This window comes from Ascaphus truei, chromosome 9 (genome assembly GCF_040206685.1).
Source record: "Ascaphus truei isolate aAscTru1 chromosome 9, aAscTru1.hap1, whole genome shotgun sequence".
Classification (NCBI taxonomy): domain Eukaryota; kingdom Metazoa; phylum Chordata; class Amphibia; order Anura; family Ascaphidae; genus Ascaphus; species Ascaphus truei.
The window spans coordinates 65,524,956-65,669,134 of record NC_134491.1 but is presented as its reverse complement, the minus strand read 5'-3'; the positions used below and the strand labels follow the sequence as shown (position 1 = coordinate 65,669,134).

Genomic DNA, 144,179 nt, shown 5'->3' with positions numbered 1-144,179 from the left:
CGCATCCTTTAGGGCCCTGATTTTTTAGATGGGCATTTGGGGGGATGTAGAGCAGGCCTTGCCCACTTTAGCCCTACCCTAGCTACTCCTATGGGGAGCCGTTAGGGGGGAGTTATAGGAGTAGTTAGAGGAGGAGCTACAGGGAACAGTTACAGGAGCAGTTGGGGGGGTTATAGGAGCCGCTAGGGGAAGAGTTCTAGGGAGCGATTATAGGAGCAATAGTATAGTGAGATATATTAAGCTTTGAAGCTGCACTACCTCAATTTTCCTGTCTCTTTGCGTCAGATGGAAGAAAACCATGTGACAAGTTTTATATATTTGTCACCAGTGCAAATTGATGTAAAAAAACTGTACGGAAAGTCGAAAAAGCTCATTGGTTGTGTGATGTTAGCACAAGGTACGTACAACCACTCTTTTTAATTCACAACACAAGTACCACTGCTTTTTAATTCACAACACAAGTACCACTGCTTTTTAATTCACAACACAAGTACCACTGCTTTTTAATTCACAACACAAGTACCACTGCTTTTTAATTCACAACACAAGTACCACTGCTTTTTAATTCACAACACAAGTACCACTGCTTTTTAATTCACAACACAAGTACCACTGCTTTTTTTTTTTACTTACACACAGTTCTTTCAAAAGGGATTTAATTGTGAAAGAATCTGCCTGTGTCTCTTTTAGAGCATAACTATTGTATAACTCATTCTTAAAGCTGCAATCCCACCTGCCCCGTTTTAAGCTCTGGGGATCCCCCGAGATACTTACAATTTTAGTTGCAAGGGGTTTCTTTCACTTTAGGGAAATCGAAATGACCGTCATATTTAATGGCTCCAGCGGACCAATAAGAAGCCTCAATGTCACCGGGGGAGCTTTTAATTGGACGACCGTTTAAATGTCCACAAAGTAACACCGGCAACTAAACTAATAAGCATCTTGGGTACCCAGGAGTCAACATTAACTGGGTTTAGCTCTGGAGGACCTCGGGTTCAAATCAATATAAAAATGCAGTGGGCTCGCTGCTTTAAATTAGGCACAGTTTTGCACTGTCTATTTAATAAATTATACACATTACCACTACCTACTTGGGGCTCTTGATCACTAAAAGCTTGTTTTTGTTTAAATAACTCTGCTACGCCTACAATAAGATGACTAGAGTTTTTAATCTCTCTGTCCCTGCTATACACCCGGTGTATATACACCCGGTGTATATACACCCGGTGTATATACACCCGGTGTATATACACCCGGTGTATATACACGGCATTCTCACTGGCCCCTCTCTTACCTTGTAAGAGCTCAAATTGTCATCAGAAATATGTTTGCAGCGCAGGAGACATTGAAAATAAATCAAAAACGACATAGGTATTTAAAGGGGGGGGGCGGAGCTGAAAAATGTGATCTTGATTAAAGATTGCAACATTTCCAAGATTTTAAATTAAAAACAAAAATGCTTCATAACTGAGGTATGTAATTCCGAGTGGATTACGGTTTAATTCTCTAATATTCTTACTTTGTGTTGACACAATTTATTTATTTTGTACGCCGTAGACAGCCAAGATAAAACTAAGATTTGGTTCCCCTTCACAAAGAGTAACCCCTTCAGTGCCAGCACATTGCTGGTCCATCTGGCAATGATGGGGTTAAAGTCATATAGCAGCATCAGTAGGAGATACAGTAATGGGCAAGCATGAACATATTTTCTACTATAATAATATTTTTACAGTCTACCCAGTGCTGTACATAGAATATTGCACAGACAATATGTTCCTGCCCCGTGGAGCTTACAATTTGATTTTGGTGCCTGAGGCACAGGGAGATAAAGTGACTTGCCCAAGGTCACAAGGAGCCGACATTGTGATGGGAATTAAAGTCAGTGTCATTAGTTTTAATAAAGACAGTCTTTGCCTGTTACCCTCTTGTAATGGTGGGAACGTTTGGATCACTAGACAATAAGAAATATGATGTTTTAGTGTCATAAGTAGTTTATCTTGACATGGTGAGCAGGCTCAAATCAGTTCAAACAATGCAACCAAATGACTCTCTTGTTAATATAGAATTGAGAATCAAAAATTTATATTTTCACGTTTAAATTGCAAGCCAATTTGGAAAGTAGCACAGGGTTTTTATATTTATTTTCCATTAATCAGTTCTAATGCTGGTTTGAGCAAATGTCTTTCACAGCTTTGCAAATATTGGGGTTTATTTACTATATTTTCCCGGCTTCAAAACTGGGGCACAGGAAAAACTCCCATTAATTTCAATTGGATGGTTTTCTTTTTGCACTGGTTTTGCCCTACTATTTTAGCCAGGGGACTTTAGTAATTAGATCCCATAGGCTTTACGGATAACTAACTTCCCCTACAATTGCTACCTATAACTTCTCCTAGCTGCTCCAATAATCACTTCCTGTAACTCCTCTCCTAGCTGCTCCTATAACTCCTCCCCTAGCTGCTCCTATAACCACTTGCTATAACTCCTCCCCTAGCTGCTCCTATAACCACTTGCTATAACTCCTCCCCTAGCTGCTCCTATAACCACTTGCTATAACTCCTCCCCTAGCTGCTCCTATAACCACTTCCTATAACTCCTCCCCTAACTGCTCCTATAACCACTTCCTATAACTCCTCCCCTAACTGCTCCTATAACCACTTCCTATAACTCCTCCCCTAACTGCTCTTATAACCACTTCCTATAACTCCTCCCCTAACTGCTCTTATAACCACTTCCTATAACTCCTCCCCTAACTGCTCCTATAACCACTTCCTATAACTCCTCCCCTAGCTGCTCTTATAACTCCTCCCCTAACTGCTCCTATAACCACTCCCAATCCCGCTCACTGACAAGTAAATCAAGGTTTACACAAAATACGTTCACAAAGTGACGCAGCATGATATCAACATTCTTAGTATCAATTTAACCTAATGTCAATCTTTGAAGTGCGCTGAAAATCCCAGTGTCCGCTACGTGTGCCCCCGGGCAGGTCTGTTTGGCCCAGATTAACAATAGGGTGCTGAGGAGGAGAGGCATGATGAAATGTAGCACCCCACTGTGGATCTGAGCTTTTATCTCCCTGCGCCTCTGGCATAACAAATTGGATTGTACAGCACGGCATGAAAGATTCAATCCAAGCTAGGGATTATTATTATGTTATTTTAACATAGGATTGAAGCAGGGGATCTCTGGAGCTGAACCCCATTCATTTCAGATCCGGGGCCCCCCTGCTTGTTGAGATATAGACCTCCCGTATGGGGCGCCGGTAGCTCCGCTCGCAGGGATCACGTAGGGGCGGAGTTTCAAAGCTCCCGCGCCTTGCGTGGACCAAACAGAAGCCATGACTTTAAACTTTGCAGAGGTCTGTATCTCAGGAAGCAAGGGGTCCCCGGAGCGGAAATTTATGGGGTTCAGCTCCAGAAACCCCCTGCTTCAACCCTATCTTAAAAAAATAATAATTAAAAAAAAAAAACTTTTAAATTGCTCCTTTAACACAGGCATTATATAAGAAGTATGTTGTAATAGAAATATTATGATGCACATTTTCCACCCTTGATACCTGTTCCCCAATGCACCTTAATACTTGATAAAGTTAGCACATGTTCTAGTATAAGTAACATTCAAGGCAGTGCATATTGATACACATCTCCTTTTCAACTATAACTTTTATTTCATATAGTGCTTTTCTCCCCATGGGCCTTACAACGCTTCACAATTAGTCCCCGCTGGCGCTGAGCATGATCATGCTTGGAGAACGCTCCAAATATGAGCGCCGGGTGTCCTGCATGTACGCGCGCAGGGGAGGTGGGGGGGCATTGCGGGTAGTTGAGCGCACGGGTAAGTACAGTGTTTTTGTTTACTTAAGCGCTGAGCACGCGTGGGGACTTACATATAGCTATATATGTAAGTAACCGAAGCAAAGGCCGCCCGCTCAGCGCTAGCGGGACGCAGCCTCACAGTGCACAGTACGCAGTACGCAGCACATAGGATTTTTACAGACACAGTCCCTGCCCTGTAGGGCTTTCAATCTATTTTTGGTGCCTGAGGCACAGGGAGATAAAGTGACTTGCGCACGATCAGAAAGAGCTGACACCGGGAATTGAACCACGATTCCCTGATTGCAACTGAGTGTCATTGTGTACAGAGCCAGTGTCTTTACTCACTGAGCCGCTCCTTCTCCTTCAAGATCGTATTGTCATGAAGAAACTCATTGTGTCCATAACGTCTCTTTAAAGCCATTAACATAATATTTCCCACTGCGATAAGATCAAAGCATTCCAGAGGGTGGAATTGTTGCCTTGTTTTAAAGGCCATTAGTGAAGTTATTGTAGCAATTGATTCTGCTCCCAGCTGTTAGCATTTATGGGTCTTTCACCCTTTCATCATAAGAGCTGAACCCAGTAATGCCTGAGAAAGTTGTCACAGCGCGTCCCGCATTGAAGGGGTTAAACATGAACATCGCTTGGGAAGACACGGTTACACTTCTAATAATACAGGCAGAAATGTTTGGCAATGAATTCTCCAAATGATCTCCCTGCAGACGGTACTATAATACACTACTAGGAAACATTTTACTTAAATTGCTTCAGCGCAGATACTAATTTTATGCTAAATGGCCAGTGTCCTGTGTTAATGAAGATAAGGCATTTGCCACAATCAATGTGTTTAACCCGCTGCGTAAATGCCAAGAGTTTGATACACAGCGATCCACAAAGTGACATTGAAAAGCACCCTTCTTTTTACATTTCTATATCGATCCTTTTATGATAATGTTATATTAATGTGAATTTAACCACTGATCTGGAGAAATGTTGATGTTAAGTGTTCAGTGTTGAAACTCAAGTCTCAAAAAAACTTTTTTTATAACTCATTTGTATAGTAAAAAAAGATGCAGTTTTGGTCAGATCAGGTTTTAAGGATATCCCTGCTTCAGCAAAGCTGGCTCAATCAATGGCTCAGTAAATGATGGAGCTACCTGTGCTGAAGCATGGATATCCTTAAAACCTGACCTGTTGGCGGCCCTTGAGGACTGGAGTTGGTCACATCGGCACTATATATACTGCATGGATATAAAGAAACAGAGAAAAATGTCAATTTATATTTGTTATTACCATCCTTACAAAATTCATCACCTTATAGGTGCAGTCCCACCCCATAACAAGCAAGGGGTCTCCAGCTGAACCACATTCATGTCATCTCCAGGGACCCTCTGATTCTCGAGATACATACTGGGAACGATAACGCCAGTACGTCTGCATATTTAAATCCCCCTTGGTACGTGGGCCAATAGGAAGGCAAAACGGATTACTTTGCAGATTTCCATTGGCCTGTGTAACGTGGGAGGTTTAAACCGCCATTTTGTTTCCGCTGGAGTGGATGGTACTGGCTCTACCTTTTACAGGTAATGTAACATGGGAACCAGGTGATCTCTGGATCTAAAAATAACATGGTTCAGTTCTCGGGTGGCCCCTGCTTCCAATCCATGTTAAAAAATAGGGGGGGGGGGGTAAAAAAAATCCAGGGGGCTGCTTCTTTAAAGTGAAGATAGTCCTTGTGTCCTGTGAAACATAAAAAGTTAAATGATCTAAAACCGATCTTAAACTGACTTCAGTACACAATACCCAGAATGTTGTAGTTTGGGGAATAATAATACAGTATATATGTTCGTATAATGCTGATAGTGTACGCATCACTGTACATACAATTTTTCAGGCACAAAGTGTCCCTGTGCTGAAGATCTTATGGGCTAATCCTGGTGTCTAAGGTGCAGGGAGATACAGTGACTTGCCCAAGGTCACAAGGAAATTTAACACGGGGATTGCAAACCAAGTTCACCCACATTATAGGCCGTTTTCTTACCACTAAGAAACTCCGTCAACCCATGTTCAGAGTTTTCACAACAGCTGTTGCTTTAACTCCTTAACTGCCAGAGGGGCCTTCAAAACATTGCATTGTAAGGCGTTGCAGGCCCCTCTAACAGCGGAGCAGGTTAAGTAAACAGTGTCATCTCTTGGCTCTCACAGGACTTCATATAAACAGCTCTTGGTCAGCTCACGCTATGAGCTGAGAAGCTGCATGCTTTCAGGTCTCAGCTAATCAACTTGCCTCATAGTCCAAACTTGGCATGAACTGATCCCCCACTTACCAGGGCCGCCCTCTTCCCTACTGCAAGGCATATCCCACCACAAAGAGAAAACAAACTTCCCCCAAGCTGACCCGTCAAACTGAGCTGACCTCCATACTGTGCTGTTTGGAACTGGTTCTGAGCATCACTTTCACTTCGCAAGGAGCGTTACAATAACAACAGGTCTTCTTCTGTCTTACCAGTCAGAACGCTCATGTTCACAGCTCGTAAAGAGCCAGTGTTTACGAGGAGATGCTACATTGCTGTGCCTTGCTAAATACTGTGTAACCTGGCATATTTGTGATAATAGATGCGCGTTCCCAAAGCAAACACATCCTGTATACAGCTGTTTTTATTTTATTTATTTATAAAATGTTTTGCCAGGAAGTAATACATTGGGAGTCACCTCTCGTTTTCAAGTATGTCCTGGGAATAGAGTTAGGGACCCAAGTGAGTGAGTTCTGGGATGGAATAAGTTTGTGGCAAAACCTTTTAATGGTCCGACATGAGAATTTTTTTTAAAGATGCAGTTGAAGTGTAGATGAGTTTGAGATGACAATAATGTGGCCATTATGAGTTTTACCAGGGAGTTTTCAGTGACAAGCTGAGAATGAGAGACTGCCTTCCATTTAGTGAGAATGAGTGAATAAAAACACATCTACAGAGCAGAGATGTGTCTGCCTATCACAGAACACTTTGGAAAAGTTCTCACAAATGATTTAAGAAATGTACAAAGCAAAAAGCTGGAGTGATGGCTGTGCGTCAATTTGAAGATTTAAAAATGAGCACTTCTCAATTTATGAGAATTGTTGTGTCATCTGAATTTGCTAGTATATTGGCCACCCATTTAGCAACATTTTTGTGAACGTGGGTATTAAGGTGCTCTGTAAGATATCCGCAGCTGGCGATTTACTGCAGGGTTTCATATTTTTGCCAGCCGCAAAATGACCAAAATTAGTGAATTTGCCAAAGGTTTTATCCATCCTTAATAGAGAAGATGCAGCAATGTTCCATTACTGAAACCCCAACATCTGTCATTTTTAAATGAGACATACAGGGGCTTATGCAGAGAGGTACGGTAAGGTGAAATTCGGCAGGTTTGCGGCAAAAATGTCCGCATTCAAAGAGTTAGTGGCGAGAACTTGGAGCGACTAGTCAAATTCGCCAGACGGGTGGCGAGAAGCGTGAGTTCGCCACTGTTAAAAGACGCACGATTCCAGTAGCTCCGATGCGCATGAACGCGCCAATCGGAGCTACTAAATGGCGCGTTCAGTGGAAATTTTGCCCGCCTGTAATGTCGGCAAATACCGGGCGGCTCTGAATAGCGAGTTTCACGCCAAGTGAAACTCGCCTACTTAGCTATTTCATGAACACCGCGCTACCGGATTACCCTGCATAGCACTACAATAAATTCCAATCCTGCGGCGAATTTAAGCAGTACCTCTCTGCATAAGCCCCACAGTACTTATTTCATCATACAAGCCACAAACGAATACTTTATTGTTAAATTGCAGATCCCTACAACACCAAATAGATTGTATTAACACTTTGGTAGTCACAGCAGACCCCTCTGGAAACCAAGGAGTTAAAATACTGTTCACTTTTTTTCCTGTAAAATTGACACCTATAGGTGCAGTTTAATCATATACAGTACCTCAAGGTTATTTTTTTATAAGCAGAAACCTGCTTATAGTCCCAAGGTTCAATAAAGAATGGCTCTTCCTTCTCGAACCGATCCCGCACGGCTGGAATAATTTACTCAAGTCCCTCAAATCCACTTCCTGTCTTAGTTCCTTCAAGACTTTGTCTGTTTCCTACTTTAAACGTGTTTGTAACTGTAACTTGTAATGTTGTCAACTTTACTCTGTGCCCAGGACATACTTGAAAACGAGAGGTAACTCTCAATGGGGCCTATTCATTAAGCTACGTTAAGTAGCGCTGAAATGGGTTACATCGCTCGGCCGCAAAAGTGTGAAGCCATAAGCGCAATTCACTAAGGCTGTTTGGCGCGTTTTCGGCCTGCCTTGCCCAAAAGGGCTATATCGCGCGATCACCTTCTTCCCCCCCTGATATCGTGCTTAAAGTTATTTAGCACGATAACTATTATAAACAAAGCAGCCTGTAAGAACTGCATGGAGACGCTGCGTCTCAATGCACGGCTCTTACAGGCGATCGTGCTGTACAAATATGATTTTTAATACTAGTGTACATGAGCAGGGGGTCCCCTGAGCTGAACTGCATTGGTTTCAGCCTCGGGGACCCCCTACTTCAGGAGATACAGGCCCCTTTATGGGGTGCCAGTATCCCCTGCAGAATGTAAATGTCCCGGTCACGTGACGCGGGAGCTTTAAAGTGCAGGAGATACCGGCACCCCATAACGGGGCCTGCAACTCCTGAAGTAGGGGGTCCTCTGACCTTAAACCAATGCGGTTCAGCTCAGGAGACCCCCTGCTCATGTACACTAGTATTAAAACACACATAACAATAACTAATAATTCATTACCGTAGCGGATAGCCGCTATGGTATTGAAGCTGCATTAAAGTACATTTTAATAATAGTGCGGGAGCAGGGGGTCCCCTGAGCTGAATCGCATTGATTAATGGCTCACGGACCCCTGCTTCCCGAGTTAAAGGTCCCGGTATGGGGCAGCGGTGCCAGTGTCGGCCACCCTCATCTTCCTCACCGTCCATACACTGGGGTGCTGAAAAATATACACAATAAGAAAAAGTGCCAAACTAATGTCCCCTAACCCCTTAATGACCTTAGCAGTTATCAACCGCTACAGTCATTAAGGGGTTAAGTCACCCTGACCCTATACCCACCCTTCACCCATTTATTTGTACAGTGGCTTCATCATGTATATATATATATATATATATATATATATATATATATATATATATATATATATATATATATATATATATACTGTATATGCATGATTAGCCAATATACAAATAAATACTGTAAATGGCCAAATACAAATCTCTCCCAATATCAAACAGCACCAAGCAAAATCAATATCTAAGAAATCCAAATACAAACACTCAATTTGACAATGTGTACATGATGCAATTAATCTGTGCATCATGTATACTATGCCAATCAATGCTCCAAAAAACACTAATCCAAACAAGATACAAATACAATCATTAAAGAAAAACAAAGCATCTCAACACAATTAAATTACCATCAATTAATCCAATCACCAAACAATTACAATCCAAATCAATTACACACTTCAAATCCTACAAACAAACCATTGTGAAAAATAATCTATGTCAAAGTAACCATCACACTAAATCGATCTTCCAAAAATAAGACAATGAAATAATCTATAGCAAACAGCCTTTAAATAAACATTTGAAAAAATGAAATTATTTATTTATTTATTTATTTATAAAATATTTTACCAGAAAGTAATACATTGAGAGTTACCTCTCGTTTTCAAGTATGTCCTGGGCACAGAGTAAAACAAATAATAAATGGTTACAAGTACAGTTACATAAATGAACAAGGTATACATTATATACAAGACATTGCGTGCACAGTTAAAGAAAATATATATTATGAGCGTATGAAACAGTTACAGACCAGGTTAAAGTGTGAGACAGCCTTAGATTTGAAAGAACTTAAGCTGGTGGTGGATATGAGAGTCTCTGGTAGGTTGTTCCAGTTTTGGGGTGCACGGAAGGAGAAGGAGGAACGTCCGGATACTTTGTTGAGCCTTGGGACCATGAATAGTCTTTTGGAGTCTGATCTCATGTGATAGGTGCTGCATGTGGTAGGGGTGAGGAGCTTGTTCAGGTAGCTGAGTAGCTTGCCCAGAAAGTATTTGAAGGTGAGACAGGAAAGGTGAACTTTGCGCCTAGACTCTAGTGATGACCAATCTAGTTCTTTGAGCATTTCGCAGTGATGTGTGTTGTAGTTGCATTGGAGAACAAAACGACAAATTGAATTGTAGAGGGTGTCAAGTTTGCTAAGGTGGGTTTGAGGAGCCGAGCCATATACTATGTCTCCATAGTCAATAATTGGCATTAGCATCTGCTGTGCAATACGCTTTCTGACCAGGAGACTTAGGGAGGATTTGTTCCTGTAAAGTACCCCTAGTTTGGCATAGGTCTTGGTTGTCGGGGTATCAATGTGCATCCCGAATGTTAAGTGGGAGTCAAACCATAAGCCCAGGTATTTAAAACTAGTGACAGGTGTTAGGGTGGTGTTAGCGTTGGTTCTAATCAGCTCAGTCACTGGAAGCTTTACAAATTTAGTCTTGGTCCCAAACACCATTGTTACAGTCTTGTCAGTGTTTAAAAACAGCTTGTTTTGGGAAATCCAGTTTTCGAGTCTCAAAAAGTCAGACTGAAGTATGTGTTGAAGGTCAGAGAGACTATGGCTGTGTGCATATAGGATTGTGTCATCTGCATACATGTGTATTGAGGCTTCCTTACAAGCTGTGGGAAGATCATTAATGAACACTGAGAAGAGTAGGGGCCCCAGAACTGAGTCTTGCGGGACACCACAGTTGATATCCAGGGGGTTGGAGTTAGAGCCTGAGATGGACACATGTTGGGATCTTCCTGATAGGTAGGACTGAAACCAGTTTAAAGCATGTTTCCCTATTCCAGAGCTCTGGAGTTTGTTAAGCAGGATAACATGATCAACTGTGTCAAAAGCCTTTGCAAAATCTAGGAATACTGCACCAGTGAGTTGTCCCCGTTCCATTCCACACTGGATTTCATTGCAAACTTTTAGCAGGGTAGTTACGGTGGAGTGTTTGGGACGAAACCCAGACTGGAATTGGCTAGGGTAATTTGTCTTGGTGTAGAAATCGCTTAATTAGGAGTGGACACATTTTTCCATGACTTTGGATAGAATTGGGAGAAGTGAGATTGCCCTGTAGTTTGAGACAGTGTTTTTGTCCCCACTTTTGAAGATTGGGACAACTCTGGCAGTTTTCCAGGTTTTAGGGATATGGCCTGCAGACAGGATAGAGTTGACTATGGACGCAATTGGTTTGGCAATGGCTGGGGCACCAAGTCGTAGGAACCTAGATTGTAGTAAGTCGGGTCCACATTGGCTGCTTAGTTTTAGTTTGAGGAGCGCTTGTGTAATCTCCTCTTCAGATACTGGGCTAAATTGAAAATTGTGGGCAGTGTTGGGAGGGGGTGGGACTGTAGGGATACTCCCAGGATGAGATTCATGTTTGGGGTTTGTGCTGCGTTTCGCTAATAAGTTAGTGGCACACCCCACAAAGTAATCATTGAATGCATTTGCATTGTCAGTGGGGTTTGTCAGAGTAATACCCCCCTTAGTGATATTACTTGGTCGTTGATGGTTAGGAGGCTGGAATATATTGTTGATAACCTTCCAGACGTTAGCTGGGTTTGATGTATTCTGGAGGAAATTATCAGAGTAATATTGTGCTTTTGCATGCCTTGTGCACATGTTCCGCATGCATCTGTAGTGATTGAGATCCTTGGTAGTGCCAGTTACTTTGTAGCTTTTCCACAAGGCATCCCTGAACTTGTAGAGTGCTATAAGGTCAGGTGTAACCCATGGAAGGTGGGCCCCCCGTACCCTTATTTTGCGTAGTGGAGCATGGGTATCGCAGAGTTTTAAGAACTCGGATTGGAAATAGTCGAGCGCAGAATCGGGGTCGGGAATTAAATCGATTCTGTGCCATGGGCAGTTGGTAAGGTCATCCAGAAACTGTTGTGGGTTAAAGTTTTTAAATGTTCTAGTGAGGAGAACTTTAGGGCTTGAATGGGGCGGTTTAATTTTCCTTACACAGTACACTATTGCATGGTCACTGAAAATATCAGGAAGGATGCCAGAGGATTGGATTCTGCTGGGGTTTGAGGAGAGAATCCAGTCTAGCAAGGAATGGTTATGCGACTTCAGGTTTATCCGTGTGGGTTGGGAAATGAGTTGTGATAGGTTAAGTGACTTGAGTTGTATCTGGATTTTGTGGTTTTTAGGGTCAAGCCAATTGAAGTTGAAATCCCCTAGAACTAGCAGCTCACTCTTCTCATTCAGAGAGGAAATGGAGCCAAGAAATTGGGTGATATAAGTCAAGGATTGTAGAGGGGCTTTAGGGGGGCAGTTGATGCCAGCAAGCAAGATGGGCTTAGAAAAGGGGAGGCAGATTTTGCCAACTAGAGTTTCAAAGGAGGGTGGACTTGGTGGGCAATTTAACAGTGTAAATTGTAATGTGTCTGCAATATAAAATAACACCCCTCCTCCTCTCTTTGACCTATCTCTCCTAAAAATGGAGTATCCCTGAATGGCGATATTTGCATCAGGGGTTTTAGGGGATAGCCATGTTTCTGTAAGAACAATGGCTTTGGGTTTATGCATAAGGCACCATGCCCTTAGTTCATCCAGTTTGGGCAGCAGGCTCCGGATGTTTATATGGGCGACAGATACCCTTTTTTGGAATTTAAAGGTGGAATTCTCAGGGGCGGTGGACAGAGTTGAAATGGGAGGACCTGGGTTAGGTTCAATATCACCTGCTAAAGAGAGTAATAGTATGAGTAGAAATTTGGGTAGTTGTTTGCAAGTTGTAAATTTGTGGTGTTTTCCATTAGAGTGAGCAGTGGTTGGTGTGCTGGTTTTTAGAGTTCTCCACCAACATTCAGTAGATAGTGCAAGGCTTTTGAGTAGTCCAGGGTGTATGGTGATGTTGGGTGTGGGCCAGGATGGAGGAGTTTGTAGTGGATAGAGGGAGTAACATCTCCATGAGGCCAGGAGAAAGAAAAAAGTTAAAATACATAGCAGGTTCATGATGCCAGAGGTAGGCAGTGCTGCAAGGAGCTGTTGTGAGCAGAGTGAGTGTGAGCAGACTAACAGCAGGTGTGTGCCTGTTCCTTGTCAAATGTTTAGCTGTATTGCAATGCTAGAGTCAGTTCAGGGTTTCAGTGTATTGTGCAGTCAGTTTTGGGAGAGACTGCAGTTAATAAGTTGTAAAGGGGTGGGGGGTTGAAATAGGCAGGTTAGCAAGCATGGGATCATAGTGTGATCTGAATAGCTTACCGTTTGTTGTCTTGAGTAAAAGAGTGTGCAGTAGATCCAGTCCCCAGTCACCTCTAGTCAAACTGTAGTCTAACTGTATTTATCACTTAAAAACCTCACTTTAAATGCCTCACTGTCTAAATGTACATTAGAAACACATTTTCCACAAAGCATCAAAACAAGGCAAGCCAACACGCTTTTATTATACCTGTATGTATGTCCATCTATAGTTTACAGACATCAATACAGGTGCAATAAAAGATCATCAAAAACAATTAAATCACATAAAAAATCAACATACAATACAACCACTGACTTGTCCTGTACGTATATATATCCAGTGACATACATAAATTCAGGGCAAATAAATGGACATTAAAAAAAAATGGAGGTCATGAAAAAAATTCCAAAAAGCCTGTAAAATAAAAATAAAATGCATTTATTTTGTTTACTTGCCATTAGATGAACCACTCACCGAAATCAAGGGGAACCGGAAGCTCTCAAACAGGTAATCCAACAACAGGAACCAGGTAACCATAAAATAATAAACCCTTACAATCCACAAGTGTCTGTATCTTCTTTCTTCTATTTGTAATCCATAATGGTGGTCTTCTCCGTCTTCTGTCTTCTTCCGGGTCTTCTTATCTTCATCCGCCACGCCCTGGTCTTCTTTCTTCCATAGGAGGTCTTTCCTCCTCGCCGTCTAGCTTCAAAATGAGACGACATAGGCTCATTAAGGGGTTAGGGGACATTAGTTTGGCTCTTTTTCTTATTGTGTATATTTTTCAGCACCCCAGTGTATGGACGGGGAGGAAGATGCGGATGGCCTTCATCGTGGGTGCCGGACAAGGGTGAGTACAAAATGTATTTATTGTATTATTGTATTTATTGTGATTAATGTATATTTAATGGGCAAATGCATTATTATCCATATGTGGATAATAGTAATTTTGCCCATTACTGTAGTGTATGTGTTAGGGGACGGGGGTATTTTTTTAGAGTATTGTTTATTTTTTGGGGGCACACCATTGGTACCGCGTGGACCCCCGGACGTCCCCGGACACCACCGGACACCCCCGAGGGGACCCCCGTGGGGACCCGAGGACCCCCGGGGACCCCCGTAGTCCCTCGGGGAACACACGGCGCGTTTTTGAAGGCCGATTCACTTAGCGCTGCTTAGTGAATCTCTAGTACTGGCAAAAAGCAGCGCAATAGCCTGATCGTGCGCATTTTGCGCCGAGGGCTGAAAAAAGCCCTTTTAAGACCGAGAAAGCGCAGTTATCACTTCTTAGTGAATCTCACTGCAGCCTTATCGGACTTAAAGGGTACTTTGCGCTCTTAAAGCCATTTAACGGACCTTAGTGAATCGGCCCCAATGTGTTTTTTTTTCCTGGTAAAATATTGAATTAATAAAAAATTAATATTAACCGCAATAATGCATGTCTGGCAGTGTCATACAAAACTTTCCGTGTGGCAGTGTCCAGCCGGATTTAAAAAGTAGCAAAACTATTTCCCCTCCCCCATCCCCTTTTATTTTTATATGTAAAGCATGCAAAGATGTATAATTCTCCATTCTTACCTAAACTGGCAATCATTTGGTGCTCCTGTTATACTGTAAATCTGGAAAAATCCTGATTGTGTGCCTAACATAATGGCTGTTTTTCAGTTTCAATCAATCCTTCAGTCAGTGTAATTCAGCAGCTACAATGTATTCTTATATTACTAAGGTAACTATCTATTGGTGTCGCAAAGATCTTGCACTACTTGGGAGGTGGGCTAAAACATGCTATAGAAATCAAAGGATGCTTTAAAATGGCATTGAGTTGAATTTAAAAAACAAAACAAAAAAAATATTCACTTATCTAATACTACAGAACTGATTGATTTATTTAAAAAAACAAACACCTCCCCCCCCCCCCCATATAAGATTTATCATGGTTTGCTGGTTTAAGTCGTTACTCCCATGCAGACAAAACCCCAATTTCAGAGTTTACATGGGAGGAATGCCAGGGTGAGGTATGACTCAAGTAACGAATTGTTATTTCCTGGCATTATTTGCCTCGTGTTTTCTCTCCAGCAAAAGCCCCTTTCCTGCGTCTGGATGGGAGTAACGGCAAGATTGAAATAACGTAACAGTATTTAAAAAAAAATAATGCAGTGTTATCCCCAAATAACGAGACTTTACCTCCACGCTAATGACCTCAATGACCCATTATTTTTGTAGATGATTATATTAGTAAATATGACGTTATACTCATGGAAAATAACATCCGCTCCTGTTTTGGGTAACGTCACATTATTTGACCATGATTTAACAAGGCTTAGTAAATCTGGGCCTTCGTGTCAAATGTACCAAAACTTATTTTTAAGCTTATGTAGGTTCGCTTGGGATTTGGGGATAGGATGAGCTAAAATGCTGCACATATTTGAATGGGATGCATCAAATGCAGCGCCTGTTATCACGTCAGAAAGCAGATCGGCGTTGGCATTAACGTCCCTCAATATCCGCGTCAAACATATGACTTTTAATTCACAAGTATCTCATGTTAGATGCAGCCAGGAGCAAATGTACTGTATTATACTTTTTCAGGCTCTTGATACATATGATCTGACAGACAAAATATTACATATCCCCAGCAGCCATGTGAAAAAAGTCCACATTAGATAGATAATAAAAGTAAAAACATTCCAAATGATTTAAAATAGTGGTTAGCAATACAGACATTGATAATGAGCAATAGCTGGGCTCTTGAGAACCTTTGTGCATTGGCACGTAAGGCCTAATGTTATCACAGAACTATTTAGAAGTTAGACTTATCCAAAGTGTAGATAGAAATCCAGGTTAAGTGCAGAAAATGTGCGTAGAGGGAAAAGTGGCAAAGGGCAAAAAAGCTCTCACTATAATAACACACTACAACAGATTCATAAGGCAAAGAATTCAAATGCCCTCTACTATTTAACATTTTAGAAAATGACCTTTATTATCTGACTTATGTCAGTTTTTCGCATGTGCTGGGGATATGTAATATTTTCTGTGTTATTGAGGCCGGTGGGTGTCCTTTTTTGCCCCGAGTACCCAGGTGTATTAGAGGGTGCTGTCTGACCTATTCGTTGTATATATTATCTGACAGATTTGTAAAAGCGGAGTACTTTCCATACACTTTCTCTGCAGATATCAATCTGGAAGCAGCATCTGCATGTTAAACTAAAACTCCACCAAACTGACACTGCGTGTGTTTTAATTGGCACCCCAACCACTGTGGGAATTCAAGGGGACCCGAGCTGTGCAAATGTTGTCAAGCAGACCAAAAACACCTGACTTAGGGGGTAAAAAGTTCAGAGTGTTACAGAGTGGTGAAGTAAAACAGGATTTCTCTCCCGGCCTGGAGAAAAGTCCATGCTTTGGTTGGGTTAATGTTTTCCTACTCTATCGTGCACTCTTCCAAATATCTAAACCTCTATATCAGGGGTGGCCAACTCCAGACCTCAAGGGCCATGAACAGGTCAAGTTTAAGGATATTCCTGCTTCTGCCCGGGTGGCTCAGTCTTCGACTGAGCCACTGATTCAGCCACTTGTGCTGAAGCAGGTATATCCTTCAAACCTGACCAGCTGGTGACAATTGAGGGCTGGAGTTGGCCACGCCTGATAACTTTTATTTAGGCACCACAGATACACCAAAAAGATTATTGAAATAACGATTGCTGCCTCCCTCACCACTCGTGCCCATTAACTCAATCTGAACAGAAATGTTTTTGCCGCAGGGGAGGATTTTGCTGTCGCTTAATACTTTTGGGTTAGGGGCTGGGGGAGCAGGTGTTGTATAAAATGAATAGAAGAAGCATCATGACATTCTGCAGATATACCCTACTTCATATTCTGTGTTATTAGATATTGGGAAGCATCCAAAATCATCCTCTCTCTAGTCCTGTCGTCGCGGGATCCAACTTCCGAACGGAGGGGGGGGGGAGGGGCATGCTCTCTCCAGCTCCCCCTCCAGTCGGGTGAAAGTTGGATCCCGGCGCTGACAGGAGAGAGGAGGGAGTGGAGGGAGCATGGGGCCCCCGAAGGTGCAGGGCTCAAGGCGGCCGCTTTGCCCTAAGGCAGGGGCCGGCAACCTGCGGCTCCCGAGCTGCATGCGGCTTTCTCAGCTACTACTTGCGGCTTTCCGTAGGTTGCTGATCCCCAGCTTGCTGCCTGCGAGGAGAGCAGAGGAGTGGCCTGGCAGCAGCAGCAGCGGGAAGGATGGGGGGTCAGCAGCAGAGGAGACGATTGGCCTGGCAGCGGAGAGTAGGGGCAGGGGTTAGCAGCAGAGGAGCCTTTTGGTAAGAGAGAAGCTTGAGTGGTATACACGCTCAGCGCTGGATCCATAAAGTATATAGATACAAAATGAATGCATGATCCAAGGCACAGGATATGAGGCAGCTAGTAATATATCAAAATCAAAACTAACTCAGGTGATATAAAGTCCTTAAAAGAGACAATGTTTCCCTGAAGGAAAAGAGTGAGTGGGTGTCAGCCATCTCCTCAAGACCTCATTGGGATAGTCCCAGGACCACTATTAAACAACATGAGTTGTTGAGGTATAAATGTACTCGCATATTTCAAAGTGCCTTCTTCCTGTGCCTTCTTCCTGTGCCTTCTTCCTGTGCCTTTGGTAAAGCGTGCTGCCAGTAGAACAGTAGATATCAGCAGAGTTGAAAATATGGCGCACAGCCAAGAGAGTGGGTCAAAAAATGAATATAAAAAATAATTCTTTATTGGTCCATTAAAAACGGAGGTGTAACAGAACCTCCTACGCGTTTCGTGTGTTATAGGCAAGGCCCCAGATAGGGGCGCTTCCTCTTACTGATACAGTAGTTCTGCACCGGTGGCCGGACAGCCACACGGTGCTCTGCGGCCTAGGACCAGGCCACAGGAGCCTGAGACAGTCAAGTGAGACCCCCCTGCTCACAGGTAACAGCAGAAAGCGTAATTGCACGCAGTTTCCCATAGGCATAGGGGGTTACACGTGTATTTGGGGGGGAGGGTAGTGTATGTGTGTATTTGGGGGGGTCGTGTAGGTGTTTTTGGGGGTATAGTGTGTGTTTTGTGTATTTGGGGGGTGGACAGTGTATGTGTGTATTTGGGGGGGTCGTGTAGGTGTTTTTGGGGGTATAGTGTGTGTTTTGTGTATTTGGGGGGTAGAGTGTGTGTGTATTTGGGGGGTAGAGTGTGTGTGTATTAGGGGGGTAGAGTGTGTGTGTATTTGGGGTGGTCGTGTAGGTGTTTTTGGGGGTATAGTGTGTGTTTGTGTATTTGGGGGGTGGGTAGTGTATGTGTGTATTTGGGGAGTAGAGTGTGTGTGTATTTGGGGGGGTCGTGTAGGTGTTTTTGGGGGGTATAGTGTGTGTTTGTGTATTTGGGGGGTGGGTAGTGAGTGTATGTATGTATGTATGTATGTATGTATGTATTGTGTATTTGTAAATGATACTGTTTTGAACAGAAAAACAATGAAAAAAACTAAATGAAGGGACTTATTGTGACATGCATTTTATTTCCCCCAAGTACTTTGACGTATGTTAATGCTTATACAGTATATACCTATTAGTGTGTACAGTATATGTATGTGTTTGTAGGGGTGTAATATTCATGCATGTGTTGAGGCTCCCAGAATATTTTGGAGAAAGACATTTTTTATAAAATGGCTCTTCTTCCTTGAGAGGTTGTAGACCCCGGCCCTAAGGCTAGTCCAATGGATTAAATTCACTACTAAACGTGTTACTGGGTTTGGAGCATGTTTTGGGTCATATCATCAACCATCAGAAAATGATGGTATGAGGCTAGATAACCTGGTTGTAGTCCTTTGTGCAGCAGAGTATACAGTTCACTAGTAGTGCGGTATAGTAATACATTTATCTTCATCTTTGGCTCTTGTTCTGCATGTGTTAGACTAGGCCTGTCCTTGTGCCATAAAATGGAGGCCATTAATTAATTTCCAACAGAACATCAATTAAATAAGATGTTAATGACTCAGTCTGGAAAGAATGGAAATTGATTTGGAACATTGGCCAAGACAAAAAAAACAACCTGTTTAATGTAATAGCCATTGGAGATTTCCCAACAAGTATTAGTCACACTGCTTCAACCCAACGCCCTCGTCACTCAGTATGAATGAACTGACAGGTAAGTGGAGAACATCAGCTGTATACACTGGCATGCAAATATAACCTAGATTGTAAGCTCTTCGGGGAAGGGACTCCTTTTCCTAATGTTACTTTTGTCTGAGGTGCTTATTCCCAATGTCATGTGTATTACTGCTGTGAAGCGCTATGTATGTGGAGGGTGTTATATAAATAGAGACATACATAACCAAGTAGGGTCCATAATACTTTATTTATATTGACATAAGACACGTTACAAATCATTAACTTTAATGGACCATAAGATGTTTTCTGGCGCTGGAAGGTGTCATATGGAATAGCACCACTTAATAAATATGGTCCTAAATGCCTTGAAAATGTTACTCGGATATGCTTTGGTCTGGATCTCCCTGATTCCTCGAGAGTGCATCCTGTGTTCTACACTTCTCTGTGTAGGGTAGAAAAGTTATTGGACTCCATTTCTAGAGGAAAATTCCAGTAACTGGTACAGTGGATGGGCTACGGTCTTGATGAGAGATCCTGGGAGAATGAAGAGAGCTGGTCAGAATTTTTAATCAAAATTATTCCACCAACCCAAGAAAAAGATCACCAAACTTTCCCCGCTGCACCCCCCGGCCTGCTCTCTCCCCTGCTCGCGCCCCCCCCCCTCCTTACCTTGTCTTCGGCATCAAATGACACCATGGGGTCACGTAACGTCATGTGACCAAATGACATCATTTGATGCCGAAGACGAGGTAAGGAGGGGGGCACCAGAGACAAGGTAAGGGAAGTTGCAGAGGCCTCACATGATCCCCCCGTATTTAATTTGAATGCCTTGGTGAAGAGTGCGGGGCCTCTGCAACCACCGTGCCCCCCTGGAAAGTCTTGTGCCCCCCAATTTGCATACTCCTGATCTAGAGTACTCTCCTTGGAAGGGTGGAGCAATATCAGTGATGTTCCTGGTGGGTCTTGAACCCAGGTATCTGCATTACCAGTCTGAAGTTCTGTCTGCCAGAACTTTAAATGCCGTGGGAAATAGCACAGGGCTTCTGAATCCGCTGCGCCCCCTTAGAAATGTTCGCACCCCCCCCAGTTTGCGCACCCCTGATCTATCTTACATCCTGTTTGCTTTCTCTCCATTTACCAGATGCTGTTTGGACCTTACTGTGTTTGCCTGCTGCCTGCCTCTGACTATTGCCTGTCCATTGACCACCGCTACCAGCCTGGTACCCCGCTGGACTCCAGCTTTGCAGTCGATCCCCGTGATAATAATTGACATAAATAGATAAAATATGGCAGGAGATATTTGGATATCAGGCTCTTGTATACAATTGCTAAAATCAGTAACCCAACTTGTAGACTTGTGGGATAGAAAAGATTAGTCAATAGACAGAGTTAGGATGCTCCTAGCCCGACACTGCCCTTTCATTCACAATTAATTACTGGACCCTTTGTACCTGCCAACGTCTGTAATCTACGCATGAGGCCTATATCATAAATGTATTTATACCCATATATCACTATATTGGACATGTCACTTTGCTCTATAGACTTCTGTAGCACCTTTAAACACGCATCAGGAACTGCATTAGGCATTAGACAGTGAGGCTTTTAAGTGATAAATACAGTTAGACTACAGTTAATATATATATATATATATATCTACAAAAACACAGAAAAAACAGGCGCACTCATAGCGTAAAATTGTATAACAATAAATTTATGGAATAAGGGATTAAAAATACACATTCACAAACAAAGCTGAATAAAAAGCATTTTTGAGTACAACTCAGCCCGTTCAGACGCAGGAACCCAATGAGAAGGACTTCGGTGTGATGTCCGCGGTGTGTCCTGCTGCAATAGCCCCTCTGTGTCCTGGCAGGGATCGAAAACCACGAGGGACGCTGCCTTCCCCTTGCTCCGGCGTTACACAAAGAATGCACTGAACCAAATCTTGCGTGAACTCGATTACGTCAGTGAGGTTTCAGCCGGAGAAAGTTCACAGTGTAAACAGGGACTTAAAAGTCTGGATGGCTGGTAAAAATGCTAGCAGCGCAGCAAAAATATGATGTAGCATATGAGTGTCAGTATAAAATATACAGACTGGACAGTAGGCGTAGAGACTACAGGCCAATCTCACTTCTCTCAATTCTATCCAAAGTCATGGAAAAATGTGTCCACTCCCAATTAAGCGATTTCTACACCAAGACAAATTTCCCTAGCCAATTCCAGTCTGGGTTTCGTCCCAAACACTCCACCGTAACTACCCTGCTAAAAGTTTGCAATGAAATCCAGTGTGGAATGGAACGGGGACAACTCACTGGTGCAGTATTCCTAGATTTTGCAAAGGCTTTTGACACAGTTGATCATGTTATCCTGCTTAACAAACTCCAGAGCTCTGGAATAGGGAAACATGCTTTAAACTGGTTTCAGTCCTACCTATCAGGAATATCCCAACATGTGTCCATCTCAGGCTCTAACTCCAACCCCCTGGATATCACCTGTGGTGTCCCGCAAGGCTCTGTTCTGGGGCCCCTACTCTTCTCAGTGTTCATTAATGATCTTCCCACAGCTTGTAAGGAAGCCTCAATACACATGTATGCAGATGACACAATCCTATATGCACACAGCCATAGCCTCTCTGACCTTCAACAGATACTTCAGTCTGACTTTTTGAGACTCGAAAACTGCATTTCCCAAAACAAACTGTTTTTAAACACTGACAAGACTGTAACAATGGTATTTGGGACCAAGACTAAATTTGTAAAGCTTCCAGTGACTGAGCTCCTGATTAGAACCAACGCTAACACCACCCTAACACCTGTCACTAGTTTTAAATACCTGGGCTTATGGTTGGACTCCCACTTAACATTCAGGATGCACATTGATACCCTGACAACCAAGACCTATGCCAAAACTAGGGGTACTTTACAGGAACAAATCCTCCCTAAGTCATCTGGTCAGAAAGCGTATTGCACAGCAGATGCTAATGCCAATTATTGACTATGGAGACATAGTATATGGCTCGGCTCCTCAAACCCACCTTGGCAAACTTGACACCCTCTACAATTCAATTTGTCGTTTTGTTCTCCAATGCAACTACAACACACATCACTGCGAAATGCTCAAAGAACTAGATTGGTCATCACTAGAGTCTAGGCGCAAAGTTCACCTTTCCTGTCTCACCCTCAAATACTTTCTGGGCAAGCTACCCAGCTACCTGAACAAGCTCCTCACCCCTACCACATGCAGCACCTATCACATGAGATCAGACTCCAAAAGACTATTCATGGTCCCAAGGCTCAACAAAGTATCTGGACGTTCCTCCTTCTCCTTCCGTGCACCCCAAAACTGGAACAACCTACCAGAGACTCTCATATCCACCACCAGCTTAAGTTCTTTCAAATCTAAGGCTGTCTCACACTTTAATCTGGTCTGTAACTGTTTCATACGCTCATAATATATATTTTCTTTAACTGTGCATGCAATGTCTTGTATATAATGTATACCTTGTTCATTTATGTAACTGTACTTGTAACCATGTATTATTTTTTTTACTCTGTGCCCAGGACATACTTGAAAACGAGAGGTAACTGTCAATGTATTACTTCCTGGTAAAATATTTTATAAATAAATAAATAAATCAGTTGCCCACAGTTCATTCAGATCAATAGTCTTGTCAACTTAATTGGGATCACCTCTTTCAAACACCAGCTACACCATAGATGTGTTCTGGATCACCCTCTTTATTTTCACACACTAAATGCCCCATAGACTTAATTGGTAGTACCCTACTACACATATCAGTTGCCCTTATAGACTTCTTTGGGAACACCCTCTAACATGCATCAGTTGCACCATAAACTTAACTGAAATCACCGTTTTACACACATCAGTTACCCCATAAACTTAACAGGAATCACCCTTTTTACACACATCAGTTTCACCATAGACTTCCATAACATCACCTTCATACACAGCTGATAGATTGGTGGGAGTTAGCAAGATGGGTGTCATAATTGAACATTTCATCAGTTTTGAAGAAGTTCTAAGCGCTTAGAAGATCTTTTGCACGTGGAAAGGACCTACAGGGTTTGAGTGGGTGGGCCATTCATTCACCCGTCTCAATGTTTTTGCCAAACAGTTAAGATTGATTGGGTTCACTCAGTGGGGGCCTTACCTACCACCGTTCAAAAATCCAAAACAGCTGCCGACTTCCCAATGCAAGCCAAGTGCACAACAGGCCTGTAGACATCTAGACTTCATGTTATCTGAGAGTCTCCAACCTATTCTTTACTAGAAGGACCTTGTCACTTCACAGAATCTTTGTCAGAGATCCAAACTGTAAAGCATGTGAATTGTTTAACGCTTTAAGTGCCAGATGTGCCTGGATTTCAGGGAGACCCCTTAAAAATTCAGCAGGGTTGTCTATGCTTTTTCTTGTTTTTAAAGGGAGTGACAGTAACAATTAAAAGGAGCACAAAAGTGACAGAAGGAGGGACAGAGCGAGTAAAGGGACAAACGCTGCTAGACATAGCCTATAGGGCAGTGACATACTGTTGATCCTGTGTGTCATCTCCTTATCGATCTTCTGTCATTTGATCTTTGTCTCTATGTTACTGTCCCCATACTCTGCAATTGTGACTGTCCCCTTTTTTGTTTCACTGTCTTGGATCCCTCTGCCCTGCCTCTACTAAACAGAGACAGAGAAAAAAGACCATTGCTGTGACAAGAAGCACAGCATAGGGGACAGTGACAGAGAATAGGGTACACAAAAGGAGACCGTTACAGTTAGAAGAAGCCTATGGAATGGGACATGAGGGGGGCGGCAGTGAAAATGGGCAGTCATTGCGAAAAGGGCCAGAGAATACTACTGCAGAAAAAAACCAGACCGTCACTGCAAGAAGAAGCAAAGGGGACAATGCAGCGAGTGCACACCGTGCTGTAATGTAGGGGGTTTAGTTAACCCTTTCGTTGCCAAAAGGCCCCAATGCATTGCTAGTACGGAACCAAGTTGATCTACTTTAATGTGCAATGCATGTGGTACCCAAAGCTTGATGCGGATCGTCACCATGTTTATTACACCCCAAAAACTCCTCTCCCCGCACTCCTAACACTGCTTTAGGCTGAGTCCCCGCTGGCGCTGAGCGCGCTCATGCTTGGAAAGCGCTCCAAGCATGAGCGCCGGGTGTCCGGATTGTACGCGCGTGGGGGATGGGGGGGGGCATTGCGGGGAGTTCAGCGCACGGGTAAGTATAGAATTTTTGTTTTGCTAAGCGCCGATCACGGCTTAGCGTGTGTCCCCACGCACGATCGCCGCGTGAGCGGGGACTTACAATTATCTATATATGTAAGTCTCCTTCGCAAGCGCCGCCCGCTCAGCGCTAGCGGGGACGCAGCCTTACTCTGCAGCAAGAGACGTTTTCCTGCAGCGAAGCTTTAAAAGTTGGCAACTGCCCCAAAGCATCTACAGTATATCTAATTTCTCATATATATTACCGGCAGCACAAGGCACATTGTAATTAACCTTCAACTGATCTCTTGAATGAAATAGCACAGGAAATAAATCGCCCTCGTGTTTTTTTTTTAATAAGAGAATTCAAGTACTGAAATAGGAGGATGGACAACCCAGATACAACTTTGCCTCATATTGTGGCTTCAAGGTGACACATTGTGGAAGTTTTAGCAAAGATGTCATCTTGAAGAGAGGTGTTCACTCCCAGTATAACACACTGACATAGTCTTTCACAAATGTAGCAGCACGGGGACAGAGACGGTGACACAGAGAACTTGCAGCGAGAGGACAAAGAAAAGGGACAGTTAAGGTTTGAATAAGTCTAATAAGGCCTCGGCCAGGCTCCCCGCTGGCGTGCTGAGGCGCGCTGAGGCTCAGGGAAAGCGGGTGCTTTCCCTGGCCTTGCGGTTGCTTGCCCTGCGTGCTGTCAGGGGGCGGGCCAGTGACGTCACGGAGCTGGTTCGCCCTCATTGGGGGAACCGCTCACGTGACCAGCACTGTGCTCCGGCAAGCGCGTGAATTTAAAAATCTGCTAAGACCTACGCTTCCGCGCGCTTGCGGAAGCGTAGGCGAGCCCCTACTAAAGCCGCTCTAATTGCGACTGTAGGGGCTCAGTGCCAAGCATGAGCGAGCATCAGCACGCTTCAGCGAGCAAGCGCTTACCATGGACGAGGAAGGGTGATAAAAGGACACAGGAGTTAACAGCTAAAGTGGAGTTACAATAGAATATAAGATATGTGCATGTATTGTCTTCCACACCTCTAATTAATAACAGACTGTGGTATTTCTCATCTCTGTCAGTATATACAGTATATCCCTGTGCATTACAGAACATGGAAATATCTGCTCTGGATTTCCTATTGGATGCTAAAGGAAAATGTGTTTGTGGAGGGAGAGGCTGTTAAAATAGCAATAAATAACACTCAGGAATACATCAATCCAATGCAGTGCCTGTGAGCAGGATATGCACGGCAGATACACCTATTTCCCACCTTTGGGCAATGCAGGGGAAATGCTAACCACCAAAACTTATATTGTGTCTGGTTATAATAAACAAACGTGTTTTCTGATACACTGGTGGTGTACACAGCGCAGTACATAGAATTTTGCAGGAACGATGAGTCCTTGCCCCAAAGAGCTTACACAATTTAATGTTGGTGCCTGAGGCACAGGGAATATAAAGTGACTGGGTCACAAGGAGAGGTGACACTAGGAATTAAACCAGGTTCCCGCCACTTCCATGACCATGTTATGACCAAGCTACGTCTTCCATGCATCCGGCGCCCTTCACTAAAAGATAAATGGAAGAGCTTCCCATCAAAGACAGTAGTACTCAGTCATTTACCAGGGTGGAAATCAGGTTGGTTTTACAGTATGTATTGAAAAGATGCAGACCAAATGGTCCCTGTCTGCCGTCAGTGTCTCTGCACTGTCCCCCTGTGAGGGTTATCAGTGCTGACACAAGACGAGCCGTCAGTGGAAAGAAGAGACAGGGGATATGAGCATGTTTGCTCACGCTAAGCCCGTCGCATGAAGACTTTTCACAACAACACTCTGGGTTTATGTACATCACAGGCCAGAAGTGTTTACTGTGAGGGGAAGACATTAAATCCAGCGTGTCATCGTCACTCTGTTTAAATAAACATCAGCCCTTGGCACTCACAGGGGCTGTGTGGGAAAATGCTGGTACTTTTCGTGAAACAAATTACCTTCGTTAAAAAAAATAAAATAATAAATAATTTTTATTTATTTTTTTTACTCGTGCATCTTAACCGTTTTGGTGCTGGGAAAAGCTAAAGGTCTCACCCCCTTGGAATGTACGTGTGTATCTGTGTGCGTGTGTATACAGTATATACACATTATACAGGTTTGCAACATCTCATTACCCATCATGTCAAATATAGTTTGTGGGAGAACTGACAGCTGTGATTTGCCTTCAGACATCCTATTCTTCTCTCATTTTGATGGGTGAAAAAATAAAGACGTTTTGCCGGGAAAACAGCCCTTTTCTCTGGAAACGCAGCTTGGTTTGGGACGGCTGAAATTCGAGTCAGACTGTGTTTATATTAGACCATTTATGTAGCACAACATAAGACGGTTTACGGCTATTGGCTGGCGTCAGGAAATATATATTTCTTTCCCTTGCAAAGCTTGGGCACATCTTGCACTGGGCTTATTTTTGTATGTCTTCCGCTGGATCCACATACAAATATGTATATCTAACAGTGTAGCATCAAACAAAAGGTAGAACTAGACAGATATACAGTGTGTCTTCTTCTCACCGCGGCTACAATAATACCATATACATAAAATCTTCAACGCACAAGTACCCGGCCCGTAGAGCTTACAATCTAATTTTATTGTCCAAGACACGTGGAGATAAAGGCCCATATTTTCTAGCAGTGCTATTCCATAGTAGATTTGCCGGCAGTGGAAGACACCTTATGGTCCATTCAAGTGAAAGGACTAAAGTGTCTTCTGACACAGGAACATATCTTGTGGCATAGCACTGCTTAGCAAATATGGGCCCAAGTGGCATGTAAGATCACAAGGAGCTCACACTGGCACTCAAACCACTTCATAAGCAGTAACATTAGCACTATGTCCCTCATTGGGTGTTTTGTTCACAATGTTAAATGGCTGAGAGCTTTCCCTTGATTTCAATTTCCTTCCAGAGCTCCCACTTAGCAAGGCTGCAGATATACACCACCCAAAGTCATGTGCTCCTTATCTTCCTTCCCCAGCTAAGCCGCCTTCTACTGTACACTAAGGATAGGTCCACTTATCTGTACCCATTCCCACGTAACACTCGATTACTCATTCACCTCACACTGAGAAGTGACTTGTGTAAGCTCTTCAGACATCCCAACTCCCCCCCCCAACCCCCTTCAGTGATCCTCCCTCCCCAGAAATGTTCCTCTCTTCAAGAAATCATTACTTCCCATTGCTGCCCTGTTAATCTTCAGACTAAACAAGATGAAGACCCTGGTTTACACACAGACTGCAGGCTGCCCCTTAACGGAGAGATGGAGGATGCTGGGGTGGCATTGACAGATTTGCTGTTGGAGAGGACAGCATACCTCTAGGACAGGGGTGCCAGGGTTACTTTTAACCCCTTCGCTGTCAGAGTGGCCTGTGATGGACTTCACGTAGGACCAGATCACTACAGCTTTGTAATCATTGCAGTATGTTTACACCACGTAGGTACAATTCCCTACCTAGTCCTACAGAACAGTGTGTCTTCATCTGGTGTCCACCTGCGCTCATGTCAACATCGCTCCAGGGACGTGCAAGTGTCTAGTTCAAGGATTTGTAAAGTATTAGTAACATTGTAAAGAAGAAGACTTCTAAAATGACTGCGCTCATCTCCTTTGCTGCAGGAAGGGCCTGTAACTAGAGTTTTGTATCAGCACAATGGGTTAAAGGTGCAATCTCCAGCTAGAAGCAGCACTGTGAAGGTATTTCCTATAGTAAGAACAGCAGTCTGATCCCAAATACCAACTGAGAGGAGATGTGAACATAGTAAAGTATCTGTTTGGTTGTCCTCTGAGCTAGCAGATAATTACAGCCATGATACCACTATTTCTCATCCAGTGTTCAAGTAAATTCACTCTTACTTTAGGTCAAAACGGATATAAAGGCAAATACTGGTGTACTCACAACATCCCTTTATAAGACAGAATACACTTCAAAACCCACAAATCCATCTGATTTGTTAGTTCTGGACCAAAAGATGGCATTTTGGTGGAATAGTGATCACTTTTATTGGTAGGACGCTACTAAAGTCTATGAAAAGGCTAAAAACCAGTGAGTGGACATGTATGTGGCTGTTTTTCCCACTATTGTAGGTATGTTAGTCAATCCACAGGGATAATGTATACAAGCTGTAATATAAATCGGGTGTGTCACGCACTGGATAAGGGCGATGGAAGGAGCATTCTTCTGATTTCCAGGAATTATACTGCTTTGACGTTTCCGAACGCAGAATCTCGGATTAGCTGAATAAAAGTACTTTGGGACACGCACTTTGCAAATTCCTCATAGTATTGCAGAGCTATACTCACACAGAATGTCTGCGGTGTAAAGGGCCACGGCGTGGCTGCGACAGGCTGTGTAATGCAGCAGGCAAAAGCTCTAGGGCCGGGGTTGCCAAGTCCAGTCCTCAAGCGCCAGCAACAGGTCAGGTGTTCAGGATATCCCTGCTTCAGCACAGGTGGTTCAATCAGTGGCCAAGTTTAAAACAGCCACCTGCGCTGAAGCTGGGACCGATTGAGGCACCTATACAGGGATATCCTGAAAACCTGACCTGTTGGTGGCCCTTGAGGACTGGAGTTGGCAACCCTTGTTCTAGGGCAGGGGTGCGCAAACTGGGGGTGGGACAACGCTGCGGGGTCACATGACGTTGTGACGTCACAAGACGCCAGAGAACAGGTAAGGACGAGGGCAGACTGAAAAGTTTGCGCGCCCCCTGCTCTAGGGAATTCAGGCAGTAATGTGGCCAGGAAGCTGAAAAGGACACGACCACTGGGTGCTCATTTACATGTTATTACCCAGAATCCTTGTCTGCAGTTTAACCACTGTATGACGTGGCAATGTGATGAATGAAGCAGGTGCGTGAACCTGTAAAAAAAAAAAAAACATGCAGATACTCATGGGTATTGGATCTTTTCCGAGACTCTTATAAAGAAATATGGATGAGCAATACAAATCAGGGGCACTCTCATTCCGCCTTCAAGGGCTACATCGGGCCAGGTATTTATGGCAATACATACATACAGTAAGCAAGTTATTAAAGCTAAATCTTTCGGGAAGTCCCACGGAACTCATCAATGGTACCCCGCTGTCATGGGGCTCTCCCCGGCTCAGGAGATATGTGTAGTTTCTATTGTGCCCATTTTTACACAAAATAACTACAAACATGGTTACCTGGGGCATGTCCCGATGACGTTTTGTTTTCTATTGTCTGCCAGAGCAAGCCCTGGTGGCCATATTGTTTCCCCAGTGGACTGCCGATCCACTCCATCTACACCACTGCTTAACCAGTATTTTTGCTGTATGTCTTCAATATTGAGCACCCCTGATTAATCTCACTGTGGCTGTCCTGTGGAAATATTGACCTCCAGTGGTAATCATGGGCTACTACTATATTCTACACATTAAGTAAGTTATGGTGGGTAAAAAAAAAAGGGACAAAAACCCTCCACCGTACAGCAAATAAAAATATCACTTGTGAACATGATCACATCTCGGACAGGTCTGCAGCCCTAACTTTGAACCTCTCCCACCTTCATATTGCAAAGCACAACCAACCTCACACTGATGAGACCCAAAAGGTCGGTTTGCTGGTTCTGCACGTCTTTAACCCAGGCTGTGCTAAAAAAGCTGTGTAATACGGGAGGCATAAGCTTGTAGGATCCATGTTAAAATGGATAAGAAGAAAAAAGTAACACACCGAGTGGTCATTTGCATGTCATTACCCAGACATTTATAGAAAGACTGCTCCACTAATGCCTTCACCAGTGGCAAATATAACACATTTGGTTCCGGGGACTAAGCATCACAAACTACTTTTTTGTCGCACAGAAATCTCATTATAAATTGTGCCTATGTGTGCACCTACGTACTAACCTGACATTTCTCATTCTGCGTCAAAAATAAGTGTTTTCATTTTTTTTCGTGCACATATATAGATGCGTATAGTAGTGTACAGATGTATATGATATGTACATTAAATTATCTTTCTGCTCACAAAAAAAGCACAAAGTGCGTCAGAATCGTCCATCAAGTTCAACTTGCCGACAACTCTAAAAGTCTACAAAAAGTGTTAGCACCAAATGAAGTTATATGTATTAGACCCAGCATGAATGTTTCATTATACAGGTTAACAAAATATATGATTTTCACAGTATGGCTGTTATCAATTATTAGTGTAATATTATTTATATTTACCAACACTAGCTATACATACAAATAATACACATCATTATGTTGTCATTTAAAGCAGCAGAACAGACTGCATTGTGTTATAATATATATATATATATATATATATATATATATATATATATTTAGTTAGAGGTTTGAAGCAGGGGTCTCGAGTGCTGAACTGTGTTAATTCCAGCTCTGGGCTCTGTCCCAGTCCCGCGGGCCAATAGGATGGCACACTGGATATCACAGCTTCCAATTGGCCCGCGTGAAACGGGACATACAAAGCCGTATTTCTGTTAGGTGCACAGTTCCTTGCCCGCATAGATACCAGCACCGCTACAGGGGAAAGCATCTCTGGAAGTACGAGCTCCCCGAAGCTGAAATGAACACAGTTCAGCTCCGATGACTCCCTGCTCAAAACCTGTAACTAAAACAAAATGATCATTTAAAACGCAATCCAGCTTGTTTTGCTGCTTTACATTTCATCAATCAGGTATTCAACATGAAGCAATGCATCATAATTAATTTCAAGCTATGAATTATGCGTCATTTATGAAGCCTTCACACACACGATGCACATTTTATGACGGTTTGTACTACTTTTTCGCACAAACATTTTGACTTGAACAAAAAATTCCAATATGATTCCAAAGTTTTCCTGCGGTTTTAATGCAATGTAAGACTGGTAAATAAGACCCGGGAAGGAAGGTGTGATTATGAAAAATAACACGTGCATAAGATGGAAGAAACAATCTTTATTGAGTAACGTTTGACATATTGCTGAGATCATGTTGCATTTCTCTAATAGTGTTTTATTTACATCTTGGCCGTTACAAAAGGCACTTGACATATTTCCTCTCATTAAGAATCCCCCAGAAGCCAATGCATTAGAACCAATTTCTGCTGTCATTGTGCCCCCCAACTTCGCAAGCGATTCAATCCATTCTCAAAACGGCAGCAGATAGCAGGTCATTGTAGCACAGGGACATTTACAATCGTGAATTACTTATAATTAGACTGACATAATGCCGTTGTATAAAGCTACGTTTTCACCTAACACACTCTGAACAGCGACCCTGTGTATAAACATAAGCAGTGCTTTTGGGGACTGGGTCCTAGTACAGTTACACTGTTGCACCAATAATTTACAAATTGCACCACTAGGCCAAATCCTGAGTATTGAATGAGCAGAATGTATCAAAACTACATGGATATATGGCGGATATATGGCGGGTGCATCCACTGCCAGTGTTGAAGCTTTACTTGTAAACTGTACATATATACAGTACCTCAACACATCGCTGGCACCATCACTAACTCTATTGCTTGTAGATCCAATGACTTGTAAACCTTAAGAGTACTTCAGTTGCACAAAACTCATGATTTTCTTTGATATACTGATGTGCTGCTGTTTCTTTCCTATGTTTGAATACTACATCAGGAAAATATTACTTAATGCATACAACAGTCTGGGTATCATCACTCGGCTGAAGTTTCATTGGCTGATAGTAATGTGTGTTTAGCGCGTTCCCATAGCTGATGTGGAATACTCCCACTCCCATTATTATACACTGCAGCGGTAAAGCATGGTATGAGCGTACACGTGACTAACTTGTATACATTGGATGATCGGTTTCTGGCACGCAGTGGCAGGCTTGAGTGAAGCCGGGAGTCTTTGGGGTATACATATAAAGGGGATGCTGTTTGCTCTACAATGTTTCAAAAATCCCATTATAATACTGCGCTGAGCAACTTCTCCCCTAACTGCTCCTATAAGCTCTCCCTCAAACTCCATCGCTTACTGCTCCTATAATTGTTATTAGAACCTCTCCTTCAAACTTCTGCCCTAACTGCTCCTATAACCACTCCCCAGATTGCGCACTACAAGTAAAGCCATGTAGACAAAGCGCACCTTCATACACAATGCACATGCATCAACGTAACATCATAATGCGTGTATGCGACCCTTGATGCGTATCTCCCTTTGAGCCTCTGTAAATGCATTGGATGTGGCTGTGACGTATTGTGCATCATTACATGTCATATGGAAGACCCTTTGACGCATCCTATTCCTTGCGACCCGGATTCTTACATGATCTAGGGCAGGGGTGGCCAACTCCAGTCCTCAAGGGCCACCAACAGGTTAGGTTTTAAGGATATCCCTGCTTCAGCACCGGTGTCTCAGTCACAGCCACTGATTGAGCCACCGGTGCTGAAGCAGGGATATCCTGAAAACCCGACCTGTTGGTGGCCCTTGAGGACTGTGGTTGGCCACCTGTGATAGGTTTTATTACTCGTGAATCCGCAGTGAATTGCAGGACCGTCAGGCAGCAAAGGACTTAACGATCCATACAGAGCATATAAATGAAGCCACGTTTGTGCTTATAAAGAATGCCTGGGATCTTATTCCGCATACAGTACATCAGTCTCCATGGAGTTAAATAGGTATATATACACATGGAAGTTACTCAGGACAGGTGAGATGCCAGCGAATACTGCCTCCTGACAACAGGATTATTACTACAAGATAAGACGTCACCTGTAAGAATTATGTGCAAAGATTTCAACTGGTTCCTATCAAAGTCAAAAGCCTGCACTCCCTATTCACTTCAATGCAAAAAACATATAGTAACACAATGCCTCTCGTTCAATATATCTCAATCACTCACTGAAAACAAGCTTTCTCTGCTGCATCAGAGACACACGTGGAAATTCAGTGCATCTCCTAACAAATATACATTCTTATATTCCTATATAGATATACTCATATTTACACATTTATATTTACGTAATGATTTGGTTTGTAAATGTAGTTCGCAACGGCTGTGATGTTATAACAAGCAGCAGTGCGAAATAAAAATAAAAAAAAGTCAGAAAACAATACCATCAAATACAAATAAAATACAGTACTCCCCCAGAAAATGAACATAGTGCATTGTATAATGATGCCGTGTATCTCTATATTCTTATAGCTCAGTCATAGAGAGCGAACACTTAAAGAAGCCAAAATCCTCAATGCCAATTTGCCTGAATTAAGGGTTCAATGCTTTGCGGAACCCAGCCGCCCGCTAATCCACAGTACAGCAAGGCCCCGCTTCTTGGCGCCCCGCTTTTCGGTGATTCGCCGATACGGCGGTACCGAGAAGGGGGCCGCCATGTCTGCAGAACCGGCCGCATGCGCAGAACGGGCCGGTGCAATGTCGCGCATGTGCAGGACGGACCGGTCCGTGGTCACGCATGCGCAGAAGGTGTTTTGCCGATGATGCGCATACATAGAGCGGCTCATGCGCACACAACAAAAATCGCCGGTTCCACATTCCGGCGATTTTCGCTTTGCGGCGGGTCCTCAGAACAACTTCAGAAAGGACCTCCAAATGTAAAGAAACAACATTGAACTCCAGAAAGGAGGCTGGGGGGCTTTCTGTAGGGCCAGTAACTGGATGAACAACAATGTGTCTTGGGTCAGAAAGAATAAGGTTTGTTGGCCCAGTAAGAATTGTGTAGGTGTTAATGGGCAAAGCAGTCCCTCTCATTTAAACACATTATTGCCACGACTTCATAAGCTTGCTCGCCTCCCAGTTAGAATTCATTTTGGTACCAATACTAACCAAATCTGTACAGATATCCTTAACACGTGTAAACATTTACCAAGTAGGGTAAAAGTTCCCTAAATTCATCTAGAATTGACATCTCAGGCAGGAATACTTTGTTTGGTTTTTATATTGTAGCATGTTCATTTTCTAGGTCTCCCCGTGTGCCCTGCGGCTTTAACGTTATTTCCCTTTGTGGCGTATGTATATACAGTATATATTACACACAAGCATACAGTACGGACTGTTACTCTCCTTCCTAGCATTAATAGGCTCACACATCAGTGGAATGTTACTCACCAATTATTCCATGTAAAATGTTGTTCCCAAAACACCAACACACTCATTTGAGTAAATTTGGGGTTATTAAAAAGCGATTAAAAAATCCTAGATTTTTTCCCCCCTAAATATCATGCTCTTTGTACATTCCTGTCTCCCAATATATATATACCTTTCTGTTCCCTGTAAGATCAGCTATTTTCCTGCGTATTGTGTGTTCAGAGTAATTGCAATTTGTATATAGGGGGTAATAACGTGAAACTAAAAAATGCATTGTTTTTATTACACTGATGCTAGGATGGGGTTTTGAGCAGGAGTCAGTGCACTTTGCATCCGTTTGAACTGAGTTTAGGACTGTTAATAGAAATTAAATAGAAAGTACTTACATGACACAGATACAGTATTGTGTATTAAAGCAGTGTTCCCAATTCCCATCCTGTTAAAATATATTGCTATAAGAATAAGGAAGGCTCCAATAGAATTAGTAAAACAATTATGCAATAATACAATAATACAGTGCTGGAGAGGGGCAATAAACCCCGACAGAGGAAGGGGTTAAAGGAGATATTTATAAAGTACGGCATTGAGATATTTATAAAGTACGATGGCCAGTAACAGTAATTTAGGGGCAGATAATATGTATTCCAGGTTGGACAGTCCTATACAGCTCCTCTCCCCCATAGATTGTAAGCTCTTTGGGCAAGGGTGTTTTGGTATGCATAGGATAAGTTGATACTGTTTTCTACGTGTATGCTGCAAAGTGGAGTGTACAGGATGGGAGGGCAACATACGAAAATAAATATGTTTTCGGTGTCTAAATTTTGCAGTTTATTATGGATATTGATGGATCGTATACGTGGGGCAAAGGAGCATCAATACTTTTTATTTACCTTCTGGGGATCTTTTTGATAAATATACTCTCCCCTTCTGATATTTGTAATCTAATTTTTGTATAGACTTTTCTAAAATAAAATGCCAACAACTAATAGTTTACAGGTTTTGAATATCGTGATATGATACAGGACCACTGCTTTTTTTTAAAGGCACTTTTGAGGGAGATTTGCTAACGATTCCTGGGTTTCGACTACGGATGTTTTTCGCTGTTTTTTTTTAAAGTCTTCCCAGGGAAGGAAAGAGCTGAGAATTGTATATCTTGCTTCTATGTATATACCATTACAATTGGTAATATTTTGTGTTGAAGCATACAACACAGTTGTACTTCAACTGTACTGCAGTCTGGGCTCTCATTGCCGTCTTTTACCAGCTGATCTGGTCCTGCTAACAGTCTTAGCAACTAACACCAGTGAGGTTATGCAGTCGGGCTTTGACAGAGACCCTCCTTTTTGATGCTCTGGTAAACACCAACCCCAGGTGTGTGACAGCGGTCAGATTAACATGGTTAGGGTTTCTTTATGTATCTCAATCTAGCAATCCAGTGGCTACGGATGTGGATTACGCTCTTGTTTTGCAATGCCTTGCTGGCCCCTCTGGCAGCCTAGGGGTTCAAGAAAAGTGTGTGATGCAGGCCAATGGCAGCCAACTCCAGTCCTCAAGAGCTACTAACAGGTTAGGTTTTCAGCATCTCTGCTTCAGCACAGGTAGCTCAATCAGTTCCTGCTTCAGCACAGGTGGCCCAGTCTTCGAGCCTATAAAAAGACTGCTGGCAAAGAGACTTTTCGACTAAGATACTGATTGAGCCGCCTGTGCTGAAGCAGGGATATTCTGAAAACCTGACCTGTTGGTAGCTCTTGAGGACTGGTGTTGGCTACCCCTAATGCAGACAGCGTTTGTGCAGGGAGGATCAGACCAAATAGTTTATAAAGAGGGTTTACTTAATCTTGATCCACCCTTCAACCATAAAACTGTGAGCTTGTAGTTCAAAGTATCAGTGTGCTCGAGTCATCAAGACATCTCCAACCTATCCGTCTGATCATAAATACTTTGAGCAGAAGACGTCCCTTTTAATGCTGTCTATTTGTAAAGATCTAAAGCTAAGGGCTATTAAAAAAAGGCACCTTCTGTAATGCTTTGATCTTAAATCGCTCTTTAGAAATCCTACCTTGAACTGCAAAGCCAGGTTTACATTGCTGCACATAACAAGAGCCCGGCTAGTCTGATAAGGTGGACAGTGGGTTATTATGTAGCCTGTATTGTAAGTATTTGTGCTTTACACCAGCTGCCGGCAAATATTCAGATACCATTGCATAAATGTGCTTTCCCGATTAGCCACATGTGAAACAACAGTGGCACATAGTGGCCACTGCCTGTGTTGCAGGGTAAAAGCACACCATAACATTACCCACCCTTATTAAGGACAATGCAAATGTCAACAGGTTATAACAGTGGACCACACCTTAGAACAGGGGTGGGAACTCCAGTGCTCAAGCGCCACCTACAGGTCAGGTTTTCAGGATATCCCTGGTTCAGCACAGGTGGCTCTGTCAAAGACGGCACTGAAGCAGATATCCTGAACACCTGACCTGTTGGTGGCCCTTGAGGACTGGTGTGGGCCGTTCCAGATCCACATGCATTCTGGTTCTCAGCCGTCCTATATTCTTATGGCCAATGGGGCTTTGCAGCACTGGATTTCGTTCTTATAATATGGAGTCAGACTGGCAACACTGTGCTGAGAGGAGATGCAGAAATATTCTGCAATGAATGTTGAGAAGTTGTTACATGGGTGAGCAATTTAACGTTATTAAAACTCCAACTGAAGTCGACTGAGCCACTGTTGAGTCACCTGTGCGGAAGCAGGGATATTCTGAAAACCTGACCTGTTGGTGGTCCTTTAGGACTGGAGTTGCCCACCCATGCCATAGGAAGATATGTCCCTCTTCATTAAGCAAGTTTGTTTGTTTTTACCAATCTGGGGACTTGAACCCTTGGTAGACAGAATTCCTAGCAGGCCTCTCTGGCAGCCAGAGGGGTGAACGATTGATTGTAGGGATCAAGGTCAATAGTTGTGAAATCACAAGCTAATGCCGCTTCTTATTTATCCTAACCTGAATGCTTATTAGAGGGTTTCATATTTGGATTACAACGGTTGCCACCAAATATTTCTGCCGTCAACACTAAAAATCCCACATTCTTATTATAGTTTTAGGTTCTGGCCCCAACTGAAAGACATATTCAATGTCTCCATCATTTGTCTTTTCTTTCTTTTCCCCCCTCTTACCTGCTTAACAGCGCATGGAGGGGGAAGGATGAAAAATAGGTCTTCTGCTTCTCTACACATAATTAAGACTAAATGTCATGTTCTGCTCAATTGAAACTAGAGATGTAAGCTACAGGTATTATACAATTTTCTCTACTACCAAAATAAATAACATGAGTTTGATCTTAACAGCACAGAGCATTCAGACATGGAATTGGTCAGTTTGACAGTGTGATTTAGTGTCGGGACTCTGGCCACGGGACGGTGGTGGAACACTAGCTACCGGATGGCAACATTATTTCAATCTCTTTCCCATTCGTAATGATGCCATTATTAATGCAGTAGTTATTGGATATGTCCAATGGGGCTCCCAGGGAAGAGGGCTGGTTGGGCGCTTTGGCTGGCGGTATGGGAGAGGCCGGGGACTGGGCTAGCCCTGGCTTTTTTGGAGGGATGGGAGGGGGGTTCCCTCGCTCCACCCTCGATATGGTCGGGGATTTGATCCCTGGAGATACAGGGCTGAGAGGGCTGGAGACTTTGACTGGGTTTGGAGAGTGGCTTCCATCGTTCTTCTGGCTGGGGGAGCTGGAGAGGGTTCTGTAATCTGTGCCAAAGGGGGAACTGTTGGGAGGTACAGGTTTGCTGGTGGTTTGCTGGTTGGTGAACCGGGAAAGCACCTGAGTGACGGTATTGCGGGCAAGCTGTTTAGCCGCCGAGTTATCCAAGGTTGGGGACAGGTCCCTGGAGGGAGGGCTCTGCAGGCCGGTGACATGCTGATCCTGCTCAGCTTGATACTGGAACTTGTGTCGGGCGGCGTGGAAGCGCTGGTTGATGCCAACTTGATACGACGACTGGTAACCAGGGCTGCCAGCTGTGGCTCCAATCAGACGCCTCGACAGCACCGGGGAAGAACATGGGGAGGAGGTTAAGGAGGAGGCTGCTGTACTGCTGGGTGATAAGGAAGCTCCACTTGAAGGAAGATGTGCTACCATGTGCAGGGGAGATTCCACTCTGATTGGGGAGTTTCCATTGTCAGACAGGTTGTCATTACCTGCTGGTTTCTCCGCTATGTTTAATTTTAAAATCTGCTCGCTACTCTGTGCTGCTGTGTTACAGTGTCCATTTATTTTGGAATACGGCTGTGGAATCTTAGATGGGGTTGAGAGGGATATATGCGCTTTTGCTGACCCGTCTACACAAGATTTCTCTTGCTGGACACCTTCAGTCTGGCAAGACACGGAAAACATTTCAGGCTTCTCTACTGATACACTAGTGGAAGCCAGCTCTGGGTTCACCTTGGCAGGGGTTTCTCCAGCCTGGTGGGCAGTTTTCAGCTGCTCTACGCCTTTCTTCGTGGTCTCCAGCTCTCCTTTCAGAGCCGTGGTCCGATTCTCCTCACGGTTTAGCTTGGCTCTCAGTTGCTCCCTCTCGATGTCAAACTCTGAAAGCTGTTTTTCCACCTGGGCTTCCATCTGCAGGCTACGCTTCTTCTCCAATGCCAGCTCTTCCTCCAGCTGGCTCACTCTGCTCCTGACCTTCTCCAGCTTCAAGCTGACGTCTTCCACCCTCTGCCCTTCCTCAGCCGCTCTAGTGGAGGCTTTTGTGCACTCTTTCACGAGCATGGACGACAGCTGCTTGTGGCGAGATCTCTCCTCCTCCAGCTGAGCAGACAGTCGCTTCTGTTCTTTTTCCAGCTTCTTTACTTGCGACTTCTCAAATTCTAACTGGAGATAGAGAGTGAAGAGATAGAGAAATGGTTATAAATGGGACGCTTTCCATTAGGACACATTAGTTTCAGTAAATAAACTTTCATTTACTGGTTCAACTGCAGGTTTAATACTGAGTTGTATTTTTGGGTTTTCATTTATTTATTTTCATTTATTCACCAACCCAACTAGAAGTTAAGTTGACATCAGAACAGTCATGTAGACTAGAGTATGTGCCATTGTTTTAACGTACCTTTGTGGGTTATTAACAAAGTACAGTAAATAATACTTTCAATTGTTTTTTTATTTTATTGATATAGTGTTAGTGTTGCAGCCAATACATTTTTATTAACTGTAGGAGAGAGTTCTTAGCAATAATAAATACAATACATGTTGATAGATAGATTTACCCCCAAAACGTGGAAATCACTATATATGCTGAAGCGACTGTTCATCTTATTTGTGGACAGAAATGGCCATAGACTTCCATGGGTATTTTCTCCGCCATTTAAAAAAATGTTTTTACTTTTTTTTATTATTATTATTTATTTATTTAATTAATTAAGTGGCGCCTGGCCGGAGTCATAGCGGGCCGCACAGAGAGGCCAGGCGGGCCGCACAGAGAGGCCAGGCGGGCCGCACAGAGAGGCCAGGCGGGCCGCACAGAGAGGCCAGGCGGCCCGCACAGAGAGGCCAGGCGGGCCGCACAGAGAGGCCAGGCGGGCCGCATGTTGTGCAGCCCTGTTCTAGCTGTTTGATTTAATGCTAAATACCCAGGGGTCTATGTATCAAGGGAATTTTGGAACAAAATTGAAGCATTTTCACGCTGCACCGATTGGACAACATTGGATCACAATGCTTTCATACAATCTTCTTCTTGGGGGAGTGTCCAGCAGGAGCTGAGGGGAGTTGCATGGGGCACAGATTATAATGAGATGTATCACATTCTGCGTCTCTGCCCCAGCATGCACCTTGGGGAGAGTCAGTAGGAGGAGTTGGGGGGAGTTACATGGGGCACAGATTATAATGAGATGTATCACAGTCTGCGTCTCTGTCCCAGCTTGCCCCTTGGGGAGAGTCAGTAGGAGGAGTTGGGGGGAGTTACATGGTGCACACGTTATAATGAGATGTATCACATTCTGCGTCTCTGCCCCAGCATGCACCTTGGGGAGAGTCAGTAGGAGGAGTTGGGGGGAGTTACATGGTGCACAGATTATAATGAGATGTATCACAGTCTGCGTCTCTGTCCCAGCTTGCCCCTTGGGGAGAGTCAGTAGGAGGAGTTGGGGGGAGTTACATGGTGCACACGTTATAATGAGATGTATCACATTCTGCGTCTCTGTCCCAGCATGCACCTTGGGGAGAGTCAGCAGGAGGAGTTGGGGGGAGTTACATGGGGCACAGATTATAATGAGATGTATCACAGTCTGCGTCTCTGTCCCAGCTTGCACCTTGGGGAGAGTCAGTAGGAGGAGTTGGGGGGGAGTTACATGGTGCACAGATTATAATGAGATGTATCACAGTCTGCGTCTCTGTCCCAGCTTGCACCTTGGGGAGAGTCAGTAGGAGGAGTTGGGGGGAGTTACATGGTGCACACGTTATAATGAGATGTATCACAGTCTGCGTCTCTGTCCCAGCTTGCACCTTGGGGAGAGTCAGTAGGAGGAGTTGGGGGGAGTTACATGGTGCACACGTTATAATGAGATGTATCACAGTCTGCGTCTCTGTCCCAGCTTGCACCTTGGGGAGAGTCAGTAGGAGGAGTTGGGGGGAGTTACATGGTGCACACGTTATAATGAGATGTATCACATTCTGCGTCTCTGCCCCAGCTTGCACCTTGGGGAGAGTCAGTAGGAGGAGTTGGGGGGAGTTACATGGGGCACAGATTATAATGAGATGTATCACATTCTGCGTCTCTGTCCCAGCATGCACCTTGGGGAGAGTCAGTAGGAGGAGTTGGGAGAGTTACATGGTGCACAGATTATAATGAGATGTATCACATTCTGCGTCTCTGTCCCAGCTTGCACCTTGGGGAGAGTCAGTAGGAGGAGTTGGGGGAGTTACATGGTGCACAGATTATAATGAGATGTATCACATTCTGCGTCTCTGTCCCAGCTTGCACCTTGGGGAGAGTCAGTAGGAGGAGTTGGGGGAGTTACATGGGGCACAGAGTATAATGAGATGTATCACATTCTGCGTCTCTGTCCCAGCTTGCACCTTGGGGAGAGTCAGTAGGAGGAGTTGGGGGGAGTTACATGGTGCACAGATTATAATGAGATGTATCACATTCTGCGTCTCTGCCCCAGCTTGCACCTTGGGGAGAGTAAGTAGGAGGAGTTGGGGAGGAGTTACATGGTGCACAGATTATAATGAGATGTATCACATTCTGCGTCTCTGCCCCAGCTTGCACTTTGGGGAGAGTCAGTAGGAGGAGTTGGGGGAGTTACATGGGGCACAGATTATAATGAGATGTATCACAGTCTGTGTCTCTGCCCCAGCTTGCACCTTGGGGAGAGTCAGTAGGAGGAGTTGGGGAGGAGTTACATGGTGCACAGATTATAATGAGATGTATCACATTCTGCGTCTCTGCCCCAGCATGCACCTTGGGGAGAGTCAGTAGGAGGAGTTGGGGGAGTTACATGGGGCACAGATTATAATGAGATGTATCACATTCTGCGTCTCTGTCCCAGCATGCACCTTGGGGAGAGTCAGTAGGAGGAGTTGGGGGAGTTACATGGTGCACACGTTATAATGAGATGTATCACATTCTGCGTCTCTGCCCCAGCTTGCACCTTGGGGAGAGTCAGTAGGAGGAGTTGGGGAGGAGTTACATGGTGCACAGGTTATAATGAGATGTATCACATTCTGCGTGTCTGCCCCAGCTTGCACCTTGGGGAGAGTCAGTAGGAGGAGTTGGGGAGGAGTTACATGGGGCACAGATTATAATGAGATGTATCACATTCTGCGTCTCTGCCCCAGCTTGCACCTTGGGGAGAGTCAGTAGGAGGAGTTGGGGAGGAGTTACATGGGGCACAGATTATAATGAGATGTATCACATTCTGCGTCTCTGCCCCAGCTTGCACCTTGGGGAGAGTCAGTAGGAGGAGTTGGGGAGGAGTTACATGGGGCACAGATTATAATGAGATGTATCACATTCTGCTTCTCTGCCCCAGCTTGCACCTTGGGGAGAGTCAGTAGGAGGAGTTGGGGGGAGTTACATGGTGCACAGGTTATAATGAGATGTATCACATTCTGCGTGTCTGCCCCAGCTTGCACCTTGGGGAGAGTCAGTAGGAGGAGTTGGGGGGGAGTTACATGGTGCACAGATTATAATGAGATGTATCACATTCTGCGTCTCTGCCCCAGCATGCACCTTGGGGAGAGTCAGTAGGAGGAGTTGGGGGGAGTTACATGGGGCACAGATTATAATGAGATGTATCACATTCTGCGTCTCTGCCCCACCTTGCACCTTGGGGAGAGTCAGTAGGAGGAGTTGGGGAGGAGTTACATGGTGCACAGATTATAATGAGATGTATCACATTCTGCGTCTCTGCCCCAGCTTGCACCTTGGGGAGAGTCAGTAGGAGGAGTTGGGAGGAGTTACATGGTGCACACGTTATAATGAGATGTATCACATTCTGCGTCTCTGCCCCAGCTTGCACCTTGGGGAGAGTCAGTAGGAGGAGTTGGGGGGGAGTTACATGGGGCACAGATTATAATGAGATGTATCACATTCTGCGTCTCTGTCCCAGCTTGCACCTTGGGGAGAGTCAGTAGGAGGAGTTGGGGGAGTTACATGGTGCACAGATTATAATGAGATGTATCACATTCTGCGTCTCTGCCCCAGCTTGCACCTTGGGGAGAGTCAGTAGGAGGAGTTGGGGAGTTACATGGTGCACAGATTATAATGAGATGTATCACATTCTGTGTCTCTGCCCCAGCATGCACCTTGGGGAGAGTCAGTAGGAGGAGTTGGGGGAGTTACATGGTGCACAGATTATAATGAGATGTATCACATTCTGTGTCTCTGCCCCAGCTTGCACCTTGGGGAGAGTCAGTAGGAGGAGTTGGGGGGAGTTACATGGTGCACAGATTATAATGAGATGTATCACATTCTGCGTCTCTGCCCCAGCTTGCACCTTGGGGAGAGTAAGTAGGAGGAGTTGGGGAGGAGTTACATGGTGCACAGATTATAATGAGATGTATCACATTCTGCGTCTCTGTCCCAGCATGCACCTTGGGGAGAGTCAGTAGGAGGAGTTGGGGAGGAGTTACATGGTGCACAGATTATAATGAGATGTATCACATTCTGCGTCTCTGCCCCAGCTTGCACCTTGGGGAGAGTCAGTAGGAGGTGTTGGGGGGAGTTACATGGGAAACACATTATAATGAGACGTATCACATTCTGCGTTTAGTTTTGTCTTTTATTTGCTCCCGAAAATCCTCAATATCTGGACTGGCATAAGCCCAAAAGTTGGCCTCAGGTGTAAGAAACAGGTGGTAAGAAGTCATTAAATAAAAGTGGTACTGTTTCTGCAAATACTGAATATGTTTTATAAAACTGTGCAATTTCCTACAGCACAACCCTGATAATGTAATGCCCATTTAAATGTACAGTTCCTGGTCAAATTATATATTTTTTAAAATACATAAAATAATAAATAAATGATGGCAAAGGAGCCTCATCCTTTTAACCTGTTCGGTGCTATGTGGATCTGCAATGATGGGGTTAAACAATGCATCACAGATATGTAGTTCTCATGTTAATGGGTTTGTGGTAACTTGTGCTAGAATGTGTGAAATCTGTCCTCTTCAAATGTTCAGTCTGCATAAATACCAATGCACAGAGAGAGCGAGAGAGCGAGAGAGCGAGAGAGCGAGACACGAGAGAGCGAGACACGAGAGAGCGAGACACGAGAGAGCGAGACACGAGAGAGCGAGACACGAGAGAGCGAGCGAGTCACGAGAAAGCGAGCGAGACGAGAGAGAGAGAAAGAGCGAGACGAGAGAAAGAGCGAGACAAGAGACATGAAAAAGACACGAGAGAGACACGAGACACGAGAGAGAGCGAGACACGAGAGAGAGAGAGCGAGAGAGAGAGAAATAGCGAGACACGAGAGATAGCGAGATACGAGAGATAGCGAGACACGAGAGAGAGAGATAGCGAGACACGAGAGAGAGAGAGCGAGACACGAGAGAGAGAGAGCGAGACACAAGAGAGAGAGCGAGACACGAGAGAGAGAGCGAGACACGAGAGAGAGCGAGACACGAGAGAGAGAGCGAGACACGAGAGAGAGAGCGAGACGAGAGAGAGCGAGACACGAGAGATAGCGAGACACGAGAGATAGCGAGACACGAGAGATAGCGAGACACGAGAGATAGCGAGACACGAGAGATAGCGAGATACGAGAGATAGCGAGACACGAGAGAGAGAGAGAGATAGCGAGACACGAGAGAGAGATAGCGAGACACGAGATAGCGAGACACGAGAGAGAGATAGCGAGACACGAGAGAGAGAGATAGCGAGACACGAGAGAGAGCAAGACACGAGAGAGAGATAGCGAGACACGAGAGATAGCGAGACACGAGAGAGAGATAGCGAGACGAGAGAGAGATAGCGATACACGAGAGAGAGAGATAGCGAGATACGAGAGAGACGAGAGAGCGAGACATGAGAGAGATAGCGAGACACGAGAGAGAGATAGCGAGACACGAGAGAGAGAGAGCGAGACACGAGAGAGAGCGAGACACGAGAAAGACACGAGAGAGAGATGAGAGAGCGAGACACGAGAGAGAGCGCGAGACGAGAGAGCGAGACACGAGAGAGAGCGAGACACGAGAGAGACACGAGAGAGAGCGAGACACGAGACAGAGAGAGCGAGATATGAGACAGAGAGCGAGACACGAGACAGAGAGAGCGAGACACGAGACAGAGAGAGCGAGACACGAGACAGAGAGAGCGAGACACGAGACAGAGAGAGCGAGACACGAGAGATAGCGAGACACGAGAGATAGCGAGACACGAGAGAGAGAGAGATAGCGAGACACGAGAGAGAGATAGCGAGACACGAGATAGCGGGACACGAGAGAGAGATAGCGAGACACGAGAGAGAGAGATAGCGAGACACGAGAGAGAGCAAGACACGAGAGAGAGATAGCGAGACACGAGAGATAGCGAGACACGAGAGAGAGATAGCGAGACGAGAGAGAGATAGCGATACACGAGAGAGAGAGATAGCGAGATACGAGAGAGACGAGAGAGCGAGACACGAGAGAGATAGCGAGACACGAGAGAGAGATAGCGAGACGAGAGAGATAGCGATACACGAGAGAGAGAGATAGCGAGATACGAGAGACGAGAGAGCGAGACACGAGAGAGAGCGCGAGACGAGAGAGAGAGACACGAGAGAGCGAGACACGAGAGAGAGCGAGACACGAGAGAGACACGAGAGAGAGCGAGACACGAGAGAGAGAGCGAGACATGAGACAGAGAGCGAGACACGAGACAGAGAGAGCGAGACACGAGACAGAGAGAGCGAGACACGAGACAGGGAGAGCGACACAAGACAGAGAGAGCGACACGAGACAGAGAGAGAGCGACATGAGACAGAGAGCGACACGAGAGAGATAGCGAGACACGAGAGAGAGATAGCGAGACGAGAGAGATAGCGATACACGAGAGAGAGAGATAGCGAGATACGAGAGACGAGAGAGCGAGACACGAGAGAGCGCGAGACGAGAGAGAGCGACATGAGACAGAGAGCGAGACACGAGAGAGACACGAGAGAGAGCGAGACACGAGACAGAGAGAGCGAGACATGAGACAGAGAGCGAGACACGAGACAGAGAGAGCGAGACACGAGACAGAGAGAGCGAGACACGAGACAGGGAGAGCGACACGAGACAGAGAGCGACACGAGAGAGAGAGAGAGCGACATGAGACAGAGAGCGACACGAGAGAGAGAGCGACACGAGACAGAGAGCGACACGAGAGAGAGAGATAAAATACATACATCTTTTTATCTCTAGCTCTATTTAACCTGTTGTTTGATGGCAGATATACACTATATTTAACCCTTTATATATTTTAGTTCACAAGAGAGGTTTGTAGTAACATATTTTGGCCTAAAGATAGCAAGCCTACCCGCCTCATCAATCTGCCAAAATATATAAGGAAATACCCCATTATAAAACGTCAGACGTATGAAAGGGCTCACGATACTGTTGCAGGAACCATGCAGCAAATGACACAGAATGAAGAGATTCAAAATAAAGATGGCGACTGATATTGAGAGTGATGCACATTCAGTTTTGACTCCAGCTTATAAGGTCACACTCCCATAGGACACACACAGCCTGAGATTCTATATTGGGGGAAGATACCAGATTGTGGATTATCAGTTACCTGCTGTGCAAGTCTCTCCCTCTCCTTCTCCAGCATGTACGTAACATCGTCGCCATCAGCTGCGTCCTGAGCGTGCCTCCTCCGCTCCTCTTCCAGATCCAGGATAACCTGCGGCAAACACAGAGTATCAGCAACATGTACATGGGAGCAGACACGCGGTACAGAGAAGGGTTGGATGGTAATGGCACTGCTTTCTTATCTTGGGCAAGTTCATTTATCATCCTGGGTCACAGGCTCCATGGGACAGGGACTCATTGTGCCTGCAAAAGCAATGTACAGCTACTAAATGCATTCATTCTTTCATTGAAACTAGGGACAATGGCCTAGAAAAAGTTAATAAATATTGGAGCAAACCTGCTTGAACTGCAATTTGGAAAGATTGGTGCGATATAGTTTAAGGAGGAAAAAAACTAAGCGTATAAATAATAATATTACATATTAAAGGCAAGAAAAATACATATAAATCAATAACTGGGATTTAGATAGGTAGGTACAGTATAGATCAGGGGTAGCCAACTCCAGTCCTCAAGAGCTGCCAACAGACAGTTTTCAGGATATCCCTGCTTCAGCACAGATAGCTCAATCAGCGGTTCAGACTGAGCCTGAAAACCTGAGCGGTTGGTAGCTTGAGGAATGTTGTTGCCCACCCTTGGTATAGATTATATGGGCATATGTAGCAACGTGATGGCAACTCTATATGCAATACATCTCAGTGCCACTGGAGGGAGCCTTAGTGCTGCTACAATACTTTCTGAAATAGGGTAAGTGTAGAAACTCATTTTGCAAAGCAAATGCGACACCAGCTCTTTATTAACTAGATATTTTAAGTCAGTCAATATGCATTTGATCTCTTAAAGATAAATAGGAATGTACAGACATTTCAAACCCCTTGCCTGCCAGAGACCTGCAATGCATTGCAGCAAAGCAAATGAGTTAATTATTTATTTTATTTATTTATAAAATATTTTACCAGGAAGTAATACATTGAGAGTTACCGCTCGTTTTCAAGTATGTCCTGGGCACAGAGTAAAACAAATAATACATGGTTACAAATACAGTTACACAAATGAACATTATATACAAGACATTGCGGGCACAGTTAAAGAAAATGTATATTATGGGCGTATGAAACAGTTACAGACCAGGTTAAAATGTGAGACAGCCTTAGATTTGAAAGAACTTAAGCTGGTGGTGGATGTGAGAGTCTCCGGTAGGTTGTTCCAGTTTTGGGGTGCACGGAAGGAGAAGGAGGAACGTCCGGATACTTTGTTGAGCCTTGGGACCATGAACAGTCTTTTGGAGTCTGATCTCAGGTAATAAGTGCTGCATGTGGTAGGGGTGAGGCGCTTGTTCAGGTAGCTGGGTAGCTTGCCCATGAAGAATTTAAAGGCAAGACAGGAAAGGTGAACTTTGCGCCTAGACTCTAGTGATGACCAATCTAGTTCTTTGAGCATTTCGCAGTGATGTGTGTTGTAGTTAAATTGGAGAACAAAACAACAAATTGAATTGTAGAGGATATCAAGTTTGCTAAGGTGGGTTTGAGGTGCCGAGCCATATACTATGTCTCCATAGTCAATAATTGGCATTAGCATCTGCTGTGCAATACGCTTTCTGACCATGAGACTTAGGGAGGATTTGTTCCTGTAAAGTACCCCTAGTTTGGCATAGTTAATGATCGCCTGTCTTTTAAGTGATGGGCCAAAAACGAGCAAATGATGCCCAATGATTCCATGCTTGTAAATGTGAGTTTTAGGCAGGAATTAAAAATACTAAAATAATGGCAGGATGATTAATATTTCAATATTTTCTATTTTTAGTTTCAAAAAATCCTTTTAGGAGTTGCAGATGTAACAAGGGTAACCAGGATATTACAGGTGATCCCTCTTTGTGTGAGCAGTAAGCAGCCACAGAGGTCTTTTACAAACCCAAAGCTTATGGAGCAGACACAGCTAAGTAGGTGACATGACATGGGCTTGCATGCTTCACATTCCTTCGGCGTGACGGAGCTGTGGACAGACACACACTGCGGTATCAGGAGCCCACAGGTGGAAACAGATGGTAGAATCCAAGTACATACAGCAGGGCCGTAAAAAAAGACTAAAATTATTATTATAGGGCGTACATGTATAAATACAATCATACATTTACTCTTGCACACATACTCACATGTGCACTCAGACACATCAAGTCATACAATTATGTGTATTATATATTATATTATATATATATGTTTTTGGTATCATACATATAGTGATAGATGCAGAGCAGACTGACTCAGATACACACAGACACTGACTCAGATACACACAGACACTGACTCAGATGCACACAGACACTGACTCAGACGCGCGCACACACACACACACACACACACACACACACACACACACACACACACACACACACACTTCTGTTCTTTTAATCCTATTAAGCATAATTACACTTTTATTACTAATCATACTACACTATATACTTTTCTTATGTGCCTATGGACTTGGCCAGTCTGGACCTTGAGATGCAACCAGGGATTTCCCTGGCTCCCCAGCCAAAGCAAGTTATGTTCTTACCTTTCTGTGTCTGCTTTCTGCGGCTGCCAGTTGAGCCAGCATCCTCTCCTGCATGCTCTTGCACTGCTTCATCACCTCCTTCAAGATGTACAGAGGGTTGGAGCAGACAGGGAGCCTCTCTCCGTGATTCTCCTCCTTGAGGGTCTCGTAATCCCGCTGCAGGGCCAGCATGGGGTCGCTGATGTTGTACTTTCCATAGCGCTCTTCAATAAATCTCTCTTTGTGCTGGGCCTGGGAAAACAAAGTATGGAATCTATGTATTAATGTGTGTTGGTGACTTACTCCTCCGACTGTGTCAACTGTAACCCCTTTATTTATATAATACTATACTCCTATAACGCTGGCAGTGTGCACAGCGAGAGTCATAGACCTTAGCGCCTGAGGCACAGGAAGATAAAGCAACTAGTGGTCACAAGGAGACCTTCAGACTAGGTCCACGCCAAAGACCGTGATACCACCATTAAGCTAGTCCATCAGCTGGAGATGCCAGCATTGCAGCGTGGCACAATAATAAGTTTAATGCTTGGAATTGCCACAAAGATATTCTAACAGTACAAAGAAGCTGAGACTCCAATAGGGTCTGAGGCTCTGCAGCTGTTCAAGAAGAAGCGCAGAGATTGGGTTGTGCAAGAGACCCTTATCTACCGGCATGGTCTATCCTTCCATAGACACAACCTACCTGCCCGCTTTAGCATTCATTTAACACCAACACAGCCAGTTTTGTAGCTTAATAAAAAGCCTAATATATGACATGCAAGGAATCAGGAGTGTAGCTATAGCCCGGGGGGGGCCCGCTCTCCCCCCCCCCCCCCCCCCTGTCGGCAGCACATTGCGGGCCTGAGATGCAGGAAGAAAGCACAGAGGGAAATCCCTTCCCCTGCAGGTGGGCGGGGTCTGAATCAGGGGGCGGGGCCCTGAGATGCAGTAGGGAGGACTGAGGGGAAATCCCTTCCTTTGCAGGTGGGCGGGGTCTGAATCAGGGGGCGGGGCCCTGAGATGCAGTAGGGAGGACTGAGGGGAAATCCCTTCCCCTGCAGGTGGGCGGGGTCTGAATCAGGGGGCGGGGCCCTGAGATGCAGTAGGGAGGACTGAGGGGAAATCCCTTCCTCTGCAGGTGGGCGGGGTCTGAATCAGGGGGCGGGGCCCTGAGATGCAGTAGGGAGGACTGAGGGGAAATCCCTTCCTCTGCAGGTGGGCGGGGTCTGAATCAGGGGGCGGGGCCCTGAGATGCAGTAGGGAGGACTGAGGGGAAATCCCTTCCTCTGCAGGTGGGCGGGGTCTGAATCAGGGGGCGGGGCCCTGAGATGCAGTAGGGAGGACTGAGGGGAAATCCCTTCCTCTGCAGGTGGGCGGGGTCTGAATCAGGGGGCGGGGCCCTGAGATGCAGTAGGGAGGACTGAGGGGAAATCCCTTCCTCTGCAGGTGGGCGGGGTCTGAATCAGGGGGCGGGGCCCTGAGATGCAGTAGGGAGGACTGAGGGGAAATCCCTTCCTCTGCAGGTGGGCGGGGTCTGAATCAGGGGGCGGGGCCCTGAGATGCAGTAGGGAGGACTGAGGGGAAATCCCTTCCTCTGCAGGTGGGCGGGGTCTGAATCAGGGGGCGGGGCCCTGAGATGCAGTAGGGAGGACTGAGGGGAAATCCCTTCCTCTGCAGGTGGGCGGGGTCTGAATCAGGGGGCGGGGCCCTGAGATGCAGTAGGGAGGACTGAGGGGAAATCCCTTCCTCTGCAGGTGGGCGGGGTCTGAATCAGGGGGCGGGGCCCTGAGATGCAGTAGGGAGGACTGAGGGGAAATCCCTTCCTCTGCAGAGCCTCCATAGGTGGGCGGGGCCTAGGTCAGAGGGCGTGGCCTCAAGTAGTGCAGTGTGGGGCTGGAACTGCAGCCCTAGAGACAGGCTGGGAAAGGCGAGAGGGAGAGGAAGGGTTAAATCATGGTGGTAAAAACAGACATGAAAGGGAAGAATACAGGAAGGGACACAAAGAGAACATAAAGTACAAGAGAGAAATACATAAGAGGGAAAAGACAGACATGAGAGGGGAGAAAAGAGAGAGAGAGAGAGAGACATGAGGGGGGAGAAAAGAGAGAGAGAGAGAGAGAGAGACACGAGGGGGGAGAAAAGAGAGAGAGAGAGAGAGACATGAGGGGGGAGAAAAGAGAGAGAGAGAGAGACATGAGGGGGGAGAAAAGAGAGAGAGAGAGAGAGAGAGAGAGACATGAGGGGGGAGAAAAGAGAGACAGAGAGAGAGAGAGAGGGGGAGAAAAGAGAGACAGAGAGAGAGAGAGAGAGAGAGAGACAGACAGAGAGAGACAGAGACAGAGAGAGAGAGAGACCTGAGGGCCCTGCATTTTTTTGGCTTGGGGTCCGCGCATGTCTAGCTGCGCCACTGCAAGGAATAATAAACGTGCAAACCTTGCCCCGCCATCACTGCTGCTAAGTAGAACTACCGTGTTGGTGCAGTGAAGGTGCAATCCATGGGGCATATGCATCAAGCTCCGGAACGGGATATCACAGCGGATCGGGCGTGAACGCCCATTTAAGTTGCACTTGATGCATGTGCCGCCATGTCTGAGCTTTAACTTGAATCCCATGTCGCCTTTCTTTATTACTACTAAGGCTCACTTTTTAATTGGGTTTGGGTTGTGACGGCCAAAGTCTCTCAACATGAACTGCATTACTAGGGGAAAAACAGCACCAGATTTATTACAGAAAGAAATCATTCCCCTGCTTTCTATTGGATTATTGAAAAAGTTCATAAGTGTGGGGCTGGTAATATGCTGAAGCCTGTGAGTTGTGTTAGGCGCAGTCCATGCTGGCTTAGACCGTGTGGGCGCGCACGACACTGGGAGGGGGCGCGAGTTGCGTGAGGAATCAGTTGAAATGGATTTCTCGACGCGACAGGCAGGTCACGTGACGTCACAGACCCGTCCCTAGGCATGCCCCAAGACAGCGCGTCTAGCATGTCCAAAAAACGCACCCTCTTCACGCGGGTGACGTCACGGACGTGCACGCCTCCGCCCGGACAAAGGCTGTATGGACGCAGCCTTAGAAAGCATAATCCTACTAAGAATACACTTTATATACACCCCACAAAAGAAAGAATATTATACACGATTATTATAATATACAAGACTATTATACACAATATAAATGCAATATAAAAGGGACTGCACATTTTAAACTGTATCTTCACAACCAACACTGGAATTCTGCACTACAAAATATCTCTAAAAATTACAATTTCAAGGTAGTTACTTAGCGAACAATTCTATGAAACGTCGAGAAAAAAAAATTAATTCCTGCCTATTTGGAGTTTTTCCCCATAATTCTTTCCAACACCAGTAGAGATCCGGCAAAACCAAAACAGGAATCATTTTTGGAACTGAAGCCAACACCAAAACACCAGTGACAGTGCCCGCCGTTAATTTTATCTCCATTACTGGTCATACAAGCCAAGCGTGTCTGGATATAAACGGAAACCCCATGCGCCCTACAAATAATTCACCAAAAAGGACAGAACCTAAAGATTCCCTCTGCTTCACCACGGCCTTTCCCTGAGGAACGCCATTTCACTGCACCCTTATCTGCAGCGGCACACAAGCACACATTTATTGCTGGAGGTGACAGCCCTGCTCAAACGCTGCAACCTTTGGTCCTATTGCAATATATTGGTCGGTGTGTCTGGACTACACGATTGTATTGGTGCTTCTTAGAGAGGCAATCCAAGCGGTTTTGTTTTTTTAACACAGGATTGAAACGGGGTCTTTGGAGCTGAACCCTATTAATCTCAGCTCTGGGGATCCCCTGCTTCTGGAGATAGCTCCGTAGGGCGTGGCGGTAGCTGCTCTGCTTGGCTAGCAGGGTTTTCATTATGGCGGCGTTTCAACGCTCCCGTCCCCTGCGGGTCAATACAAAGTCATGACATCATCAGCTTTGGCTTCCTAGTGACGCAGGAGGTTTAAACGTTAAGCCAGAGCGGCTACCAGCACCTGCTACTGAGTTAAATATCTCCGGAAGCAGGGGGTCTCCGGAGCTGAAATTAATGGGGGTTCAGCTCCGCGGACCCCCTACTTGAATCCTGTGTAAAAAAAACTAATTAAATTTAAAAAAAAAAACTTGGATTTCTCCTTTATGGCTACCGTTCAAGCAATAGCCTACGTGTTTTTTAATAAATCCGATCTGTATTATGAGAAAAAAGAAAATACTTTAAACATTTAAAAAAAAATTTAACGAAATGTTTAATGTATTCAAATGTAACAAGCATTTTTGTTCCTATAGCAACCATTTACAAAGTCACACCCCCTTCCAGTTCAGAAACAGCATCACCTTTTTAAGCCCTGCCCTCTCTAGCAGTGAACCAATTGAATCTAGTCATGATCGTCCTCAGAGAACTTTGGCTGTCAGTGCAGAAGAAGAGGGCCCAGGATGCATTTAGTGAACCCCGTGCCGAATCTTTCTCACATGTAATACAGTTGCTAAACTACAGGCAGGGATTCTGGGTATTGCAGTGCAGTGATTGATTACAGGAGAACGGATCAATCAGCAACTTAGATAATCACTTGTCAGTGTGTAGATTGTATTGATGCGCACACACACACACACACACACACACACACACACACACACACACACACACACCTTATAACGCTGTGCTTGGGGTCCAAAGAATCACATCGCGTTATAAGCGGGTCGCGTTAGAAATAATGTACAATTGTAAAGTATTTAAGACACCAATAATCGTGTTGTAAAGTATTCATACTGTAAATACAAAAATTGGGAGCCACGCTTGCATCGCATTATAAGTGGATTTGCGTTGTAACGGATCGCGCTATAACGGGGTTGAGCTGTATATATATATATTTTTTTTAAATGACAGCTTTAACCCCTGCACTGTCAGATGTGATGACCGCTCAGCATCACTGAAATAAACCCCCTCACACTTGGAACGGTGCCTGTGGGAGCTATTTCTACTTACTCCAAACCCTTTATAAAAAGTGCCCTACAGTACAATAATGACCATGCACTGCTGATGACCTCACGTCTGAGAGCAGTGTATAGTGGAGGGGTGGCAAACTCCAGTCCACTAACAGGCCAGGTATTAGGGATATCCTTAAAACCAGACCTGTTGGTGGCCCTTGAGGACGGGAGTTGGCCGCCCTTGTGTAGTTTGAGAGACATTTTGCAGGTCTGCCGGGTATTTCCATGGAATGTATGGTTTCCGTAACCTGGAGCTCAAAATGGCAAACCCTGTAACGTGATGAGGGGGGCACGGTTTGAGTCAGGGGTAGTGTTAGCTTTTGGGGGCTACAGTACCTATAGTCCTGGGCTGCCTGTCACACGTCTGTCCTCATAACGCTTTTTTTGTTTTCAATCTTTTTCTTTAAATAAACTGAATGCTCAGATAAGGGGGGGGGGGGGGGGGCCTTAGCCTTGTTTGTGGCTGATTGTTAAAAGTATACTCAGTTGGTTTAGATTCAACTTCATGTTTCAAATATAAATAGCTTGTGTGTGTCTGCACGACTTGCTCAGGTACCCACATTAGGCTCACCCCTTTCTCACATGTAATACAGTTGCTAAACTACAGGCAGGGATTCTGGGTAATGCAGTGCAAATAAACACACTGGGAGTTCATATGTAAAGGATAACATTGGGTGCAGTTCTGTAGCTCAAAGACTTCTCCAGATGTATCACAGGAAACTCCCACTGAAAACAGGAGGATTTTTTTCTGACACATCTTGTGCAATATTTCCCCCTAGATTTGCCTTAATATACATGCATACCGCGAGTGTGTAACATTTTAGCTTCTGGACTCTTTTAAATATGGATGTTTCCCTAGCACAGGAGTGGCCAACTCCAGTCCTCAAGGGCCACCAACAGGTCAGGTTTTAAGAATATCCCTGCTTCAGCACAGGTGATTCAATCTGTGGCTCAGTTAGAACGACTGAGCCACCTGTGCTGAAGCAGGGATATCGCCCATACCTAGCCCGTTGGTGGCCCTTGAGGACTGGAGTGGGCCACCCCTGCCCAAGAGCGTTCATTTGCTGCGTTACACAGCTGGTGCAGCAAAGCCTTGGCAAAGGAAGAAAATATAGGTCCAAACCCTTTAAAAGCACAATAAATACTGTATCACATCACATAATATCTAACGGCTCATTTTAAGGAATAAAAACCAGCGGTTCTGGAGGTCGCAATGGTTTGATCTGAATTCCTAGGCATTTCTGAGGAAAGTCACGATGGCTGCCATGTTTAAGGTGCCCCCCACAAAATAATTTCACGTCAGTGTTTCTCTGCAATTGAAAACTGGAAGGAGCATGTGATTATTCCACTGGAGTTTTCTGCACAGCCAGAGAGGCCAGCACCGAGGTCCCTCTGGCAGTGATGAGGTTAAGGTAAAGGGAAGGGCAGGTATGTTGTTTTTGATTAGTCAAGGTTTCTCGTCTGATAATTATCAACGAGACCGAGACCGGCTGCCCCACATTCTCTGGGCGCTCCGCCTTTGTTGCTGCAAGTTTCATTGAGACTTGGAAATGATTTCCCACATGCGAGATGCTACCAGCGGGCTTAGTGCCTTTAACATCCTCTGTGAACTTGGCAAAGCCTTGTATTAAATGTGGGCCTGTGTGTATCAGTATGTTTGTATGTGTATCGGAGTGTACTATGCGCGCATCAGTGTGTCTGTCTATCGGTATGTCTGTATGTGTATTAGTGGGTACAATACTGTATGTGGATCAGTATATCTCTATGTGTACCAGTGTGTTCTATATGTATCAATGTGTCTGTGTGTGTATTAGTGTGTACTATGTGTCTGTATGTGTACAGTATTAGTGTGTACTGTGTGTGGATCAGTGTGTCTGTATGTGTATTAGTGTGTTTGTGTATGTATCAGTATATCTCTATGTGTACTTAATGTATTAGTGTCTCCCTGTGTGTTTGTATTAGTGTGTACTATGTGTCTGTATGCGTATTAGTGTGTACTGTGTGTGTATCAGTGTGTCTATATGTGTATTAGTGTGTACTGTATGTGGATCAGTATGTCTCTATGTGTACCATGTCTATCAGTGTGTCTGTATGTTTATTAGTGTGTACTATATGTGTATTAGTGTGTACGATACAGTATGTGTATTAGTGTGTACTATATGTGTATTAGTGTGTACTATGCAGTATGTGTAACCCCCCGTATCCGGCTCTAGAGGCGATCACATCAGATTGACTACCTACATTGGCAGTGCTGGGAGTCTCAGGCCTTTGCAGGGTGCTGGGTAAGTGCAGGCTGGGCGCGGATAATAGAATATAACAAGGATGGGTGACGGGAACTTTGATATACAAAAAGTGCTTTATCCGACCGTGACGGTGAAGGGGTTAACCAGGCTCACTAATAAAGGTTCAACCCACTTGGTTACCCCTGATCCGTGTGTTGGGGTCCTAGAGTGTCAGCTTTGGACCCAGAAGTCCTAAATGCATTATTGTGACTGTGTGCAAATGATGCGACAATAATTGTGTGTGTTTTTGCCTTTCCTGGGATCGGGAGATTTCTAGGCTGTAAGCTTCAGAGCATGTTGTATCCTTTTCAATAGCAAGAACAATTGAGGGCATTTACAACTGGCGCTTACTTAGGTTAGGGCATGTTTCCTAACTAAAAACAACAAACGGTGACAGGACACATCTTAATACACTTGACTATACACAAACCTATTTACAGGACTCACAATGAGGACCCCTGTCAGAACTCTGAAGAACATGTTTCTAGAACATAGGGTAGAGCTATATATACCCTCTATAGTCCATATAGTGACATCACTGGTCACAAGACATACAGGGGAGGGTGATACCGGAGTGAGCCCACCCAGTTAACCCGATAAGGCTTCTAACCCATTACATACGCCTATAATATATATTATCTCTAACTATGCATGCAATGTATTGTATATAATGTATACCCTGTTCACTTATGTAACTATGTATTCTAAACATATATTATTTGTCATCTTAACTCTATGCCCAGGACATGCTTCAAAACGAGAGGTAACTCTCAATGTATTACTTCCTGGTAACACATTTTATAAATAAATAATTACAGTATTCTGAATTATTAGTCCCCAGAGAGGGGGTTACATGTACATCACTGTGTACTCTGTGTATCGGGGTGTCTGTCTGTATATTACTGTGTACTATGTATGTATAAGTGTGCAATAATGAATTTGAGCATTAGTTAAAGAGCATCAGATGCTGGCCATTAAAGGCCAGCCGGTATAAATGGCAGAGGGCACCATTTCCACAACTGTGCTTTCAGAATATTTGCCTATTTTCTCTGTCTGTATGCTCACACTGGAAAGTATGGCTGACACCAGTGTTTCTCAATCGGGGTTCCATGGGATCAAAAGGGTCCCTGATCTCCGAGAGCAGGGACACAGCAGAGCAGTTGCGAGGGGGCGGGTCAGTTTCCTCCATCCTGATTGGCTGCATTACCCAGGGGCAGGGCCAGTCAAAGCAGGAAGTAGCATGGGCAGGTGAAGAGTGTCTGTCTGTCTTTGACTGTCCCATGTGCGTGTAGCTGTTTGCACTATTGTAGAGCTGCCTCAGCAACTAAGGCCAGGTGTGCAGTGGCTGCTGCGGCGTGCGTGCCACACACCACAGCACAGCCTTCTATAGGGCAGGCCCCAGTGGCCGTGTGTGTGGGCGCGCGATAACGCGTACGCTGGCAGGGAAGACAACAATTTAGTCTTCCCATGCCGCAACGCGATCATCTGGTCGGCGGGCAGTGAATGGAAGGGCAGATATGCCACGTCATGGCCCTCCCCCCGCATCCCATCGCTCCCCTACAGACTGCAGATCGTGGCTTTTATCTGTGCAAGGCCGCCAGGTATAAATGCAGGAGAGATCGCTTACACCAACCCACGGAAGCAAAGCTGTTAAGTCACCATTCTGCTCCCCAGAGGTGCGCCCCACAATGCCTGGCGATGTGCCACACAAAGCATTATGGGATGCGATCTCAGAGAGCAGAGTGGTGACTGACTCCTGGGGCATGGGGGAAGATGGGGTGCACTTGTGCCTGTTATGTGCAGAAATTAATTTGTTCCCAGGCATCTGTTCCCCTTTTTGGGTAACATCATATTATCAGACCCTGCAACATTTTGCAAACAACAAGTACCACTGTAGTTAGACCATATTTGTTCCGGTAAAAACTGGGACAAATGTTACCGTCTGCGCATGTGTGTACGGCAAGTGCCGACTGCGCATACACGTAGAGCGCTTGACGACTTTGCATGTGTGAATGGCGTTTGCCGGCTGCTCGTGCACATGCGCGATCGGAGCTTGGCGGTCGTGCATGAGCGACTGGCAAACACTGATCGCGCACGAATGGACAGGGGGATAGAAAACCAGGACAGCACCCCAAAAAGTCAGGACAGAGGCCTAAAAAACAAGACCGTCCCGGCTATCTGGTCACCTTACATGTAGTTCCTCTACTCGTGCTGAATGGAGGTACTTCCAAGCAGTCCCCATATAGGTCCCTGTAGACGGACGTTCACAGAGGTACACAATTGGAGACTTTATAAGGTGAAATTATAATAGGCTTTATTGTGCCTTTTTCTTTTCATCAGGAAATCATCCAAACACAGGGGGGGAACAAAGCTTCTATTCACTTGGGAGTATCTCTAGTGAAAATACCATGCAATTAATTCACAACTCCCTAAGTCAAGCATGTCTCGCAGCCCCAAAACATATACACTGGCGACACACTTTATTCGAGCTCGGCTAGTCCCACGAATTCGGGTATACCCGGGTGTATTGAGGTTTGTGACTGTTTTCTGCCCGAGTGCATTGAGTTATTTTCCGGCAGGGATTGAAGCATTTTATTCCCGCTGGCTGCAATACTGCACAGTACATGTATATATACTGCATTACAATTCATGAATTTATGCCATCTGGTAGAGACGCGAAGCATTGCAGCCTATTAAATCCTAATCATTATCATTTAACAGATCAGCCGCCCGTCAGCCAGGCATGAACCCAGGCTGGGAAGGCAAACGCAACGGGGCTTGTCAGAGGTGAGGAGCGGCGCATTCCAGGTATCTGCCAGGTACATACTGGGTATTTGCTCGAATAAAGTGTGTCGGTGCAGTAGCATGAAATAAGCAGATATAAGCAGTCTCTTAAGAATAAAAGTCTTATCTGTTCCTTGGAGGGAAAATCTTCTCTGGTTCAGCTCCCTTCCCTCAGGGTGTGTCAGCATTCAGGTTCAGAAGTTTTCTCTGTGTCTTCTAAGCAGCTCTGCTGTTTCTTCTGGCAGGGCTTAAGACTGTTGAGAGTCAAAGACAATCTCTGCTCTCTCCCAAGTTCAGCTCTCAGTCAGAGCTAAGGAGTTACTTCCTGTCTCAAAGGCAGGCTTTTTCTACCACCTCTAATCAGGCAGGTGGTGTTAGTTAATTTGCTACCAGCAGTTAACCACCACACTGCTGGATTAGAGGCACATTTGTGAACAGGGATAAGTCCCCTGTTACATACCTCCCCTGTTTGTGGGAAGCTCGGGCTTACCACGGCCAAAGCCCATCCTTCCACTCTCATTTGAGATCTTTCTGTGACTTGAATGAGAGTGGATGGAGGAAAAGAACCCTCTGTCCCGCTGGGATTGGAGCCCTTTCTCCAGTTTATTTTTGTCTCCGCCCGAAGGTGCTTGAAATCAGCACTCCTCAGTCGCTCGAGGAGGACTTTTTCTACGTAAAGTCTTTTTATCGCGTGCGCGGTCATGAGATTTCTGTTGCGTCGGGCACTCCTCTTTTTGTAGACAAAGTGTATGGCAACAGTTATAGAGCAGTTAGGACTAGCCCTTAGAGTTTTCTGCTCTTGAAGCGGTCTTTCTGCAGTTTCTCCACACCACGGAGTCGCCAGTTCAGCTTCTTTGGGACTGAGTTGCACCTCCACCTCCTTTTCCAGAGAACGTCCTATTTTTTCAGCTTCCTCAGCTAAGGATTCTTCTGGCTTTGATTCTGCACTCCTACCTCTGTTTGTTGCCTATTGGGCAGCTGTAGGTTTGGCTAGTGCTTTCTTAGGTGGCTCAAACTTCGTAAATTTGTTTTGAAGTTGCGTGGAGTCCCCAACCCTCACTGTACCCTTGTCCTCACGGGCATTAGTTACTGTGGGATACTGGTGCTTGGGCAGAGCCAATACCTTTTTCCGTATTGGAGGAATCTGTAAGTTACTGGCCTGCAGAGTCTCAACCTGTTTGAGTGCGTCTTGCAAGTCTCTTCTTAGGGAATCTATCTGCGCACTTTGCTTCCCCTGAGTCTGTATCAGAGTCTCCTTCATATTCTGGAGCTCTGTAATTTTTGCCGTCAAGGTTGCCGCTGCGTCTGTTTTCTCCTTGGTGTACTGACTCAAGGGAATGGAACAGCCTCTCTGTCTCTTCAGCTCTTGCTCCAGTTTCTGAGCCTTCTCATGCTCCCTCTCATACAGAGTCACCTGGTATCGAAGCTCCGCTTCCAATGATGCTCTGAAGACATGCAGCGTGGCCTTTAGCTCCTCATACTGCTCTGTGGGGACGAACTGGGTATTCAGACGTTCCTGCAGCGCTTGTACCTCTTTAGCAGCCTGCAGTTTTTCTTCCTGTAGCGTTTGCTGCTTCTCCTCAGCATACTGGAGGTGTGTACGCAGACCTTGCAGTTGGTTCTGCAGTCGGTGCTCTGCTTCAAACTTTTCCTTGACTTCTTCTGTCAACTGAAAATTTTCTTCTTTCAGTTTTATGTTTTCTCTTTTTAATCTTGAATTTTCTCTTTTTTCAGTCTCTGTATTCTTCAGGGCTTCTTTGCAGTCCTCCTTCCATTTACGCACATCTGCTTTGAGAATGACACTCTCCTGGCGTGAGACTTCCTTCTCTAGGTTGAGGGTCTGAAGCTCCTTCTGAGAGACTTTGAGATCTGTATCAAGATTACCAATAGTTTCTTCAGCAATGTCCAGCTCCTCAGTGAGACTGTGTAGTTCCTTTCTGGAAACATCGAGGTCTATGCGGCAGCTGTTGGTCTCATGATGTGAAGCATCAAGCTCTATACGAAGAGTGTGAACCTCTTGCTGGAAGACTGTCATCTGCTTCAGTGCCTCCTCATACTTCCGCTTTAGCGTAGCCACCATTTTAACCGATTGGCTCTGCTTTTCATCCATGGAGGAAATAGTAGCCTTTGCAGTATCTAGCTCAGTCTTGAGAGCCTCCAATTCGGTCTTGGCCGCAGAGTAAATTGCGAGCACAGTCTTCTGTAGCTCAGCATTATTTTTTCTCTCCCTTTCCAATTCTTCACAGAGCAGATCACAGTCATGCCTGGCAATTTTCAGGGCATCTTCAGGGCTGGTCAAGGGATCGTCACTCACTGGTTCCGGCTCCGCTTCCCTGGGATGACTGGTTGAGGGTTCCTCACTGTTGGCACCGGACAGACACTTCTTTGGGGTACACGACTTCTGCCTTGGGCCCTCTGGATATTCGGTTAACCGCAGGACGAATTCTCCATTTTCTCTAGGCCGCAGGGTAACTCGGTCCCCCTTTTCCTCCACAGGATCTGCGGACGTGTCTGTTCCTTCCACGGTAAGTGAAGAACTGCCTTTCTTTTTCCACCTTTTTGATTTGGATGACACCGTCCGTTCAGGGATATTGGGGTCTCCATCTTCATTTGAAATTTTAGCGGCTTCATTATATATGCCAGGCTTTTCTTGCAGTTGCATTAGCTGACAGAAATATTGGGTGATCTGCTTCTCCCGCTGTGTCTCCTGCTGATCATATTCGTCAAAGGGAGCGGTCTTTTCTGTTCGTGCCGGGGTTCAGGCACCCCCACCATTCTTGGGGTGTTTTGTGGGTGTGACTCGGTTCGGGTTCCCCGTAAGAGATGTCTTCCTCTTTATTGGACTGGAAGGGCCACTCTTCCGTGGGGTAGGGTTCATTACAGGAACGCTGCATCTTGTCCTCCATTTTTAGGCTGTCAGGTGTAATTTTCTTCCTGATCTCAGGAGGCACTATTGCAGCTGTTGCCACTGTATTTGCTAGAACCCCCAATTGTGGTAGTCCTACAGATGGCCATATTTTGCTTGTAGAGGTCGTAGCTCTCACAGGCATCTCTGTAGACTTTTCTTTCTTGGGAATTTTATTTTTTATTTTTTTCAATATCAGCAGTTCTGTGCATGCATTTTCTCTTATCAGGTATACAAGATGTGCAGTTGCTAGGTAAAAAAGTCTATTTGCTCTACACCATTTACTTGCTAGGTGCAATCTCTCTGCTCCAGCAACAGAATTTGGTTTTCTGCCTGAGTTCAGTAATTTTCAGTCTCATCTTTGGGTATTATGGCATTCACACTTCACACTTTGGGTGTCTGTTTTTGCTCCCAGGATATATATAGGCAGACTTTTTTTACTTGCAGAAAAAAAACATTCTTTCATTCCCGGCAGGGTGACTCAACACTCAGCATTTGTTTGCTAAAAATTCCCCTGCTTCAGCACAGTCTTGTATCAATTTCCACACTTTTCTGCATATACTCCATTCACAGCTGGTAGCCCTATGCGGTGTGGCAACCTTTATTTGCAAAATCAGAACCACTCGTGGGTCACCATCTGTATTCACTGCTTCAGCAAAACTTTGGAAAACAACAAACACTTATCCCTTTTTAAGGGCTGACTCACTTCTTGAACCCTGACTATGGCTGGAAGGCAAAACCCCTATTTCAATGACCATATTACACTTTGTGATAGGCAAAATAAGGTTTAGCTACTTCAGCAATCTCTTCTGGGTTTTTGTAAGTTTCAGTGCAGTGTGTATCCCTTTAACTCTGATCTCTGCTGCATGAGGGTTTTTTTTTTTTTTCAGACTGTTTGTAGGCCAAAAAGCATAACAAAAAAATTCACATAAAAATTTCCGGTCCTTTTTAACGTCAAAGACACCTCTTGTCCCACCTTGGACACCAAATGTAGACGGACGTTCACAGAGGTACACAATTGGAGACTTTATAAGGTGAAATTATAATAGGCTTTATTGTGCCTTTTTCTTTTCATCATCAGGAAATCATCCAAACACAGGGGGGGTGGGGAACAAAGCTTCTATTCACTTGGGAGTATCTCTAGTGAAAATACCATGCAATTAATTCACAACTCCCTAAGTCAAGCATGTCTCGCAGCCCCAAAACATATAGCATGAAATAAGCAGATATAAGCAGTCTCTTAAGAATAAAAGTCTTATCTGTTCCTTGGAGGGAAAATCTTCTCTGGTTCAGCTCCCTTCCCTCAGGGTGTGTCAGCATTCAGGTTCAGAAGTTTTCTCTGTGTCTTCTAAGCAGCTCTGCTGTTTCTTCTGGCAGGGCTTAAGACTGTTGAGAGTCAAAGACAATCTCTGCTCTCTCTCCCAAGTTCAGCTCTCAGTCAGAGCTAAGGAGTTACTTCCCGTCTCAAAGGCAGGCTTTTTCTACCACCTCTAATCAGGCAGGTGGTGTTAGTTAATTTGCTACCAGCAGTTAACCACCACACTGCTGGATTAGAGGCACATTTGTGAACAGGGATAAGTCCCCTGTTACAGTCCCCTAACCCAGAGGTGCTTAACTCCAGTCCTCAAGCACCCCCAACATGTCAGGTTTTCAGGATATGCCTGCTTCAGCACAGGTTGCTCAATCAGTCCCTGCTTCAGCACAGGTGGCTCAATCAGAAGCTCAGTCTTTGACTGAGCCCCCTGTGCTGAAGCTGGGATATCCTGAAAACCTGACCTGTTATGGGGTACTGAGAACTGGAGTTGAGCACCCCTGCCCTAACCTATGCAGCTTATCACACACAAAAACCTTTCTGTTTAATACGTACAGCTGGTCGTACAGGAGTCGAAAACATGCATTGCACCTGTTAAATCGGCGCAGTTTGAGGGCATGGGGTGAGCCCTGGTTTAACGCAGCTTTGTGGATCGAGCCTTTAGATCTCTTGTGTAACAAGCCGAGCCGATCCCACAAATCATTTCTTCAGCTCGCGCTTTGCAGCGTTTGCTGGAAAGAGTCTTTTGTTCCATAATAAGAATGGGGAAGGAAACGCAGGCCCTGGAAGTGGGAGCAGCACAGGCTGCCTTTTCAAAGAATAACAGGAAGCTGCTGAAGAGATGAGAAGTGGCAGAGGCACTTTCCAAAGCCTCATGCAACTTATAGCCGGGTGGCAATCACGTGAAAACAGTCAGATATGCAACACCTTCACTTTAAGCCACTTCTGCGACAGCACAATTATCATAGCCGCCATATTTAATTGGCCCAAGAGAAAATGTTTTAACAGCAATATATATCCAATAAAGAATATCACATGTGAGCACATTCACATGTCTCAGACAGGTCTGCAACCCTGCCTTTCAACCATTATCACCTAGCATACAGTGCTCCCACTGCAGCAAGGGATTCTGGGAAAGGACATGCAAATGAGCACACAATGTGTCACCCTTTTGCCTGGAATATCCATTCACATGGAGCCCATTTAAGTAAATGCATCGCTGTTCACACAGCTTTTGAGCCCAGCATGGGACTAGCAAAGCAAGTCAAACCACTCACAGACATGTTTCAACCTTGATTGATATCATCAGTGTGAGGTTGGTTTATACTGGCTTTGCAATATTTCTAGGCTGGGTAGGTTTACCATATACATTTTTAGTTATGGTGAGTGAAAAAGGCAACAAAAAACCTCCACCGTTAGCATGTGTGTGCTCATTTGCATGTCATTTCCCAGAATCCCTTGCCAAGACACGGAAGTAGAGGACGGTCTACTCTTCTGTTCGCAGCATCAATTCCGACGGGGTCACACTACCATGAAGTGTTGGATGGGACTGTGGCCCTCTGGTGCCATTGATGGGGTGGTGGGGGAGGAAGAGGGGGGCACCAGCGCTCAAAAGTGATAATATGGAGGGAAACGGCCATGATTCTGATACACACTTAAACCTGGGTGGAACAAGAGCGATTAGAGAAAAACTGCAGTTTAAAAAATAAATCAATAATTTTTTTTTTCAATTCCTAAAAAATGGGCCCAGAACTGGCAGTGAAAACACTGTATGCCAAGAGATAATGGGGAAAGGCAGGGAGGCAGCTCTGCCTGAGACATGTGAATGTGATCACAAGTGGTATTGAAATTAAAAATAAAATAAACAAAGGTTGGTATTCTACTTTAAGGGTATCGCATGGAGCGCACTGTCACAATAGATCATATTGGGGGGAACTGCCCCTTTAAGAGTTATCGGCGGCAGCCGAGCACAGAGAATGCCATGCCTGATCCTACAGGATCTGGGAATGGGCTGGCAGCCAGGGCGATGTGAAAGGCGTTCTGTGCCTGCAAATGTCATTGCAGCCGGCACAAGGGAGGCCTTTATGATACAAGACATAGTAAACAGGAAGAGAGGCTGGAAGAAGGGGGCCTGGGAGAGTTCAGCGAGAGAGAGAGGGGTAGCAGAAATCCAGATATCACTCGTCAAGCGGCTGCAAATGGCTTCTGTTTAACATCTCGGTTTGCCGCACGTGGCAAAGCCTTCAACGGCCGAGACTTGAAGGATACAGGTCTCACTGCACGGTATCAACATTTTATACGAAAACCGCGACACAACGATAGGACCGCTGACATACCGTGTATCTGTGATGATATGCAAAGGTCAATTACTCCTAGGACAGGTCAGGTTTTAAGGATATCCCTGCTTCAGCACAGGTGGCTCAGTCAAAGACGCAAAGATTGAAAAAAAAAACCTCAAAAAAAAAATGATTGAATGAATACTTATGCACGTGTCAACTCGCAATGTAAATTCTAGTGCCTGAGGTAAAGCGATTTGCCAAAGCTCACCAGGAGAGCGACACCGTGGCTTAAACCAGCTTCACCCACTTCAAAGACCATGATGTTCCCACTCGATCTGTCCTCTCCCCTATGTGTGATGCAGGCCGTTTTGAAGCCATGCAGTGCAGGAATGTCTTGTGCATGTGAAGTAAGGTGCCTGGGACACAGGGCCCCAGTTTGGCGGATCTGCCGTCTAGTGTGGAGTGCAAGGGAAAGTGTGACAAAGGCGTCTCGGCTGTGCTGAACTGGGCTTTGTGGCTTTTCCTGGCGGTTTGTCACTTCTTCTGCCGGCCACAGCTCCAGATGCTGATGAAGTCACCAGCTAACATACTAAACACTTCCTATTCTGTTCCTGATTGCGTCTCTCTTTACATTTCCCAGCCCGCCTGCTTTGGCAGGGGCGACTTTTGAAGACCAGAGCTAGAAGCAGCCTTATGAACGAGACATTGGCCGCTTCAGTAGAGGAGAGGTTAAAAAGGCATCACTCATTATTTTGCATTTTTTCCCTTTGTACAAATGACCTTTGCGGCTGCTCTCTCTCCCATCACGGTGACGGTCTTAAAAACCGCACTATTACGAATGAGAACTGCTTCATAACTGTCCCAGTTTGCGTTTTACTAGGAAGGCTTTTTGGGTCACATTTGCAAAACTGCTAAACACGAGGGTTTATGGAATAAATATGATCAATGGTAAGAAGTGCGTACGTACGTATGTATGTGTGTATGTATATAACAAATATATATATATATATATATATATAAATCAAAAATATATCACTTGTGAGCACATTCAAATGTCTCAGACAGGTCTGCAACCCTGCCTTCACCCATTATCTCCTAGCATACAATGCTTCCACTGCAGCAACGAAAAGGAATTCTGGGTAATGACATGCAAATGAGTACACAGTATATATATATATTCCCTGAAGAAGGTAACGGTCTGGATACTTGGTGCTCTATGGAATAAACTCACTTTATTATTTTCCAACAACTTTTGTCAGTGCTGGTATTTAGTGTATGTTTCATGCACTTACCCCCCCCCCCCCCTTACCGCATCTACCAGTTTACCTGGAAGCTAGCCCGCAAAGGCAGTTTTTTCAGGAGAGTGCAGTAATTATTTAACGTGTGTGTGTGTGTGTGTGTGTGTGTGTGTGTGTGTGTGTGTGTGTGTGTGTGTGTGTGTGTGTGTGTGTGTGTGTGTGTGTGTGTGTGTGTGTGTGTGTGTGTGTGTGTGTTTCCCAGACTCGAGGTTGTAAATAATTAAGTTGTATCATGACACTTGTGTAGATCCAGCCAGAAATGGGGCTGCATTAAACTGAAGGTAGCTGAGGAATTTTCAGAGCTGACTATCAAACCATCTTCTTGAGCCTGTAACTAAGGAAGGGAAGTTTATCCACAAGGACAGCCGTAGAAATTGCCAAGTGAATACTGACTGAGGACCGCTGTGCCTTATCACAGCACAGGACGAAAACAAACTCAATTTTTAACAAGTGGATTTAAATATTTACTGCTCTGAGCCCTTATTAAGGCATTTAAATCGGCTCGGAGGTTTAATCTTGGCACACAAGACCTTCCACTTCTTGCTAAACAGCTCAGCGTTTGGCTTTGGTTCTACAAATCGTCTATAATAGGAAGTCAAATCCTTAAATAGCGTGTGGAGAACATGTGGATGGGTCAGTGTCATCCGGACATAGATCCAAGACTCCTCCAATAAAGCTGCAGACCAAGCAATATCCTAGTAGTGTTTTTTTTTTTTTTAAATAAATCAGTTGTGTACTATGAAAAAATACTTGTAGCATTTTTTTAAAAAAACATTCTTAATTAAATTTTTAATATATTATAATGTAGCAAGCATTTTTTGCTTCTATACCAACAATTTACAAAGTCACATCCTCTTTCTCTTCTGAAACAGGCTCTGCCACAAACCTTTTTGAGCTCTGCCCTCTCTAGCAGTGCAACAAATGTATCTAGTGACTGCCTGGTCACATGATCTTCTCTACAGAACTTTGGTCCTCTTCTGCTGCACTGACAGCCATTTAGTGAACCACCGAGCCGAATCTTTGCTGATCGGTCACAGGAGAACGGCTCGATCTACAACTTAGCTAATCATTGTGTGGATTGTACTGATGCACATATTAAAGGGGGGGGGGGGAGGGAACAAAACAAAAACAAAAAAACTGCAGCTTGGACTGCTGCTTTAAGGAGAAAAAAAGGGCACAGTGATGTCACAGAACTTAACGATGCTGTCCCACATAAGGGAAAGGAGGGATGTGATTGAAACGTTCAAATATATAAAAAGTACAGGAGGGAAACATATTTCGGAGATAGAGATGTGTTAGAAGTTGAACAAGAAGCTGGAGGCCGAAGGAAGTGAAAGGGCTAATTCAATAACGCAATTCAAACATGCTTGGCATAGACATATGGCTATCGTAAATAAGAAAGGATACCAAGGATCAAATAGGGTCTGAGGATATATAGCAGATGGCAAAAAAATGGGTAGATATGATGGGCCAAGTAAGTGGTTCTTTTCTGCTGTCCAATTCTATATTTCTCTGTTAATCCAAAAGGTACCACAATTTTAGTTGCTAAAACCTCACCTAAAGCACAAGTTAGCGTTTTATAGCAGGGCGTCATTAAAATAGAGAAGAGATGGGGAACTGGAGGTGTGCAAAAACGTATCCGGAACTTAAGAATGTTGCGTTCCTACAGTCAAGACGGTGGAACGCAACATACACACTTTGGAGAAGCGAGAGGTGAATATGATGGAAATGTTCAAATACATTAAGGGTATCAATAAGGTGCCGGAACAAATAATGTTACTCCTAGAGTGCTAGAACAAGGAGGTCAAGCTCTGAAGCTGGAGGCTGGGAGGCTCAGGAAAAATGTGACAAAGTACTTTTACCAAAAGAGCAGTGGATGCGTGGAGCAACCTCTCAGCAGAGGTGGTGGAGATTAATAAAGTTAAATTCATTATAATGTAGGATAGAGTAAGAGATCAAATGATATCTGATACTTTACAGCAGTTTTGAGGAATGGGTTATTATGTGCCAGGAGAACACCCAAAGTATAAGGCAGGGACAGCAATGATAATGAAAACAAGTGATTAAAGGAATGTCATGATCCATAAAGTAACTGTTGTCTATTGGAGATAGAACTTTGCTCTGCTACACTGTAAAGACAGACACGTGTGTAAAAACATGTTCAGTGTGTGACATCCCAGAGCAAAGTCAATGAGACCAGAGGTGGACTGAGAACTTCAGTGTGTGACATCCCAGAGCAAAGTCAATGAGACCAGAGGTGGACTGAGAACTTCAGTGTGTGACATCCCAGAGCAAAGCCAACGAGACCAGAGGCGGACTGAGAACTTCAGTGTGTGACATCCCACAGCAAAGTCAACGAGACCAGAGGCGGACTGAGAACTTCAGTGTGTGACATCCCAGAGCAAAGCCAACGAGACCAGAGGCGGACTGAGAACTTCAGTGTGTGACATCCCAGAGCAAAGCCAATGAGACCAGAGGCGGACTGAGAACTTCAGTGTGTGACATCCCAGAGCAAAGCCAACGAGACCAGAGGCGGACTGAGAACTTCAGTGTGTGACATCCCAGAGCAAAGCCAACGAGACCAGAGGCGGACTGAGAACTTCAGTGTGTGACATCCCAGAGCAAAGCCAACGAGACCAGAGGCGGACTGAGAACTTCAGTGTGTGACATCCCAGAGCAAAGCCAACGAGACCAGAGGCGGACTGAGAACTTCAGTGTGTGACATCCCAGAGCAAAGCCAACGAGACCAGAGGCGGACTGAGAACTTCAGTCTGTGTCATTTCTGAATGGACCTTTCTTAGCGTGATTAACAAATCTGATACTTATGGCTTAAAGCAGCAATACGGTTATCATAAAAAAAAAAAAAAATAATATATATATATATTTTTTTATTACAGGATTGAAGCAGCAGATCTTCCAGAGCTGACATGTTAATTTCAGCTCAGGGAGACCCCCTTCTTCCAGAGGTACTTACCTCCGTAGAGGGTGCCGGTATCTCTGTGGAGTTTAAATGTCCCGGTCACGTGGGCCTCCGGATGATGTCACCGCTTCCTATTGACCAATGTGACATTTAAATGCCGCCATTCGGCACACAGTTTATGAGACTGCAGAGATACCAGCACCCCATACGGAGGCCCCCCTGCTTCAATCCTGAAATTTAAAAAATGAATAATAATTTAAAAAGAAAAGTGAAACCCATATTGCTGCTTTAATTAACCTTTTCGCTCCCAGAACGGTTGGCAACACTTAACACAACACATAAACCAATTCTCGCAAGACATTTCAAATAGATTGAAATAAAACCACAACAGTTGTCTTCCTAAAACGCAAGACTGCCTGCCCCTGAAACATCTTACCCTCTTCAAACACTCAGAACCTGCAGTGTTGGTGGTGTTTGGGAAGGAGGGGTTGGTATCCCTACTTTTTATTTAGTTACAAACCTAAGAGATAATCTGATTTTGAAAAGATAAGTGATCTGCTTAAAAAAATTAACCTCTCCAGCTATGTTATTACAGTGCAAATCTATCACCAGCCATGTTATCTTAAGAACTCAAACCTTTTGCTGAAAAGGATTAGACTCTTGAATTTGAAAACCGCAATGCTACTTTTTTTTTAATGCACATTCTCACTGGTTATTAGTGTGTGTTAGAGGGAAGCAGGGGTGAGAACCATAGAAATGTAACCTTTAGAACGTTTGAAATTGAATGTGAGGCGATTTCTCCCCCCCCAATTTTTGTATGACTGGAACATTCTAACAGCGGAGTGAAGCGATAGGTCAGAGTATCCATGACAACTGTCTCCACCAATCAGAGTACTTCCAGCTCGGAAGTTCCATTCATACTGCACCTTTTTCGGGAGCAATTAAAGGATCTGATTTTTTGCCATACATAGAAATATGCAAATTGACAGCGGATAAGACCCACTTGGTCCTCCCTTTCTGCCCATTTTACTACCTCTGGCCTCATTTTATCTTTAGCTTCTTTCAAATTTAGGATCATTTTATGTATATATCCCAAGCATTTGAATTCCCATATAATTATTATAATTATTTTTTAATTACCACCTCTGTTGGGAGGCTAACTTGTAAAAGTTTTATTAATGGAACAACCTATCAACAGAGCTATTCTATGTATAAAAGAAAGCCACGGATCGAATAGGGTGACGTTTCACAACAGGCAGGAAAATGGGCCTAGTGGTTCTTATCTGCCGTCAAATTCTAAGTTTCTCTGTAACTTTCTAAGTCTTTGTCTTTCCGGAGATACAGCTTCCAGAACTGATCACAGGACTGTAGATGGAGTCTTGGCAATAATATATACAGTATATATATATATACACATATATCATACCTTTATCGCCTCGATAACTAGGTCTCTTGCCTCCAGCTCCCCTTCAAGGATGCTCAGCAGCGTCAGCAGTTCTGGTTTGCTGAGGTTTTCTAGATTCATCGTGTTCCCCTGAACAAAGGAAGTACAGGTCAGACAAATGGAAGAAGCGATGAGCTCACAAACCAGAATCAAAGAGCAATGAAGGAAAAGGAACTTCATTCTTTGGATGGAAAGTTACAGCTGTGTTGTGCCATTATTGTCTGAACTGTGTAAACTGTTTAATGCAGCAGGCAAAAGCCCTAGATCAGGGGTGACCAACTCCAGTCCTCAAGACCAACAGGTCAGGGTTTATTGGTATCCTGAAGCAGGGATATTCTGTAAGCCTGACCTGTTAGTGGCCCTTGAGGACTGGAAGTTGGCCACCCATGCTCTAGGGCACAGGTGCGCAAACTCTTCTCCCTGCGCCACTATGTGACCCCGCGGCGTCATTTGATGCATTTAATTTAAATTGCCTTAGAGGAAGCGTGGGGCCTCTGTAACCGCTGTGCCCCTCCCCCCAGAAAATCTTGGGCCCCCCGGTTTGCACACCCCTGTTCTAGGGTCTCCATGTAATAAAATCGATGGGAAGTTAAAGCCACACACCCACTGGGTGCTCATTTGCATGGCACTACCCCGAATACCTGTATGACGTAACAATGGGGTGAATGCAGCGGGTTTGGGGACCTGTGGAAGCCATGCAGCTACACTTATACAGCAGGTATTACATATTTACAGTATTTTGTATTGTGGAGGGTTTTCCCACCATACCTACATCTAAAGGGCATCCAAAGGGTTAATCGAGCCTTTAAGCTTAAAAAGGGGTTAAACCCAGAGAAAGATACAAATACAGTATAAAGATTGAGTAATGCTTTTGTGATGCTTTGCTTTCTTCCCTTTTTGTGAAATATTTGGGGGGTTTTTTCTTGAGAGAAATTTTTTTTCCCAAAGTGACAAAACACCATTTCATTCCAATATATAAGCAGCGGGACAATATAAAAGAAAACAGTCTGTGCGCAGCATGAAAGAGGTTTGTTAAAAGGCTAGTCGCTCAAACTTTTATGTTTACAATTAAAAAAAAAAAAAAAAACTCCATTAAACCAACCAAAGAAAGGTTGAGCAGTGCTCATTCAAAGGGATAAAAGCGAATGTAAAAGCAAAGCAGTCCTATACAATGGATTTAAAGAAAATATCCGTTTACCACAAGCTGAAAAAAAACTGGAAAAAGAAAACGTTTTTTTTTCCCTTCCTTTCTTTCTATTCATTTGCCATAAGCCCCGGAGTTAAATTATTAACGCTGCACATCTGTGAGGAGTTAGGGGAAACCGTTGGTACAAGCCGAGGCATAAGAATAGCAACCCTTTCAAATGTTCTGGAGAACTCGGACGGCCAGACAGAAATGCTTTGTGTGGCAAATGAAAGTCCATCAAAATAATTGTTTTCGGAAAAATTAATGCGACCAGCTCTCGTTTTATTTTGTCTTGACATCTTCAGGAGACTCGAGTTTGCCGCGTTAATTTTTACGGAAAGGATTTAATTTTGCTCAGTGAAGGGGTTAACGCAGGACATGTTCCAAAATCTATCTGCGGGGGGTCTGCATAGAAAGGTAGAGATTCTGTATTTTTGTTCACAGCTGGGCCAAAACGTAGGAAGAGGCTTGTTCATTAGGTTCCTTCATTTTGACGGAGATCGTTAGCCAGTAAAGTCTACGGGACAGACCCGGCAGACATTTTGCCGCTGAAACAAACGACGGACGGAAAATTTAATTTATAAATATGTGCATCATATCTTCTCTCTGACTCTAATTCATCCTACTGACACTTGTCAAATTGCTTTGATACCTAGATGTTTCAGCCCAAACCTCAAAAGCTACATTCAACAATGTATCTGAATTAAAAATGCATTTTTAAATTATCGATGACACAATGCAGACCAAAGCAAACAATCTAATTTAGAGACAAATGGGGCATATTTACTAAGTTGTGCTATTCTGCAAGTCCAATTACGGCACAAGAAGATACCTTATGGCCAAGGCGTCTTCCGGGGAAGGAAGGTATCTCTTGAAGAAGCTTAGTATGGGCCGATTGATATCTTCAGTGTATAAAACCTTATTTGATGTATTCACAAAATTCCCATTTATAAATGAAAGGATTTCAGCTCCTCCCATTTTCACTGTCCAACTATGACATCACTGAAGATCAAACCAATCAGCAATGTCCCTTTAATCCTTAAAGCTGCAGTGCCACTCTCTTTGACAGTACCACTCTCTTTGACTGTAGTTTTGGTTAACCACATTCTGTTAGCAGTCATGGGGTTAAATTCAGAACTTCCCCTTGTCCCTAATAATTTAAATTACCCTTAATGGCACCTTTTTTTTTTTTTCTAAAGCAGGAATGTCACTTTTTAATTATTAATTTTATTTAAAAACAGTAATACGTTTAGTAACACACAGGTTAGAGCAGGAGTGGCCAACTCCAGTCCTCCAGGGCCACCAACAGGTCAGGTTTTAAGGATATCCCTGCTTCAGCACACTGAGCTACTTGTGCTGAATCAGGGATATCCTTAAAACCTGACCTGTTGGTGGCCCTGGAGGCCTGGAGTTGGCCGCTCCTGGGTAAGAGTACATTGATTCACCCCGTATAAGAATTGTACGTTCTATGGAAATCTCTCTGGGTTCAGCAGGGAAGGCGATTAGGATGCAGACTTTAACAGGAACAATAGGTGTCAAACATTAAGAAAAGAGTCCCATATTTTTTCAGATGCACCTATTTTGGAAATAAACAGAGATTTTTAACAGTATACAGTACTTCTACGTGCTCTTATATAGCAATGTATGCAGCCACCTCTGGGGTGCACTTCTTGGAGAAAGGCCAAGTGTTAAATTGTGTTGATACACAAATAAACGAATTTATTAATTTCTGGTTAATTCAGTGATCAGCGTTGTGATGGTATTAGGTGTTACCACTACGATTTTATTTTTACACTACTTATTTTTTTAGTTTACAGATTTACAATTCCACTTATATTTGAAAGAAAAGGGGGATTTATTTGAGAAAGTCTCTTCCTCCCAAAGTGACCCGCGTCAATGTAGATTTCTGTTTCCTTTAAAGCAGAAACAGGATACAGGCATACCCCGGTTTAAGGACATTCACTTTAAGTACATTTTCGCTTTATATACGTTCTTTATATACGTACAGCATCCGACTGCTGCATGCGAACAACGCATTATTTGCCATGAAGAAAATGCAAGAGAGAACGTGCCATAATGTAAAATCTCTACTGAGTATTGTTACGAGGGAGCAGGGTCTGGTAACCGAGTGAAAGAACTGCTCGAATCGGCTCCACCAATGTGTTTTGAGGATAGTTTCCTAGGAGATTATAAATATATATAATAATGTGCAATGCTGGGTTACGTAGTGACAAAAGCGCTGAATGCAACATTGCTCGCAGGTCCCTTCTGTCAGCCCTGGGGATTAAAGCTGCGGTTTAAGATACTTGACAGCTGAGCAAATGCAGGCGTGACGAGTGTACCTTTGTTGATATACATTGGGAAACTCTGCCAGCAAAAACTATCTGGCAGGGAAAGGGTTAGGCCGGTTCCTTGCTCAGAAAGCAATGCAATGTGATACTGTATGTATTGTAACAAGGAGCAATATGTTGAAGCCATTTTTTAGGAGCACTCCTAAAAATAGGATTGAGGCAGGGGATCTCCGCAGCTGAACTGCATTAATTTCAGCTACAGGGACCCCCTGCTTGCCGAGATACTTAACTCAGGAGGGCGTTCTGGTATCTCTGCTGTTTAAATCACATGGGCCAATAGGAAGCTGCAAAGAATGATGTCACGGCTTTCTATTGGCCCACAGGATGCGAGACATTTAAGGCCGCCATTTCTATAGCCCCAACAAGCCCTGTCTGGGCTGCTACTAGCACCCCCCTTCCGAGGTAAATATCTCAGAAAGCAGGGGTTGCCCGGAGCTGAAATGAACGCGGTTCGGCTCTGGAGACCCCTTGCTTTAAACCTAGGTAAAAAAACAGTGTCATCTGGAGTGCTTCAAGTTACAGGCATACCCCGCATTAACGTACGCAGTGGGACCGGAGAACGTATATAAAGCGAAAATGTACTTAAAGTGAATGTCCTTAAACCGGGGTATGCCTGTATCCTGTTTCTGCTTTAAAGGAAACAGAAATCTACATTGACGCGGGTCACTTTGGGAGGAAGAGACTTTCTCAAATAAATCCCCCTTTTCTTTCAAATATAAGTGGAATTGTAAATCTGTAAACTAAAAAAATAAGTAGTGTAAAAATAAAATCGTAGTGGTAACACCTAATACCATCACAACGCTGATCACTGAATTAACCAGAAATTAATAAATTCGTTTATTTGTGTATCAACACAATTTAACACTTGGCCTTTCTCCAAGAAGTGCACCCCAGAGGTGGCTGCATACATTGCTATATAAGAGCACGTAGAAGTACTGTATACTGTTAAAAATCTCTGTTTATTTCCAAAATAGGTGCATCTGAAAAAATATGGGACTCTTTTCTTAATGTTTGACACCTATTGTTCCTGTTAAAGTCTGCATCCTAATCGCCTTCCCTGCTGAACCCAGAGAGATTTCCATAGAACGTACAATTCTTATACGGGGTGAATCAATGTACTCTTACCCAGGAGCGGCCAACTCCAGGCCTCCAGGGCCACCAACAGGTCAGGTTTTAAGGATATCCCTGATTCAGCACAAGTAGCTCAGTGTGCTGAAGCAGGGATATCCTTAAAACCTGACCTGTTGGTGGCCCTGGAGGACTGGAGTTGGCCACTCCTGCTCTAACCTGTGTGTTACTAAACGTATTACTGTTTTTAAATAAAATTAATATTTAAAAAGTGACATTCCTGCTTTAGAAAAAAAAAAAAAAAAGGTGCCATTAAGGGTAATTTAAATTATTAGGGACAAGGGGAAGTTCTGAATTTAACCCCATGACTGCTAACAGAATGTGGTTAACCAAAACTACAGTCCATGAATTAAACATATTCATATGAGCGCCTCTTTCATTCACCAGTGGTGCGCAACCTTTTCTTAGCCACGACGCTCCCCACCCCTGCCACCCCCCCCCAGCCCCGAAAACAGAGGATTAACTATGGGAGGGTCCCTGCTTTCGATTGGGACCCCCGCAGCGTTAAACTTCCACTACAGCAGCAGCCTCGGTGTCTCTGCGACTCCCTCCGTGACTCCCTAACTGCTCCGTGACTCCCTCCGTGACTCCCTAACTGCTCCGTGACTCCCTAACTGCTCCGTGACTCCCTCCGTGACTCCCTAACTGCTCCGTGACTCCCTCCGTGACTCCCTAACTGCTCCGTGACTCCCTCCGTGACTCCCTAACTGCTCCGTGACTCCCTAACTGCTCCGTGACTCCCTAACTGCTCCGTGACTCCCTCCGTCAGCCTCGATGACGTTGTAGATGCCCAAATATGGATATGTCACTATTCGGGCATCTACGATATCCAGGCTCAGGGGAGTCACAGAGGCAGACGCGATGACCCCCACAAAGGCCCCCAAGTGAGTCGCATTCACATTTCAACATAACATCCTGCTAAATGAAATATTTTAATGCTACAGAAAAACATTTCCCCTGTCTCTTTTGTTAAACAGCACCGCAGTTTTGTTTTAACGCCATATCAGTACTGATTATAAACGCTGTCGGCAGAATACATGCTCACAGGTTTCTTTCTGCAACAACATGAATACTCTGTTAGGAACCTGGATTAAGTCTGGATCTCTTTTACTTAATGAGGCCTGACTGAGTACTTGATAGAAAGAGGACTCGCCAAGTATCTCTATTTATAAGGACGCCCTCTTAATTTGTTCGTTGATGTATCAGATGTTCTATTCCCGCAAAAGGTGACACTGCATGCTCATTTGCATGTAATTTCCCAGAATCCCTGGCTGCAGTGGAAGCACTTCATGCTAAGGCATAATGGGGAAAGGCAGGGGGTGCAGACCTGTCTGAGACACGTGAATGTGCTCACAAGGGGTATTTGTATTTGCTGTTCCCTCAAACAAATTCAGATCAATAGGATATGATAATGACCTGTGTTATTCCACGAAACCTTTCTGAAAACAGTAAAAAAAAATATTTTGATCCGTTCTAGGCAACAAATAAAAAGAAAGTTAATTACAAAGATTCTCCAGTGCTGGATACTTTATATACCAGTTGTAGATTCACTGCAGGTTGTGGTAATCTTTAGTGCGGTGATTCCCAAGAGTGGTTGTTTGTCGCCTCAAAAAAAAAATTATGTAATGGTGGAACCCGGGCAGTATAGTGGGTTTCTGACCCTGTGTGGGGACTGCGCACTTAGTTCCCCAAACTGCACCTTAACGTGGGTGGGACAGCTGTTGATTACAGCGGGAGCTTCGAAAATCGCTCCCCACAATGCTTTGTATCCACAGCAGCAATGTATTGTGGGGCGTTACTTTGGAAGTCTGCTGTCTGCACACACACAGGTGTGCAGTATAGGGCCTTATTAAACGTGTGGTTCCCGCACGAGCTCAGGACATTATACTGCCTGGGATCGGACACACTGTTTTGTGAGCAATAGTCTGATAAGTCAGCAATAAGATCTATTACTATGGGGTACGCGGATAAAATATTTTCTAGCAGGGGATGCACAATGTAAAAAAGGCAACTTGATACCACTGGTCTTGTGGAACAAGAAATGTAATTCTTTGTAGGTTCATTTTAAAAGTAATCAGAGCTTCTGAAATCTCACGTGACCTTTTTCCAAGTCTAGTGTCAACACCTTACTAGTCGTAGGTAACAAACAATGGGTGGAAGCCCTAACCGCTTAACGGCCGGTGACTTCAAACAGTGTAAACGAGTGAATCGCTTCATTGCTTCTCAAATCTCAGGGTCAGGGCCACCTTATATATACACATTTTTATTTATTTTTTAAGTGGTGCACAACCTGGGATGTCAAGGAAAATACTTAAATAAATGGGATTTAAAAAAAAACGTATCTATGTAATCCCCTCCTAAAAGGGTTACTAGAAGGTTGGAGTGTATCGGGCCCCACCCGGGGTTGCCATGGGATCATGACATCACGTAGGAGAATATTAGAGAAGGGGAAGGTTCGAGTAGGTTAGGTTCCCGGAAGACAAGAGGAGTGGAGCCTCGGGGAGAGTATTTAGGCATGTTCTTAAAGTAATGTTACTGACCATTAGCCCCTATTTTGTGTTGCAGATAGGGACAGTACCCCTGTTAGTTAGGATCCCAGCAGAAAGCTAAGGGAGTCCAAAAGAGCTAACAAATAGCAAACCGACATGCCACATAGGGCCTCAAGTCAATAGAGCTCCTAACCGCGGATCTGCATTAACATTCCTCTGTCTGAAAGGAAATGGCAGTTATCAAACAGGCCAAATGTCTAGTGGTCACTTTCAACGTTCTCCACTTTTTCAAGATATTACCTTTAAGTGGATGATTTGAAGCATTTACTCAGATATATTTCAGGCACCATCTAACGGAAGTGTCTACAGTTAAAAACTAGTGAACACTGGGTCTGTTAATATCTTTATTATACCACTGTGCTTTCTGTCTTTCTTTATCTCACATGATCGAGATCATTGCTTGAGTCAACGCGCTGGAGGACATTAACTTTTTTCTGTCCCTTACAAAAGGACCCACCAGGATTCCCGTATGGGCCCAGTGCAAACAGGGTTACAGCAAAGAGTATCCTGAAGCAACAAGGCTGGGGGCTGGGTCCAACACAAGAAAGAAACTACGTTAATACACCTCTATTATAGTGATAAGAGTGGGCACTGATGGAAGAAACCGTAATTCTGCATGTTGAATATAAAATCGTGCAACGTCTGGAAATGTGAATGGTCCCCGTGACTGGGCAACTGAATAAAAAAAAACTGTTGTATGACAAAAGTTCCAGGCGCCCATTATCCTACAACCTTGATACCTCTTCGGCCATCCACCAGAATCCAGCACCCCGATTCAAAGTAACCGATGCGGAGTATCCACACGCAGTACACTGATGTCACCTCACTAGAAGCCGGGCAGGGAGGGCTACATGTAGCTGAAAGACTAAGATAGCTGACCCCCACTAAGTGACCTTAACGCTATTTAAAAGTGGATAAATACAATTTGTCTTGGGTTGATGGGTCTTCGCGTCATTAATCTATGAATCAAACCGTAGAACACACAGGAACTCCAGTGTCCACCTCACGATTTTGCCAAGGGCTGTTTGTATGACCCTCTGCGAGAGGTTAGAAAAGCACAAATTGTATCCAGAATCTGTTTCTAAGCATACTATGTGCATTCATATGCAACAAACACACACAATAAATGTTCTCCTCACATCCACAACACAAAACTCCCCATAACCGCCACATATACTAGATTCAAAGCATTATTTCCCATGAAGGGAATCGGCTATTTCAATTACTGTCCCGCCCCCCCCCCCCACATTTAAAATATGCAGAGATAGGTGATAATGATAATAATTGTATTTCAAATAGATGGACTAAAACAATTGCACATCATGGAAAGCTACTTGAAAGATCTTTAAATACAGTTTTGGTAATAAAATATAGTTTTACAAAAATTAACATAGGGGAGGGGGGGGTTCTACCTTTAACCCTATGAGTGCCAGAGGGTCCACGGCCCCTCCGGCACTAGAGATCACATGATCGCTTGGCCACTGATATCAGAACGGAGATGGGGGGAGCCCTACTTCCCTTCAACTTAGAGGTACATCTCCTTCTGAGCCAACCAAACGCGATCTCCCCTAGAATACATAGCAGGAACATGACGTAGCTACTACATTAGGAGTCCAATATAGGGCCAGAACCCATGCTGTCTAAAAGGCCTCCAAAGGGGGTAATGCCGATATATAGTTATTTTTTCTTAAAATTTGTCAACAGAAGATGAAAATTAGCTTTTTAACTAATTAGTAACATTTTCACTCACTCCCGCGTGGGTGTCTACACCAGGGGTGGCCAACTCCAGTCAACGACTGACACACTGATTGAGCCACCTGTGCTGAAGCAGGGATATTCTTAAACCTGACCCTTGAGGACTGGAGTTGGCTACTCCTGGTCTAGACTGTCCTCCACCTGAAATATCTGCCTTCACGCAGGCTGCTTCGGGATTAACCCTTTGCCAGAGCCGGGAGTAGCGATCACTTGGTTGCAACCCCAGTGACGTGAATTAAAGTGGAGAGGGCTCCGTTTCCGATCTCATTCTTCAATCTAACGAGACCTCCCCATAGAAAACAAGAAAAAGAAGCATGACATGCCATGTACATTATAAGGGCTCCTGGCATGAGGGGAGAATGCGGATGAGACCACGAGACACATGAGTGTCTAAACACCGGACAAAGATTACTTTGTTAAAGATACGGACAGGACATTGGAGGGAAGGACATTTTCAGCACATGCTTAACATCACGACTGATTGAGCAGGTTGCATGATGGGGTTTGGGGCGCTATTTAAATGTTGTTTGAAGGGATTATGATTATGCCACTATGTCACTTGATAAAGACCATTACGGTCAAAACGTTGTGTTGGCTCAATAAATGAGTTTGGCTATTCTAAATATGTTGTGCCCCGTGTTCCTTTTATCATCTACCCAGGACCGATTACAGGCTTTCGTTCAAGCACTGGAGCGTAATTGTATCACTTTTTGTTCATATTTTGAGGTGTGCAGCATTTATCTCACTTGTCTGGTGATAGCCCCTGTAACATACAGGACACGTCATAAGGACAGCCTAAGGCAGCCTAAATGAAATGTCACAGCTCTCTTAATCTCCTCTTCTGCTCTTTCCCCCCTTTTTTAATCTCCTGGGGCCCCCTTTTCATTTTACACCAGGCACAGAACACACCAAACTCTTTTGAAAATGGAGCCCCTTGTGCCTGGGGCTACTTAATTCAACATGGTGAATACTCTTCTCTCCAGCTCAGGAAGGTTTAACGTTTACTAGTATAACACGCAGAATGGTAGCAACACTGAGAAATACGCATGGCATTTATTCCTCAGGTGTGTGTGACGAGCTATTATATACATACAGTACATACACACACATTAATTACTTAAGTGGCCTGGATGCACTGGTGGAGCATACATATATAACTGTAGAATACAAGGCACTCACCGGCACTTCATTAAAGTGGCACAAAGAGTTATTTTATTCTTGTATAACATACAGTAGATCGATGTTTCGAAAACTTCAAGAATACATTCTTTATACAAGAATAAAATAACTATGTGTTTCTACTTTAATGAAGAGCCTGTGGCTGCTTTGTATTCTACAGAAATATGCATGTGTGAGATTATATTTATATATATTTTTTTTTCTCGAAACAGCTGACTGAGAGTAGGTTTACTGGCTATGCATCTTAACCCAGGCTATGCTAAAAAGCTGTGCAATACAGCAAGCATAAGCTTATAGGGATCCATGTCAAAATGGATTTGAAGCAAAAGGTGGCACTTTGCGTTTTGCATGTCTTTTCCCAGAATCCCTTGCTACAGTGGAAGCACTGCATGCTGGGCGATAATGGTGAAAGGCAGGGTTGCAGACCTGTCTAAGACATACAAAAATGAGCACACAGTAATATTTCCATTTGCTATTTGCTTTACGGTGGAGGTTTGTCATTTTTTTTTACCCACCATAACTTAAATAATGTGTGGTGGATGCCTGTCAAAAGTTTCAAATTGCAAAGCCAGTATAACCAGCCTCACACTGATGAGACCCAAAAGGTTGAAACAGCTGTCGGTGGGTGGGTTTACTGGCTATGCACTTTAATTGAGGCTGTGCTGAAAAGCTGTGCAATGCAGCAAGCATAAGCTTATAGGGATCCATGTCAAAATGGATTTGAAGCAAAAGGTGGACTATGTGCTCATTTACATGTCATTTCCCAGAATCCCTTGCTGTAGTGGAAGCACTGTATGCTGGGCGATAATGGTGAAAGGCACGGTTGCAGAGAACCTATGATATTCTCATCATACAGTAGTAACATCTCTGCTTGTTAGCCAAATTAAACAGCTCAGGTGCTAACCAAACTTTGGAACTTTATATCCTAGAGGGTGCTGCAGAGTATGTGTGTGTGCATAGAGGGGGTGCTGCAGAGTGTGTGTGTGCATAGAGGGGGTGCTGCAGAGTGTGTGTGTGTATAGAGGGGGTGCTGCAGAGTGTGTGTGTGCATAGAGGGGATGCTGCAGAGTGTGTGTGTGCATAGAGGGGGTGCTGCAGAGTGTGTGTGTGCATAGAGGGGGTGCTGCAGAGTGTGTGTGTGCATAGAGGGGGTGCTGCAGAGTGTGTGTGTGCATAGAGGGGGTGCTATAGAGGGGGTGCTGCAGAGTGTGTGTGTGCATAGAGGGGGTGCTGCAGAGTGTGTGTGTGTGTGTGTGTGCATAGAGGGGGTGCTGCAGAGTGTGTGTGTGCATAGAGGGGGTGCTGCAGTGTGTGTGTGCATAGAGGGGGTGCTGCAGAGTATGTGTGTGTGCGTAGAGGGGGTGCTGCAGAGTATGTGTGTGCATAGAGGGGGTGCTGCAGAGTGTGTGTTTGTGTGTTTAGAGGAGAGCTGCAGTGTGTGTGTGTATGTATACACACGTCTAGCCCCACCTCCCGATCGCAGACAACTTGGAAATCCCCTGCTCAGCTGTGTCGGCACACACATCAGCTGTTGAACGCAGAGTGCGCTTTCTTTCACAGCGTCACTGCTCCCCTGGGACACTGAATAAAATCGCAATAAAAACAGCTTGGATTACTCCTTTAAAGCAACTACAACATATTTCAAATTTGTTAAAACTTGACAAATTCTATTATTGTTAAAGTGACGTTGTTATGATAAACACAGAATAAAGGAATGTCTACTACTGTTCTACCGGGTCCTGAGGGTGCCAGGTACCGGGAATATAGGGCGCAATTTGCAGTCCGGGTAGCTTTGGCTTGCCTGCAGCAGACAGCGGAGGGTGAGGAGGACCACTACGGAGGGTAAGAAGGACCACTGCGACATCGTGGGAGCAGCGGCAGGCATCCTGGTGGCGGTGGCAGCAGAGGACGTCCTTGTTGAGCCGGTTGGAGCAGCAGAACACATCACAGCTGATGTCGGTGGGAGCCGGGGGAACATGTGACCGGAGCAGGAGTGTTACTATTGGACAGCCAGCTCCTCCCCGGCTGCCCAATAGTAAAACTCCTGCTCCGGCCACATGTTTCCCAGCTCACATCGTCATCAGCTGTGATGTGTTCTGCTGCTCCAACCGGCTCAACAAAGACGTCCTCTGCTGCCACCGCCACCAGGATACATCCTCTACTGCCACCGCCACCAGGATACGTCCTCTGCTGCCACCGCCACCAGGATACATCCTCTACTGCCACCGCCACCAGGATACGTCCTCTGCTGCCACCGCCACCAGGATACATCCTCTACTGCCACCGCCACCAGGATAAGTCCTCTGCTGCCACCGCCACCAGGATACATCCTCTACTGCCACCGCCACCAGGATACGTCCTCTGCTGCCACCGCCACCAGGATGTCTGCTGCTGCTCCCAGGCGACCAGGATGTCACCGTGGTCCTCCTCACCCTCTGTCGCCGGGTGCAGGTAAGTGTTCGCTGCTCTGTTCCTGCCGTTCTCCAAGAGGAGGACCAAGGGAGCAGAGTAGAAAGGAAGTTATCCGGGACCAGCCCTATGCTGCCGGGTCCGGATAATTTGTAGGTAGTTAAAATAGTGTTGGGTATGCCGGGTACCAGGTAATTTCCGGGTACTCGGTACATCACAAAGGTCTACACTACAAGTAGGTATGTTTGTTGCTTGTGCCAAGTGAAAACATGGCTATAGAATTACTCCTGTGATTTAAATTACATTTTGTATTATAACTTGTATGTTGTAGTTTGACTGAAGTACACGCAGAGCTTATGAGACAGGAATGCTGGGAGTTACAATGGTTATTTAAGAGCAGAACATGCACATGGTCATACATTTAGATATTAGAGCAGTGTTTCCCAACCGGGTGTCCGCGGCACCCTGGGGTTCCGTGAGACGACCAAAACGGTGCTGTGGGACTCCCCCGATCTCCCAGAGCAGGGAGAAAGCCGGTTAGTTGCTCAGGGGCTGGGCAGTTTCATCCACCATGATTGGCTGCTGCTGCGTAATGCAGCCAATCAGGAGGTGTAGTCAGGAGCCATGGGGCTGGAGCTAAGCAGAGTAGGAAGCAGCATGGGCAGTAGAGGTGAGGCTTGGTGTGTGTCTTACATGACTGTTTCTGGTCTCTCTGCCCCCTCTTGTCTCCTGAGACTGCCTCTTCTTCTGTGACCAGAGTTGCCACCTCTCCGGGTTTGACCCGGAGACTCCGGGTTTTGGGTACTTACCTCCGGGCTACGAGTTGCCGTTGTCAATCTCCGGTTGGCGGCGGGGTGCGGTGTGGCAGCGTCTCCGACATTCTCCGTTATTTCCCTGCAACTTTCCCCCTTCAACTGCAGTGAACATGGCTGCGCGGCGTCAAATGATGCCGCGTTGCCATGGCAACCGGACGCTACGTGGTGTCACGTTGCCGTGGCAACGCGGCGGCGTGTAGCGGCATGACATCACGTAGCATCCAGGTTGCCATGGCAACGCTGCATCATTTGACGCCACACATCCATGTTCTCTGCAGTTGGAGAGGGAATTGCCGCAGGATGCCGGGAAACGCCGCCGGCGCACCACGCCGCCAATTAAGGGTTTTTTTTTTCTCTCCGGGTTGGCCTTCAGTAGAAGGTGGCAACCCTGTCTATGGCTGACTGCCCTGTTGTATGGGTGCCTCAGAAACTGAGCACTGTGACTAGGTGTGCCCCGGGAGAAACAAGGCTGCAAACCACTGAGTTAGTATCACGGGAACTGGGGAATTTCCTTAGTGTTTAAAATAGAACAATTCAGCTCCAGAAGAGCCCCCAGCTTCCAAAATAATGATCACCTGAGATCGCAAGGTGAGATTGCAACCCCAAAAATGCTTACAGAAGGACAGAGGTTTGAAAATGTTAAAGTACAGAGGCCCTGCAGTTGGATAAATATGAAGCATCAGGACTAACAAAGTATATTGCTGGCCCTTCTGGTAACGAATGGATTAAACATGACCGCGATTCATTCATTTTCGCTCAATATGAGGAGGACTGAACCCCTCAAGCAGGTGTGGCCAACTCCAGTCCTCAAGGGCCACCAACAGGTCAGGTTTTCAGGATATCCCGGCTTCAGCACAGGTGGCTCAATCAGTCAACTGAGCCACCTGTGCTGAAGCAGGGGTGTCCTGAAAACCCGACTTGTTGGTGGACTTTGAGCACTGGAGTTGGCCAGCCCTGGGTTAAAGGAATCCCGAAAGTTCAGTGGTTTGCTGGTTGAAGGAGTCAGGGCCTGAATGGTTCATTCAATCAGTAAGGATTCTTCCGGGAAACTGACACCAAACACGGAATGTTTATCTGCCAAAACCAACAATAGCGTGTTAATTGTTTAAACATTTCAAACTTAATTGAGCATGAACATTTCATTGGGATCCGAGGGTGCCAGCTCTGTTTCCACAAACAGAAGGGTATAGGGCACCTGCCATTTCAGAAGAAATTAGTGGTACTGTGACTGGCTAGAGGAGACACTAGTTTACATAAAGAGGTACAGGCATACCCCGCATTAACGTACACAATGGGACCAGAGCATGTATGTAAAGCGAAAATGTACTTAAAGTGAAGCACTACCTTTTTTCCACTTATCGATGCATGTACTGTACTGCAATCGTCCTATATGTGCATAACTGATGTAAATAACGCATTTGTAACAGGCTCTATAGTCTCCCCGCTTGCGCACAGCTTCGGTACAGGTAGGGAGCTGGTATTGCTGTTCAGGACGTGCTGACAGGCGCATGCGCGAGCTGCCGTTTGCCTATTGGGCGATATGTACTTACTCGCGAGTGTACTTAAAGTGAGTGTCCTTAAAGCGGGGTATGCCTGTAAATAGTATTTAATTTGTATTAATGGTAAAATAATACAAAGTGAGGTTTTTGGTTTAACCCTTTGGGTGCCCACGGTCAAGCTACTATGTGATGGGATCTGGCACTCCCGCGGCGTAGTAATGTTAAGCTAATTGCCTGGTTTTGCCAGGGCCCCTTCGGCACTCACAAGGTTAAAGCAAATCCAAGTTCGGGATTACTGAGTAGTGCTCTGTTCCTCCACATTTAGGTTATTTTTGTATTAAAATCAGCAATCCTCCTACTCACGTTTTCACACAGCCAAAATAGTACCGCGCTATTTTCTGTTCCGAAGACCAAGCGGTATTTGTCTGTTTATGTGCCACTGTCCCTTAGTCCCACTAGCCAATGGGAAGCCGCAATGTCATCACAGCATGGATATTGCATGTAAATTGCAATTAAATTCTTAGTAATAAAAATAGTACTAAAAATAATTAGCATTGATCTGGTAGGAAAAACTGAGACGGAATTGCGCAGAAAAGGCAAAACAAAAAGTATTTGTGCATTCCTGAACCATGTGAACTGTCACAAAAGGGAAATATAAGGACATCTGTGCAACTATGTGCCAAATATCAGTTCCTGCCGCGGGGAAAGAGGTCGGGAAACATTGCCCCACCGTCTGTGAGTTACTCCCTTTATTTGACGGCCGCCCTGAGTTTCGATTTAGAAGCAACAAGGAGAATTTGCATCAGAGCTCAGGGCTTTACAAGCACAATAAACACTGCCAGGCTTCCACACCTCCGCCCACACGGCTGTGATTCAGAGGCTGCATACACCTGGCCAGCCAGAGATATGGTGTGTGTGTGTGTGTGTGTGTGTGTGTGTGTGTGTGTATCTATACAGACACACACACACACACACAGGTAGTCCTCGGTATCCAACAGTCCAGTTTCTGTCGAATGGCTTATCCGATGCCGAATAATGCAGTGCGCTGGACGTATTATCCAACGTCGGAACTGCTTCGGACACGGATTAACATGGACCCGCAATCCGACGGTCCATTATCCGATAGCGGTTTGCGGGACGGATTCCAGCGAATAAGCGAGGACTGCCTGTACACGTATACACACACACACACGCACACACGCACGAACTCCAGCACTGCCAAAACAAGGTTATGTTGCTCATGAAAAAGATAAGTCACGTAAGAAGAAAAAAATCAGGCACTCAAAGGACTTTTCAGAAAAATTTTAAGGGTTTATTTAAGGATCCATATAAATAATTTAGACCCTTTACACATATATATATATATATATATATATATATATATATATATATATATATATAACACATAGCCCCAGCCGGATATACACCATCTGGGGCTAATAACAAGAAATTCAGACCAGGATTTGGGAATCCGGGCCACATTTCCATGCAGCCCCAGTACCCAGTATCCAAGCAGGTGCTGCTGTAATCAAACACCCTTAAGAACCCAGAGGGAGCCGTGCTCACTGATACTGGTGTGGGGAGGAGGTGCTCCCTGCTGCAGTGCCCAGGGTCAGGAAAAGCTTTGTTTGGGAGAATCCCTTTGCTTGGAGAAGTAAGCTTACACACACACCTCAGCTGAGCGGGCAGAAACTGGTTTAGCTGGGCCTGGCAGTAGAATTAGTTTGTTCTAGGCTGGTAAGGCAGAGCGTCAGTAAGTGATAAGTCAGTAGCTTTTTATTTTATTATTTGTTTTGTCACTTTTAAAGTGCCAGGGGCCAATTCATGTTGCCCAATAACACAGCAAAAGTGATATTCGTGTGTACTCATAACACCTGCTTTGGCAGTGCCAACTCGCGTAGAAAGATGTGACTTCGGGGACCCTGAGTGTACACCTAGAGATATGTATATCTCCACTGCTGGATGAAGCTTCCCCAATGATTTTCTAGGTGCTGCAGTTTCAAACCTCTCCTCCATGTTGCTCCATCTTTCTTTTCGTCATTGTCCTGGTCTTTTGATATCCCTTGGGATTCAGTGGAGTGCCATCTTTGTCCAACAATGGTAATTTCTTCTTGCACTGTGTTCAGCCCACAGCCATTTGAATTTCTTAACCTTTGTAGTTGTGCGTGCATCCTTTATCCTGCCACTTAGGGTAATACCCAGCATACATCTCTCCATACTAGTTTGCATTGTCTGAAGCTTCTGAGTTGTCTTCACATTTAGGGTCCAAGTTTCACGTCCATGCATGAGCAGAGGCAAACACTTTCCTTTTGAGGCACAGTAGAAGGCTCCCTTCTTCGACTGTCTAATTTCTCTCAAATGCGCTCCATCCCATCTTTATTCTGCTATTTATTTCATTTGAAAACTTCCCATACATTGATACTTGCTGGGAAAAGTAGACCGTCTTCAACTTGCTCTATTCTATTTATTTTGGTCTTTGTAGAGTTGACTAATCTGTTGAACAAAACTTTGATCTTGCTGAGATTCATATGGCCCACCTTCTTAGGCTACGTCTATACTTACTAGGACGGAACGGAGGGGAGACGGTCCCACGCTGCGCCATCACATGTATTGTCCTCTTTGAGGATACCTATAGATGGCGCCAGAGCGCACATCAGCCAGAGCTCAAAACAGCGAGAAATTGAAGAAGACAGAGGCAAGTGATTTATTGCGCGATGGCATGATCACGTGACCTGTCTCCTCCAATCAAAGTAAAGTTACATTTTCAAAGTGATGCCATTTTTCTTTTTTGGATGCCGGTGGTAAGCACACACAACACAAACACACAACACAACACACACACAAACAAACAACACAACACACGCAAAAAATTAAAGTTAGTTACTTTCCAGACAGGGGGAAATAACACAAGTCTTCAGATGCTGCATTTGAAAAAATGCCGGTGGATCGGGAAGTGATGTCCGCGCCGGACTGTCATTGCCACGCCTATTGACACGCCCCCAAAATCGCGCCCGCTGCATACCCTGCAAAGCCATGAAAACGCTCAGGCTTCAGCAAGAGTATCGCAGCGTGAGTGCGCCCCCCCTCCGTTCCGCTCCGTCTTAGTAAGTATAGACGTGGCCTTAAATTGTATAGTGAGTTCTCCGATTTTGTTGCTTGAGGTTGTGACGGGGCCTTAACGCCTGACTAAAAAGGGCTCCAAATAGAAAACCGGTGACGGCTGAGTCCAGCAGGGCGCTGCTTAATTGCAGCTACAGACAATTGGCCAATCTCCACCTGGCTCATCAGTCAGGTAGAAAATCCTCCTGCAGAAGATGTCTGTAGCACTAAGGAAGTGTGTGCTGTCAGAGAGATCAAAGGGAACCAGACCCCCTATTCCAGGACACAGTGGTCCCTGGAACCCGCCAGAGGGTGCCCCCCACTGACACCAACCAAGACCTGGACTGATGTAAAGAGCCCCTGATAACAAGTACCCCTTTGGGTCAGAGGTTGGCAAGAGGCCTATCCTCCCAGCCCTGTAGATAGGGACGGGGACGTATGAGTTAGCCCTTACACAGGGATAGGCTGTTTTGTTTATTTATATGCTGCCTTAAAGCACTGTACTGTTTGACGGTACGGGCTGAATAAAAGCCAAGGCTTATTTTCACCAATCTATGTCTCCCCGGTTATACCTCTGCACATGTCTCCTACAGAAGATTCTGGACTTGTGGCAAAAATACGTCCCCTCCAAACGTAGTACTAACTATTCATTTTGATTCCTTTTTTTTTTTTCCCAATTCAATGTCCTGAACTATTCAGGTGTTGCTGTGAAAAGATTAGGTGAAACGGACTGTTCCACCCTTGCTGATCCGTATGTCCTTCATGTAATCTAATGGTTGATATTGCATTCTTGTAAATGTTCCTAATAATAATTAATGTATGCTTCTTCAACATACATTGTTGTCTTAATGCCTTAAACTGCTGGAGGTGAAGACAGAATCAAATGCTTTTTGTAATCTACTACTCCTAAACGGAGTGGTCAGTGGAAGATTTCCTATTAGGCCCGGGCCTAAAGTGGCACAATTTGGAGGAGGCTTGCCGCTGCTGCGCAGCACATGCGTGATCGGCAAGCTCGTTATAATAATAATAATAATAATAATAATAATAGCATGTTCTTGTATAGCGCTGCTAGTTTTACGTAGCGCTTTACAGAGACATTTTACAGGCTGAGGTCCCTGCCCCGTGGAGCTTACAATCTATGTTTTTGGTGCCTGAGGCACAGGGAGATAACGTGACTTGCCCAAGGTCACAAGGAGCCGACACCGGGAACCAGACTCCCCTGCTTCACACTCAGTGCCAGTCAGTGTCTTTACTCGCTGAGCTGCTCCTTCTCCTTATGTCACGTTGCCATGGGAACAGGAGGGCGGCATCAGGTAAGTGCCTAAGGGCACCATTTTTTTTTTTTTTAAATCCGCTACTAGGAGTGAAAGATCTTGTACGACTTGGATGTGCACAGTCTATTGTGTTGTATCTCCCACTTGTCTACTGGGCAAGTCCAGGGCCTATTGCAGCCGATTTAGTGCGCATCTTCATTACAATCTTGTAAGTGATTGGTCTGTAGTTCTTGACGTCTGCTTTGTATCCTTTCATGTGGATGAGGAGAATTATGGCATTGCGCCAGAGTTTTGCAAGGATTTTCTCTACATTCTCCACTTCTTTCAAGACTTCAGTTCCATCTTCTCCGGGGAGTATTCCCATTCTTCATGGATTGTATTTTTATCTTGGTGGTAAGAACACGTTTTAAAAATGTCAGCTCCTTGGGCAAATCACATTATCCCCTAAAATGAGAGTGTAAGCTCTTCAGAGCAGGGATTTGTTGAACGCATGGCTACATACGCAGTCAGTACAATCTTAAAAAAAAAAATGTATTTCCACACTCTTTAGGTTTCTATTAAACATTATATATATATTTTTTACATTTGTGTTGTGCAATCAAGTGAATCTCTCTTGGAGGACTTATCTTGATCCGTTCGTTTTCTTTTTAATAATCATTACCTACTCACAGCACTGCACCCACAAAGTAATCACAAGACTATATTTGTCTATCATACAGCACCTTTAAGCATTGATTTATAGTGAAGTTGATTAACTTCAATGTGTTCACACACACACACACACACACACACACACACACACACACACACACACACACACACACACACACACACACACACACACACACACACACACACACACACACACACACACACACACACACACACACACACACACACACAGCTATTGGTTTTAAAAACATAAGCTGTTAGGTTCAATTCCTGTCTGTAACTACCAGTGTGATCTTGGTCAAAACCCTTTATTTTCAAAACAAACTTGAAAGCGAGATGCTCTTTTTGTATGTATGCAGTTCTGAGAATCTCATCATAAACTTCTTGGCAATGCCCCCCAAATATAGCCACTGTGGTTACCAAGAGAAAAGTTACAATGGGCGAAGTTTTGGCTTTCTATTGGTATCTCTGGTGGCCATATCTTCACGGACTAGTATTCTTGAATGGAAAATTAAGGGGTTATTTTAGCAGGGTGGACTCTGGAAACAAGAGGCGTAGATTAATTCTGTGAGACACCACCAGAGCCTCTAAGGTAAGGCCATTTTCTCCCGGCCCCCCTCCACACCCAAAAAGGCTGTAAGTATACCAATCTTCAGAATGCCACTATCCATAGCCCACTCTATTAAAAGTTTGTGACGAGTGAGGGCTGGCTTACAAAAGCTCACAGCATAGTAATACATGGGGTTTTATTCAATAAACTGTTATCGTGCCAATCGGGGACTATCGCACAAGCTTCCATTAACTTGCATGTTTAATGCTCTTTAATGAATTACTCTTAGGCCCGGATCCAGAAGAGGCTGTTATGCTTGAGAACACCTCAGCTCACATTCATATAATGGGGAGTAAAGGTGTGCCAAAGCTTAGCACCCTTCTTTGAATCTGGGCCTACAGTATGTGTTGTCCTAGCCTCCAGATAAAAGGCATTGTAACTGCTATGCCTGAAATGTTGTTGCAAAGCCATACCGAAGTATCCTTCAAACTGTAGTATTGCTATTTGGAGGGGGTCATTTGTAATGACTGTTACCGCTGCTCAGTAAATTGGTATGCACAATAACCATGACCACACCTCTTAGGATTCTTAGTCATGTGAAATGTAACTCACTTGATACCTAGGAATGTCTAAGATGTGATAAACACAGGAAGAATCCAGCATCATTAAAGTAAAACTGACTTGTACAGAACATGACACCTCAAGTAGCAAGGACTTGGCCCATTGCTGGAGATTTTTCTGGCCTCTCTGGCACTGACGGGGTTAAGCAACATTGCTACACACCTGCGCCCACCACCCCCACACGCACTCACATGCAGTACTAACCCATGCACTTGTCTTAATATCTCGAGACCACAGGTTCAACTTTTGGGAGATAAAATTGGCCGCCTATGTTGCCATGGCACTTGTAAGCACCCAATAGCTGGTTAAGGGGATCTCCATCCAAAATCTGTTATATAAAAGAGCACCGATTACAAGCGCTGCCTGAAATTGTTTCTGAAATCTACTGACCTGATCGATTTACGTTTGGTGCATCAGGGGGTCTCTGGATACTATTGCTTCTCCCAGAATCCCTTGCTTGTTACAGTTACATAGATGAGATTGAAAAAACACATGCGTCCATCAAGTTCAAACTATGCTAAATTTAGACAACAGATACTTTATCCTATATCTATATTTACTTATTGAGCCAGTATCCTATGTCTATATTTACTTATTGAGCCAGAGAAAGGCAAACAAAAAAACCCCAGTGACATCATCCAATGATATCTCATAAAGGGAAAAATAAATTCCTTCCCGAGTCCAAGAATTGGCAATCAGATTAATCCCTGGATCAATATCCTTCCCATGTATACTTATTTGATATATCCCTGTATACCTTTCCTTTCTAGAAAGATGTCCTACCTTGCTTGTCTAATACTCATTGCTTAACTCTCCTTTCCATGTGAAGGCAGTGACACAGAATTAAAGCATAATCTAATTTGATCTGCCATGTTCAAGAAAGTTTAGAAGGGGACAGGCCAGTGAGGATGGATGAACTTTCAGAAGGTAGGAATAAGCAAACCTTGTTTCCCTTTCTTTAGGATAAAGGTGCAATCCCACATACTTGGCAGAAAACCACTTTCTACAGAAAAACAATCTTAATGGCTTCCTTAAACAAGGCTAACAGGGCTATGAGCAAATATTTGGCTGATTTTTGTTTCTTTGGGAATTGGTTACAAATTGCATTTCTTTGGCACCTGTGAATAGGGGATTGTTTGTCAATACAGTTCTTTCTTTTATCCAACTGTCTGTCTTTATTAGAGAGCCAATACAGATAAGACAGGGTTAATGAGGAAGGCTTCGATTGTGCAAACTCTTGTTGAACACAACAATACACTATAAAGGTAGCAGGTACAGGTGATCAAACCCCTCCTACATACTTACACAGGTGTCAGATGTTGGTAGAAAAGGCATCAATTGGCCCGAGTTGATCCCTACCAATGGGTCACTTCCATTGGTCCTAAGGGGGGGGGGGGACTGCCATATTCAACCCCAGCACTGTGATTTTATTAGTTTAAAGAGTTTTTCAAGGAGATCCTGAAGCTGGGAAGAGACGGCATACAATGACTAACTATATACATTCAGGATCTGTTTACTGAATGGAAACTTCAGCCCTCTGACTCTGGGTCACGGAGGAATTCATAGAAAACAAACACGCTCCATTCATGCCTAAATTTAGCTTGGATGCCATACGGTTTCAATCAGATGTCCCAAATCGCTAACAAATTAAGTGTCGCTGAAACTATGAAGACCCTAAAAAAGGAATATTGGAGGTCGCCTACACTGTACCCATTCATTTTAACTTCTTAATGATGCCCTTTTCCATTTGCAGTGTTTGAACCCCTAAAGCAACTGATACTCAATAACGCACAGTGCACACATCTCTCACACACATTACATGTAGCGTAAACACACACTATACAATGATACTTACAGACCCTTACATGCTTATATACTGTTATATAGGGCTGATAATGGAAGAATGGGCATTTTTTTCCTTGGATACTTCACTGGCAGTTAAGAGGAATGTATAGGAAAAAAATCTTGAATACAGTTACAACCCCCTACAGCTCACTGCTTTGTATGTCACTTTGATGCATCAGTTTTTTTATAGCCATTGCACTAAAAATAGCTTGTGACTCAATACACTGTTGCAATTGATGTATATCTTGATATCATCTGCTTGACGCAAGCTCTTCATGACGTTCTTTATACAGATGGAGAGCAGTGATACTTACAGGAAAGGGTTGGAACTTTTGCTACATGCATTTCAGCATGCTTGTAAATACCATGGGATGTATTGTGCACCAAGACTGGTGGAGCATATATTATGGATCGTGTATCATCCACAAATGTATTTCTTACACTGCTATATATGAGATACAGGCGGATATATACATAATATGGTGTTGATTCATATCTGGGTAGACATGTTCTTTACTGTCATGATAATGTATATACTGGAAGCCATGAAGATGACGCCTGCCAATGAAGGTCATTTCAGACCTTCAGATTTTGAAGAGACAAAACAAACTGTACAATGTTTTGGGGGATGCAACCCCTTCCTCAGGTACAAAGTGTTTGTGTGTATACACACACACACACTTAACTACCAAAATCTAGTAGCGTGATTGCAATCTGACTTGCATGTTCTGTGAGACCCTAAAATAAGAATACATACAAAGATTTATTTAGAAATAAAAGTATGATCTGTACGACACAATCTAAGTGGAAAAGGAAAACTGTATAATATTAACAATTCTACATGTTATAATGCATCCAAAATAGGATGGCCAGTATCTGCAGAGGTTGTTTAAAAATGTAAAAAATAAACACACACTGCAAGTTTAATAGTACTAGATTAGTCCATTTGAAATACTTCAAGGTTAATAAAAGCACTTCTGAGTAAAATAAACATCTAAATATAAAGTAACCTTGCTAGTTTATCGGAATAATCAATGCCAGACACAGTTATGATGTGCAAGCTATTCTATAAAGGCAGAGCTAACTCCATAGAAAGTGAGGAATACGCTGGAAGTAGAGAGATAGATATCAGGGGTGGACTAAAGTAATAATAAAATAAATACAATTTGGAATCAGCAAACCAGGATAGGTTAATGGTGACTAATAGGTCAGTCAGCAATGTCCAGCAACATAGGCGCCAGGATTATATTTATAGGCACCCAGGATTATTTATTTTTCATATTATAACCTATTATAACATATTATATGTACAACCCTGAGGAAGGTTCCGTTTGCAGGAACCAAAACGTTGGTTTTGTGAGTGTTCAATACATCACTTTGAAGTATATCCCATGTGTGCTGTCGCTCCTTACTGGACCACCATCTGGTAAATTGCCTTTATTATTGTTTATGGGACTGGCATCAGGAGTTCTTATCATATATTTGTGTGCCAGCTGCAATAACAAGTTATACATAAAAAAAAACATTTTTTTACATTGTTTGTCTGTGCGTTATGCATTTTTAAAGATATCGTAACCAAATTTTGATGGTGGGTCCTGAGATGAAGCAGCAGGTTTGTCTGCCTGGATATAATTAAACGCCATTCTGCGTCAAAATGGAGGACTGAACGTTTAAAAACTGCACTGATTTTAACGTGTGTGTTTCATGGTCTTGGAGATATGGCTCTGACAGACATACAGGTTATTTTATTGCCATACATATACACATGTTCAATTGAAGAAGAAAAAAAACTTGGTTAAAGTGCAGTTTAGGTTTGTAAGCCTTCAAAAGTCTGGAAAATTAGACGTTAAGGTGACACGCAACCTTTAACTCCCCCGCCCCATGCTTTGCTGATGTCATCACTGATGTCTCCATACATGACATCACTAATGACATCGCAAATGACATGATCCCATCACATCAGAGAATGGCATCTCATTGAACTTGGCTTGCCCACACCTCATCGAGATCAGAGCAAATCGACTTAGCAATGAAATGAGAAACAAGCTACGATGCAGCTCAGTTGGAACACTATGAAATAACCAATTAACCATTATTAGTTCAAGATCAAGCAACGTGGGGTACTTTCAGCTAGTGTGTGTGTGTGTGTGTGTATTCCAGTTTTAGGTTTTACCAAAAAAAAACACCACCAACTGATCATCTTGGTCTTTTGGTTAAAACCGAAAATTAAGCATCCTTTCCTATTAAATTCCACCACTTGTAGCAGCCCGTCCACCGGTAGGAGACACAGGCTTCACCGGAGAATATGGAGACTAAAAAAAATCCACGATAAACACCAAATTCAAATGTGTGTAAAAAGTGTCATTGTTCAACAGATCAACAGATTATTTTTTTTAATATAAAATGAAAAACACTGTAAAATAAATATATATTTTTTTAAATTGTGTGTGTGGAATTCAAATAACAACATTCTATTTTCTTTTTCCCTTCCAATCATGGAGTGTCTACCTCTCTATTATATACATAAACCTTCTTGATTTCAAGTTCTCATGAGCAGGGCACTCATAAGTCTGTTTGCATTTGTACTGTAGGTCATATAGTTTATGCAATTGTATACTCCCCGTATCATGCTGCGGAATATATTAGCGCGTTACAAATAAACGATAATACATATTGCAGCCAGCCATTGACCATTATTAAGGCCTTTGTTTCCACTCTTGATTTTTTTAAATGTAATCTCTATCTCCCCAAGTCAACTTTTAATTCTCATGGAAGAATCACCAGAGTCCTACAGTATATCTATATATATATATATATATGTCTCAAATAATGTTTGTGTGTGTATGTCTACTGGACAGCTCATTGGCCTGCGGGCCAGGCAGGGAGGAGCCAAGCAGGGAGAAGAGACACACACGCACACTCTCCTCACACCGTGACCACGTGCGCCTCTGACCAACACCACACACACCCCTCTCACGGTGCCCGTCACTCTCCCCCGTCAGCCGGACTGCAGCTCACCTTCCACACACACACCCCCTCCTGGTGGCCTCACTCTCCCCCCTCAGCCGGACCGAAGCCCACCTTTCACACCCTCCCCCTCTCCCACTCCCCCTCACTCTCCCCCCTCAGCCGGACCGCAGCTCACCTTCCCCCCTCCTGGTGGCCGTCACTCTCCCCCCTCAGCCGGACAGGCCCCGCACCTTCCCTGCTGCAAGCTTCCCGGTGGCTCCGCAATAAAATTTTCCGCCTGCACTGGCTCCCGGATGGAGGGGCGGCGCGGCCCTCCTGCCTCAGCCGCAAGCTCCAGGCCCCACCCCCCTCGCTCCCAACGAGGAACGGAGGGGAAGTGCGGCGCGGGTCTCCTGCCCCAGCCTGCCACTCTTGCACCCACCCGCCAACTTCCCGAACCCACCTCCTGCCCCAGCCAGATGCCACAGGGATATCAGTGCCAGGAGGGGAACCGTCTGCCGCCAGGAACCACCACCCAGTCAAGGTAAGTCACCCACCGTCTCTGTATGTACTGTATGTATGTATGTATATATACATACATACATACACACACACACACACACACACACACACACACACACTAAGTGAATTAAGTTTACACCAATGTATAATTAGGTGATTGAAGAACAATTGATAGTGAGTAGAGTTCATTATGTTCAATTAAATAAAGATATTATGCGGGAGAAAGATATCGATCTATGTAGCACAATTTGTAACAACAGATTTTTGGTATAAAGCAATGAGTATCTGGCAGGGTAACAAGGGATTTGAGGATTAGGAGAGTTGCTAAATTCACAGTTTGGAATACTTCACTTCGGGTTCCTTAGCTAGAGTTATAATTCTGTACCATAGAATGTCATTTTATGTTATGTGGCAAAATGTAGTATTCGTAAATATTATGACCAAGTATGGAATGTGATAATATAGGCTTCCCTACGAAGGTGCCTTACCTTCCCCAAAGGACACGTGGCCATTCAACGGCTTATAGCCAGCGGAATTTAGATCTTGGAGGTTCTGGGTTTGGGGTTCTATTTTTGGGTTCAGTTTTCCTGCTGAAGCAGCAGCCAGGGGATTGGTAAATGATTGATAGATCATTAGGGCTTCTCTGTCAGGAAGAGACCCAGATTTACCTTTAAAGGTGCAAGCTCACATAAATCGTCAAAGTCGCTTTTTTTAAGGCCTTTAAGGGGGAAGTGTTTGGCAATTAAGTGTTTTCTTTGCCCATATCCCACCCTGGCCTTACCATAGAGCCAAAAAAGATATGGGGGGGAGGGAGGGGGGTGTTACAAGCTATACAAGCACTTGGTGAACAAACACTGACTTCCCACAAACAGAAGTAGCCAGACAAAATCAAGCCCTTCACTAATCTAACCTGGGTAAAAAATAATAATAAAAAAAAAAAAGGCATAAATTGCCCAGATGAGGAGATCCCTTAAACATGATTACAGAAATTAGTTCACTTTGGTCTTAAAAGGGACTGCCCCTTTAGTGAGTAGCAAAATTATATTCCTGCCCTTTCTGGGCAACAGGTAAAGGACTCCTAACTAAAAGTTAGGGCGTCCCTTTTTATTAGAAGGGGCCCAGATTTACCACAGTCTCTGCATCTATGATGAGGGTATGTTTATTGACAAGCACAGCTTCCCTTTCCAGAAGGGACTCATCCTACCTTCCCTCTACGTAGGAGGCGGTTAATCCCGTCGCCGCCCCAGGTTGTGGTTGAGTATCCAGTAATACAATGGTATGTACGTTGGGTCTGGATGCAGAGAAGTGACGGGCGACTGGTGATTCATTTATTTCTAATATAGCTTGTGTTGATATAAACTGTCCTCCATATGCAAGAGCATTTCAACACGTACACCACATATGGTGTCCCACGTAACAAGATCTTTCTCCCTGTCTGTGGGTGATAAATGCAATCACCTTTTATGACGTTGCTAAGATGTCCACAATAAGCATGGATATGTAGGGTGCAAAGGTCCTAGGGGCGCATTAATAATAATAATAATAATTAATTATTATTTTTTACTCTTTTTATTTATCCTTTTATTATTTTTCTTTTTTTTGTCCGTTATTTTGGCGCCCAATTATTTTTATTTTGCGTCATGCTGGGTGCAGTTGCACCCTCTGCAGCCCCAATAGTTATGCCACTGTTGATTTTGTTTTTTGGGGTGCAAATCTTAAATTTCGCCTAGGGCGCACGAAAACCTTGCGCCGGCCCTGGATATGTGCCTGTTTTCGGATTGACCACGAATGTTTGTTTTCGGAGAAAGTAAGATTGCTGCTTTCATTGTGTGATCCCCGACGTTTCTAAAGGGTTTTTCTTTGAAGAGATTTGGGGGGGAAAGCACTTTTAAATGGTGTTTATGGCCAATTTGTAGGATGCTTGGTAGGTAATACCTTGTAGAATTCTCTTATTGCATGTTGAGGGTTTTTTAGAGCGTAAATAATTTTTCGGGATGCAACCTTATTTTTTTAAACAGAGTAGGTTTTTGTTGTAACCTGTTATCTTTGAGGTAAAGCATCAGCACTGTGGGAAAAGCCCTTATCTGTACTGGAGGTTCTTATCAAATGGCTATAGTGTAAGTAAGCCCTTTATGGTATTTCTAGGATGCCAGCTTTGTGCAGATAATACATTGTTTCTGTCAGTCTTTAAGGTACCTCTCATCAATGTACATTTTATAGAAGCATATTTTTATTTACATCTTTTACCATTAATAGCACAGGGGGTATTATGACAAGAGGGGGGGGGGGGGCGACTTGCTCACACATGGAATATACCCAGGAAAGTCATTGCAAGTTAATGGACCACTTTATACAATTGGCCTGTCCTCCTACACTGTGCTTCTCAAACTCCAGTTTCAGCATATAAATGGTGTCACACAATAGGGAGCAGCCAGAGGAAACCCCTCCCAAGCCTCAGCTTTCCATATATACAAAATGATTCAAAAATATTTCAGTCAGACACTTTTTTTTGTGAAAAAAACATAAATTCATCGCTTACATTCAACTCCATGAACAGGTCACAGCCATTGGCTTATTTTTTCCCTAGGAATCTGTGAAGCTAGAGGGCAAAGCCTTATGGAAATGAATGTCAAACTCGCAGAACAATAATGGGAACTCAGTTGAAATCCGGCTATACACATTGTGGCATTTTGAGATAAAGGTATCCATAAATATGTCACCTCTATTCCTTCCCATGCCAATCTAATACACTTTCTGAGTACCAAAGGGACCAGCCATGCCTTGCAAAGGAAGACGGTACTGGCGGCCCATCTGTAACTCAGGGGGTTAAGAGATATAAGGGATATTCTTGCTGTACTGTAGGGGGCCAACTCCAGTCCTCAATGGCCACCAACAGGCCAGGTATTAGGGATATCCCTGCTTCAGCACAGGTGGCTTAGCCATTCTGACTGCCTGTGTTGAAGCAGGGATATTCTTAAAACCTGGCCTGTTGGTGGCTCTTGAGGACTGGAGTTGGCCACTCCTGTCCTACTTCATCCTTCCAGTACGCAGCCACTAAAGTTAAGAGGGAGAAAGGGAGTCTTTACTGTGCAAACTCTTGTTGAATACAGTGACATCAGACAAAATGCAGAACAGAACTGCAAAGATGCATACCCTAAGCGATTTTAAACCAAGACCTCACAGTCCTCCCCTACTGAAATGACAGGATCTTTTTAAAGTATCTATGGAAAGGGGATTCTGAGCTTAGTAAATCAAAGTAGAAGAAAAGGTAAAAACAGAGCACCAGTGAATATGCCCAAATAAAATAAACCAAGCAGACAGAAACCAGACAATCCCTTAACACAATAGTCCTTATTTACAAGTAGTCTTCTGCAATAGGGCTTCTTATAGCCCCAATCACTGGCAAACTCATCTATTGCACATATTCTGACCATAAGAAATCCTGTGCTGTAAAATACAGAGGCACGTCGTCGTATGACAAACACTGCATGAGCTGAAACATTTTGATGCTGCTGGATATACTTTATTCACAAATGTAATTGATCCTTTTTAGGGTCGAAGAGGCAAACTCTGAACGAAGCATTTTCTCATCTACCGAAAAGATTTTAAACTTGAGAAAAGTGTACGTGTGTGTACGTGTGTACACGTGTGTACGTGTGTGTACGTACATAAGATAAAATTTTAAGGAGCTAAGAAATTGAAAATGACATCTCAGTTCCTCATTAAAAAAAAAAAAAAAAAAATGTTGGCATCTGCTGATGGTGGTACCCTGGGTGTGAAAAGTACTGGTACCCTAATACCACTGCACCGAGATCACGTGTAAGAAATAATATACATATTATATATTGCACACACAGAATATCAGTTTCTATAGGATTCAATGGCAGTGATGACACCAAATATTTCATTATAAAGGTGCCAGTGGGTGCAATAACATGTCCTACATCTGGGATGTGTGTGGGTGTCATATATAGACACACACACACACACGCGTGTGTGTGTGTGTAATACATTTAGATTACACAACCCATCGCCAATCTGAGTTACAATATAACCACTAAGGAGGGAACTGAGCACAATGTTACACTATCAGCACACAGATGTAGGGAGCAGCAGCTCTGTGAGGCCCTCTAATCAAAACGGCTTCATCCCACCCATATGGGCTGAGGCTCCCACCAAGAAACAGTGGGGCCCCTCACCGTGCCCCTGGAAATAAGATTTGTTACTTACACTTCTCCTCCTTTGTTGCAGAATAGGACACCGTAAGAGAAGCTTCCCAGTGAGGTTTCCTCCCAGCCCTACTCAATCAGGACAGCCCTCTGCTTCTCAGAGCCCCATGTAACCAGCACGTGGATTGGTTCTCCTTGGCTACCAGGAGTGATTGGGCCATTCATGCAGAGCTGTGATAGGTCCCATTCATCCCCCTCCTCCCATCCCATGCTAAGTAAGCCCTTTCCCTGTCATTCTGTGGGCTGGAGGCAGCTGGCAGGCAGAAGAAACAATAGGAGCAGTTTGGTTTAAAGTCCCCCCCACCCCCCTCTCCCCTGTAACTACATCTCCATAACAGGATGGTGACATTGAAAATAACCTGTTTTACTATAGATATAATTATATTTCTTACATAGCGCTGACAGCGTACACCGCGCCATACACACATTTGTTTTTCATTTTGAAGGCACCAGATGTCTGCCCCGTAGAGCTTACAATCTAATTTTGGTGCCTGAGGCACAGGGAGGTTGAGTGACTTGCTGGACCATCTGGGATACAGGTGCAATCCCACGCGGTTGTCAACTTTTGTTAACCATGTAGCAATCTTCTTGTCTAAAACTAAACATGCTAAAAACAAAGACTTAGCTGCTTTTATTTCTCTGACATTGCTTTACAAAATGTATTTTTTTTCTCCAAGGGTCACTGAATGGGAGAGTGTTTGTTCAACCAAGCTCTTTAGCTAAAGTGTACTGATCACTTCGATATAAGCCTTAAACGTGTCACTTCCATGAGGGCACTTTGGTCCCTGGAGGGACTGCTTTCATATCCTTTAGCCTCACTAAAAAGACTCTTACATCAATAAGTTGTTGTTGGGGGGGGGGGGGGGGTTGCACAGTAACATGGATTGCAACTTTAACCCTTTGAGCAGTGGCTCCTGAGGGCCACCGGCCTTCCAGATCTCAACCACGTGATCGCTTGGTGTCGTGATCACGTGGTCAGAGGGGGTGAGTTATTTTGTCACTACATTATTTTAAGGCAGTTCTGGTTTTTAACCAGTTTTAACAGCCCTGTAGTGCATACAGTGCTCCTAAATGTTAACCCCTTAAGCACGGCATATATGCCACGCATTCCAGGCTATTGGCGATATTAATAATAATTATTGTTTTGTTTCCTCTTTTCTCTGCAGTGGAAGAAACACAAAAAACAGCACAAAGTTGGTAGTGTGGGACCTGCTGATAGGGGTTTACCTTGAAGTGGTTGCAGACTTGAAATGTTTTGGTCAAAGGATTGAACTGAATGACCTATACTTATCAGAAGAAAAAACCTAGCACAAATATATAACAGTTGACTAAATAATTTGTCACACTGGATGTGTATTGGGGCTTCCTTGTTGGGATGAACATAAAGGACCATAGGCATACGTTTCAGAGGACCATGAAAAGGAAAACCTATAAAAGCATTTTTACAATGAGAAGCATTTGTTGCTTGAAGTGTTTTTAACCCTTCCTAAGAAAGCCAAATTACAGCGATGTTTTACATTTAATTTTTTTAACCTGTGACTGTCATTTTTAAACCAGGTGTCCAAAACGGCATTTAAATTATAATTTTTTTCTTCATTATTAATCCTTTTTTTTTTGCGCGCAGTGATTCTCTCCTTTCACAAACATAACAGAGAGGACGCATGTATTTTGATGCTTTGATATTCTTTAAGGCGTAACAGTGGCACATTTACGAAAATCATGTTTAATAGTATAACGCACAGCACCCGTACGCCTAATTGTTTGTATACATGGGCTGGTCCTTTGAAAGCATCTGTGGTCCAGGAACGGAGCTAGTGAAATGTTAGTTAAATCATGCAGACCAATCACAAGACACTGTCCACTCGCCAATCAGGAGCTGTCTGGGGAAGCCAATCAGGATCACTGGTACATCCCTAACTTTAAGAGTGGCCTTAACAGGAGGTATATACTTCAACAGGGAACAGTGTTATTGCCTAAGCCGGGGGTGCTCAACTCCAGTCAGGACCCCCCCCCCCCCCTATAGGTCAGTTTTTCAGGATATCTCTGATTCAGCACAGGTGGCTCAGTCAAAGATATCCTTAAGATGACCGGGTGGAGGGGGGGGAGGGGGGTTGAGGACTGGAGGACCTGTGGCCTAAGCCATTGAAATAGAGTGTGACATTTTTAGGCCCGGTTTCCTTAATATTGTTACACCCTTTTGTGTCAGCCAGTACCCTCTTAAAGCAGCATTCCCACTTAATGGCCACATTATGTTTTACATAATTAGAACACGCACTGTTATTAGCTCCGGGGACCCGAGCTGCTGGCCGGCTTTCGCTGCGGTGTTACCTTCTGAACATTTATCCCTTTTTTTTTGTGCTCCTTGACGTGCTTTTTCCACTTGTGTGCTAGGCGTGAACGTGATCCGGCACGCAGGGAGGTTGGAAGAGGAGGCAACATAAGTGACGCCGCGATCTTTCCTAGATCTGTCTCAGCATCTTCCCTCATGAAATCCCTCTCCTGGCTTCCGATCAAATCCCGCATCTCACACTCCATTCTTCTCACTTTTAAAGCTTTACACTCTTCTGCCCCTCCTTACATCTCAGCCTAATTTCTCGCTATGCACCATCCAGACTCTTGCGTTCTTCTCAAGGATGTCTTCTTTCTACCCCCTTTGTATCTAAAGCCCTCTCCCGCCTTAAACCTTTTTCACTGACTGCCCCACACCTCTGGAATGCCCTTCCCCTCAGTACCCGACAAGCACCCTCTGTATCCACCTTTAAGACCCAACTTAAGACACACTTGCTTAAAAAGCATATGAATAGCACTGTGAACATTCTGAACACATGATACATAAAGCTTGGCCCCCTGCAGACGCACTTACCAGAACTCCCTCCTACTGTCTCTGTACGTTCTCCCTTCCTACCAATTAGACTGTAAGCTCCTCAGGGCAGGGACTCCTCTTCCTTAATGTTACTTTTATGTCTGAAGCACTTATTCCCATGACCTGTTATTTATATTATCTGTTATTTATTTGATTACCACATGTATTACTAATGTGAAGCGCTATGTACATTAATGGCGCTATATAAATAAAGACATACAATACAATGTGATTGCGCGGCCCCCTTGACACTTAAAGGGTTAAACAGTGCAATAGAAAGACTGAACATTCCACCCCCTCCCCCCTCTTGGTGTTGGCAGCTATTTCCTTAAGGGGAAGAAAACGTCCCCCCACCGGGGGGTCTCAGAGCCAGTTTCTAAGCCTCCCCCCCACCCCCCAAAATGTTTCTTTTGCTAGGGGAGATGGCGTCTTGCACTCCTATGGAGGTCAGGGCGCGATCTGCACTGATGGCGGATGGAAGGGGAAGGATACATCGGGAACTGAGTGATCACGTGACCACTTTGGTCACTCAAAGTGTTAAAGCAGCAGTCCCGTCCTGGATTTAAAAAAATATATATATTTTTTTGCACCTAATTGGAAGGGCGTCAGGGTTGGCCTTAGGGCAGCAGCAGCCTTGGGCCCTGCACCTTCGAGGGCCCCGTGCTCCCCCCACCAATCTCCGACTGGAAAGGGGAGCTGCAGGAGGGAGCGCGGGGCCACCCCTCTCCTGCTCCCTCCTCCCGGCACCGACACCAGGGAGAGAAAGGAGTGCGGGGCCCCCTGATACCAGAGAGCGGTGGTAGTGGGGGGAGGGGGTGGGGTGTGTTTCTTTTTTTACTTTTTCCATTGTGGGCTCCCTCCTGTAACGGCACATTGCCATGGTGAACGTCACATGTCGCCGTGGCGTCTCATTGCCATGGCAATGTGCCGTCATATTTTATTGCAGCGTCATGTGCCACGTCCCTGCTGGAGGATGGCTGCTCGGCAAGGTAAGTCCCTTCCTTACTGCCAGCAGGCCACCCTGGTCCCCGCCCAGGGCTGGGTACTTGGGGTTTTCGTGCTGGTGTATCCTTTCCCACTGGGATTTAAATGTCGCTGCCAAATCTCACAGCCAATAGGAAGCTGCAACATCATCAGTTGCATTTTCCTATTGGACGAAACCATTGACCGATGGCGATTTCTACATGCGGGAGCACCGGCAATAAAACTGTAAGTATCTCAGGAACTTGGTTGGGCCCTACAACTGAAAATGTATAATTTCCCCCCTTGTGAGAACTTGTCATAAACATAAGTTGTTACTCTGAATAAAAAAAGTTTTCTGTAATACTTGTAATATTTTGTCAAACTCTAATAGGTAGCAATACAGCGGCGGACGTGTCGGCGCTTACTGACTTTATGTGACTCTTATTTATCTGAGCAAGCCCCACTAAGGCTGCGCTTATAGTGCCGGCGACAGCGACGCGACATCGCGCCAAAACAAATGCATTGCCGCCATCGCGTGCTCTTATAGTAAGCGCGACGGAGCGACGGCTTGGTCGCGATCGCTGGAAGTCATCTCAGTTTGATTTTTACAGCGACCGCAGCCTGATGTCACCGTCGCCATCACTATAAGCGGAGCCTTCGTTTTACCATCCGCGCCTTATCGACTGATTAACCCCAGTGGCGGATTAAGACCTTAAGACCTTTTGGGGCTTTTCCTCAAGGCGGCCTTCCTGCAGCATCACGGTGTCATGTGACGCTGCACTGTCATGGCAACGCGTCACCATGTGACATCCCGGTGTCATTTGACGTCAGGTCGCTTCGGAGAAGATAAGACACCCCTCTCTCACACACACCTTACCTTGTGTGAGATCCGGGGACTGTGCAGCTGCATCCTCCGGTCGGCTGGAAGTTGGACCCCGGCACCGACAGGAGGGCGCGTATGGCCGACAGTGACCATCGGGCTGCTGCATGGGGAGCCACAGCACCGGCCCACTGCAACCTCTGAGGGGGCACGTGCCTAGTTTGTAATCTGGCACTGATTAACCCCCTCAGTGCCAGCGGATCCTGCCTCCCCCGTGGCCACACAGCGCTCACGGGCCACGTGAATGCTCTTGTGAAGGATCACGTGACCGGTTCCCACGCCTGGAAGGGGTGGGCCCCTACAAAAAAAAAAAAACATGTGCAAAAGACCATGCATATCATAAGGGCCTCTAAGGTGTCAGTTGTTATGATGAACGCTGTACATAAATAAGGTACTGAAGGGGTTGAAATGCCATTTTATTGTCCTATAATCTCATTAAGGCTGTGATTATACCAGAAGTCTCCGGCTACGCCGCATGGCGCGACGCAGCGCGGCTGGAAAACAAACTGCTGAAATCCGCGGGTGCTTTACATAGCAGCGCGCCGCGTGGAGCTGCAGGGCGGCAGTCTCCTGAAGAGATTTTCAAAATAGTTTTCTTGACGCGACAGCCACGTCACATGAGCGGTTCAGCCAATGAGGGCGAACCGCACATGGCCACGCCTCCAAGCCGCCCCTGCTACTTTCTCTCCTGCCTTCCCCGGTATATCCAAGATGTCGCCCTGCAGCTCTTGGTATAATCGAGGCCTTAGGTTGATCCTTTAACATTTCTGTTAATGTATCGGTCACTGCTAGGATCAAAGTGAACTAATGGCACTGACATGGTCAGTGGTTACATGTATGTGATTGACACCTTATTAAACAAAACAAGTCTAACTCATTATGACTGAGCCACTGTGCTGAAGCAGGGATATCAATAAAACAAAGTGGCCCTTGAGGACTGGAGTTAGCCACCCTTGCTCTAACTGTTCTTAAGTCATTTGTAATGCCCTGGAGTGTTTTACAGTCTTTACCTAATCTCTTTTGTGATTAGGCTGTTTATCCTTTCGCATGTTTTGATTGGCTAATAAAGGCAGCATGATTTCAACTATGAAATAGAGAACGGGAAAGAACAATAATAACCAGATTCCTATAAAACGGGCCCCAAGAGAATAGAAACGGGCTCCTTTTTACACAAAGTAGCAAATAAGTGAAATGTTTACGTAAAGGGTAATTTGTAAGAAAAACGATTCCATTATTTGTATATAAAAAATAAAAACATTATTTGCTTGCTGTATGGGACTGAACCTCTAAAGCAGCAATGACCCCAGAAGCCTATAGGTGTTTAACTCCAATAATGTTAGCATGTTGTGTCCTCTGAGCATATTCTACTCTTTATTTGTATTTTTTTTAATGCTTTTCTAGTGTTTAATATTGTCTTAATCTCTAGTTTTTGAGGTTACCATGGTAACCTTTCATCTGCACTGGGCTCTGGGGAGAGCTGCATTTTGATCTCCTGGAGCATTAATATCCCAAACGCTTATATCTCCGGGAGCATTAATATCCCAAACGCTTCTATCTCCGGGAGCATTAATATCCCAAACGCTTCTATCTCCGGGAGCATTAATATCCCAAACGCTTCTATCTCCGGGAGCATTAATATCCCAAACGCTTCTATCTCCGGGAGCATTAATATCCCAAACGCTTCTATCTCCGGGAGCATTAATATCCCAAACGCTTCTATCTCCGGGAGCATTAATATCCCAAACGCTTCTATCTCCGGGAGCATTAATATCCCAAACGCTTCTATCTCCGGGAGCATTAATATCCCAAACGCTTCTATCTCCGGGAGCATTAATATCCCAAACGCTTCTATCTCCGGGAGCATTAATATCCCAAACGCTTCTATCTCCGGGAGCATTAATATCCCAAACGCTTATATCTCCTGGAGCATTAATATCCCAAACGCTTCTATCTCCGGGAGCATTAATATCCCAAACGCTTCTATCTCCGGGAGCATTAATATCCCAAACGCTTCTATCTCCGGGAGCATTAATATCCCAAACGCTTCTATCTCCGGGAGCATTAATATCCCAAACGCTTCTATCTCCGGGAGCATTAATATCCCAAACGCTTATATCTCCGGGAGCATTAATATCCCAAACGCTTCTATCTCCGGGAGCATTAATATCCCAAACGCTTATATCTCCGGGAGCATTAATATCCCAAACGCTTCTATCTCCGGGAGCATTAATATCCCAAACGCTTATTGTATTGTATTGTATGTCTTTATTTATATAGCGCCATTAATGTACATAGCGCTTCACAGCAGTAATACATGTGGTAATCCAATAAATAACAGATAATATAAATAACAGATCATGGGAATAAGTGCTTTAGACATTAAGGAAGAGGAGTCCCTGCTCCGAGGAGCTTACAGTCTAATTGGTAGGTGGGGAGAACGTACAGAGACAGTAGGAGGGAGTTCTGGTAAGTGCATCTGCAGGGGGCCAAGCTTTATGTGCCATGTGTTCAGAATAGCCACAGTGCTATTCATATGCTTCGTTAAGCAAGTGTGTCTTAAGGTGGGTCTTAAAGGTGGATAGAGAGGGTGCTAGTCGGGTACTGAGGGGAAGGGCATTCCAGAGGTGAGGGGCAGTCAATGAAAAAGGTTTAAGGCGGGAGAGGGCTTTAGATACAAAGGGGGTAGAAAGAAGACATCCTTGAGAAGAACGCAAGAGTCTGGATGGTGCATAACGAGAAATTAGGGCTGAGATGTAAGGAGGGGCAGAAGAGTGTAAAGCTTTAAAAGTGAGGAGAAGAATGGAGTGTGAGATGCGGGATTTGATCGGAAGCCAGGAGAGGGATTTCATGAGGGGAGATGCTGAGACAGATCTAGGAAAGAGTAGAGTGATTCTGGCAGCAGCGTTAAGGATAGATTGTAGGGGAGACAGGTGAGAGGCAGGAAGGCCGGACAGCAGGAGGTTACAGTAATCAAGACGGGAGAGAATGAGGGCCTGAGTCAGAGTTTTAGCAGTCGAGCAACAGAGGAAAGGGCGTATCTTTGTTATATTGCGGAGGAAAAAGCGACAGGTTTTAGAAATGTTTTGAATGTGAGGGGCAAATGTGAGAGAGGAGTCAAGTATGACCCCAAGGCAGCGTGCTTGGGCTACTGGGTGAATGATCGTAGTTCCAACAGTAATGTGGAAGGAGGTAGTAGGGCCAGGTTTGGGAGGAAGTATGAGGAGCTCTGTTTTAGCCATGTTGAGTTTAAGGCGGCGGAGGGCCATCCAGGATGATATAGCAGAGAGACATTCAGAAACTTTGGTTTGTACAGTAGGTGTAAGGTCGGGTGTTGAGAAATATATTTGTGTGTCGTCAGCATAGAGGTGATAATTAAACCCAAAAGATGTTATTAGGTCACCTTATATTTCCGGGAGCATTAATATCCCAAACGCTTCTATCTCCGGGAGCATTAATATCCCAAACGCTTCTATCTCCGGGAGCATTAATATCCCAAACGCTTATATCTCCGGGAGCATTAATATCCCAAACGCTTCTATCTCCGGGAGCATTAATATCCCAAACGCTTATATCTCCGGGAGCATTAATATCCCAAACGCTTCTATCTCCGGGAGCATTAATATCCCAAACGCTTCTATCTCCTGGAGCATTAATATCCCAAACGCTTATATCTCCTGGAGCATTAATATCCCAAACGCTTCTATCTCCGGGAGCATTAATATCCCAAACGCTTCTATCTCCGGGAGCATTAATATCCCAAACGCTTATATCTCCTGGAGCATTAATATCCCAAACGCTTATATCTCCGGGAGCGTTAATATCCCAAACGCTTATATCTCCGGGAGCATTAATATCCCAAACGCTTATATCTCCGGGAGCATTAATATCCCAAACGCTTATATCTCCGGGACAAAGCATCAGACTGTAGAAACCGCAAGAGGAGATGTAAAAAAATAAGTAAAATGCAAAATAAAAAGGCAATTGGAAGTACCAAATATCTGGAAGGCTCAATCGGGGCGGATTTGACTGACACACAAAGATATTGTCAAAAGAGCATGAGGCCGCTGTAAAAATGTAATCTGTGATACGGTGTTTAAACAAAAAATATAGTACTTGATGAAGAACTATTGTGTGTGTTTTATGCTGTCCACAATTATTATTCTTGATCTACTTTTGCTTCTGTACAGACATCTGCAAAGAGGGACTGCCCCGGGCAAACTGTGACGTGTGGTAGCTTTAGTGAACATGGCATCGCTTCTCACTGATGCTGTACACCAGGCCTGCACAACATACGGCCCGCGGTGACGCGGTGAGTCCGGCCGGGTGCCAGTTAATTAAATAAATGTAAAAAATTTTTTTTTAAAAATGGCGGCGAATCCACGCGGTCCCGGCGCGCATGCGCAGGGCAAGCAGGGCCCGCTCTCCCCCCCCCGCTCCCAACGTGGGACAGAGGGGAACTAACAGCCAGCTCCTCTGCGGCCTGCTCCCAACGTGGGACGGAGGGGGAAGTAACAGCCAGCTCCTCTGCGGCCTGCTCCCAACGTGGGACGGAGGGGGAAGTAACAGCCAGCTCCTCTGCGGCCTGCTCCCAACGTGGGACGGAGGGGGAAGTAACAGCCAGCTCCTCTGTGGCCTGCTCCCAACGTGGGACAGAGGGGGAAGTAACAGCCAGCTCCTCCTGTGGCCTGCTTCCCACCGCGGCCAGCTTCCCGCATCCCCCTGAGCTCACCTCCCGTGCCCCCCCCCCCGAGCCCACCCCCCACGCCCCCAAGCCCACCTCCCGTCCCGGGCAGCTGCCACGGGGATATCGGGGGCAGGAGGGGAAAGTGTCCGGCGGCAAGCTGCACCCACCCGGTCAAGATAAGTCACTGTCACCCACCCAGTCACTGTCACCCAGTCACTGTCAAGCACCCAGTCACTGTCACCCACCCAGTCACTGTCACCCACCCAGTCACTGTCACCCACCCATTCACTGTCACCCACCCACCGTCATTCACCCAAAGGGGGAAGAGTGATATGCAAGGGGGGAGAGTGATGTGAGGTGCAAGGGGGGAGAGTGATGTGAGGTGCAAGGGGGGAGAGTGATGTAAGGTGCAGGGGGAGATATGAGGATGATGATGAGGGGTGCTGGGGGAGATATGAGGATGATGATGATGATGATGATGATGATTTTACCCGTGCGGCCCAATTTTTTTTTCCTTGGAGCAGTACGGCCCTTCTCACTTACAGAGTTGTGCAGGCCTGCTGTACACTATTGTTTCACCATTGTACCTTTCTATTACATTGGACATCCTTAGCTGGAGAAAAGGACTCTGGGGATTGGGTGGATGCTGTTAGCAGCAGTGCAGACCTGTTCATTGTAAGAGAGGCTGCCTCAGGGCAAAAGGGGAGGGGGAGAAAATGTGAAGAGGGAATATCCACAGAGGGCAGGAATGTAACTCAATACCAGCTACTAATCAGTTGTTCAATGTTTTACAGAGCACTTTTCTTCCCATGTAATATGGCATTCTGCTGTGCTGCATCAATGATATCTTACTTTACAGAACATTTAGGGTTGTATTAAAACAGACTCCTGAACACTCACTGGTTGTCCGTAAGTGTCACTGACTAGGAGTCAGTGTCCCTGATTTTTAACATCTCAGACTTCAATGGCGTGTCACTGGTTTAAAAAAAAAAAAAATACAACAAAATTGCACTTTTTTATTTAAATTATTATTTTTGGTTCAGAACTCCCAAATCTAGCTGATTTCAGGCCCCAAAGCTTGACCGGTCTGTGATTTAATTTTAATGTTTAATTTAACTACCAACATCATCTGGATTTCTGGTGCCAGATAATAACTGTGTACTAATTCAATTGTAAGCTCTTCAGGGCAAGATCATATCTAAAAATCATATTTAAAATTAAAAAAAATTAAAAAAAATGTGTTTAGGTAAAGATTGTATAAAGCACTAGAAAGTATTTGGCTACTATGCAGACATTATAAGTTTCAAATAATATTTTTTTTAAAGGCCTAATTGGTTTCAAAACTGTGCTAGACATATTTTGCCAATAAGAACATGTCACTGCCATTAGTTCACTTGAAGGGGCAATCCATGCCGGCAAATATTTTGGTGAAGTTTAAAAAAAAAAAATTAAAAATAATAATAATTATCTGCACCCCCTGAGGAAGATCCCCCTGTGGGATCGAAACGTTGGACTTCTGTGCTTTGTGTTTTAATACACTGAATTTACCTGCCTGGGTGCTGTCTCCTTTTTGCCAGTTTCTGGTAATGTATGATTATATATATACAGTATATATATATAAAGATAACAGCAGGCACTTCAAAGGCTCCAAAGAAATAGGTGCTTGTTCAACAAAAATAACAGGAAACCAGGTGTCCCACCAAGGAGACAAAAAACAGCACTCAAGGTATATTGCAAAAGTGTATTTGAAAAAAAGCAGGCACATATAAATCCGGATTTATATGTGCCTGCTTTTTTTCAAATACACTTTTGCAATATACCTTGAGTGCTGTTTTTTGTCTCCTTGGTGGGACACCTGGTTTCATATATATATATATTGTGACAAACGGCTTACTCCGGGGCTCCGTCGTTTGTCCGGGACTGTTTAGAACACGGTCTTTTAGGGTAGGTTAAATGATGAGGCGTCACGTACTGTTCCTTTAAACAGGCTATGCCTGGTTTATTCAGTCCCAGGCACTGAGACTGCCACAGTGCATACAACAGAAAACAGATCAAAACAAAAGCTGCTCACCTGAGCGATAACTTAACTTAGATATCCCTGACTCAGGGTTGGAAGTGGCTTTTCCACTTCCAACATCAAAACACGGTACTTTTGCAGTCTTACACAAATGAACAGAAAGATTGAACCTGTTTGGGGAAGAGGCTTCTCCCCTCTGTAGTTCAGCAGCCTTCCAGCCTCCTGGCTCTTGTGGGGAGACCAGAGCAAACAGGAAATCAGTCTTTCATACCTGATTCCTAATTAGCATGACAGGTGACAGAAATCAGGCAGCAGACAAACTCTGGTCTGGATCTCTCATCCCTCAGTTCCAGCGCTTGCCAAACTGTGGGATGGAGTGTATGTATTATAAGGCTGCACTCCCAGGCCAAACAGGATAGAAACTGTCTAGTATCCTGGGAGCCCTATATACGGAATTTATTACCATCCCCTGGTTTCTGTCACATATCCTCCCCCCCAGCTCAGACCTCGAGGGATGAGCGACCATGGATATTAGGGAGTGCATCCTTGACAACCCGTCAGCATTGCCATGTTTGTGCCCTGACCTGTGTTCCACAGAAAATTTAAAGGGTTGTAGGCTTAGGAACCACCTGGTCACTCTAGCATTCTTTTCCCTGTTTTGACACATCCAGGTAAGGGGTGCATGATCTGTGACCAACCGGAATTTTCTCCCCAACAGGTAGTATTTGAGCGTCTCTACAGCCCACTTTATTGCGAGACACTCTTTCTCTACTATGGAGTAATTTTTCTCCTGGGGATTTAGTTTCCTACTTAAATAAAGGATGGGGTGCTCCTCACCTTGAGACTCCTGGGAGAGTACCGCCCCCAGCCCTACCTCAGATGCGTCGGTTTGGACTACGAACTCTTTGGAGAAGTCAGGTGTGACCAACACTGGTTGGGCACAGAGAGCTTCTTTCAGGCTTCTAAAGGCCTGTTCGGTTTCGGGGGACCACTTTACCATTAGCGGTCCTCTTGCTTTTGTGAGGTCAGTTAGTGGGGTTGCCTTAGTTGCAAAATTGGGAATAAACCTTCTATAGTACCCAATTAACCCCAAAAAGGTCCTTACTTGTTTTTTTGTAACTGGCCTTGGCCAATTTTGTATCGCCTCCACTTTGAGTGTTTGGGGTTTGAGTAAACCTCTGCCAATAGAATATCCCAGATACTTGGCCTCCTCCAGACCAATAGTGCATTTAGCGGGGTTAGCAGTTAGTCCAGCAGACCGGACTGCGTCAAGCACAGCTTGGACCTTTGGAAGGTGGGATTGCCAATCTTCACTATGGATTACCACATCATCCAGGTAGGCGGCAGCATACCGAGCATGTGGTTTTAAAATTTTATCCATCATTCTTTGGAATGTGGCGGGAGCTCCATGTAAGCCAAAAGGCAACACCTTATACTGAAAGAGGCCGTCTGGGGTTGAGAAGGCTGTCTTTTCTTTTGCCCTTTCTGTGAGGGGAACCTGCCAGTACCCTTTTGTTAGGTCTAGGGTTGTGAGATATCGGGCTTTGCCCAGTCTCTCTACAAGTTCATCTACCCTGGGCATAGGATAAGTATCAAATTTTGACACCGCGTTTAGTTTCCGGTAGTCATTACAAAACCTTGTTGTACCATCTGGCTTTGGGACTAAGACTATAGGGCTGTTCCACCCACTTTGGGATTCCTCAATTACACCTAGTTTTAGCATTTTTTTAACCTCTAAACTTATAGCCTTTCTTTTGGCCTCTGGGATTCGGTACGGTTTAAGGTTAACTCGGACCCCCGGTTCAGAGACTAGGTCATGTTCAATTACGCTAGTTCTACCTGGCCGTATAGAGAAGATTTCTTTGTTTCTTTTCACTAAATTCTGAACCTCTCGTTTCTGATGAACAGACAGGGTTTCAGCTATGCTAACCTCTGGGTCAGTTTCTTGATTCTCTGACGGACCTGGGGGTACTAGGGTTAACAAGACTTCTCTATCTTTCCAGGGCTTGAGTAGGTTTATATGGTAAATTTGCTCAGGTTTCCTCCTACCTGGCTGTCTTACCTTATAATTTACTTCTCCCACTCTTTCCAAGACCTCATATGGCCCATGCCATTTAGCAAGGAATTTACTCTCCACGGTGGGAACCAGAACTAGTACCCTATCACCTGGAGAAAAAATTCTGACCCTAGCACCCTTATTATATGTATTCCTCTGTGCTTCTTGAGCTTTCTCCATGTGTTCCCTCACTATGGGTAGGACTGCAGCAATGCGGTCCTGCATCTGGGCAACATGCTCTATTACACTTCTGTAAGGGGTAACCTCGTGTTCCCAAGTCTCTTTGGCTATATCCAGTAAGCCCCTTGGGTGTCGGCCATACAATAGTTCAAACGGGGAGAAGCCTGTGGATGATTGGGGAACTTCCCTAATGGCAAATAACAGGTACGGTAACAAACAATCCCAGTTTTTCCCATCTTTATCAACCGCCCGCCGTAACATGCTCTTTAAGGTTTTATTGAACCTTTCCACTAAACCATCTGTTTGTGGATGATAGACTGAGGTTCTGAGATGCTTGATTTTTAGGAGTTTACATAGCTCTTTCGTTACTTGGGACATAAATGGTGTTCCCTGGTCAGATAGAATCTCTTTAGGAATCCCGACCCGGGAAAACAGAACTACTAACTCTTTTGCTATGTTTTTAGCTGAGGTGCTACGTAGGGGAACTGCCTCCGGATATCGGGTGGCATAATCTAATATTACCAATATATGCTGATGTCCCCTAGCAGACTTTATTAGGGGTCCTACTAGATCCATAGCAATCCGGTCAAATGGTACCTCTATTATGGGAAGGGGTACCAATGGGCTGCGGTACGCCTTGAACGGGGCGGTGATCTGACATTCTGGGCATGACGAACAATAATTCGTAATTTCTGCCAGAACCCCAGGCCAATAGAAGCTTCGGAGAACCTTTTCCTTTGTCTTTTCCACCCCTAGGTGTCCCCCCAAAGGATGACTATGTGCGAGGTGTAATACTACGTTACGGAATGTCCGTGGTACCAACAATTGTTTAGTTGTAACTGATTTCCTTTTATCAACCCGATATACTAGGTCGTTCTCTACCTCGAAGTAGGGGTAAGCAAGTGACCTATCTGGTTGGCCAGGAGTACTATTCTGGTCCCGTATATTTCCCCTTGCTACCGCTAATGTGGGGTCCTCCCACTGGGCCTTCTTAAAACTCCCAGGACTGACCTCTAGGTCAGCGAGGGTCTTATCCGGTTCTGGGGTGGTAAGTGTCTGCTCAACATCTTGATTTGGGGTATTCCCTACCAAAGTAGTGATGGGGAAGGGAATTTTACAGCACTCCTCCTTTTCCCCCTTCTTATTTGGGCCCTCGTCAACCTCCATTTCTGAAAAAGGGAAAGGATTTGTTTCTTCTAATACTTCGTTATGGTCCGCTATTGAACTCTGGGCGCTATTCTGAGCGGGGGACCACATTTTTAGAAAATGGGGAAAGTCGGTCCCTATTAACACATCATGTGCCAGTTTGGGTACAATACCCACCTTGAAATCTAAAGAACCAAACTCTGTTTCAAAAAAAACATCAACAGTGGAATATTCATGATTATCCCCATGTATACAACAAATTGCCACTCTTTGTGAACTGTTTCCCTGTTTCTTCTTAATGGGCAAGAGGCATTCGGACACTAGTGTGACCATGCTCCCAGAGTCAAGAAGTGCCCGAACCCTCTTACCATTAACCTTTACAAATGCCCACAGATGGTTATTCAAGGGGTCCTCTGGGCTAGGGCCCATACATTGGGACAACAGCGAATAAGGTTCCACGCTGTTGCATTGCATGGGCTCATCATTTAGTGGGCAGATTTTTGCTGTGTGGCCCCTCTCATGACAATTTACACATTTAGGTACATAGTCTGTGTCCCACTTAGAGCCTTTTCCCGGCTCCCCATGTTGGCTATTGCCCTTAGTGTGCGAACCACTGTTGCTGGTGCTGCGTGAAGGTGGTCGCCGCTCTTCAGCGCCCCTTAACCCCGGTACCCTTTTACCGTCTCTGGAAGAGTCCTGGAACCTCGGGTAGTGGGGTTGCTCCACGACTGTGGGTTGCGGGTGCTCTTCTGCTGCATTGTACCTTTCTACGAGGGCCACAAGCTCATCCGCATTGTGGGGGTCACTCCGACTGACCCAACGGCGTAAGGCAGAGGGAAGTTTCCTCAAGAACTGGTCCATGACCAACCGTTCCACGATGTGGCTGGCTGAGTTGATCTCGGGTTGTAGCCACTTCCGGGCGAGGTGGATGAGGTCATACATCTGGCTTCGGGTGGCTTTATCCATCGTGAAGGACCATGCGTGAAACCTTTGGGCGCGAACAGCCGTGGTTACGCCGAGGCGGGCGAGGATCTCGAACTTCAATTTTGCATAGACGTTAGCTTCGGCTGGCTCTAGATCAAAGTAAGCCTTCTGGGGTTCGCCGCTTAGGAAGGGTGCGATTAGACCAGCCCACTCAGCTTCTGGCCATCCCTCTCTCTGTGCCGTGCGTTCAAACGTGAGAAGATAGGCTTCCACATCATCCGAGGGTCCCATCTTCTGAAGGTAGTGGCTTGCCCTGGTCATTTTCGGAACTGGGGCTGCCGCTGCCAGTGGAAGGTTACTGATAGTCCCCCTCAGGATCTCGAGTTCCTGCTGTAAGCCCTGAGCGAACCGCTGTTGCTCCTCTCTCAGCAAGCGGTTTGTCTCTTGCTGGTTTGCATTCGCGTTTTGCAGGGCTTCATTCGTCTGTTGCTGGTTTGCATTCGCCTGTTGCTGGTTGGCATTCACCTGTTGCTGGTTGGCATTAATCTCTTGCTGGGCTATTAGCAGCTGTTGCTGGGCTGCATTCGTCTGCTGCTGGTTTGCATTAGTTTCTTGCTGGGCTATTAACAGCTGTTGCTGGGTTTCATTCATGTCTTTCTGGGCAGCGACATTGCGTACCAGCGCACCCACCACGTCTTCCATCTTGTTTGCAGAGGATGGAAAAAACTTTTTTTTTTTTTTTTTTTTTCAAAGTTCTTCAACCCGCAGACCCCCTAGTGCTCTGCCCGCATTCTCCACCATATGTGACAAACGGCTTACTCCGGGGCTCCGTCGTTTGTCCGGGACTGTTTAGAACACGGTCTTTTAGGGTAGGTTAAATGATGAGGCGTCACGTACTGTTCCTTTAAACAGGCTATGCCTGGTTTATTCAGTCCCAGGCACTGAGACTGCCACAGTGCATACAACAGGAAACAGATCAAAACAAAAGCTGCTCACCTGAGCGATAACTTAACTTAGATATCCCTGACTCAGGGTTGGAAGTGGCTTTTCCACTTCCAACATCAAAACACGGTACTTTTGCAGTCTTACACAAATGAACAGAAAGATTGAACCTGTTTGGGGAAGAGGCTTCTCCCCTCTGTAGTTCAGCAGCCTTCCAGCCTCCTGGCTCTTGTGGGGAGACCAGAGCAAACAGGAAATCAGTCTTTCATACCTGATTCCTAATTAGCATGACAGGTGACAGAAATCAGGCAGCAGACAAACTCTGGTCTGGATCTCTCATCCCTCAGTTCCAGCGCTTGCCAAACTGTGGGATGGAGTGTATGTATTATAAGGCTGCACTCCCAGGCCAAACAGGATAGAAACTGTCTAGTATCCTGGGAGCCCTATATACGGAATTTATTACCATCCCCTGGTTTCTGTCACAATATATATATATATATATATATATATATATATATATATATATATATATATATATATATATATATATATATATATATATATATATATATATATATATATATATATATAGTTAGGTCCGGAAATAATTGGACACTGATACAAGTTTTGTTATTTCGGCTGTGTACGGAAATAAATTCAAGTTACAGTTAAATAATGAATATGGGCTTAAAGTGCTGTCTATCAGCTTTAATTTGAGGGTATTCACATCCAAATTGGAGGAAGGGTTTAGGAATTACATCTCTTTAATATGTAGCCCCCTCTTTTTCAAGGGACCAAAAGTAATTGGACAATTGACTCAAAAGCTGTTTCATGGACAGGTGTGGGCTATTCCTTCATTATTTCATCATCAATTAAGCAGGTAAAAGGTCTGGAGTTGATTCCAGGTGTGGCATTCACATTTGGAAACTGTTGCTGTGAACCCACAACATGTGGTCAAAGGAGCTCTCAATGCAAGTGAAACAGGGCATCCTTAGGCTGCAAAAAAATAAGAAAATCCATCAGAGAGATAGCAGGAACATTAGGAGTGGCCAAATCAACAGTTTGGTACATTCTGAGAAAAAAAAGAACGCACTGGTGAGCTCTGCAACACAAAAAGGCCTGGACGTCCACGGAAGATAACAGTGGTGGATGATCGTAGGATCCTTTCCATGGTAAAGAAAACCCCCTTCACAACATCCAGCCAAGTGAAGAACACTCTCCAGGAGGAAGGCATATCATTATCCAAGTCTACCATAAAGAGAAGACTTCACGAGAGCAAATACAGAGGCCTATTGAGCTACGAAACGCCGCGTAGGAGAGATACCATTCAACCTATATATTTTTATTATTCATGTTCCAAGGTGTATTTTATTGTTGTCAAATGGTTTGCTGAACACCGAGTTGATTTCCTCTTCTGCGCATGTGCCGCTATGTTGCTTGCCTCTGTGGTTGCCAAGTGAGGTCTGAATCATTACTGGCAGACGCTGTTACTCAAAGCAGAGCGGGCGCTCTGACGTCACAGAAGGGCCCGCGGGACCACGCCGTCACGCTGCCTGACTGATCAGGAAACACAGTGAGGTCTGCAGAGGAACCTGTGTACTACTACTACTACTGTGTACTACTTGCGAGCAAAGGACAACCACTCCCCAGGATCCACTAAGCGCATTGACGCTATTTACAGGACATTGAGACTGTGGCAGAGTAATCAATTATCTGGCATTTCACCTACCTGTAGGTGGAAAGGAGAGTGAAGCTCTGGTGGTTCCTGGTTGCAGACGCTGGTAACTGCCACTCTGTGGCTCTATGCTTGATTAATCTACCTTGATGTACGCATAACCTTGAAACACCTTATATATAAACATAGTTTATTAAATTTTTCACGATGAGTGTTGTGCGCTTTGTTTGTTTTTTTTTGTTTTTAGCTGCAGTAAAGGCCTGGCAAAGCATCACAAAGGAGGAAACCCAGCGTTTGGTGATGTCCATGCGTTCCAGACTTCAAGTAGTCATTGCCTGCAAAGGATTCTCGACAGTGTATTAAAAATGAACATTTTATTTATGATTGTGTTAATTTGTCCAATTACATTTAAGTCCCTGAAATAAGGGGACTGTGTATAAAAATGGTTGCAATTCCTAAACGTTTCACACAATATTTTTGTTCAACCCCTTGAATTAAAGCTGAAAGTCTGCACTTCTATTGCATCTCGGTTGTTTCATTTCAAATCCATTGTGGTGGCGTACAGAGCTAAAATTATGAACATTTTGTCAGTGTCCAATTATTTCCGGACCTAACTATATATCTACTGTATATCTATCTATATCTATCTTCTATATATCTATCTATATAATTGAAAACGTTGTATGTTTGCTGTTCTTATGGGCAATCTGATTGGTCCGTCGGTTTGTCACTCAGCCTCTGGCCAATCAGATTGGTCCGTGGCCCGGCCCTGCACGCCTCTCATTGGCCTGTGTGGCTCTATGACGTCACCCAACTGCCACTCTCCTCTTCTCCTCCTCACACGCAGCTCACCTCCCCACCGGCTCCCCACCCGCAGCTCACCTTCCCCCTCGGCGCGCCTTCCCACCTCCCGGTGTCCGTCACTCTCCCCCGTCAGCCGAACAGGCCCTGCCCCATCCCTGCTGCAAGGTTCCCGCCCATTCCAAACCAGCGGCTCGCGCCGCGTCTTCAACCCTCCCAGTGTCCGCCACTCTCCCCCGTCAGCTGGACAGGCCCCGCCCCTTCCCTGCTGCAACGTTCCCGCCCATTTCCAAACCAGCGGCTTGCGCTCACAGGTGGAGAAAGGGGACGCTTGCGCAGCGCTGCCCGGACGGGAGGGAGAGCAGAGAAGGGCTAGGCGCGCGACATTCGGACTGGCCAATCGGAGGAGCGCGGGAGGGAGGAGCAATGCTGGGACCCTGTGTGTGGGGGGACAGTGTGTGTGTGGGGGGGCAGTGTATCTGTGGGGATGGGGACCCTTTGTGTGTGTGGGGGAGGGAGACGACGACGACGACGACGACTGTGTGTGTGTGGGACACTGTGTGGGGGGACAGTGTTTGTGTGGGGGGGCAGTGTGTGTGGGGGTGGGGACCCTGTGTGTGTGTGTGTGGGGGGACACACTGTGTGTGTGGGGGGGGGCACTGTGTGTGTGTGTAACACTGTAGGGGGGAACCGGAGCTGCGCAAGGGGGGGTGGAGCGCACAAAGAGAGAGGGGGGAGCGGAGAAACAGACAGGGGGAGTGGGGAGAGAGGAGGGAGCGGGAAATTTTATTCCCGGGCAACGCCGGGTCTCTCAGCTAGTTCAATATAGCACTATATTCTATATTTCAAAAGGAATTAGTGCCACCTTGTGGTAAAGTAGAATAGATACATTTAGTCATATTTATTTTTGTAGGTCTATACTGTATAAAGTATCAAGGCAATTTGTGTGCAAAACTGGGGCATTTTCCTCCTGCCCCTCTGTATTAAACTATGTTGCTCCAATTCTGTCCTGTTTACTCTATCTTGCACCTTGGGGGTGTCAGTAAGAGGATCTGGGGAGGAGTTACATGGTGCCCATATTATAATGAAAGTATAATATATCATATTCTGCATCTGTGTGCCATTTCCCCCCCCCCTTTATTTGACCCCCCACAAACCTTCCAAGTAAACAGAGCAGTGTGTCAAAACACACTTTTCTCTACTTTGATACAAAGGGCTCTGTGTAACTTGCGCTGAAATATATATGCAGCAGGCAACGATTACGTAATCTTAATTGCGCCATTTCCCGGAGTTTCTGCGTCTGACTGCAATAAGACGCGGGATTTATGGAACAAGTGGAAGGATTTAGGACGGAGTTATATTTGCATATTGGCGCAGGTCTGTGTATTATTAAATGTGCGCTTTGCATTACTTTTCTTGACCTTTTTTTTTTCATACGTTTTTCTCATTAAAGGTGGCACAAGTCTTTCTTTTAGCGCAGAATACTAGCGCCAAATTCTAAAACCGTAGAAATACACTTCATTAATATCAAAAACAATATGAACCTCCAGTACTCGCAAAAAAGAAACCAGAGAACATGGCGAGTGAATCTTTTTTTATTTTTGTAATTGGAAAAATTCCACAATGAATACATCATACTCCCTCCCAGAATATATAGGAGGTAATGCGTTTCAAGAACAGCGTCACATAAGCTCCCCCAAAATGCAAGACCTTCCAAAGGGAAAGAGCCTTAAAACTAGGGTTGCCACATTAAAGTTTTTATAATATGGGACGCCCCCCAAAATGCACACACAAACCCCACCACAACTCACACACACAACCTCCCCACCACAAAACACACACACACACCCCCATACATACCCCACAACACACAGACACACTCCCCACCACAACTCACAAACATACACACACACTCTTTCCTGGAACCAGGGTCACGAATGATGTATGATTAGTTCCAGTAAGCTTAACTCGTGTCTCACCGCTTCCAAAGCACAAACAAGTCCTTTTCTCTTTCTTTATTTTATTGAGGGAAAATCACAGGGAGATAGGTGCTTGTAGATGTAATGCAGGTAGAGAGGGCTTCTCTGTTTGAAGTGCGGTGTATCAATGATGAGTGTAAAACAAAAAGGCCTTGTGCAGCTGGAATGAGAACCTGACAAGCAGAAACTGCAAAGGATAGGCAGGGGTGAAACAGAAATGTCGTTCTTGTTCCATGACACTCCCCGTCTGGTATCTGGAGATACCACTATATAACTTGAATCTGTGGAACATATGTGCAATGCAAACAAACATAACATAATAATGCAAAGTCCATGTCCACATAACGAGGTGATACCGGCCGGTACCACTGGCGTTGAAATCCCTTGGCAAAGTCTTTTAGTAAAGGATGTTGGGTGGATGAACCGGTCCAGGTTAGCTGGATTCACCACAATGTCTCTCTGTGAAAGTCTCTGGCACTGTTTCTTTTTAAACTTATGGAAGAACAGTCCTTTTGTCTCTGTGGTTTTACCTACAGAGTGCATCCCCTTGTAGGTATGCCAATTGTGGCAGCCTGTCACTCTGACACCTGGCGTTTGGCAGAAGGAGATGACCTTTGGCTCCTTGCAGAAGCGGATCGACACTCCTGGAAGACCAGTTGTCGAATCTAGTCCAGTAAAGAGGGCGTCATTCGGGGAGACTCACTGGAGCTGAGCACTGGGGCTGAACACTACACAGATTTGATCAGGTTCCTGAGGGTGGTAGACCCCAGATGACTGGAGGTACCAGAATTCTTCACCTTTCTTTATTAGATGTGCTGGCTTTGCGTGGCCGGTAAGGAATATTTTCTGGATGAAGGCCACAAAGTTGTTTTTGGTCTCCGGTTCCCTTTGTAGGTCGCAGAGGTGCGAAGTGAACCTAGATATGGCATGTTCTCCATTGTTCGGGAGGCGCCTTCTTGGTGAAGGGAATGGTAGCGGGTTCACCCAACTGCCCGGTCCGTCTTTGACGAGCTCCTTGACCGTTAACATTGGGAATCCTCTATCTCCCATCGATGGTGTTTGTTTGTCGTCGTCCCCTGTGGTCTGGAACGCTGTGCACCCTAAGTCATTGGTGCATTCCTCTTGCAAGAGAACGTCTCCAGGTATTTTGGTAATACGCCTTTGTATCTCTTTGTTGACTGCCGTCAGGAGGTTGTTCTCTCCCTGGACATGACGAAAAACAGTCTCTTTTGTCCTTGTAAATCCCTTTGTGAAATGTCTCTGCGACTGTCTCTTTTTTGACGTGTGAGAGGACAGTCTTTTTGACACTGTGGCTTCACCTGCAGGGCGCCATCTTTTGCAGCTATGCCAGCTGTGACAGCTGGCTGCTTTATCGCTTGATACTCTGTGGAGAGGAACAACTGTACATCTTAGCCGTGCCATTGCTCGCGGGAGGATCGTCCGATTGTTTATTGTCTTTTGGACGATCCCTTTGTCGGTCACCTTTGGGAAGTTACTTTCTTCCTTCAGTGGAGTCGACTCATCATCCTTGGTTGTCTGAACCACTAAGCATCCCAGGCCATTGTCACATCCCCCTGAGGATGTTCTTGTCGATCTCAGGGTTATGACCTTGTCTCTTCTCTTCACTTGGCCCTCCTGTCACTTGGAGATGGCCAAGACATGGTTCAGAGAGGGATGTGTGTCCACATTCTGTTATCACAGTTCTGAGGGCGTCAACATAGTCTTGTCCGTGCTCTTTGTCAGTGCACGCGTTGCCCACTATCACCCATCCTAGGTCAAGTCTTTGGGCGTATGGTGCGTTGTAGGGTCCGTTATGCTGTTTACGGACTTTATGTACCCTCATGATGTCCCTACTGAGCAGCAGCAAGATCTTGGCACCTTGTTCTACCGGCAGGATGTAGTTGGCTATTCCTCTGAGGTGCGGGTGATGGCGTGCCACGTCTGGTCTCGTCCCTGTTTGTGGCCATGTGGTTGCACTCGATGAGTGTGGGGAGAGCTATCTTCACTCTGTTATCCACTGAACATATCACGTAACAGCTTGCTCTTCACCGTTGACTCAGTTGACCCTGCACGGGTTCTGAGGGTGTAGGGTGAGGCATTGTCTTGTAAATTGAATAGGTTGAAGAACTCCGTCTTCGCCAATGATCTGTTGCTTTGGTCGTCGAGGATTGCGTACATCCGAATAGCCTTCTCAGGTTGTCCCTGGGGGTGCACTGCGACAAGGGATATTTTGGAGCAGGACATTTTGTCACTTTCTTTTCCGCAAACCTCAGTGCGCTGAGATGTGACGGATGTTAGCTCTCCTTCCTCCCCGCCATGCTCTGCTACGGAGGATGGGTTGTTGAGTTGGTGGAGTGTCAGCGCCTCTGGATGTAAAGATGTTACGTGCTTGTCACTTTTGCATACTGTACATTTGATTTCTTCTTTACAGTCTCTGGCTAGGTGAGTCGTGGAACCGCAGCACCTGAAGCAAACTCTGAATTCTCCAAGTAACCTCTTGCGTTCCTCTAGGGACTTCATCCTGAACCCAAAGCACTTGTTAAGTGGGTGTGGCTTCTTGTGTATGGGACATTCCCTGTTTGGGTCCCTTGGTTCCTCGTCTCCGGCGACCGACTGATCAGGAGTAGTTTGGGTCGTGGGGGACACGTCCGTCCTGTGCACTGAGATGGGTGTTTGAGTGTTACCGTATCTCGCCACTGGTCTCTCATTCTTCAGGCCACTTGCACTGTGTGTGGTTTGCGCACCCAAGATGAAACTGGGATCGTTCCTTCTCCTTGCCGCTTCGCGGATGAAGCTCAAGAAGAATGAGAATGGGGGGAAGGCGACTTGCTTCTCCCTTTTGTATTTGGAGCCTTGTGAAATCCATCTTTCTTGGAGGTTGTAGGGTAGCTTCTCCAAGATGGGTCTCACTCCACGAGCTGAGTAAAAGATGTTGAGACCTGTTAAGGAATGGTCTTTCCTTGCAAACTCCAGCTCTTGCAGCAGGTCCCTGAGCTCTCTTAACTTCGAGTAGTCTCTAGTTGTGATCTTGGGAAAGCTGTCGACTATTTTGAAGAGCGAATCCTCGATTGCTTTGGGGCTACCGTAGCACTCTTCTAGCCTATCCAACACTAGGTCAAGACCTACTTTGGGGTGGTTCGCATTTGCCGTACGCAAGCCTCTTCGCGTGCTCCCTGGATTCGTTTCCCAGCCATTTGAATAGCAGGTTGAGCTCTTTCCTTGCTGAGAAGCCCAAGCTATTGATTGCGTCCTTGAACGTGAACTTCCACGTCCGGTAGTTCTCAGGACGGTCGTCAAAGTTGATGAGTCCTGTCTGCACCAGGTCACGCCGGATCATATACTTGGCAATGTCTGTCAGGCTTGAGGCATCGGCGTGCTGGTCACGTTCTGAGGTAGTTGCTGGGAGGGTCCGTGCGGTCACCTCTTCTTTCGCGTGGACGCGTGCTGACTCCTGGTCAGTGTGATGGGCTGTGTTCTTCCGTGTGGGTGTACCTGGATTGCGAGCCTGTTGTGGTGCATCTGTGTGCACGCTGGCGTGTGGATCACTGTTGTGGCTGTAGCTGTCCCAGGCAGCTTGTACCATTGAAGGAACAGCGTCTTCTCCTCGTGGACCTAGCAAGTCTTCGGTGTCTGTGCAGTCACTCCCTCTGTGTTGAGATGGTGCGCTGGTGTTTACACTGAAGAGGCTCCTTACGTACTCTTTAGTGCGTTGGGCTGGATCCTCTGAGGCTATCCGTCTAAACGGTTGCTCCCCGCCGTCCTGTCTCGCGGCTGCTTCTAGGACTTCAGCTTGGGCTGTGGCGGCGGCTTCCTTCTCTTGATTTAGGGCCTCTAGGATAACGTCCACCTCTGTCTTTTTCCGTGCAGTGGCTGCAGCGGCGGTGGCAGCGGCTGTCTGCTCCTCCTCTTCTAAGCGGGCCCTTTCTAGTTTCATGACTGCCTCTTTCTGAGCATATGCGGCCCTGGCACGTGCAGCCTCTGCGGTGACTCGCACTTTGGTGGCGTTTACGGTTGCGCTTGACGCGTGAGATTGCGCTGATCTTGCTGACCTTGATGAGTGCCTGGATGTGCTGGAGCGCTGTGATGCGGTTTCCAGCAAAAGGTCTTTCCTCTTACTCTCGGCTTCCGTGATAGAGGTTCGCACGTGGCTGTCACGTGTCAAGTCAATGTTATGCTGTAAGTCCCTTTCTTGCAGGCTTTCGCCGGTGTTAGTCCTGGCCAAGTAAGAGACGTATGCCTCAGACAACTCTTGGTAGCGTGCGTGATCTATCTTTAATTGAGTTATTGCCTGCTCGAGCTGTTGTACATAATTGCCAGCGCCGGCAGACATTGCGTATCCCAAGTGTGGTTGTTTCCCAGGCCAACTATAATTTAGCACGGTGCGCTTCAATGTCAGTCTCATATTTTTCATGGGCCTTTTGTGTCAGTGTGACTGTCCGTTTAGGCCTTCCGTCTGCCTGCGCCTGTTGCAGTTGCGCAGCGGTCTCTGTGTCTGAGTGATCACTCTCCTGCGTGATGTCTTGTGAGGCTCTGAGTTCTGCCATGCTGTAGGTGTGTGTAGGCCTTTACCTGTGTCAGCGATGGGCGACTGTCTCAGATGATGCCGAGCGGTGTCCTGCAGCGTTCAGCGTAGGGGTAGCTGTACTCCCAGGTGTCCGGTGGCTCTGAACCGTGTCCTGGCGGGTGTCCGGTGGCGTGGCGCTAGCCGTGGGGACGTGCGCAGGGTAAGGTGAGATGGTAATCCCTCACTATGGAGCTGTGCAGAGGGTGAACTCAGACAGAGAAAGGCAATCAGGTTTTGTGTAAGAAGAAAAAATAGGGTGCTCAACCCAGATGAAATCCATCCAACTCGGTGGACTACAAATGAAAACCCTGGAGATACCAGTGGGAGTGGGTGGGTACAATATAGACTTTTGTAAGCATAATGACAGTTGTCCAACTTAACCATGACAGTCTAAACCCATAAAGAAACCCACTCACGTCATCTCCAGGGGTGTAGAACAGGCGTGCCAGCCATGAAGGAATCCTCCTTGATAAAGGACCCCCAGGTCCGAAACGCGTAGGAGGTTCCTGTTTGTTCCCCAAGGGGGTTGCCTGTCCTCCTGCATGCACGAATAAAGAATAGCAGTTTTATCCTACACCTGGCTCCCTGGCTGTGCGCCATTCGTCTTTCTTTTGTGTAAGAAGCACTGTCTGTCTGCAAAGCTGCTGCCTTGTGTGCAGGGTTGTTTGCTGGCTGTGACCAGTGTAAATCTGCTTGCTTGTTTGTAAGGCTGCAGGCTGTATGCAGTTTGCTGCCCTGTCTGGCAGTGTAAAGCTGTTAGCTTGTCCTGGGGTGCAGAGACTATTCTGTATAGTATAAAGTCTATGAGTAGTAGCTCCTGTGTGATTCCCCAACACACGGTCTTTGTTTTACAGATGAATTCCAGACTTCCCGCACTAAGATGCGAGCGCGGCGAGAGCAGAAAAACGAATTTTAGTGTTCTGGCTTTTAAAAACATGAAAGTGACACGGTGACACGGTGACACGGTGACACGGTGACACGGTGACACGGTGACACGGTGACACATTACTATTCATTCATTTTATTTCAAACGAAGAAACAGAATCCATGAAATGCAAACAAAACATCCGCGATAAGAGCGGGTGCCTGGGGCGGTTGGCCGCGTTCATGCCGCGTGGGGAACAGCAGAGAACTCAAAATCGGCGCCGAGATGTGTTCGAATAACGCCCGCTGCATCAGTACATCCCCCATTAATTCACTTTCTGCATTAGCCTCTGCCATCTCTGTTGGAAAGCTGTTCCATGAACCCACCAGCCTTTCCATGGAGCAGTACTTCCTTACATTCCTGCTGAGCCTCCCACCCTCCAGCTTCAGAGCTGGACCTCTTCTGCTAGCACTTCTTTCTCTGTAAAATGCTTCCTTCCTGTACCTTGTTGATACCCTCGATTTTATATATGAAGGTTTCAGTCACATCCCCTCTTTCCCTTCTCTCCTCCAAGCTGTACATGCTGAGGTGCTTTAGTCTTTCCTGACTACCAACATGTCAGGTTTCAAGGATATCCCTGCTTCGTCACAGGTGGCTCGGTCATTGACTAAGCCACTGGTTGAGCCACCTATGCTGAAGCCGGGATATCCTTAAAACCTGACCTTTTGCTGGCTCTTGATGACTGGAGTTGGCCACTTCTGATGTAGCCCATACACTATTTTAGTAGCAATTCAGAAAGCATGAAAAAATAAAAATAGCACAGTGGATTACTTATTTAATGCAGCATCATTTGAAAGCCCCCTACATTGTAATCATCCCATGTTTCCTATTGTGAAATGAAAGAAGTGTTTATTGTACAAAAGGTGAATTGTTACATTTCAATTCTCATAGCTAATGTACTGTGTCAAAACGACATCAAACAGAAGGAGGCTGCATGAAATAACTTTGTTCTCTCGCCTTGTAAAGGGAGATGATGTCTCGCAGCCTTCGCCGTGAGGAAATTATACAGACTGTGAAACATGCAGTGTGACGTGGATAAGACTTGCGTGGATGGTATAGAATGGAGGGTAGTGGTATTTTTGTAGGGAATACGCGTTCTGGAGCCCTAACCACATAAAACTGAATTTCTATCTAAGCTGTAATAAATAACTTATCTCTAAATAATGAAAAGTGGTGTAAAAGGTACAATGTCTTTTAATACTCCAGCCACATTACTAATCATTTTTCTTGATCCCTAAAAAAAAATGTGCCTGGGTATTTCTACATAATGTCTCTGACAGGGACCAGGAAATGTATTTGAAAGTATGAACAATATAATTGTTCAAAGCTTTAAATAAACAAACAAAAAAACGTTTTAGGCCCAAATTTTCTAAGCAGTGCTACTCAATAAGACACCTTACAGCATGTATTAGTAATATAACCCCCCTTTGGGATGACTAGGGCTTTAAGGCGTTAACTGTGTGGGCCCACCCAAAGTAACGCCCCCTACCCATCCCATGGTGATGCGTGACTAGTCAGAATCATAGCCCTGCCCCACTCTTGCCCAGTGATAGTGACATATATATATGCGTAGATGACCTAGGCGCAAAAGAAAAACATGCAGACAGGAGGAAAAATATATATATATATTTTGTAAATTGTGTTTCCCACACCATAAATAAAACGGAGAGAGACTCGCAGCTGGTTGGAATTTAGATACACTTGTCTCTATGTTCAATATTCGATCTCAATCGGCTAGTAAACAATGCTGCATCCGTAGCATATAATGATCAAACCCCTGGTTGGTACTGTATATCAAATATCCAGGCTTGATATAGTGGAATAATCAGTGCAGGGCTGAGAAAGATATTATCTTTTGAATATGTATTATAAAACTAATGTAACCAACAACTGGTGTACAACCATAGTAAAACATGCAAATTATGCAGTCATTGAGAGAGGATCACTGATGCTGAGCTGTATATGGATATAATGTCTCAATGAAGAATGTGAGTCTTTAAAAAGACTGACTATATCCTTTAGACACAGTTCCTTACACGTGAGGTTTATAGTGAATATGAATCTCAGTTCACCTGACCCGCTATGATGATCTTCTGGGTGGTGGGTCTGGGGCAAAACTGCTTGCTAGCAGTGCAGTAGTGTAGAACGCAATTTCGAGAGAGCGGGAGAGATGGGGCGAGGGGCTAGCCTGCCTCTCCTTCTGTCTGTTAACTCACTGCTCTTCACAGTGTTCTTCAGCATCTCCAGAATCGCAGCTTTCCTCCTGCTTACCCGACCTCACTCACCGCTTCCGCATCATGTGGGGCTGTTTAACTCTCCTTGTGCGAGATTTCAACTTAGGAATGATTCCGTCCCATGTATCATCCACGTTGTAGCCTATTTCACTCTCTGGCTATCAGCTCTAGCAATCTGGCAATCTTAGGAGAAAAAGGCAGACCTCTCACTCTTGTGATCCTCTCTGCAATAATACCCTACGCGTTTCAACAAGGGACAACACTTGTCAGGAGCTCGCAGCACTGCAGCGGTGTCCCTGAACTAAGCTAACTGCTACAAGGGCAAAGTCCCTAAATGCTGGGGCCTTCCCTAAAGCAGCCAACATCTAAAGATGAGTTGGGGCTAGCTGGGCCCTAGGGGGTAACCTGGCCTAGTGGCAGGGGCTACTGCTCCCTGCAAACCCTACCTCACCCTACCTTATCCCAGCACCAACTGAACTCTGCCTGTCTGCACACAACAATGTATCTTGTCATCAGGGGAAGTTCCCAGCCCTATTGGCTCCCTGGCGTCAGGTGGCCTGTCTGCCCAAGCATTCTGGGGGCTATAGTTCTTCATGGTCCTCTTTATCATTGGGGCCGCGTGCGCTATGTGCACTGCGCAACCCTATAATTGCTGCCTCCAGCCCTACCTGCACTTGCGCTACTTCTAGGGGTCCCTGCACTACATGTAATGGCTGCCGCAACTCCACATACGCACCGCGCATGCGTGAACCTCGCGCCAGTCGCAATATGGCCGCCAGCACTCCTGAGGCTAATCTACGCATGCGCGACTTCCCGTGCATGCGCGAATGCACGCAAGATGCCAGCGCCCTGCCTCCGACGTTGCCGGGGGCTCCCGGTGACGCGCTCGCCCGTTCAGCTCCCTGATATGGTGCGGGGGTACCCGCTACTCTGCGCAGGTGAGGGGGGCCAGGGGGAACCCTGCTACATATATATTTGGGGGTTGTTTTTTAAAATATATATATGTATTTGGGGGGTGGGGAGGCTGGCATGTATGTGGGGGGTGTTTTTTTGTATGTATTTGGGGTATGGGGGGGTTGTATGTATTTAGGGGGGGAAATGTTTTTTGTTTTTGTAGCGGTGGGGTTTTTTGGTATTTTGTGGGGGGATTGAGTGAGTGTGGTGTAATTGACGGAGGGTGAGGAAAAAAGGGAATAAGATTGAGACGCCGGGGAGAGAAATACAAGCGAGACCGGGGTGGGGTATTGAGTGAGAGTGGGAGAGTGAGAGGGGGTGAGTGAGGAAGAGGGAGTGAGACAGAAGGGAGAGAAATATATGGGAAGAGGGGGGAAATAGAGGGGGCTCGTGAGGTGTGAAATGCAAGGGGGGGGGGAAGAGGTGGGGCTCGCAAGACTGCCGACACGGGGGTGGGGGACACCCGGACGTAACTCTAGTCCTGTGACCCAGGAAATCTGTTGGCGACCCTGCACGTGTATATATACTGTGTAGGAGTGTATATCTGTGAGTGGATGTAGGATGACCCTGTGTAGTAAGTGTGAGAAAGTAATTCCTAATGAAAATAGAGGTTGTATCAGGTAATAAATAGGGGAAAAAAATTATCTGGATAAGGTTATCTATCTATACAAATAAAATAGTGTGTGTGTGTCAGAGGAATTGCATTTATTGCATTTCTTACTGACAAATTCTAGAGGGCAGCACTATCAACGTAAAACTAATGCTGTTCGAGCCATAGCTCCAAGACTATGAACCCTACAGACCTGAAACATTGCATGCATACTAAGGGCACCCAAAGGGTGAGCCCATGGCTCCTTTAAAAAAAAAAAAAAAAAAAGAGGGCGCATGCGCGGCAGCAGAGAGGATGGCAGTGTGATCTAGGTGCTCTGTGCCCCGCTCTTAGAAATCGTTAAAATAAAACCTTCAAAATCAACAGAAACACGATATAAACACCACAAATAACTCCCCTTCACATCAGGATGGCGAAGCGACTATCCAAAACCCCGAAATCAAAAGGACTCCCCCAATATTTTGGCAGTACCAGAAGCAGCACAGCGGACGCTGCAATGGCGCCGATTTCGAATCAGGGCTCTGATTCGGAACGGGAGGGGGAGCGGGAAGAAAATGAAAACCCTGAGTTTCTCCCGGTCAGAATTTGTGATTTTAATTGTTTATACAACGATCTAAAGACATTATTACAAGCGGAGATAAAGGAGTTGGGGAGAGAAGTGGGCAGGCTGGGGGAGCGTACTGGACAAGTTGAAACACAACTGGACTTAGCAGCAAAAGCAACCAAGCGCAATGAAAAGAAAACTGGAGAATTACAAGCACAAATTGATGAACTGCGGGATAAACAAGAAGACGCAGAAAACAGAGATCGACGTAACAATGTCCGAATTAGCGTTGTCCCTGAGTCAGCGGGAGAGTGTGAGGACTTTGTACTGCGGTGGTTGGGGGAGCTGTTACCTGAGATCCCTAAGGAACGACTCGAGATGGACCGCTGCCATAGAGCATTGCGTTCCAGGCCTATGCAGTCGGAGCAACCACGCGACATAATAGTGAGAATGCACTATTATAGTACCAGGGAGGCCATCCTGCAGAAGACCCGCTCCTTACCTACAATTGAATTCGAGGGGGCCCGCATGCTGATCTTCCAAGACTTGTCTCCTATGACCCTGCTGAGACGCAGATCATTGCTCCCGGTCATCAAGATCCTCCGGGAGAAAAATGTACGCTACCGCTGGACCTTTCCGTTTGGTCTAGTGATCAGCAGGAATGGGAGACCGGTCTCACTGAAGGATCCAGGAGAAGGGGAGGCTTTCTTGCAGAAGCTGGGCCTGGGGGGAGCCCCGACCGTACGAGAGGAAGCAGAGGAGGCGCCGGGCCCCAGTTGGGCTATGGTCGGACGGGCCCCACGGTCTCCGAGAGATAACCGTTGAGACGAGGATTAGCCCACTGAAAAAATACTTACACCAGTTTGTCCAGTTTGCATTAAGTTAATTCAGTTTTAAAAGTTTGGCCCAGCACACGATGTACCCCCCCCCCCCGTGCCGAGGTCGGGCCCGGGAGTGGCAGGCAGATACCCTCGGACCCGCTCTCCAAACCAGCAGAATCATGCAACGGGAGTCCCTCGGCCCAAGATCCTGTGGAGCAGAGACCATCATGTCGAGCCTAGAAGACACTCACCTGAAAATGCGGTCCACGAGGTCCAAAGATGGTCGCAGCCACGAGGCATCTGGAACGCAGAAGCCGGAAATCCACGCCAGCCAGGAGGTGAGCGCGAACGCATCCAGCGTGGCGGGAAGACAAATCCAAAATGGTGGCCGCCGGATGTCCGGAGACAGAAGTGGCTCAGCGGCCATCTTGGATGGGGCAACGCAGTGAGGAAACGACGCAAGAGTGACGCGACAGGAGGAGGAACCACGGGACGCCTGCACAGCCGCCGGAGCTTGAACAGAGAGCGGGAAGCAGCAGCAATCAGGGCAGAGGGCCCAGCAAAGCATCGAAAGGACTTCGGGCACGGGGGTGGAACAGTGTCAGAGTGCTCCGAGGAGAGATTGCGGGAGAGGGGTGAACTGACGGGCGTGCAGAAGACAGAGGGAAAGGCAGCGGGGATGCAGGAGAAGAGCGGGGGGTAGGATGTAGACAGAAAGGCAGAGGAAGTTAGCGGGGGGGATAGTTGAGGCGGAGAGAGAAGTAAGACATGACAGGGGATAGGGAGACGTGCTAGTGGATAGGGTGGACACCGAGCGTCAAGTAGGTAAGGAAGGTGACAGGGGAGTAGTTAGAAGGAGGGGGGAAGTTAAGGAAAGAGGCGAATTCAAGAAGTGTCGAAGGTTAGAAGGGAGAAGGGATGTAGGCAGAGGGATAGAGAGTGGGACATAAAGGAGTTGGGGAGGAGACGAAGAGAGAGGGAGAGGATTGGAAGGAGACAGCAAGTGAAAGAGAGAAGGAAAGGAAAGGGTAGGTAGTAAGGGGTCGGAGAGGAAGGTGCGGAAGGCAATTGGATGGAGACACAGTAAGAGGGTAGGAAGCGAGCCCAGAAGGGATGAAGGAACACCGGAGGAGGGGGAGAATTAGGGAAAGGAGGAGAAGAGAGGGGCGTCTTAATCTCGGGAGGACTTGGAGTGAGAAAGGAGACAGGCAGCCCTATGAGGAGAAGAATAAGAGGGACAAAGCAAGTAGATGGAGAGGTTAGGGCAGACAACCGGAGCATGGAGGGACTTCTCGGCGCGCCGGATAAGGGGGCGAGTAGTTGAGAAAAAGCTCTGCGACCCTGGGGTGGAGGCAGAGGGTGATGTCAGCAGCGGGCCAAAACATGAGTTGATGTTAAAAAAAAATAAAAAATAATAATAATAAATATAAAAAAAATTCAAAAAAATAAAAAAATTTAAAAAAAGGTTTATAGAGGTTAGCACAGTTGAGAGCGGGACAGGGGCTACGGGAGCCGAGCCTGCTCTGCGGCCTACATGGGCCTGGGACTGGAGATGGGCAGCTCCAGTAAAGCCCTTTGGGAAGAAGGGGGAGACAGGGAGGGTGAGGAGTGGGTGGTTAGCTACCTGCAGCGTCCCCCCAGCTCCCAAAGGCGAGGGACCCGGAGTCAAGTTGGCGGGGCCAGGACTCTGGGAACTTTATGTGTTGTTCATATCTGTACGTGTGCATGTGTCCCCCCCCAGGTTTCCCCTGTGTTTTCTCCCAGCATAACGAGAACATCGTCCAGAAGAGAGCCGATGGGTCGTAATAGAAGCCGGAGATCGGTACCTGAAAGAGCCGGCAGCAGAGATGAAAGCCACACTACTATGGGTCGAGGGTTCATACCACCAACCAGATGAGTAATGAATTGATCCTTCTCTCACACAATGTTAAAGGATTTAACAACCCCATCAAACGTAGGATTGCTTTCCGAGATTATGTCCGCAAAAAAGCGGATATCATTCTTATCCAGGAAACACACTTCTCCAAACAAAATGCCCCCAAATACCTTGACAAACACTTTAGGGCAGTCTATTTAGCTTCGGCAGCAGTTAACAAAAGAGGAGTGGCCATCTTGATCCACAACATGTTACCCCTGGTAGTGACGGAGACTCAGAGATATAGATGGGCGGTACATAATTGTAATAGGGACGATACACGGTCAAGAGGTCACCTTGGTATCCATCTATGCCCCATGTGAACAAACGCCGCAGTTCTTCACTGCATTTTTGACAAACTACATACAATGGCACGTGGTTGCGTTATACTAGCAGGAGACATTAACAGAACCCTGGACCCAGACATGGACAGATGCACGGGCTCTAACCTACCACAGAAACATGACGTGCTAAACCTAACTCAAGGGATAAAATATTGTCAGCTGATAGACATATGGAAAGAGCAGCATCCCACGACAAAAGCATACACCTTCTATTCACACCCGCATGACAGATACAGTAGGATAGACTACTTTCTGATATCTCATAAGGCGGTCCCCGTGGTCTCCCATTCTGGGATTCATGATATTTCATGGTCAGACCACGCACCCATAGAGCTGCGGTGCACACTGGGGGCGCTAGACAGGCCCGGGGCGAACTGGAAATTTAATGAGCTGCTTTTAAAGAACCCAGTCTCAGAACGGGAAATTGGAGAGAGAATCAAGGAATATTTCGAGCTCAACACCGGGAGCGTGTCATCACACTCTACGCTCTGGAAGGCCCATAAGGCAACCCTGAGGGGCATCCTAATGAATTTAGCAGCTCGCACGAAGAGAACAAAGGAGGCCCAGATAAAAGAGATACGAGAGAGAGTGGCACATCTCTCCGCACTCCATATAGCCAAACAAACAGGGAAGCTAAAATGAAGCTGAATCTGTTGCTAACCTCCAGGGCCGAGAGGGAGTTGGCCTGGTCTAAGCGGAAGTTTTTTGACAAAGCCAACAAGCCAGATACCTTACTTGCCAACAAATTACGTAACAAGCTCCCAAATTATAGTATCACTTCAATTCGAACACAGGGGGGGGACCTCACCTCCAATCCTAGACGAATAGTAGAAGAGTTCAAACAATACTACGAGATTCTCTATGATGGAGATAAGGTCAGCCACACACAAAAGACCAGAGAAAAATTAGCGAAATTCCTAAAAGAGGCACAACTTCCTAGGTTGAGCAGGAAGGAGGGGGAGGCACTACAGGAAGACGTCACGATAGAGGAGATAACAGAGGTAATAAAGTCCATCAAGCCTGCCAAAGTCCCTAGGCCGGACGGCTTCTCAAATTTATACTACAAAAAATATCTTAAAATCCTAGCACCACATCTCTTGAAATTATTCAATGAAATCCTAGCATGGGGCTCCTTCCCATCCCAGATGCTCCAGGCCTCTATCTCGCTGATCCACAAACCAGGCAAGGACCCGGTAGACTGTAAGAGCTATCGGCCCATCTCCCTGATCAATTCTGACATAAAAAAATTCTCTAAACTAATAGCCAATAGGGTGGGTATTGTCCTACCGAGGTTAATCCATCCGGATCAGGTGGGGTTTATTGGAGGAAGGCAAGCAGCAGACAACACTAGACGGATAATAGATTTAATCGATCTGGCCAACAAAAAGAAAATCCCGTCTATGTTATTAAGTCTGGATGCAGAAAAAGCCTTCGATACGATAGACTGGACCTATCTAGAAGCAGCTCCTAGAGCTTTTGGAGCACCCATTCTAGAGGCTATCCTTGCTTTATATCATGGCCCCACAGCAAGGGTGCGCCACCAGGGATACCCCTCAGACCAATTCCAGATTCGTAGTGGGACGCGACAGGGGTGCTCCCTGTCCCCGTTGACGCGACAGGGGTGCTCCCTGTCCCCGTTGCTGTTTGCCCTATGTATAGAGCCCCTGGCGGCGCACATCCGCCTTAACCCAAATGTAGCAGGGATAGATGTAGGGGACCAGTCCCACAAAGTGGCGCTATATGCAGATGACGTCAGCCTGACATTGTCAAGACCCCTTACCTCCCTGCCCAATGTATTTGAGATCCTGGGAAGATTCAATCAAATTTCGGGGTTTAAAATTAACCAGTCCAAATCCGAAGCCCTTGACCTAAACCTCCCAAAAACAATAGAGAAACTGATCAAACTAAACTTTAACTTTAAACGGCAAGCCTCCTCAATCAAATAATTGGGTATTTACATCACAAAGGATTATAATTCCTTATATAAAGCTAATTACCTGTAAGGATGTGCATATATATATCTAAAGGTTCCGCGCTGTCAATCACAAAGGCAGCGCCATATTAGTCATTCTGTCAGCAAGGTCACTGTGTACAAGTTGGGCTGCGCATGCGCGAGAGAAGCGCGCGAAGGGTAACCAATCTGTGGAGACTTTGGGGGTTTGAACTCTGAACTCCGAACTGCGAGAGAGTCAGCTGAGGCTGAGAACCAATCGGGTGCGAGACTCTGTATAGAGGAACCGGATGCGTGTGGGCGGTGGGGCAGAGCAGAGAGGGAGGTGAAGGAGGAGGTTGGCGGAACCTCGTGTGCGCGAGCGGAGGGTCAGTGACCCGCCCGCTTAGGTGAAAGGTATCCCCCGGCCCGAGGAGTATTCCCCTGTCATCGTAGGGTGCTGTTTTATAAGGACGGCCTTAGTTGGTAGGGACATTTCCCATTAGTGTGATTTGGCTGCGGAGCTGCAGCCGCCATCTTGGATTGGATACAGACGGCGCTGCAGCAAGGAGTGACGGCGAAAGGCTGGAGCAACGCTAGGACCCTGCGTGGAGTGTGATGGTCATCGCAGTGACCGGAAGGTATCATTGTTTATAAGTGCACCTACACCGGTCACCAGGCGCTGATCCCGCCTCCCACTAACTAATTGGGCCAACTGTGCAAATTCTATGGTACCATACCTATACTGGTTATAAGACATACTCCTAGGGAGAGTGGCAGAGCCACCTATGTACAGGACATTATCCCTAATAAGGTGTGGCCGAGCCACGGTGTGTGTGTGTAATGTTATATGTTTATTCTGCAGATCATTTGTTCTTTATGCATGATATATAAAAGGTTGCTGTTGCATAAGGCTGTTGTGATGTTCTTGCTCAGGGTATAATCTCTATCATGGGGATCCTGGGCAAGTGGAGGCGCTGCACCGCGATTAATAAAGGTATGACCCCAGGCTCCCAAATAGCGGAGGCTCAGAGCTCCTGAGGACACAGGTACATGCACCACAGTAGTTCCTTATTGCAGGCGTTCACAAAAAGGGCTACATTTGGAGGCGCTGCTGAGAGCTTAGACCTGGGGTGCCCCCACATTTTTTGTCTCTATTGTGCAACCAACCCACATCATGTCGGTGCCCTCGGCGCTCGAGGTGCGCAAGTGGGCCCAACGGCGCGGGATTCCCTTGAACCGTGTTTTCGCGCTGGGCCATGTCCCCGCCATGATCTCGTTAGGCACAGTGACCGAGCAGGTCCGAAAGCTCCCTCTCCTGGACAATGCCCAAGTACAAGACCATTTTTATGACCGCGACCAGACCTGGCGCCGGATCTTGTATGCCACTGAACAAGATATATGCCCCGAGGCTTTGCCCCGTATACTGCTGCTGCCCGAGGCCCCGGGGGTGCGCTGTCCCATAGTCCAGGCGGACACCCCTGTGCCCCTGGCCACTTCCACCCCCCGGAGAGAGTATACCCCCACCGTTGGCGCCGCGACGGGAGGCCCAGACCACTCCCCTGACCGTGGCCTGCACCCTCGCTGGCCCGCAGCCCTGAGCCTAGGCTCCTCATCTACCCCGTCCGGCCTGCGGGCTGGCCTCAACCGACTTAGCCTATCAAGATTGGACGCTCACCCTGCCGTTGGGGATAGCTTACCGGGAGACACCTCTTTTCCCGCACTAGCCGCCGCTATCCACAATACCACACAGTCGCTCCAGTACAGGAAGTTAAAGGCCTTCTCCGGTGAGAAACCCACGCCCCAAGGGGAAGTAGGGATAGAGGACTGGTTGGATCATACCGAACAGGTACTGCCTGAATGGACCTGCACGGACGCGGTCCGCAGACAGCGCATCGTCGAGTGCCTACGACCCCCCGCGTCCCACATGGTGCACTACTACCGTGATGACAACCCGGAAGCTGATGCAGCGGATCTCATCTACTGCCTAACCAAGGCGTATGGAGCTCCGGTGGATATGTACACTTTGATGTCAAAATTTCATGCGTTAGCCCAGAAGGAAGGGGAAATGGTATCCGATTTTCTCAGGCGACTACACCTGGATCTTTGGAATATGGTGAGGAAAGGCGTGTTGCCAAGGAAAGAAGCCAACGGACTACGTACCACTCAGTTGCTGAGGGGCCTCCTACCCCTACACCCCGTGTCGGTGCGGGTCAGTAGCTGCATAACGCCCGGACAAGCCCTGTCGTTTCACGACTTAATGGATCGGGTCCAAGCGCACGAGATGGTGTTGTTAGGGCGTGACTTAGCCACTGGGAAGAAGCCACCGCCCGGGGGTAAAGAAGCCAAGAAAGTGGACCCAAAGCCCGACGTGCCCGAACCTGGGGATCCCGATTCCGAGGATGTCCCTACCCCAGTGACACCCAGACCTCGTCCCCCGACTGGGCGAAGTCCCCCAACCAGGAGAGACGAAGCTTACCTCAGCCAAATGCAGTGTTACGCATGTGGAAAGATGGGACATTTACGGGCCCACTGCCCCACCTCGCGGAGGACGTCGTCCCGACCGGCGCAATCGATGCCGTGCCAACCCCTGGAGGATGAAAAGGTGTTGCCGCCCTCTCAGAGCTCCCGAATTGGCCCCGCTTCCATTGTTCGCGTAGTTATCGAAGGCATCTACGCCGCCGCATTGTTGGATACGGGTTCTCAAGTAACCATCGTATACCGGCCCTTCTACGACCAACATCTCCACCGACTGCCGTTGTTATCTGCGGATGCCCTGCGACTACGGGGATTGAGTCATGAAGATTACCCCATAGACGGAGTAGTAAAGGTGCAGTTAGATATTCTCCAGCTGAATACTGGTAAACATCACCCCATGGAAGTGGAGGCCTTAGTGTGCCCCGAACCTCAGGACCACCCCAGCGCCCCAATCATCTTGGGGACCAACGCTGACATTGTGCGCGCGGTGTTTCGCCAGTTTTTGCAAGAAGCGGGAGAAGCCCCACTGCTGGCCTTAGCGGCCTGTCCCGCCCTCCAAGAGGTCTGCGGTAGAATTGCGGCTGAAGAAGAGTATGGCGTCCTTTACAGTCAAGAATGGGGACTGACTCAAATTCCCCCGGGGGAAGGACGAATGATGGTCGCCACTTGTCACTACCCCCGACGACGGTTGGAGGATCAACTCTTCACCGTGGAAAGTATGGCCCAGGACGAACAACGTTTGGGATACAAAGTACTAGCCTCTGTCAAGGAATGGCCCGGGAAGATTCCGAGGCGCACCTGGGTGTACGTGCAGAATATATCCCCGTACCCCATGACTATCGACAGGCGGCAGACGCTGGGAAGGATATACCCTGTAACTCCTGAGGAGAAGGTTTCGACGGGACCCTCTAGGTGCCCACCTACTACCGTCGAGTCAGTGTTGGAATTTGACTTCGGCGACTCGCCACTCCCGGATGTATGGAGGAAGAGGCTGCTGAACGAGCTACACGACCGAAGGAGTGTGTTCTCCACTGGTGATATGGACGTGGGTTGCAGTCGCAGCGCCCACCATACCATCCGAATGAGCGACGCTACCCCCTTCCGGGAGCGCTCCCGCCGGCTTGCCCCCAGGGATGTTGACGAAGTGAGGGGATTAATCGACGAGATGAAAACGGCTGGCATCGTGCAGGAATCTCGGAGCCCTTACGCCTCACCCATTGTGGTAGTCCGCAAGAAGAACGGGACGGTCCGTCTATGTATGGATTTTCTCTGTATCGAGCCCGACAATCGGGGAGTTAGTAATGTTCTAGTGATCACTGACCACTACACTAGGTATGCCCAAGCGTTCCCTACGAAAGACCAGAAGGCCGTAACGGTGGCCCGAGTACTATGGGAGAAATATTTCATTCACTATGGGTTGCCGAATCGTCTTCACTCTGATCAGGGCAGAGACTTTGAGAGTACACTGATACGGGAGTTGCTCACACTACTGAACATTGCCAAGTCGCGTACTACCCCGTACCACCCCGAAGGGGATGCTTTGCCTGAACGGTTCAATCGCACTTTGTTAGATATGTTAGGAACTCTGACGAGCCCGCAAAAGACGGAGTGGAGTAAACACGTTGAGGCATTGGTACATGCGTATAATTGTACCCGACATGAGTCCACTGGGTATACCCCGTATTTTTTGATGTTCGGAAGAGAAGCCCGGTTACCGGTGCATGTGCGCCTGCGGATATCTACCGATGGGGTATCCAATAGGACGCATTTCCGATATGTCCAGCAACTAAGGGACAGTTTACAGTTGGCCTATAAATTGGCTGAACGGACGACTGTGCAACTGAATGCGGGAAATAAAAGGCGCTACGATCACAAAGTACGTCATAAGGAAATTCACCCCGGAGATGCGGTCCTCTTACGCAACTTAGGTGTTCCTGGGAAGCATAAATTGGCAGACCGGTGGCGGGAGGGTGTGTATGAGGTGGAGTCACAAATGCCTGGTCTTCCTGTGTACCGGATCAAGGATTCTGAAGGCCGCGTAAAAGTGTGGCATAGGAATCATCTGCTTCCCATACCTCGAGTAGGGACGGATGAATTGGAAGTCCCAGCCACGCCCATAGATGGAGGAGTTGAACACACAGAGGATGGCCCAGAGACTGTAAAAATTGCCACCTCTGAGGATCCAATGGAAGGAACCTCTCAAAGGGGCCTTCCGGCCGCGGAGGCATCTCCCGAAGGAGCCACGGGTAAAGAGCCTCTTGGCCCGAACATTGACCCTTTGACTCCCGCGAGTCAGCCCCTAGATCCTCAAAGTCCATGTTTCACACCCCAAAGAGACAGTACTAATGTTGGAAACCCCTCAAGGGTAGAGATGGAAGCACAAATTGAGACTGGATACTCTGCAGAAGAAGCAGAGGAGAATCAACCCCGGCGAAGTCAAAGAGCCTGTCAGCCTCCCATGCGAATGGCATATGATCAATTTGGGGCACCCCATTATGAGGCTCAGCAGTGGGCGCGGCATAGGATGCAAGCTATGATGGTACTGATTAACGGAATGTGTAACCTGATCTAGGACTGAGAGGGTTGTGTAAATAGTTAGATATATATGTGGTTTATGTAGTCCAGCGGGGACGTTGGATTCTGGAGAGGGGAGAATGTAAGGATGTGCATATATATATCTAAAGGTTCCGCGCTGTCAATCACAAAGGCAGCGCCATATTAGTCATTCTGTCAGCAAGGTCACTGTGTACAAGTTGGGCTGCGCATGCGCGAGAGAAGCGCACGAAGGGTAACCAATCTGTGGAGACTTTGGGGGTTTGAACTCTGAACTCCGAACTGCGAGAGAGTCAGCTGAGGCTGAGAACCAATCGGGTGCGAGACTCTGTATAGAGGAACCGGATGCGTGTGGGCGGTGGGGCAGAGCAGAGAGGGAGGTGAAGGAGGAGGTTGGCGGAACCTCGTGTGCGCGAGCGGAGGGTCAGTGACCCGCCCGCTTAGGTGAAAGGTATCCCCCGGCCCGAGGAGTATTCCCCTGTCATCGTAGGGTGCTGTTTTATAAGGACGGCCTTAGTTGGTAGGGACATTTCCCATTAGTGTGATTTGGCTGCGGAGCTGCGGCCGCCATCTTGGATTGGATACAGACGGCGCTGCAGCAAGGAGTGACGGCGAAAGGCTGGAGCAACGCTAGGACCCTGCGTGGAGTGTGATGGTCATCGCAGTGACCGGAAGGTATCATTGTTTATAAGAGCACCTACACCGGTCACCAGGCGCTGATCCCGCCTCCCACTAACTAATTGGGCCAACTGTGCAAATCCTATGGTACCATACCTATACTGGTTATAAGACATACTCCTAGGGAGAGTGGCAGAGCCACCTGTGTACAGGACATTATCCCTAATAAGGTGTGGCCGAGCCACGGTGTGTGTGTGTAATGTTATATGTTTATTCTGCAGATCATTTGTTCTTTATGCATGATATATAAAAGGTTGCTGTTGCATAAGGCTGTTGTGATGTTCTTGCT

General features: G+C 45.6%; 1 protein-coding gene across 2 annotated transcripts; it reads right to left on the bottom strand.

Moving 5' to 3' along the window:
• Positions 1–32,883: 32,883 nt before the first annotated feature.
• CTTNBP2NL (CTTNBP2 N-terminal like) lies at positions 32,884–102,331 on the bottom strand. Of its 2 annotated transcripts, none has more exons than XM_075615270.1 (5): positions 102,232–102,331; positions 71,581–71,688; positions 49,401–49,631; positions 46,834–46,941; positions 32,884–39,446 (listed from the first exon to the last, which is right to left on the bottom strand). In XM_075615270.1, exons 2-5 carry the CDS (start codon positions 71,677–71,679, stop codon positions 37,998–38,000), a joined length of 1,887 nt encoding a protein of 628 aa, XP_075471385.1. In that variant the 5' UTR covers positions 71,680–71,688; positions 102,232–102,331; the 3' UTR covers positions 32,884–37,997. The 2 variants fall into 2 exon arrangements, with proteins under 2 accessions (XP_075471385.1, XP_075471386.1); XM_075615271.1 differs by lacking the exon at positions 102,232–102,331 and adding an exon at positions 93,076–93,094.
• Between the last annotated feature and the right edge of the window lie 41,848 nt (positions 102,332–144,179).

What these genes read in the sequence shown, in the direction of transcription:
- CTTNBP2NL (XM_075615270.1), bottom strand. Translation starts at nt 71,679, where the DNA reads ATGAATCTAGAAAACCTCAGCAAACCAGAACTGCTGACGCTGCTGAGC. An exon ending in TAGTTATCGAGGCGATAAAG is followed by an intron (nt 49,632 to 71,580) that starts GTATGATATATG and finishes TTGTTTTCCCAG; the next exon opens with GCCCAGCACAAAGAGAGATT. An exon ending in CAGAAAGCAGACACAGAAAG is followed by an intron (nt 46,942 to 49,400) that starts GTAAGAACATAA and finishes TGTTTGCCGCAG; the next exon opens with GTTATCCTGGATCTGGAAGA.